Source organism: Canis lupus, chromosome 2, assembly GCF_011100685.1.
Source record: "Canis lupus familiaris isolate Mischka breed German Shepherd chromosome 2, alternate assembly UU_Cfam_GSD_1.0, whole genome shotgun sequence".
NCBI classification, from domain to species: Eukaryota; Metazoa; Chordata; class Mammalia; order Carnivora; family Canidae; genus Canis; species Canis lupus.
In genome coordinates this window covers 19,697,677-19,841,855 of record NC_049223.1, presented here as the reverse complement: position 1 = coordinate 19,841,855, position 144,179 = coordinate 19,697,677, and the positions used below count along the sequence as shown (strand labels likewise).

The 144,179-nt window shown below is 34.5% G+C and overlaps 1 long non-coding RNA gene across 2 annotated transcripts; it reads left to right on the top strand.

Moving 5' to 3' along the window:
* The first annotated feature begins 76,830 nt into the window (after positions 1 to 76,830).
* On the top strand, positions 76,831 to 123,765 carry LOC111091466. Of its 2 annotated transcripts, XR_005355286.1 has the most exons (5): positions 76,831 to 76,962; positions 89,891 to 90,003; positions 94,908 to 94,936; positions 119,883 to 119,986; positions 123,115 to 123,765. It is a non-coding gene; the product is annotated as an uncharacterized LOC111091466 (long non-coding RNA). The 2 variants fall into 2 exon arrangements; XR_005355285.1 differs by lacking the exon at positions 89,891 to 90,003.
* The last annotated feature ends 20,414 nt before the right edge of the window (positions 123,766 to 144,179 follow it).

The following is a 144,179-nucleotide window of genomic DNA, read 5'->3' as shown; positions in this document are numbered from 1 at the left end:
AATTAGAAACTTCAGGATTTAACAATAAGAATTGGAGGAAGCACTTGAAATATATTTAAGTGTCTTAAAATATCTCAAGTTGTTAAGGAACATTATGTGGTTATGAAATTCTCTTGCAAAATGATTATGGATCCTTTACCAGGAAAAAATAGTATTATTTTAAAGATGCATTGTGTTGAATCAAGACGTAAATTATAAAAAAGATAGTACTGATACAACTCATTGTTTAGAACAATGAGTTTATACCCATACTTTGCCTTTGAATAGGAAGGAAAAAGTTCTATAGATACTATCCTGTTTGAGTAAGTTGATTTTATATACTTAATCTAAGATATTTATAAGACTGGATATGTTAAACCAAATCGAGGGCGTTTCTCCATGAATTTCTTAAGTTTTTGGCTTACTAACCTAGAAAGGATAGAGCAAATATTCATAATTTTCCTCTATCAAAATGCAAATACTGTACAGTCTCTGAAACCTCCCTCAAACAGTTGAAATTCGTATGTTGGGTAACCTTATGCCTAAATTCCATTATATTCAGCATGACATTAGTATGTAAACAGATGAAATTATATTCATAGGGCCAATTTAAAAGAATAGAAATCTAGTGGCTCAGTCGATTAAGTATCTGCCTTTAGCTCAGGTCATGATCCAGGGTCCTGGGATCCAGTCCCCCATCGGGCTTCCCCCTCAGCGGGAAGTCTGCTCCTCTCTCTCCCTTTGCCTGCCACTCCCCCCTGCTCCTGCTCTCTCTCTCTCAAACAAATAAATAAAATCTTTAAAAAATTAAAAGAACAGAAATCTAAAACAACTTATTCACACACACACACACACACACACACACATCTCAGGAGTGACTGGAAGTTGAAAACATTTTTAATCTCATTATTTTTTTTTTTATTTTTATTTTTTTTTTTAATTTTTATTTATTTATGATAGTCACACAGAGAGAGAGAGAGGCAGAGACTTAGGCAGAGGGAGAAGCAGGCTCCATGCACCGGGAGTCTGATGTGGGATTTGATCCCGGCTCTCCAGGATCACGCCCTGGGCCAAAGGCAGGTGCTAAACCGCTGAGCCACCTAGGGATCCCCTTTTAATCTCATTAGATTTCTACAATTTATAATAACAAGGCACCTATTAGCTACAATTGAAAAAAAGGAAACTCTACTCCTTCTTGGCAACACTTCATAGACCGTTAGTGGTAGTGAAAATTGGTATACTTTGTCTGGAAAGGATCTTGGTTGTGGTTATGTATGTCACAGACCTTAGAAAGTTCAGACACTCAACCTATGAAGCGTCCTTTATAAAATTCTTTATAAATTCTTATTGAGGAAATATAAGAAAACACATACAAAGACAAATGTGCAGATAATCCCATTACATTTGAGGATGGGGGGATGTTCACAATTCCCTGATGGCAAGGCCGGGAGTGACCCTTGGAACTCCCCTTGCTGGCCATGGGCCCAGACTTGCCTTTTCACAAGGGACCCTTCACCTCTGGCTCTGAGATCCTGTTCAGAGCTACTTTCCTGACATCTTAATCCACAGCTCCTATGGGGATGACTTTAGAGGGTCACAGCAGTTTGTAAGAGTTCAGGCTGCTGTAACAGAATACTATAAACTGGGTGGCTTATAAAGAACAGAAATTTGTTTCTCACAGTTCTGGAGGCTGGAAATTCAAGATTAAGGCACCTGTAGATTCTATGTCTGGTAAGGGATTGTTTCGTGGTCCATTGACATGCTTCTTACTGTGTCCTCACATGGTAAAGGGGTGAGAAAGTTCTCTGGGGTCTCTTCTTAAAAGGGCACTAATCCCACTCATGTAGTTCCACCTTCAGACTTAATCACCTCCCAGAGGCCCCATCTCCCATATACCATTACATTGGGGATTAGGTTTCAACAAATGACCTTTGGAGGGACACAGATATTCCGTCTATAGTACACTCTGGAAGGGAGCGGCAGGGAGGCTTGATTTGCTTTTGGTCTTGTGGCTTGGGAAGACAGACCCCTGTCCTCCATTACATTTGCAGGTTACAAGTGAGAGTGGATCTAAAGGGTGAATGGAAGATATAAAATGTGGTATTCACTGCTTATTATGAAGGAAGTTTAAAGTTTAGGAACTACACGTCCATTGGCACTGACCCTAGGGTGGATTAGGGGAAAGGCTAAGGACCCATGGAAAAGTGGACATTTGGACAAATTTTCCTCATGTTCAAGACTGCTCGCAACAGATCCGACCTAGTGGTTCTGATTACTCTTATGCTCCTAGCTCCTTGGTCTTAGGGAGGCTCTAATTAATAATTTTTTTAGAATATTTTGCTCTCCACCCCTTCACCAGCCATATTATATGTATGTTAGCTAACTTGCAGACAACTGGGTTTGAACTACATTTCAAGATAATCTTTTAAATTACCAGTCTTTCATTTTAAACAAAGCTGGGGACTACAAACCCAAAATTAAACGTTTTTCCCCCAGTGTCCTGCTGTTTTACAAGGAAATCATTAAAACTGTATTCTGCAGTTTTGTAGACCTCTTAGTATCCCAACCATTTTCAGTATTGTTCCAATTTAGTAAGGTAATTCTTTCTACTTTATTACAATGGAATAAAATATTCCCACATTAATCTTTATGGTCATTAAAAATTTAAAATATCAGGTATCTGGTTCTTACCTGTTCAAAATGAATCCAGATGTTCACCTACTGAAAAGGTGCCAGTTTTTTTTTTTTTTTCCTATCATAGCTTTAACTTTGGAAAATAAATTTGGAACAATTCTGTAGGGACTATTGGTCACAGATGGTTGAGTGATAATAAATCCTCAGGTTGAGATAGAGTCCTTCTGGACTACAACACTTGAACTGATTTTAATAATTTAAAATACTCTACCCGGCATCATCTAAGTAAACAGAAGGTATCTCTCATGAAAATATTCCTTTTTTAAAAAAATATATGTCATTAGCTTATGACACCTTAATTTTGTTCTTACTATTAATTCAATACTCTGGCATCTCTTCCAGGAATTTGCTCCATTTCTAAAGGTCATAAAAAGGTTCAGTTTCTTACATCTTTTAAAATAATCCCTCTTCATTCAGGATTCTCTCTCATATATTCCCAGGCTGAATATTTATAATGCTCTTATTTTCATTCATCATCACACTGTCACATGTCATTATAATTACCAGCTTATACATCTGACCTCCTTAGAGGCAAGGATCACTTTCTTAATAATCATTATTTCTCCATAGCTTAGCAGTGTGCCTGGTATATAATAAGTGCTCAATTAAAAAAATAGCCTTTTAAGTCAGAAGTTGGTATGTCATTTATATTGTCCATTAAAGAATAATGAAAGGATTTAGTAAGTTCTTTGGTTATTTTAGTTAAACTGTTTTAAACTTTTTTACTAGTAAAAGGGAGGTTATATATTCCTGACTCACAGGAGAATTTTAATACAACTTCAAAATGCTAATGTATTACATTTGAGAGCTTAAAACATTTTTTCTTGTGCTGTTAATTTTTATAAATCAGGGCCCCCAGAAGAACCTGATGGCTCATTCAAACTGGGATAATTCACTGGGCTGGGGGGGGGAGTGGGGTATGTTTCATAAAGGGAGTACAGAAAAGAGGTGATCAGGGTAGGGAGGTATTTTAAGAGGTATTGTAGAACTTTGGGGCTTATATCAATAGTAATGTGGCCACCCGTAAAAGTACTGCAACTTGAAAAAAAGAAAAGCATATGTTTTGGGGAAATTTGACCTTCTGTCAAGGAAGAGGACCATCCTGAGGCAACCCAACTGCACTTGCCTCTCTCCTTTTGATCTTCTGGGTTCCAGATTGATTCATTCAACAGCAAGCCACAGAAGAGTCAGCCATGTTGCTGTGTTCCTTATAAGCGGACTTCTTATTGCATCCAAGAAGAACATGAAGAAAGGATTTGGAGGGTGTTGGGAGATACAGGGCATGGTGATCACTGTTTGTGATAATGCGGGTACTTTCTCAATGGAATATTCACATTGCTTAAAGAAAGCCATAATATGAGAAAAAAAAAGTCCACTGTATTAGCACTTTCCTTGTATTTAGTTTTATTTAAGAGCAATTAAAGCCATCCTGACCTTTGGGAACTGCAATGGATAATAAGAAATGATGAGCCCACAAAATCGTTTGAGTGTACAGTACAGTTATCAGCTGGAATGTGGTTGAATTGACTTCCAGCGATTGCACTGCTTTTGACCTAAGGTTCATCTCATACAGAGATCAGGGCCACATGTGCACTAACGGGATATTTCATCCCATAGGGAATGCATTTCTCAGTTCACTAAAATGCTTTCCTCTTGCATCAGTCTTCTTAATAGCGTGAAGAGATTTCTCCAACTGGGTTCACTGTGTATTGCCTGCAATATGCAATTTTTTCAAATACTGTATTATCTTAGTCTACTTCCTTCAATTTAAATTTGAGTAAATGGTGCTTTAGTTCTATGAAAATCCTCCTTATGCTCTATATTGGACTTAAGTAGATAACAATTTTCACATTTCTGGATACAAAGAATATTGATGTCTAAATGAATTTGAGAATAGAAGAGTATACATATTAAGTCCATCAAACTACAGATGTGTAGCATATATTTGATACTTAACCTGAGACTGACATGCTGACAGAGCAAGTTAAGATCTTTAAAAGTAGGTATGTGTAGAATAGAAAACATAGTTTAGTATTTTGATAAATACACCAATGTCCCTCAACAGGGAAAGCACCCAATGTTGGCAGTATCCCATAATTGCAAAATATGCCATATTTACATGTGAAAAATCTGAAGTCCTTTGGAAGAGATTTATTTGGCATGTCTAGCAGGTTAGGCAAACATGTTTTAAGTAAAAGTTCATGCAGTAAGAAAGTACTGTCGGTTTATTTGGTTTTGTCCCAGTTGGATAGGATAGAACTGACTAATTTCCTTTAAAACCAACTTACTTAGGTAACAGCACATTTTGATTCAGCACATCAATACTTTTATGTGTTATTAAAATGCTTAACTTACTAAACAGTTATGAAAACAAACAAAAATATTTAATATGAGCCCTTTGCAAAGAGAACAGAATTCAGAGTCAAGACAAAGTTCTAACTGAATAGATTGCATTTTGGAAAGGGGGCAGCATTGTACAATGAACTCACCTAGAAAGAAGAAATCTAGGAGTAAAATCTTAATATTTTTCCATTTATTGGAAGTGGTAGTTAATAGCTTGAGCTTTGGGGCCTGACCACCTATTTTGAATATAACCCCTTTATTAGTTACATGAGCCTTAGAAAATTACTTAGCCTTTGTGGTCTTCAGTTTTCTTATTTGTAAAAAAGAGGATCCTAAAATACCTACTAAATAAAATTATTTAAAAGTTAATGTGTGTAAAATGCTTAGATTAGTGCTTGGTATATAGTAGTATTATATAAATATTAGCTATTTTTATTAATTGCTGAATTGAGTGCCACTTTATCCACTGACTTGGGTGACTCTGCATAGGTTAATCTCAATACAGTTCAATTTAATTAACATAAAATATACTAATGAGAGCCTCATCTAAAGCCTAAAGTTTTTGTGACTATAAATTTCTGCATCAAATCTTTCTTGAATCTCTACTCAATACCAGGCCTATGATAAATACTGGGGAAAACATAGTAAGAGAGACATAGATCCAGATATCATGAAGCTCACAGTCGAGTAGGCAATATGGCACTTTTATTCAAAAGTTGTAATGCAATGGTTGAGTCTGAACATTGGAGGGTACAAAAACTACTAGTTTCTCAATGGTTGCAGCTCCAAAATTTTCATGTAAGTCTTACATTTTCCAAATTGTCAAGTATGTCCTGTCTTATTCTTCAAGTCTTGGAAATCCCTTCAAGCTTTGAAGGTCTATATCAATACTCCTGAATTATATCCGGAGAAAGGAACAAGACCCTTTAGACACATCACCTAAAGTGGAGTGTGTGGGCAAGGTGAGATTCCACATCCTAATCCTCCCTTCTCCTTCACCCTCCCACCTCCATGACTGTTCCATGTCAGAGCCTTGGGAAGGTATTTCCTTCATTCTGTACCGAGAAACAGGATTTGAAGATATAGCATCTCTGAACGCTTGACTCATTTGTCATTTCTCTTGGGATCTCCTTCCTAGATTAATTTATTAAGGGTGATTTTTAGAGACAGACTATGATTTGTTTGATTGACTGATTCTTATTTTAAAGTCTGTGTTTTGTTGACATTAATTTCTGGAGCTCCTTTGGGTCTGATTGGTGTTGTATGACATTTCTGCTCATTTTCCTTCATGTGTTCATGCCTCCTTTGGTGCTTAGATATTGTTTAGTTTGTGCCAGATATTGCAATTGCAGAATTGTTTATAGAAGTAATTTGAAGCTTCAGACAATGTTATCTTCTCCCAGAGGGGGCTTTATGTGTGCTTTGCCAGGGCTTTGAGAGTACTAGCATCTGGGATCATCTCATTCCAGTTTCAGAGACGGAGATACTCCAAAGCTGGACTCTACTTCCAGGGAAGTCCTGTGGACGTCCAGTTTACCCTTACATCAGGAATGCAGAACTGTGGGTTTGTAGCCTAAACCAGGACTCTCCTGGAGAAGGAGTAATGGGGGAAGGAGGGAGAGGAGGAGGAGGAGGAGAAAGAGGGGAAAGAGAAGAGGAGAAAGAGGAGGGAGAGGAGAAGGAGGAAAGGGAAGGAAGGAAGAAAATAAAGAAGAAAGAAAAGACAAGAAAAGAAAAGAAAAGAAAATGAAGGAGGGAAGGAAGGAAGGAAAGAAGAAAGAAAGAAAGAAAGAAAGAAAGAAAGAAAGAAAGAAAGAAAGAAAGAAAGAAAAAAAAAAAAAGAAAAACATGTATGAGGGAAATTTCTGTCTTTGAAGGAATGTAGGCCAATGAAGAATTGCTAGTTCCAGGGAACGTGAGTCAGGGAAGCACCAGAGTCATAAGTAAAAGCAAGTACTTTGGTTCTGTCTTAAAGCTCATTAAAGGATGCTAAAAGAACTCTGCCCCTCTCCAGCAAAGTCACTGGCCAAATTGCACAGAAAATGTTCCTTCAACTTAAAGATGACTGTACAGTGAGTTAGAGATTCCTTTGTAGACACTATCATAAGGGTAAAGTGAACTGGGATGAACACGATGGTGAAGAAGGAAGGGAATGGAACAGGATGAAAGATTGGGAAGGATTTCTGGCTCAGGTTTATCTGTTGGAATAAACAGAATTGGAATTCCAAGAGTAAAGAAGTCATACAACACCATTAGATCTATTACTTTACTCTTGGAATATTTTACAATTACTAGATAAACAGAGGAGTTTGAAAGGTGAGGAGATAAACAGTTATTTGTCATATGATTATGTTTTCATTTTTCCATGGTAAAGAAAATACTACAAACAAGAAAACTGATGTTTACAGGTAATTGGTAAAGCTTTCAGGTTAAAGGTGAAATTTTCTGCACTCCTGTCCTTCAAAATTACTTTCCATTGTCACCACTAGTATCAGTGTTGGGTGAATTAATGATTATTTCCTATACAACATTTTAAAAAATGATAATATACATACACAATATTAGTCCTTTTAATCAGCTATAAGTGTATAAGTCAGTGGCATTAAATATATTCACATTTCTATATAATACATTTGCACATAATGGTCTTGTTTTATATTTATTTTTTTGTTTTAGATACTTTTAAGGGTGTTATTTCCAAAGTGTAAGATGCATAGATCTTAAGTATTTAGTTCAATGATTTTACATGATGTAAACCCAAAACAAGATCTAGAGTATTATAATTACCTAATAAGGTTCTGTGTGCCTCTAAACAACCACTCTTCTGAATTCTAATGCTAAAGGTTCATTATAACTGTTCTATGAACTTAATATAATTGAATTAATAAAGTATCTGTTTCTTTCCTATCTGGTTCTTCTACTCATTATTAATTTTTGAGATTCATCCATGGTGCATATTTTAATAGTTCATTTCTTTTCATAGCTGAATACTATACCATGGTACAAATATACAATATGTGTCCCCATTTTCCTTTGATAGTTTCCAGATTTTGGCCTCTATGAATGAGATTACTCTGATGATGATGATAATTATAATTTTTGTGCAAAAATATATAGGAATACAACTGCTACACTGGGATATAGTGTGGCTAAACATTTAACTCTATTGGAAATTATCAAAGTGATTGTTCCATTCTATATTCCTTTTTAAAAAAAAAGATTTTATTTATTTATTCATGAGAGACACACAGAGAGTGAGAGAGAGAGAGATAGGCAGAGGGAGAAGCAGGCTACATGCAGGGAGCCTGACACGGGACTTGATCCCAGGACCTTGGGATCACACCCTGAGTGGAAGGCAGATGCTCAACCACTGAGCCACCCAAGCATCCCCCATTCTATATTCCTATCAGTAATGCATCAATGTTGGAATTGTTTCTATTCTCATAAACATAGGATGTTGCCAGTCTTTTAAATTTGAATCATTCTGTTGAGTGTGTAGTGTTATCTTTTATTTTGAATCACTCTGATTACTAATGATTTGGAGAAACTTCTTGTCATTATTAGTCATTGGCATATTACTTTTTGTAAAGTGTCTGTTCAGATCTTTTTCCTTTTTAGACATTTGGATTGTTCATATTTTTAGTGTTGATTTTTAGGAATTATTTAGATATTCTGAATACGAGTTCCTTTCCAGATGTATGTGGTGAGAATATATGTTCCAAGCAAGGGTTTCCCTACTTAGTTTCTTAATTGTGTCTTTTGATGAAAAGGTTTTTAAAAATTTAATGAGGTCTAAATAATCTTATCTTGTTATGGTTAATATGTTTTATGTTTTTATTTTATTTTTTAAAGGTTTTTTATTTATTTGAGACAGACAGAGAGAGAGAGAGAGAGTGCTAGTGCAGGAGTGGGGAGGGAGGGGCAGAGGGAGAGGAGTAGCAAATCCTCCCAATGAGCAGGGAGCCCAATGTGAGGCTTGATCTCACAACCCTGGGATCATGACCTGAGCCATAGGCAGATGCTTAAAGGAGTCACCAAGGCACTCCTGTTTTATGTATTTTAAGTTTATCTTTGCCTGGGTGCTTAGGTAGGTCAGTTAAGTGTCTGACTTAGTTTCAGCTCCGGTCATGATCTCATGGGTGGTGGAATCGAGCCCCACATCAGGCTCCATGCTCAGTGGGGAGTCTACTAAAGATTCTCTCTCTCCCTCTGCCCTTCCCCCCACGTGCAGGTGTACACTCTTTCTCTTTCTCTCTCTCTCAAATACATCTTTAAAAAATATATCTTTGCCTATGGACACTTTTTCCTAGTATTTTTTAGATTTTTGGCTATTTCAAGTTAATTTTTGAATATGTAGTGATAATTATTCCCAGCACCTTTTTGAAGAGTCTCTACTTTCCCCATTGAAATGACTTGTGCTTTTGTAGATAATCAACACATGTCTACATGTATGGAGATATTATGGACTCTGTTCATCAATATTTATCTGTTACTGTGGCCATATGATACAGCCTAGATTAATATACAGAATAATTAATATTGGTGACCCTTTTGAAGTAATGTACTGAGATTCCTTCACCTTATTTTACTTTTTTTTACTTTATTTTACTATTTTAAGAGTTTCTTTACTAGCCTATGTTTTTCATATTTCTATATAAATTATAGAATTGGTTGGCTAATTCTTTTAAAAATCCTGCTAGAATTTTGAGTAGAGCTGTGTTGAATCCAAAAATCAATTAGAGGAGAATAGATATCTTAACAAGATGTATAATCAATTTGGTTTGTTTCTTTATTATTTAGATTTTTCATTTCTATGAGCAAGGATTTTAGTTTTCTATTTAAAGATCTACCATATGTTTTGCTGGATTAATTCCAAGGTATGACTTTTTAAAATGCTATTGTAACAATATTTTTTAATATTTCATCTTTCAATTATTTGTTGCTATTATACAGAAATACATCTGATTTTATATATTGATCTTGCATCCTGAAATCTTGCTGAATTCTTTATATTGTACATAATCATACTGTCTGCTCATTTTGACAGTTTCATTCCTTTTCAATATTTATGAAATTAAATTTTTTTTCTTTCTTTAATAAACTGGCTAGAATATTTACTACATTGTTATAAAAAGTGGTAAAAGTGAACAGTTTTGCTTTATTCCAATCATAAGGGTTTATTATTTCCCTATTAATACGATTGTAGGAATACAGGAATACAGGTGTTTTTTCTTTAAATCAATAAGGAGTGTTGACTTTTATCAAACACTTTACTATATCTAGTGAAGTGATCATTTGATTTTTTTCCTCTTTCATTCTATTAATGTATTGAATTATACCAATTGATTTTTATTTTATTTTTTATTTTTTTTTAAAATTTTTATTTATTATTTATGATAGTCACACAGAGAGAGAGAGAGAGAGAGAGAGAGGCAGAGACACAGGCAGAGGGAGAAGCAGGCTCCATGCAGGGAGCCCGACGTGGGATTCGATCCCGGGTCTCCAGGATCGCGCCCTGGGCCAAAGGCAGGCGCCAAACCGCTGCGCCACCCAGGGATCCCCCAATTGATTTTTAAATGTGAAACCAACCTTGCATTCCTGTGAGGGATACTACACTTAGTCAAAATATATTATCTTTTTCATATGTTGCCAGGCTTGATGTATCAATATTTTACTGATTTTTGTGTTCAGGATCATGAGGTATATTTGCCTGTAAATCTATTTTGGAATGTTTTTATTAGATTTTATTTTTCTGGCTTTATAAGATGAGTTGGGGAAAATTTTTGCCTCCTCTATTTCCTGAAAGTTTGTATAGGATTTATATTATTTCTTCTTAATGTTTCAAAATATTTTATTTATGTATTTGAGAGAGAGAGAGAGAGAGAGTGAGAGAGCCTGGGGAGGTAGGGGCAGAGGGAGTAACAGACCAGCCGCTGGGTGGGGAGCCCAATGTGGGGCTCCATCCTAGGACCCTGGGATCATGACCTGAGCCAAAGGCTGATACTTAACTGATTGAGCTACCCAGGTGCCCCTGATACTTCTTTAAATGTATGAAAGAATTCAGCACTGAAGCCATCATAGGCTGGAGCTTTTTTGTGTATATGTGAGAAAGTTTATGGCGACATAAACATTCTTTCATAAATATGGGTTACTTAATTTTAAAAATGCATCTTGGGTCAATTTTGATAGATTGTATTTTGGAAGAAATTATTTCATTTCATACTAGTTTTCAGGATAATTGATAAAACATTGCTTATAATATTCCATTATTGCTTTATCTGGAAATTCCTTTAAATAGTTGTATAATCTGGTATATTTTTCCCTTTTGATTCCTGATGTTGATAATTTTTGCTTTCTCTATTTTTTTTTCCTTGATAAATCTTGCTGGAGGTTGATCAGATTTTTAAAACATTATTACAACCATATTTAACTTTGTTGATAGTCTCTTTGTTAGTCTACTTCTTGCTCTATCAGTTTTCACTCTTACATTTATGTTTTCTTTCTTAGATTTAAGGTGCCCTTCATTTTTCTCAGGTTTTGGTAAAAAAGGTTGCTCAGTTTTATCTCTTGGGCTGCAAAAACTAAAAAATTTCCTGATTCCTGTTTTATTTGCTGATCTCTGTTTTAGATTGAAAAATTTTACTTTATTTTTCTTTTAGCTTTTTTAATTATGCTAACCCACTGTGTTCTGGTATCCTTTCTTTCTGATTAGAAGTCAACATTATTTTAATGGTTGTGTTTATCCTCCTTACAGGTTCTTCATATGGAAACAGAGACCATTGATTTAATATAATTCTTATTGAATGGATAAGTTCTTAGAAGCAAACTTTCAGGACTAAATCATAAAATAATTAAAAAAATGACAGATTCCCAATGAGAATGAATCAATAATCAAAACCTTCCAACAAACAAAGTCCAGGACCAGATGGCCTCACTGGTGAATTCTCCCAAACATTTAAAGAATTAATAACAATACTTCTCAGACTTTTCCAAAAAATAGAAGAGGAAGTAATACTTCCAAATTCATTATATGAGGCCAGCATTGCCAGCATTGCCAGCATTGCCTCAATACCAAAACCAGACAAGAAAACTACAAGAAAATTATAGGTCTATGTTTCCAATGAACATAAATACAAAATTCCTAAACAAAATATTTACAAAGTAAATTGAACAATACATTAAAAGGATCACACACTATGATCCAGTGGGATCTATTTCAGGGATGCAAGAATTGTTCAATGTCTACAAATCAATGTGATATACCACATTACGAAAATAAAGGATAAAAATTATATGGTCATCTCAATGCAGAAAGAAACATTTGACATAAATTAACATCCATTTATGATAGCAGTTCTCAACAAAATGGGTATAGAGAAAACATACCTCAATATAATAAAGGCTATACTTAGCAAAACCACAGCTATTATATTCAATGGTGAAAAGCTGAAAGTTTCCCCTTTAATATCAGGAACAAGAAAAAGATGCCCACCCTCATTACTTATATTCAATATAGTATTAGGAGGCTCAACATAGTATTAGCCACAGAAACTGGATGGAAAAAAAAGAAACAAAAGGCATTCAAACAGGAAAGAAAGGAATAGAACTATTTTCAGATGACACAATATTATATATAGAAAATCCAAAGGCTACTGTTAAAATAAACATAATAAGTAAATAAATAAATAAATAAGTTAATTAAATAATTAATTAATTCAGCAAAGTTGCAGGGTACAAATCAATTTACAAAATCTGTTACATTTCTATATAGTAATAATGAGCTACCAGGAAGAGAAATTAGAAAATAAATTAAGAAGGTAATACCACTTATAATTGCATCAAAAGAATAAAATATCTAGGAATAAATAACCAAGGAGGTAAATACTGATACATTAAAAATGAACTGAAGAAAGACACTGAAGAGAGACACAAATAAATGGAAATATATCTTGTGCTTATGGGTTGGGAGAACTAATATTGTGAAACTGTCCATAGAGCTCAAAGCATTCTATGGATTCAATGTAATCCCTATCAAAATCCCAATAGTATTTTTCACAGGATTAGAAAAAATTAATACTAATATTTATGAGGAACCACAAAAGTCCCCAAAATAGCCAAAGCAATCTAGGGGGAAAAGACTAGAGGCATCATACTCCCTGATTACAAATTACATTACAAACCTATAATAATCAAAACACCATGACATTAGCATAAAAACAAATACACAAATTAATGAAACAAAATACAGAGTCCAGAAAGAAACCCATGCATATAAGGTCAATTAATTCATGACAAAGAGGCAAGAATATGCAATGGAGAAAGGACAGTCTCTTGATTAATGATGTGGAAAAAACTGGACAGCCACATGTAAAAGAATGAAAATGGACCACTATCTTACACTATACGCAGAACTCAAAATAGATTAAAGAATTGAATACATAACCTGAAATAAAACCCCTAGAAAATAACCATAGGTAGTAAGCTCTTGGAGATGATTTTTTTTTGGATCTGACATCAAAAGCAAAGACAATACTAGCAAAAATAAACAATAGGGACTACATCAAACTAAATGCTTCAGCATAGCAAAGGAAACCAACAAAGTGAAAGGCAACCTCCTGAATGGGAGAAAACATTTGTAAATCATGTATCTGTTAAGGGGTAAATATCCAAAATATATAAAGAACTCATAAAACTCAATAGCAAAAAAAAAAAACAAAAAACAAAAAACAACCTTCCCCCCCCCCCCCCAGCAATCCAATTAAGAACTGGACAGAAGATCTGAATAATATTTTTCTAAAGATCTACAGATGACCAACAGGTACATGCAAATATAGTCAACATCACTAATCACCAGGGAAATGCAAATCAAAACCACAATGAGATATCTTACCTCACACTTAGAATGGCTGGTATCAAGAAGATAAGAACTGACAAGTGGTGATGAGAATGTGGAGAAAAGGGAACCTTATGCACTGTTAGGAAGGTAAATTGGTGAAGCCACTATGGGGAACAGTGTGGAGGCTCCTAAAAATTAAAAACAGAACTATCATATGATTCAGCGATTCCACTTCTGAGTATTTATCTGAATAAGACAAAAACATTAACTTGAAAAGATACATGCAGCCCCATGCTTATTGCAGCATTATTTTTAATAGCCAAGATATGGAAACAACCTAAGTTCCAATTCAGACATGGATGGATGAATTGATGACAATGTATATCACACACACACACACACACACACGCACGCACACATACATTCACAGTAGAAATACTATTCAGCCATAAAAAAGAATGAAGTCTTTGTCATTTGTGATGACACAGATTTTGAAGGCATTATACTAAATAAAATAATTTACAGAAAGACAAATATAGTATGAACTCACTTAGATGTAAAATCTAAAGAAAAACAAAAACAAAGAAACAAGAAAACAGAACCAAGTTTATAAACACAGAGAGCAGACTGGTGGTTGCCAGAGACAGAGGTTGTTGGGTGGGAGAAATGAGTAAAGCGCACTAGTATTATTTTTTTTTAGTTTATTTTTATTTTTTTTTAAAGATTTTATTTATTTATTCATGAGAGACACACAGAGAGAGGCAGAGACACACAGGCAGAGGGAGAAACAGGCTCTCTGTGGGGAACCTGATGCAGGACTCGATCCCAGGAACCTGAGATCATGCCCTGAGCCAAAAGCAGATGCTCAACCACTGAGCCACCCAGGTGCCCCAAGGGAACTAGTCTTAAAATGAGTAAGTCATGGGGATGTATTATGCAGTTATAGTTGATAATACTGTGTTGCATATGTGAAAGTTGCTAGGAGAATAGATGTTAAAAGTTCTCATTACAAGAAAAAATGTTGTTGCCATATATAGCAATGGATGTTAACTAGACTTGTTGTGGTGATCACTTTGCAGTACATAAAAACATGAGATTCTTAGGTTGTACATCTGAAAATGATATGATGTTATATGTGATTTACACCTTAGTAAAAAATTGAAAAATTATTCTTCTCTAACACAGAGATAGACATATTCCACAAATTTTACTGATTGTTTTATCATTTAAATATTTTCTAATTTTCTTACAAATTTTTTGCTTCAGGGTTATTTATGTTTGTGGTTTGGGAATACATTTTTGTTTTTGATTTTTATGCTAATACCATTGTTACCAGAACATTGGTTGGCATGTTTTCAGTCCTTGAATATTATTGAGGGTTTCTTGTCTGAAAATACCTCTTCTTTTTTTTCCCCTAATTTTTGAACATATTTTGTGCTGTTATTAGACTTCTAGATTAAAGTTTGGCAAACTATGGCCAAATCTGGTCCTCGGTCTTTTTTGGTATGACTCATGAACTAAGAATGATTCTAATGCTTTTAAACATAAAAGGTAAAAAAAAGAAGCTATTTGTTGTGCATCAAGCATTATTATAAGTATCTTATGAGCATGACCTCATTTAGTCCTCACAATAAAGCTAAAAGATGGGTATTGCTTTTCACACTGTAAACATTGGAGGTAACACTGTTATAGTGTAGTGTTTGCTACTGGTTTCTGACTCCCTTTATCAAGTCGAGAAAATTTCTTTCTATTATGAATGAATGATGAATTCTTTTAAAATCCATCTGGCATCCATGTAGATGATTATATTAATATAGTAAATTAATTTACAAAGAGGTCTCTTTGTATTCCTGGAACAAACCGTGTTAGATTTTCATGCGCTAGTTATAATTTTGCCTTTATATATTTGCATATTTTAGGTAGGTGTATGGTAATTTTAAGCTGTCCACTTTTCATCAAATTATACTGACATCAAAGAATTAGTTGGATGATGACTCTTTATAATAAATTCATCATCTTTGGTGCCTTACACTTTGATAAACATTTTCTTTAACAATGCCTCATCAATCTCCAGATGATACGCACATTTAACATATTAACTATCTTATTCCATTCGGCTGCTTTGGCAAAATACCACAAACTGGTATTTGGAGGCTGGGAAGTCCAATATCAAGGCACCAGCATGGTTATGTTTCAATGGGGGCGTCTTCTGCGTTGCAGATTTCTTGAATCCTCACATGGTACAAGGGACCTAGGAGCTCTATGAGATTTCAGTTATAAGGCACTAATCCTATTCACCAGACTTCTACCTTCTTGATATAAATACCTCTCAAAGACCCTACCTTCTAATATCATCACTTTTAGAGTTGAGGATTTTAACATAGGAATTTAGGGAGGTCACAAATATGCAGACCACAGCATTAACAGATTGTTTAACAGATTACTCTGTGCCTTTTAAGAAAAATACTAATATTAAAACCTTGACTTCCTGATTATTACTGCATAGATTTAGGATAAATTTTTCTCCACTCGTGGAGCTCCTGATGGGGCACACTATAAGAATAGGGCACTTTCCACTACAATATTAGTAGGACAAGGACCATGTTCCTTGTGTTCTTTGTATCATCAGCTCCTGACATAGTGTGTGGCTAGTGGTAAAACTCACTAAGTATTTGTTGAATGGTTGTGGTTCCTTCGGGGAAAGGTCAGATTTTACTTCTCATTATTGACTAGATCTTACCTTGAGTGTTTCTGTGCCCCTCCTTATAATTTTCCTTTTAAATAACAAGTAAACCTAGAAGAGAAGCAAAATTCTGGTTGAGAAATTGTCTGTTGGTGAGAATACTTCCACACAACAGTTCTTTTCTGTTCTGAATACAGTATCAGTGGTGCTTATTCCTAGCTCTTCATGCTTTGATTAGAGTAACAGATATAGAATGAACCATTAGACATGTCACCTAGTAGACATCTTTGGGTGGCCTTTATTATTTAAGGCAGATTTTTTTCAACGTCAAGTCATAAGATGATAAGCTTATGGTTTTATTATTAGTTTCTCTGGAACTTAGTCTCTTTATATATGACAAAAATCTGTTACTAGTATTTTTTTGAGCCAAACAGTCTTTGCAGTCTATAAATTTAAATCTGATCTTGAATGTAATATATGCCTCCTGTAGACAGAAAAGATGTTCCTATTCACACTGGTACAGTTACTTTGGATTATGATTTTCAGTGTCATATTTTTTTAAATAAAATGTTTTAATTTTCTTTCATCTGAGCACTGCAAGCTTTATTTTTAGGATTGAAGATTTAATTCCAACAGGATATGTTTAGAACGCTCATGTACTGGCTTTTTGAAAACATTGAGTTTCATCTTATTATGAAAAGTGTAAACAGGTTATAGCTCAGAAACAGGTGCTAGAACACTAAGCTCTTTGAACTTCACAGGGATGCCTTCCAGCAGTGCACAGCAGACTGTTCACATGTGATTTCAGAAAAACATCTTTCCATCTTTTTACCCTCTTTGTTTGTTAACTGGCAGTATGGAATGTAAATGCCATTCATATGTTAAATAAAAAAGCATTACTGTCCTAATTTTGTCAACATATTTCCATAGGAAACCACATATCAACCTAAGGAAAGGAAATATTCAAAAGAAAATTTTCACAAATAAAATGTTAATTGTGATTTAGGACAAGTTTTTGTTTTCTTCTTCTTTTTGTTTAGGATTTTAACATAGGAAGGTTTACTGAGCATCTACAATGTGCCATATATTCTTCAAGGGCTAAGAGGACAATTGTGCTTATAATAGGCAAGATCCCATATCTTGAGGAACTTATATTCTGGAGGAGGGAGATGAGCAACCGACAAACCATACAACCAATCAACTAACCAAATCTTTCCAGTTAGTGATAACTGTCATGGAGAAAACCATACAACCTGTGCTAGAAAGTGGGCCAGGGATAGAAGCATAGGTGGATGTCGGGTAGGTGGAGTAAGGGCACTTTTTCGTATAACCCTGTTACTCTAAAACATTTAAAAGCTATTTACTGATGTTCTAACATTCTACACATAAAAAATGAATATGCATTTCTAAGAAGTAAAAACATTTTACTGCATAGACAAAATAACAATATCATCATCCTTAATAAAATTAGGAATAATTCTGTACTGTCATCTAAGAGTCAATATATATTAAAATTTCCTTTGCTGTTCTTCAATTGTCCTTCACAGTTGTTTATATGAACATTATTGAATCCAGAGCCATATGTTGAATCAACTGTCACAACTTAGAACTCTCTTTGACCACAATTTCATGCCCAGGAACGTGACCTTTTGGGCACTGCCTCATATCTTCCTAATTGTGTTTTTAACTTTATAATTCATTACCTTGTATTTCCTATGACCAAGAACTTAGTTCCAAAGTTTTGGTAAGATACTACTTAAGCATTTTCAGGTAGTATGCGTCCTAACTGATGTATACTTCATACTCAAATTACATCCGGAAACATGATATCTGGTTGTCCTACCATCATTGAAACTAAAAGCTGACTACCAAATTGGGGAGAAGCCTTGTTCCTTCATTACTCAATAAACTTTCCCTTTGCAATCAAGAAATAATTTTTGAGGTGCACTTTGACACCAGGTATACACACATTTCTCAATCAACCATTTGTGCAATAGTTTTAAAATCAATTCATAATCTTTGTCTGAATACATACTTTTGTTGGACATTGCAAAATGTTGATTTTTTTCCATAATTTTAATCTTTCCTTTCATGATTGTATATTTTTTTAAAAAATAGTTTATTTACTTATTCGAGAAAGAGAGAATGTGAGCAGGGAGAGGGGGAAAGGGAGAAAGAAATTCAAGCAGACTCAGTGCTGAGTGTGGAGTCCAGTGCGGGGCTCAATCCAAGAACTCTGAGATCATGACCTGAGCCAAAAATCAAGAGTCAGATGCTGGGCAATTCTGGTGGCCCAGCAGTTTAGTGCCGCCTTCAGCCCAGGGCGTGATCCTGGAGACCCAGGATTGAGTCCCATATCAGGATCCCTGCATGGAGCCTGCTTCTCCCTCTACCTTGTTTCTGCTTCTCTCTCTGTGTGTCTCATGAATAAATAAATAAAATCTTAAAGAAAAAGAAATCACTCTCCTAAAATAAAAACTGATAAAATAGGCTTCATTAAAAAATGTTGCTCATGTAGAAAAAGCATCCTTTTCTGATAAAAACCTTTGACAGACTGAGTATAGAAGAAACATACATCAATATAATAAAGGTCATATATAACAAACCCACAGCTAATATTATACTCAAAGAGGAGAAATTGGAAATCTTTCCTCTAAGATCAAGAACAAGACAAGGATGCCTATGCTTATTCATCTTATTCAACATAGTACTGGAGGTCCTAGCCAGAGCAATTAGTCAAGACAAAAAAATAAAAGGTATCAAAATCAGAAAGGAAAAAGTAAAATTGTCACTATTTGCAAATATATGATTCTGTATATAGAAAATCCCAAAGACTACACCAAAAAACTGATGAAACTAGTAAGTGATTTCAGTAATGTTGGATATAAAATGAACATACAGAAATCTATTGCATTTCTATAAACTAATAATGAAAATAATAATGGAAGAAATAAGACTATTTTATTTACAATAGCACTGAAAACAACAAAATACCTAGGAATAAATTTAATCAAGGAAGTAAAAGATCAGTACAAGAAAGCTAAGATTTGGTTGAAAGAAAACAAAGAAGACACATGATAAATATATGTGTATATTTATAATTGTGTATTTGTGTATATTTAATAATAAATATATTTAATGATATATATTTAATAATAGAGAAGTAATGTAAATATATTTAATAATAAATATATGTGTATATTTATAATTATGTGTATAATTCAACCATTAGAAAGAATGATATCCTGCCATTGGAACAGTATGGGTAAACCTTAAACAGATAGCACTGAGTGGGATAAACCAGAGAAAGACAAGTACTGTATAATATCACTTATAAATGGAAACTAAAAAAGCCCAAGTCAAAAAATAGAATATAAGATGGTGGTTACCAGGGGATGAGAGAGGAGAAGATAGAACAGATAACTAAGGACAAATTTGTAATGAGTAGTGAAGAAGCCCTAGAGATCTAATGCAAAAATATACTGCATATAGACAACAATATTGGGTTATAATCATCAAACCTGCTGAGAGACTAGACCTAAATGATTTCAACCACTAAAAAGAAAGGATAATTATGGAATGTGACAGAGGACCTAGTTATTGCTAAAATGGCAATCACATTATAATATATAATGTATGAAATTAACAAATTGCATACCCTAAATGTGCACAATATATTTCTGTAAAAATATTTTTAAAGCATAGAATAAAGTCTTGCTTGACCTAAGACTTCACTAACAAAATAGAAGCACATTTATTAAATGGACATAGGGTCAGTAAACTACCTTAGCAGACCAATTCCAGCCTACCACCTGTTTTTATAAGTAAAGTCTTATTGAAACATAGAACACAGACAAACTCATCGCTTAGGAGTGTCTCTGGCTGCTTTCCTACTCCAATACCTGAACTGAGTAAGTATTGACATACATTTTGTGTTCGCCAAAGCCTAAAATATTTGCTCTCTGCATCTTTGCAGAAAAAAAATTGCTGACCCCTCATTGGGGCCATAAAATTTAAAAGTCCAAGTAATAAGATCCTTTTGGTTTGATGTTGTTCTCACGGGTTCAATTTTTTTTTCCAAACCAAACTATACCTGGGGCTTAAGAGGAGGAATGGTGTCTTACATTTTATCTGTATTTTTTTTTATTATAATGCCTAAGCACATAGCTGAGAATAGAACAGGTATCCTGTAAATACCTGATTGGTTTGTCTACTGAAAGTGTACTTTTACAGAAGTTTTTGTTTGCTTTTAACGAAGAATATCTATTAATCTAAAGAAATAAACTGTCTAGATACATGTATATATTCAGTGCCCTGGAATAATACGTGCATACACTGAAATTATGTATTGTGAGAGAAATAGATTTTCTGTACCCTTCATGTTACATTACAGAAATAACCCTACAGTTCTACAAATTCCACAAGTTTGTCTTTCAGAAGAAACTAATTTCTTTCCCGAACTCACTGAAATAATTCAGTGTTAGTTGTAACACAACTGGTAATATGAAATGACTTTAGTCTCCTATGAACTTTCTATTCTAGAAAAGCCTCTAACTTTGTAGGAGGAAACATTAAGATCAATGTCTGTGGTTTTCAGGGACTTTTGTTCAGGCTGACAGAAAAAAAATCCATAAGGGAATGAACAATGATAATCAGTGCTCAATAAAAATTAAAGATGACTCTTACTGGGCATAAACAGAATTTACTAAAGGGACAGCAGCTATGATCCACTTGAAACAACCCATTTTACCTTCCTTATATGTAGAGTGACTACCGGATTTATACAATTAATTTTACTAAAATTCAATGCAATGAAAGGCTGTACCTTTTTGCAATGGGAATGTTATAAGAGCTTGGGTTCATCTGTACAGGCTCTTCTATGCCTAGAGGCTTGTATTTCTTGTCATCGTGCTTGGCTAAATTGGCAGCCAATCATCCATGGATAGACATTTAGGTTGTTTCCATATCTTGGCTATTGTGAAAGTTCTACAATGAACATATGACCATAGAGGTATTAATAACTCTTTGAGATCTTGAATTTAATTCTTTTGGAAAAAATATTCAGAAGTGGCATTGCTGAATCATTCAACAGTTCTATTTTTAACTTGTTTGAGGAACTGACATACTGGTTTTCACATTGGCTGTATTATTTTGCATTCCTGCCAACAGTATACGAGGGTCCAATATACCCACATCTTCACCAATACTTATCTTTTGCTATTTTGATTATCCTGTATTGTATACTTAAAATTTGTGAAGAGGGTAGAACTCATGTTAAGTGTTCTTATCACAACAAAGTAAGATAAAGTGACAGCCAAAAGTGGGTGAGTATCACTGTGATAGTACTTGTTTTACATGTGTATTACAATTAATGTTTGGCTCTATTCAAATCAGTTTAGCTTCAGTTTTTGAAATAGTGAAATCTGTGTGGCACTAAAATCTATTAAATGAATACAATTTCTGTACAATGAGCAAATTATTTCTTGTGCTATTGTTCATAAATAATGGAGCATTGTGAAATGAATATTAAAGAAATATACCTATTAAAATAATGCACCATGTGCCCAAGTTTATGCAGTCAGGATTTACTATAACTGTAAATTATTTCACAATTGACTGCAGTATTCTATAAATTTAACTTGTGGATAATTTAGCAAGCAGCCCATCAACAAAACAAAGTAGAAGCACTAAGTTGTTTCACCTACTCTCCCTAAGTTAGAATTATAAACCACATTTTGCCATGGTAAAAACTTTTGTAGACTTTCTGATATAATTGATAACTCTAAACATTCATGTAAAATTAAACCTTAGTGCTATGAATATCTGTATGCATTCACATATATGTACATGTGTATATGCGTGTGTTTGTGTTTACGTACATATATATGCATATCATGTAAAAAACTCTTAGACTACAAAGAGGATTTATTTTCCTTTTTTAAAATGTGGTTTATAAGTCTGAAACCTTAGAAACCCAAAATGGATCAGGGTTTTTGTGCCCTGGGACTATAGCTCGTGGGTTAGTTCCATTTTGATGAAATCTGTCATTGATAAAAGAGAGTTCAAGCTTCTCTAAACCAATTAAAATGTTTTTGCCTCAGGAGGTAAATAAAAGCACATGATAGAACTAAAGCAGAGTGGAGAGTGGTAATCAGTATAGTAGTTCAGTATTGAACAATATTGAACACCATAACAATAACACCTAATAAATCATTCTGAAAGGTACATTGGATATATTTTTTTCAAGGACAAATAAAGTATACTCATGAGGATCAAAAGAATGCCTGTGTTATTTTTATGGTCTATTTTAGAAAGTATTGACTCTTTTTTATAAAGTAAACTTTAAATTCCTTTAATATAGGAAACATTCTTCAAAATATTTGAAATCTGTCATATTATGTTTAGATACATTATTAATTGAGATGCAAATCAATTAAGAGCCTTATGTAAATCTATTTGGAAGCCCTATTTAAGTAATTCAAAAGTCTTTATGTTAAAAAAATTATAGTAGTTTTTATCACAAGACTTTTCAGTGTTTAATGCAAAGCATAGGTATTATTAATTTCTCTTTTAAGAATATGTTTTTCATTTAATTCGAGAAACTGGAGCTACTAGAATTATTTGTATAATAAAATTAACACTAATGCTTTGCTTTTGCCTTTTCTTACTGCTTTTTTTGGTAAGAATTTTCTAAATATCTATGGCATAATAATTACAATGCCACAATTAGAAGATAATGACTGAGGATATGAACATAGTGATTTTTAAGAAAAATATTGGCCCATCCATCCATTCATCCATCCATCCATCCATCCATCCATCCACCCATCCATTGTTTTTTCCATTTATGCATTCTTCCATTTATCCATTCTTCCATCTATCCATCCATCCAATATTTTTGAGTCCTTCCTGTGACAGCATTTATATTTTTCTGGCAAATGACTTTAATAACAGAAATAGAAAATGAAGTCCACAGTACTTTCGAAGAAAGAAAACACGTGGTACAAATGTTAATTTATTTCATGTGTGTGGGAAACACTTACTTGAAAGCAATTCTTTTAACCAGATACTAAGATACTTAGCATTGTCATTTAAAGAAAACTAGTTAAAACCTTAGTAGCAGTTTTCTCTCACAGATTTTTATAAATATTTTGATTTGAATAATTTGATAGAAAACTGGCTTTGTAACTTGGTTTAGTCATGTAATTTCACTTGCATTTCTATTTCAGTAAATTGTATATGTGTGCTCTGATAATCACCCATTTTTATATCAGGATGAGCTATTTTTTTCTCACTGATTCATAAGAGTACACTGCATATTAAAGAAACTAAGCCTTATCTTTCACACTGCAAATAGGTAAAATTCATTTATCATAATTTCATATATACATCAGTTTAATTTTTTATGTGGTCAAATTTATTAAAATTTATAATAAATGGCTATTTATTATTATTAATAGCCATCTTTTATTGTTATTTTTGGTATGCTTAGAAAATATTTCCCCACAATATACAGATATTCATGTGTATCTTATTCTAATAAAATAATTTCAACTTTTACATTTTACTATTTGGTTTCCTGGAAATAATGCCATTTTTTTTATGCCAGGTAGGGGGCACTCTTTATTTTTTATAATTTGATCATCCAACTGTCCAAAGTGTGAGAGACAATTAGATTTATAGAAAAATTGCAAAAATAGTACAGTATGTATACTCCACATTGTTTCCTCAATAATTTGCATAGATGGTGTATGAACCAACACATTATTATCTTACATTATTATATATTATTACATATCTTTTAAAGAAATTATCCTATTAATTTCAGTTCATAAGAAGTGTTTGTTTTTAAAAATAGGAATGTATTTCAACTTTTATCTATTGCTTTTCAACATCTTTAGGTTATTATATTTATATATTATATTATATAACATCTTATTATATTTATCCACTTGTTTAATTATATTAGATTTCATAATTTTAAAATTTCTTTGCATTATCAGACTATTCTTTCCTGACCAGGGGACATGTGCATATATATGTGTGTGTATGTGTGTGTGCATGTAAATACATATATACCTTCATTTAATTTGCTAACATTTTACTTAAGTTTTTGTATGTTTATTCACAGGTAATATTTATTTGTTTCTACCTTTATCTGTTGATTTTTTTCAGCAAGATGTCTTAGTCAATTTGGGCTGTTAGAACATAATACCACAGACTGGCTTACAAACAACAGAAATTTATTTCTTAAAATTATGGAGGCTGGGAAGTCCAAGGTCAAGTCACCTGCAGATTCAGTGTCTGATGAAGACCCGGTTCCTGGTTATAAAAGTCCACCAAAAGGGTTTTAGGAAGATGGCAGAGTAGGAGGATCCAAAGTTCATCTCATCCCATGGACAGACCAAGATAAACAGCTGCATTTACCTAACTAACTCTGAAACTGACCTGAAGAATGGCAAAATAGAATTTCCACAATCATAGAGTGAAGGCCACAGGGAAAAAGGGGAGGAATGGTGGTGATGCAATTGGGATCCAAACTCCCTGTGAAACTAGTCACAAACTAGAGGGATCCCATAAGCACAGAGATGCAAGAAGATCAGACCCCACACCAGATATCCCTAGCACTGGGGTCTTGTACTGCAAAGACAAGTTCCCATAACATGTGGCTTTAAAAACCACTGGGGCTTTTTCCTAGAAGCTTTAAAAGTCAGCAGGGCTTAACTCTGGGAAAGTTGAAGGGTGATAGGAAACTGAGTCCCTGACCTTAGAGAGCCAGCAAACTAAATAACTCAGCTGGGGTACAGCACAGAAACTGCAGTATGAAAAATGTCTGCAGTATTTGTGAAGGTTTATAGATTGACTAATCTTAGTACCTTTGCCAGAAGGGCAGGGATCTGTAGGAGATTTCTCTGAGATCAAAAGTGCTGACAGGCACCATTTCTCTTCTTTTTCCCCAGCCTAGATAGCCAGATGTTTGAGAGAACCAGCGCTAACATTCTTCATCTATCTTGCTAGCACTGTGTGCCCTGCTCCAGTGTTCCCTTCCAAACCTGCCCCATCCAACCCACCCACCTTGGCAAACATCAATCCCAAGTGGTTCCTGCCCTGCTATACCCAGCAGGAGGGTGCGTGCAGCTCACAGAGTGGACAATGCTAGAATGCCTGGATCTGGTGACAGGGGAGACTACACTAGAGGAAACACAAGGCCTCTACCACACAAGGCCACTACATTTAAGACAAGACATAGGTGACCCACCTAACACATAGAAACAGACACAGAGAGTTAGACCAAATGAGAAGACAGAGACACATGTCCCAAATGAAAGAACAAGAGAGGATCACAGTAGAAAAGCTAAATGAAACACAGATAAGGAATATATCTTGGGCAGCCTGGGTGGCTCAGTGGTTTAGTGCCGCCTTCAGCCTAGGGTGCGATCCTGGAGACCTGGGATCAAGTCCCACATCGCGCTCCCTGAATAGAGCTTGCTTCTCCCTCTACCTGTGTCTCTGCCTCTCTCTTTCTCTCTGTTTCTCATGAATAAATAAATAAAATCTTTTTTTAAAAAAGGAATATACTTGATAAAAATTCAAAGCAGTGGTCATAAAGATACTCTCCAGACTTGAATAAAAGGTGAATGAACTTAGTGAGAATTTCAACAAAGAGATAGAAAATACAAATTAAAATTCCAGTCAAAGCTGAAAAATTCAATAACTTAAATAAAAAATATTTCAGTTGTTGAGGGAATCAATACCAGATTAGAGGATGCAGAGGAACAGATCAACAATCTGCAAGACATGGTAGAGGAAAACAACGAAGGTGAAAAGGAAAGGAAAAAATAATTACTTACTTAATTAATTAATTTATTTATATTGAAGTTCAATTTGCCAACATATAACACCCAGTGCTCATCCCATCAAGTGCCTTCCTCAGTGCCCATCAGCCAGTTACCCCATCCACTTGCCTGCCTCCCCTTCCAGTAGCCTTCATTCATTTAGGAAAAAAAGAATTAAAAAAATGAGAATACATCAAGGAAACTCTGTGACATTATCAAACATAATAATATCCACATTATAGGCATCCCAGAATAAGAGAGAGAGAATAAGGAAGAAAACTTATTTGAAGAAATAATAGATGAAAACATTCATAACTGGGGAAGGAAAGAGACATCCAGGTCCAGGAAGCACAGAAAGCCCCAAACAAGATGAACTAAGGAGGTCCATGTCATGACACATAATAATAATAATTGACATATGACAATAATAACTACAATGTCACAAATTAAAGATAAAGAGAGAATTTTTAAAATAGCAAGAGAGAAGCAAAAAGTTACATACAGGGGGAGAAATGCTATCAGTTGAAAATTTGCAGTCCAGAAGGGAATGGCATGATATATTCAAAGAGCTGTAGGAAGAAAATCCCTACAACCAAGAATATCTACTTGGCAATGTTGTCATTCAGAATTGAAAGAGAGATAGTTTTCCAGACAAACAAGAGTTAAAGAAGTTCATCAACACAAACACAGGCTAACAAGAAATGTTAAACGTAATTCTTTGGAAAGAAAAGGCCATTACTAGAAGTAAGAAAAATATTAAAGGAAAAAATTTCATAGGTAAAAGCAAACATATACTAAAGGTAGTAGATGAATCACTTATGAAGCCATTACAGAGGTTAAAACATAAAAGTGCTTAAGTCAATTATATCTATAAAAATTAACCAAGAGATACACAAAGTAAATGTAAAATATGGCATTATATACATAAAACATGGAGGAGGAGTAAAAATTTAGTGCTTTTAGAATATGTTCAAACTTAAGGGATCATCAACTTAATACTGACAGCTATATACATATGCTATATATGAATACCAAAGTAACTACAAGTAAAAAACCTATAATAGACACATGAAAATAAAAAGTGAGGAATCTAAGCATAAACACTAAAGAAAGCCATTAGACTACAGGGAAGAGAATAAGAGAAGAAGAAGGATACAGAGAAGGATTATCAAAAAAAGCAGACAACAAATGAAATGCAAATAACTACACATCTAACTTAATTACTTTAAAAGTAGATCGACTAAATGCTCTAATAAAAAGACATAGAGTAACACAGTGAATAAAAAAACCAAAACCTATTTATATGCTGCCTGTAAAGCGCTCACTTTGGACCTGAAGACACATGCACACTGAAAGTGAAGGGATGGAAAAACATGTACCGTGAGAGTGGAAGTGGAAAAAAAAAAAGCCAGGATAGCAAAAATACACTTTAGAACAAAGACAGTAGCAGGACACAAACAAGAACATTATATAATGATAAATACACACAACAAAGGAGGGAGACATAAAGACAATATTAATAGACATAAAGGGAGAAATTGACAGCAATACAATAATAGAATTTAATACCTCACAATTATCAATAGACAGATCATTCAGACAGAAAATCAACACGGAAATAGTGGCTTTGAATGACACATTAGACCAGAGGTCACCTAACAGATATATACAGAAGCATCCATACAAAAAGAAGAGAAAACACATTCTTTTCAAGTGTGCATGAGACATTACCTAGGATAGATCACACATTAGGCCACAAAACAAGTCTCGATAAATTTGAGAAGATCGAAACCAAATCAAGTGTCTTTTCTGGCTATAACACTATGAAACTAGAAATCAATTATAAGAAAAAAACTGAAAAAAAAAAAAAAAAAACCCAAATCCAAGCACATGGAGAAAATGGAAGCTAAATAACATGTTACTAATCAACCATGCTACTAATCAACCAACAGCATGCTACTAATCAACCAATGGGTCATGAAGGTATCAGAGAGGAAATTTAAAAATATATGGCAACAAATGAAAATGAAAACATAATTGTAGGGATCCCTGGGTGATGCAGCGGATTGGCACCTGCCTTTGGCCCAGGGCGCGATCCGGGAGACCCGGAATCGAATCCCACATCAGGCTCCCGGTGCATGGAGCCTGCTTCTCCCTCTGCCTGTGTCTCTGCCTCTCTCTCTCTCTCTCTCTCTCTATGTGTGACTATCATAAATAAATAAAAAATAAAAAAATAAAGAAAACACAATTGTACAAAATCTTTGGGACACAGCAAAAGTAGTTCTAAGAGGGAAGTTTATAGCAACACAGATCTACCTCAAGGAACAAGAAAAATCTGAAATAAACAACCTAAGCTCAAATCTAAGGGATCTTGTAAAAGAAGAACAAAGCCCAATATTAGAAGGAAAGAAATAATAAAAATTGCCAGAAAAATAAATGAAATAGAGACAAAAAAAATAGAAAAGATGAATAAAACAAAAGCTGGTTTGGAACACCTGGGTAGCTCAGCAGGTGAGTGTCTGCCTTTGGTCCAGTGCATGATCCTGGAGTCCTGGGATCGAATCCCACATCAGGCTCCATGCATGGAGCCTGCTTTTCCCTCTGCCTATGTCTCTGTCTCTTTCTCTCTCTGTGTCTCTCATGAATAAATAAATAAAATCTTTTAAAAAAAAGAGCTGATTCCTTGAAAAGATAAACAAAATTGATAAGTCTTTAGCAAGACTCAAGATAAAAAGAGAGGATTCAAATAAATCAAATGAGAAATAAAGGAGAAATAACCAGCACCAAAGAATACAAAAACTTATGAGATTATCATGAAAAATTGTGCCAACAAATTGGACAAACTATAAGAAATGAATAAATTCCTAGAAACATATACTTTTCCTAAAATGAATTAGGAAGAAATAGGCAATTTGAACTGATGAACCACAAAGAAACTGAATCAGTAGTCAGAATCTCCCAACAAACAACAGTCCAGGATGAGATGGCTTCATGGGTGAATTCTACCAAACATTTAAAGAAGACTTAGTATTTGCAAACTACTCCGAAAAATAGGAGAGAAAGCAAAATCTCCAAATTCATTCTATGAGACCAGCATTACTCTGAATCCAAAACCAGACAGACATTACAAAAAAAAGAGAGAACTACAGGCCAATGAACATAGACTACTACTACATTAGGACTACCCCAAAATAAAGCTTTTGCATAGCAAAGGAATCCATTAACAAGACAAAAAAGCACACTAATTAGTGGGAGAAAGTATTTGAAAATGATATATCTGATAAAGGGGTTAATATCCAAGATATATAAAGAACCTGTAAAATTAAAAAAAAAAGACCTAGTAAAAAATTGGCAGAGGACCTGAATAGATGCTTTTTCAAAGAAGTCACAGATGACCAATAGAAACATGAGAAGATGCTCATCATCAGGGAAATACAAATCAAAACCACAAGAAGATATCACCATGCACCTCTCAGAATGGCTAAAATCAAAAAGAGAAGAAATAACTATTAACAAGGATGTAGAGAAAAATGAACCCTTGTGCACTGTTGATGGGAAAGCGAATTGGTGCAGCAACTGTAGAAAACAATATGAAGTTTCCTCAAAAACTTAAAAATAGAAATGCAATATAGATTCAATGATTCCACTACTGGGTATATACCTGGAGAAGAGTGACAACACCAATTCAAAAAGATATGAACCCCTTTTCTACATTATTTACAATAGTCAAGATATGGAAGTAACCCGAGTGTCCATTGCTACATGAATGGATAAAGATATGGGGTGTATTTGTGTGTGCATGTGTGTGTCTACCCACACACACTACACATACACATATATAAGGAATGGAATATTAGTCATAAAAAGGAATGAAATCTTACCTATTGCAACAACATGGGTGTAGCTAGAAAGTACTATGCTAAGTGAAATAAGTCAGATGGAGAAAGACAAATACCATATGATTTCATTTATATATGGAATAAAAAACAAATTAATAAACAAAAAAAACCCCCAAAAGATTCTTAAATTCAGATAATCCATTATTGCCAGAGGAAAGGTGGATGGTTGTATGGGCATTATATGTAAAGGAGATATAGAGGTACAAACTTCCAGTTATAAAGTTAATAAGATAAAAAGTACTGAATAGGAAATATAATGAATAATGTGCTAATATTGTAGGGTGAGCACAATAGTGTAGAGAATTGTTGAATCACTATGCTGTATACTTGAAGCTAATGTGGCATAGTACATCAATTATATTCCAATTTAAGAAAACAATCAGAAAAGCATATGAAGATAATAGCTGTATTTCAACATTTTGACTTGTGCAATATCTGGTACACAATAATTGTTTAATAAAAGATTTTTGCTTGTTTTTCTATTAAATTTTAGTTCCAATATAGTTAAAATACAGTGTTACATTAGTTTCAGGTGTACAATATAGTAATTCAACAATTCTAGACATCATTACTCAGTGTTCATCATGTTAAATGTACTCTTAATCCCCTTCACCTGTTTCACCCATCCCTCACTCACATCCCTGGGATATGCTTTATTTTAAATGAGTACCCTCAGTTAAAGTTATTTTTTTAACAAGAACATTTTTTACTTGAGGCATACTTCAGAATACATGGTTCTAAAAGATGTATATAAATTATTCCATGCAAGAAAAATAGAATACATATTTTCTTCAAATACACACAGAAGAATCCCCTCGTTAAATCACCTAAAGAGAGACATAACAAATATTACAAATTTAAAGAGCCTGAAATCATACCAAATATATTTTCTAACCACAATAGTACAAAACTCAAGATCAACAATAAAACAAAGCTGGAAAATCTATAATGTAAATATTAAATATTTAATACATAAATATTAAACAACACACTACTGCACAAGTAATGGGCCAAATAAGAAATCAAATGTCAAATCAAAATATGTCTAAAACAAAAGAAAAAGAAAACAAACACAATATTCCAAAACCTATGGGATGTAGCAGAGGCAGATGTTAGAATGAAATTTATGCTATAAATGCCATATAAAGAAAAAAGTTTAAGTAAACATCACTACACCACAAAGAACTTCTAAAAGAAGAAAGCTGAAATTTAGTAGAGAAGGGAAAGTCAGAAATAAAAAAATGGAAACCAGAATAAACAATAACATAACATTGAAAGTAATGACTATTTTTTTCTAAATATATAAACAAAATTGGCAAAGTTTTAACTGCATTAACTAAGAAAAATGTACAGGAAAATCAAAATGAGAAATGGAAGTGAAAACAGCACAACAGATGACTACAGAAATACAGTGTGATAACAGATTACTATAAACGATTATATATTAACAAATCAGATCACTTAGAAAAAACTGATAATTTTTCTGTTAGAAAAAAAACCATATAATTCCTAAAAATGCACAAGTTACCAAGATTGAATCATCAGTCCTGAATCCAAGAAGTAGGAAATCTTCTTTGCAGCAAGAATGAAAATTGAATTAACAATAAAGAATTTCCCAGCATGGAAAAGTCCAGGACCACATGGTTTCACTGGTCAATTCCACCATTTAAAAAAATAATGACAATCTTTATCAAAATCTTACAAATAATGGAATAGAGGAGACATATTCAAAATCATTCCATGAGGCCAGTTCTACCCTAATACCAAAGCAGTATAAAAACAATAAAAGAACAAAACGTCTACATTGTCCAATGTAAGTATTAATACTCAGACTTTCTTTTGACATCATTTATGTGATAAATGTTTTCCACCCCCTTACTTTCAATCTGCAGGTGTCTTTACGTCTAAAATGAGTCTGCTGTAGACAGGATATAGATGGGTCTCATTTTTTAAAATACATTCTGACACCCTGTGTGTTTTGATTGGAGTGTTTAGTCCACTTACATTCAGAGTAATTATTGATAGATATGCATTTATTGCCATTTTATTAATTGTTTTGTCATCATTTCTGGAGATTTTCTCTGAACCTTTCTTGTCTTTGTCACTTTTGTCTCTCCTTTGCACTCAGCGTCCCCTATAACATTTCTTGCAGAGCTTGTTTAGTGGTTATGAACTCCACAGTTTTTGTTTGGGAAACTCTTTCTCTCTTTCTATAGTTTTGCTATAGAGCAAAACTTCCAGAGCCTGGGGGCTGGGTCCCTAGGTATTCTTGACTGCAGATTTTTCTCGTGCTGACGTTGAATGTATCATGCCACTCCCTCCAGCTTGTGAAGCTCCTGTTAAGAAATCTCCAGCTAGCCTTAAGGGTTTTCCCTTGTAAGTTAAGAATTTCTTTTGTCTGGCTGCTTTTAAGATTTTTTATCACTATATTGCAAATTTAATTACACTATGACTTGGTGTTGGCCTGCTTTTGTTGATTTTGATGGGAATTCTCTGTACTTCCTGGATCTGAATATCTGTTTTATTCCCAGATTAAGGAAGTTTTCTGCTATTATTTCTTTTTTTTTTTTTTTAATTTTTTAATTTTTATTTATTTATGATAGTCACACGCAGAGAGAGAGAGAGAGAGAGAGAGAGAGAGAGAGGCAGAGACACAGGCAGAGGGAGAAGCAGGCTCCATGCACCGTGAGCCCGACGTGGGATTCGATCCCAGGTCTCCAGGATCACACCCTGGGCCAAAGGCAGGTGCCAAACCACTGCGCCACCCAGGGATCCCACTGCTATTATTTCTTAAACTAAGTTTTCTGCTCCCTTTTCTCTCTCTTCGGGAACTCGTATTATATAAACTTTACTATGTTTGATGGAGTCACTGAGTTCCTTAGGTCTATTCCTGTGTTACACAATTCTTCTCTCTTTTGTTCATCTTCATTATTTTCCATTATTTTATCTTCTAGGTCACTAATTTGTTTCTCTCCTTTTTCTAGCCTGCTCTTCATTGCATCAAACCTGTTTCCAATCTCATTTATTGCAGTCTTCATCTCTGATTAATTCTTTTTTAACTCTTTTATCTCTGTGGTGAGGGTCTCACTAACGTCTTCTTTTCTCGAGCTCAATGAGTATCCTCATGGTTGGTGCTTTAAACTCTCCATCAGGCATATTACTTATATCTATTTCATTTAGATCTCTGACCATGGCTTTATTTTGTTCTTTCATTTGGAACAAATTCCTCCATTTTGTCTAAGTTCCTGCCTTCCTCTCTATGTTAGAAAAGCCAGTTATGTTTCCTGCTCTTGAAAGTAATGGCTTTATGAAGAAGAGGTTGTGTAGTGCCTAGGGCTGATGCTTCAGGGAGTGTCTCTGGTACGTGCTGCATGTGCTCTGCTGTTGTGTTTGACTACACTTCTTTGGGCCAGTCATCTGCAGAGGTGCTTCTTGCCTTCTGTAGGCAGTATTTAGTCCCTGGCCTGGGTGTGGCAAGTTTTAACTAGGTGTGCCCTGGTCTGCTTGCAAAATGAGACCTGACACCAACTCCACCAGAACTGAGGCCCTACTGAACTCTTTGGTTAGGAGACATGGTGTAGGCAGGGGTTTGTGCTGGTCTTTTTGGGGCAGGGCCCACCATTCTGGGACTGAGGCAAGATTGACTGAAAAGGGCAGTCCTGCCAGAGCCTGGGGGCTGGGTCCCTAGGTATTTAGGATGATTTGATAGTTATCTAGTTGTGTTCATAGCTAGATAAATCTAGGGACCTTCTACTCTCTTGCCCTCTTAGGTTCTTCTAAATGTTTGCCAAATGAAAAAAAAAAAAGTCCATCTTCTTTGTGTGTCTTCATGTGGCAAAGTAGGGTAGGGAACTTTCTGGGGTTTCTAAGATCACTAATCCTACTTATTAGGGCTCTACCCTAATGATCTAATCACCTACAAAAGGCCCCACCTCCAATTATAATCACATTGGGGATAAGATTTCAACATATGAATTTTGGGAGAACATTTTTAGTCTATAGCACAAGGTTATTCTTATTTTTTTAAGATTTTTTTTTTTTTTTTTATCTGACAGAGAGAGAGAGAGAGAGAACAAGCAGGGGGAGGGGCAAAGGGAGAGGGAGCACCAGACTCCCCACTCTATAGGGAGCCTGACAGGGGACTCAATCCCAGGATCCTGGGATCATGACCTGAGCCAAAGGCAGATGCTTAACTGACTGAGCCATGCAGGCACTCCAAAGTTATTCTTATTTTGGCAAAGAAATTGTAATGCTCTTCATCTTTTCTATGTTACTATGAAGTCCTCACTCCTCTGTTTAAGAATTCCATATCCTACCCCTAAATCCAACATTCACATTTTTAAACCTAGATCTTTGCTAATGTTTAATAGTACATGCAGAACTCAGCTGCCTTAAATGTTATTCTGTCCTTAAACACCTAGAATATCTAATCTTGCCTCAGCCTAACTTGTAATACCAGGTCAAGCTGTACCTGTGAATTTCAAGTCCAACCCTATTTCTAGGGTTACCTGAGGCCTGGATGAAGACCTCGTGGTTGGCATTTGTCTGCTGACTCTTGGTAGCTTGTGTTTGCTTATTGGTACCTGAGTAGCCAACATCTGCTGAGGCCGATATTGTGTCCAGCACACTGGCTGAGCTCCTTGCTGCTTCCAGAGGCTGGCTGTTTGCTAAGGACTTTGATATAGCTTAAGGAAGGTCAGTCACACTCATGAGTCATAGATTTATGGTCTGGCACATGCTCCTGTACACTGTGGACAAAACCACCACAAGATTCAGTGACCTCAAAATGTAAAAGTCCATAGTACTGTACTGAAGACATGAAAAACAGAACCACTACTGTAAAAAATCAAACACAGGCCCAAAACGCCTCCACAAACTGTCAAGGTCATGTGCTCAACTAACGTCCAAAAATGAAGCTGCATTCCATAGCCCAGTTTGGCCTATCCATATTGTTACTTTAGTTCCTGTATTCAAATCTTTACTTCTAATGAGTCCCTGCCTAAGGCAGTAGATTTTAAAGCTACTACAAGATAAATTTCCTATCCCCCTTTCCAAACTTCCCCATCAAGGGGAAGGCCTGATTCTCTAAATCTAAAGGGTTAGACAAGATAGCATAACATAGACAAGACTTCCTGTGGGCAGGTGGAACCATTTTAACTGGGAAAGGGATAATGAGTGAAGCACAAGAGGGGAGGGTTTCCTGTGACTGACACTCTTCCATAAAGGACTATGGCAGGGAGGGGAAGCAGCTCTTCCTCTTGCCCTTATTTATCAGCTTGCTTACATCTATCCTTCATATCTACTGCATCCCCTCTCTCCCCCTTATTATTACTTCTTTTCCCTAATGCATTTTAGAATAACTGTTTTCTATGTCACTATTTTGATTTTCTGCAACTTGACTTTTGCTTTTAACTTTGGGTATCCTTGTATTCATTTCTCTTTTTGCTTTATTTAAGTATCTTTTGGGGCACCTTATTATGTTTTATTCCCAGACTATCCTGACATCCTATTCCCGTTTCTTAATGGATATATCTTTCTGCCTTCTATGGGGCTACTGAATAGTTACACACTTTATTATTTTTTTAAAATTTTATTTATTCATTCATAGAGACAGAGAGAGAGACAGAGACACAGGCAGAGGGAGAAGCAGGTTTCATGCAGGGAGCCTGATGTGGGACTCAATCCCGCGTCTCCAGGATCAGGCCCTGGGCTGAAGGCAGCGCTAAACTGCGGAGCCACCCGGGCTGCCCAGTTTCACACTTTAAATGTAGAATTGTCTTGTGGATCACACAGTTGGTCAGTTTCAAAGGCTTATGGATGTTCTTCTCTTCCCCTTGTTCTTCCATATTTAACTCAAAGTTTTCTCTTTCTTCTATGTTATTTCACTTTTTAGTCATATTCAAAAGAAAGAATCTTTATTGATTCGACGCTTGTAGAAAAATGTTACAGGTGAATTGTTTTCCATCTTGTTCTTTGCCCAGCTATTTGGTGACTTTAATTTCTCCTTAGATCTATAATTGTGAAGCAGGTTGAAACTTAACAGATACTGGCTAATTCTCTGGCTTCCAGACCAATTCCTCTTCAGGAAGCAGCATTATCCAGCCCTCTTATTTTTAGGGACTTTGATAGGAATTTTAATTTTTACTATTTAGTTATATCAGAATTCTTCCTTCAGTTTCCTTCAGAATGTTGCTTTGCCCATGATTTGAATATGGATTTTACTACCTAGACATTTGCTTCCTGCTAAAGCATGACATTTTCCTGAAGGATGGAAAAAGTTGGTGGAGAAGCTTTGGGAGTAAGGGTAGGAGTGCAAAAATAATCCAGAATCAACCGTGCAGCACAGCACCTATAGGTATGAAGGCACAATTGCTAGTTCTCTAGGTATCTGCCCCTTGGGACAATGGTAGAAAAGATAGGAATCACATTGTTACTACTTTCCTGGTGTTTTCTTTTTTAGTATTCCAAGCCAGGCTATGTTCTGGCTTGACTGCACCATCATGAATTCCTCCCAGATGCTAAAATTATATTTTAGTTTTTATTTCCATTGTTTGAATTCTTATCGTCATTATAAAATATTCTTCATCTGTTTCCCATTCTTATAGTAGTTTAACGAGATTTAATCTAGTGTTAGACTTACACTGCTTTGGGCCAAAAATTTGCTCAGGGCTCTTACTACTCACTAATTTTGACCATATATGTCTCATGGGACATGACTCTGCAGAAAATTATTTTTAAGCACGTTAATAAATAAGCCCTTGAAAATATTCTATATACAATAGGTTTAGAAAATACTGTTTTAAGCAAAATTATAGAGGTTTTTCTCTTACAGGACCTCTCAACAGCTTTAAAATCTATACATTGTGTACATATTGTGAATCCTCAAGAGGTATCAACCAAAGAGTATATCCTTAACTTGTTTTTATCATGAAATCTACTATTCTGGAACAGTGTTCTTCAGATTACTACTTTGAGAAACTCACTGTGTATCCTGTGCTTAAATGCCCCATAGTCTTGACTACTCTTTAGTCAGGAGGAAAATGCTTTGAGAAACTTATGCTATTCAAACTTCCTGGTTATGATTTTCTGTACTGATGAAAAAGGCATTTTACTCTTGAGCTTATGTTAAATTTACTGACTATATTCTTTGCTTTAAAATTATTGTTCAGGACACCTGGGTGGCTCAGTGGTTGAGCGCCTGCCTTTGGCTCAGGGTGTGATCCCGGAGTCCCAGATTGAGTCCTACATGGGGCTCCCTGCATGGAGCCTGCTTCTCCCTCTGCCTATGTCTCTGCCTATCTCTCTGTGTCTCTCATGAATAAATAAATAAAATCTTAAAAAAATAAAATTATTGTTCATTTCAATGACAAAGTTTGATTCAGTTCCCAGGTCCCCATGTACTATACAAACACGTGTAAACTCAGTGAGTTTCTTTTATTCATTTCTAGATTTCTGTGTGTGCTTTGTCAACTCTAAATAATGTTTGAGACTAAAAATTATGTTTCACACAATTAGAAACATACATATACATTTGTGCCTCAATATTGTACCCTGTCGAAACTTGAAGTATATTGATTGATGGTTTATACTACTACCTTAAAATGGCAGAGTTCAGAGTTTGGCTCTGGTTATTCTAAAGTCATCTTTAGAGCTGTATGTATGATAAAATAATCTGCACATATATTGTTTTATCATATAAGTTAACTAATAAGTCTAAGCTTAATATTGACTTTGAAAATGTTGTAGGGTGACAAATCAAATATTTGTAGAAATAAAGAGCTAGGTCTTCCCTAAGATGCTTTAAAAAATGCACTAAAGATAGCTGGTATTTGAAGAACTGCAACATGAATGCAGAACTATCTCAGTAGGACTAAGGTAAGATTTTTTTTCATTGTATTAAAGGGGAAAAAAGGACATTCAGGTGGTAAAATTCTTTTATGGCATTGAACTTTTAAAAATTAAGAAAAATAAATAAAACTGAAAATAAAAATTCCTTTGTAGCTCTTCTCCTTTGACCTGAGAAATGAGAAGCTTTGAAAGTAAGTCACATGATAATGCTTAGAATTCTTTTGAGGATGATATTTCTGGCAGTGAGATCTTTTTAAGGAATTGCTTTCTAAGTCACTTAAGTGAGGAAAAGGCAATGCCTAATTCAAAAATTTAAACTGCCAAAATTACTCCCTGATTTCTCTACAACATTACATATTTATTTTATTAAGTTTATTTAGCCTGGGGTTGCTTCCTAACATCATTTAGTTGAATGTACAACCCCAGCCTTTATTATGTACAGGTGGGAAATTATTTTCTTGGCCACAAATGGAGTTGTAATTTTTTCTCTTCGGAAGAATTGAAGAAATGTGTCTGGTCTCATTAGAATCTTGAGCTGTAGCAGAATTCTGTGCCAACATCAACACACTTGGTAGAAGAACTGATTCTGGAGCCCCCAGAGTGTGACCTGAACTGAAGCTTCAGCAATAAATGGGGAAGTCAAGAGAACACAGAATGTATCTGAAGAGCTTCAAATAGCACATTCCAAGAGAAAATACTATATTAGGTTTTTGGGTTTTTTTTTTTTATTTTATTAACTGCTGCATAGGATATTATTGCAACCTAGCAGCCTAAAATAACATGCTTATCATCTCCATTTCTATGGGAGAGATGTGTGGATGTGGCTTACGAGGTACAATGCCTAAGGTCTCAGAGGTTATAATCCAGATTTTGGAGGAGCTGCATTTTCACCTGGAGGATTGAATGAAGAAGAGCCCTCTTTCTTTTTTTTTTTTTTTTTTTTTTTTTAGAAGAGCCCTCTTTCAAGCTCACTCAAGTTATTGACAGAATGCATTTTCTTTTTGTTATAGGACTGAGGGCCCTAGGTTCTACTATCCTGCAGCTGGAGTCTGCCCTTGGTATCCAGAGGCTGACCACGGCAGGAAATTTCAACCAATTAGAATTTCCAACATGGCTCCTTAACTTCTTCAAATGTAGCAGGAATAGAAGATCTTTAGAGTGAGTTAGCTAGAAAGATGGAGTTTTACATACTGTAATATAATCATGAGAGTGATATCCCATTACTTTTGCCATACTTGCTTCTTGTTGGTTAGAAGCAAGTCAAAGATCCTGCCTGGACCCAAGAGGGGGGATTATGCAAAGGTGGGAACACCAAGAGGCAAAGATCATGAAGGCGGAAAAATTCTTTAAGTCTGTTGCCACAAATATTGTGTCCTTACTTGAGGAAGAACCCCTCAAGGGAAAAGCTTAACATTCAATAGAATGGCATTAAGCAAGAATGTAAGAAAATGATGACTGTCACCATTTTACAATGATTGCTTCAATTAGCCTTTGCTTGTGTTTATGAAACTGAAATTTGTTTTCTAAGTGACTTCTAGGGTCAATGAATGAATTCTTTGGTAAGGAGGTAATAGTGACTGTCATACAATCAGACAATTCCTTGCGTACTGCAGTTTCTATCACTAATTTGCCAGTTTGTCGATATTCTTGGATATAAGTCTTCACTTTTGGTAAGAAATAGATCCGATCCAAAACTTAATCCTACTCAAAAAATAGCACGTTCTTATCACCCTAGAAAGTTCACTTATGCTTTCTTCCAGGTGGTACTTGTCATTCATAATCATTGTTCTGATGTCTGTCATCAAAGACTATTTTGCCTGTCTGTTTTATTTTTTTAAAAGTTTATGAAGATATAATTGAACCACACTATATGTTCATACTGGAAGCATTCAATTGGAGCAATTTCAACATATGTATATATAGTGTATCCCTTCTCCACAGTTTCACTTTACAAGGTTTCAGTTACCCGTGGTCAACCACAGTCTGGAAGCATTTGATCCTTCCAATGTATCACCAGAAGGTCAATAGTATTCTAATGGCACAATGCTTTGGCACAATGCCTACATCATTTGCCTCATTTCATCTCCTCTAGTAAGCATTTTATCACCTCATATCATCATTATAAAAAGAAAGGTGAGTGCAATACAATAAGATATTTTGAGAGAAAGAGGACTGCACTTGTAACTTTTATTTTATTATATTGTTATAATTCTATTATTAGTTGTTAATCTCCTACTGTGTGAATGTAGAACCTGACACCATAAAAATCAGAATAAAACAAAGTGAGTAAGCTCTTTGACACGAGCTTTAGCAATATTTTTGGATCAGTCTCCTCAGCAAGGGCACCGGAAGCTAAAATAAACAAATGGACTATATCACATTGGAAACCTTTGCACAGTGAAGGAAACCACCAACAGAATGAAAAGACAATCTACTAAATGGCAGAAGATTTTGGGAATCATGCATTCAATAAGGGGTTAATATCCAAAATATATTAAAACTTGCACAACTTGATAAAAACTCAAACAAAACAATTAAAAAATGGGCAGAATACATAAATAGACATTTTCCCAGAAAAGGACAGATGGATGGCCAATAGGCACATGGAAAAATGCTTAATGTCATCACTTATAACTAGGTTAATGTAAATTAAAAGCACAATTAAGACACCACTTCTCACTGGTCAGATTGGTTATTATCAAAGATAAAAAATAACAAGTTTTGGTGAGTATGTTGTAAAAAGGGAATCCTTCTGCACTCTTGGTGGGACTGTAAATTGGTTCAACCACTATGAAGACAGCATGGGGGTTTCTTAAAAAATTAAAAAATAAAAACAGGATCTAGCAATTCCGCTTCTGGTTATTTATTTAAAGTAGACAAAAATTCCGCTTCTGGTTATTTATTTAAAGTAGACAAAAACACCAAGTGGGAAAGATACATACACTCTTATGTTTATTGCAACCTTATTTACAACAGGCGAGATATGGAAGTAACCTAAGTGTTCATCAATAGATGAATGGATTAAAAGGATGTATGAGATATAGCTAATGGAATATTACTCAGCCATAAAAATTGAAATATTGCCATTTGCAACAATATTCATGGAACTAGAGAGTATGATGCTAAGTGAAATAGGTCAGCAAAGACAAACACAGCATGCTACATGAAATCTAAAAAATTAAAACAAATAAACAAACAAAGAGAAACAGAGTCGAAGATACAGGAAATAAACTGTTGGTTACCAGAAGTGGGTAGGACTGGGAGAAGGCAAAATAGGTGAAGTGGATTAAGCAGTAAAATCCTTCAGCTACAAAATAAGTCAAGGGAATATAATGTACAGCACAGAGAATATAATCAATAATATTGTCACAAGTTTGTATGATCACAGATAGTAACTAGACTTAACAAACTAGACTGTTTCATAATGCATAAAAAATGTTGAATCCCTATGATGTACACCTAAAACTAATAGGATATTGTATGTCAATTATGACTTGACAAAAACTGGAACGATTTGTTAGGGTGATTTATTTACAGTTACCACCAGTGTTAAGTGAGCTTAATATTATTCTGATATTTAAAACACACACCTATATTAAATGTATTGGTTGAAAGAAAGATCATAGATATTAGTAGTAACCACAGTAAAGATTTGGTAATTGGGGAATTAGAGCAAGCCATGGAGGAATGGTGAACTGATAGTTTATATCCAGAGTTTGATGCTACCAGACTTAATTTAAAAAAATTGTAAAAAAATAAAATGCTTATTATGGGTGGCTCAGTCAGTTAAGTGTCTTCCTTCAGGTCAGGTCATGATCCCAGGGTCCTGGGAAGGAGGACTGCATCAGGTTCTTTGCTCAGCAGGCAGGCTGCTTCTCCTTCTGCCCCTCTCCCTCCACTCATGCTGTGTCTCTTTCTCTCTCCCTCAAATAAAAAAAATCTTTTAAAAATTAAAATGTTTATATTAGTTACATTAGCACATGCTACATTAGTTTCAGGTGTACGCCACAGTGATTCAACAAGTTTATACCTTATGTTGTGCTCACCCTAAAAGTAGCTACCGTCTGTCACCATACAACATTATTCCAATATCATTGATTATATTACTTATGCTGTGCCTTGATGTGAAAAGAAAGGAGTCCCTGTAGACTGTTGGTGGGGATGTAAATTGATAGTTACTGTGGAAAATAGTATGGAGATTCCTCAAAAAGTTAAATATAAAAATACCATAGGATCCAATAATTCTGCTATTGGGTATTTACCAAAGAAAACAAAAAAAATCCATTCAAAAAGATATATGAATCCCTATGTATATTGCAGCATTATTTACAATAGTTAAGTTATGGAAGTTACCTAAGTCTCTATAAATAGCTTCAGGAGGGCAGCCCTAGTGGCTCAGCGGTTGAGTGCCGGCCTTCAGCCCAGGCTGTGATCCTAGAGACCCGGGATAGAGTCCCATGTTGGGCTCCCTGCATGGAGCCTGCCTCTCCCTCTGCCTCTGCTTCTCTCTCTCTGTGTTTCTCATGAATCAATAAATAAAACCTTAAAAAATAAATAAATAGCTTTAGGACTCTTACCAGATATTTGGCTGCCACTTGTCCTTTCCAAGTTGTTTACTGTCATTTTATTTTTTAAAACTTTACTTTGTATTTCTTTTGCTATGAACTATTCCTTCATTTTTTGTCAAGTTTTCTATTAGGTTTTTAAAAAATTAGATTGCTAGAGCTATTTATATTTATAAAGGACTTCTGCTTTTTGTCATTTGGTTGCCTTTGACTTTTAAGATTTGCCATACTGAAATTTCAAATTTTTATGTAATAAATTATTTCAGTCTTTTAAAAACTGATTTTAGGTTCTGTGTCTTATTTAGACAGACTTTCCTTAGTCTAGGATTATACAAAAATTTTAATCTTAATTTTCTCCTGTGTTAGGGCTTCACATTTTTATCTTGACACATATAGTCAATTTGCTTTTATTTTTTATAAAGAGAGATGTAGGTATCATGCTTAACATTTTTTTTTCAGATACAGATTTTCACAGCACTACTTAATGAAAAATCCACCTTTCTCCTCAGCTATTTGAAATGTCATCCTTATAATGTATCAAACACCTATGAATAGTTAGGTGCATTTTAAAATTCCTTATTCTGTCTCATTAATCTCTTGTTATTACTGGGAAGTCATGAATTATTTTAATTATTATAGTTTTGTGAGTACTTTCAACACCTAGTTGGGTTATCCATCCCTCATAACTCTTTCTCCTTCCAGAATTTATTAGCTAAATGCTGTAATTGTCCTTACTCACATGAACTTTAGAATCAGTTTTTCATATGGAAAAACTCTATTGGTATTTGCTTTGGGATTAGTTGATTTCATCGACTTTCTTTGGGAAAAAAAGGATATTTTATAAGTATTGAACCTTATTCCATAACAAATATACTATTTATTCTAGTTTTCCTTTTATGTTCCTGTGCAGAGCTCTAAAGTTTTTTTTTTTAATTTTTGTGTAGATTCTATATATTTCTTGCTGATTTTATTGGTAGAAATTTTATTTCCACCAAAGCCAACATAAATGGAATCTTTGTTTCATTATATTTTCTAACTGGTTGGTTATATAAAGAATTATTATTTTATATGTGACATTAGTTGGATATATTAAATTTTTGTCATGATATTTCTTTTTAACCTTGATTATTCTTTATTCAAGAAGCAATGAATGACAGAAGAAAGAATGATAGAAATGACACATAATAATGAAAAATAAATATATCTTCGCAGGTACTGAGTTTGAGAAATCTAAACCTGTGAGAAATGGGGATGGTCTTTGAGAAAGGCCTCAAATTTGGGAAAATAAAACAAAAATGTAAACATCAGATATTACATAATAGTAATCCCTTGGGTAATGAGTGTGTAAGAGAAAGCAAAATATCTTAAGGGACTGATGGGGTCCTGGACCCTATCTCGTTTTGGGCCACCTTGTTAGGCTCTAAGGAGGGAGAGTACATGGAACAAAATCCTGATAGGTTTGAGGAAATCCAAATGCACATAGTACTTGTCCTTTTCCTTCCTGAGTAGACACTTGGGAAGCAAAACAAAACAAAACAAAACAAAACAAAACAAAACCCCCAAAAACAAAAACCTCAAACAAACAACAATAAAAAACAACTAAGAGAAGACTTTACATGGCTAGTCAAGGAAGAAGACCTGAAAGCACTTCACTGCATAATGTAAGAGCAGCAAAATGATATTTCTGTGTTGAAGGGACTTCAGGGAAGTGACTCCTGGTGTTTCCTGCACCCAAACCTGACTTAGAAATTATGTGCTTATACCCAAGGGCACTGAACTGTCAGAGAAACATAGATCTGGAAGGATCCTGTAGGTAGGATGGATGGACAACCCACAGTGGCATTAATGGAATAGTGAAGGGATTTTTGTCACAAAGTCCTTTTTTGACCCCCTTTAAAGGAAAACCCCTATCTATTCATCTATGGATAGATACTTAGGTTGCGTCCATATCTTGGCTACTGTAAATCATGCTGCAATAAACAGAGGGAGGCAAATTTTTTTTTCAAATCAGTATTTTCATTTTCTTGGGGGAAATACCTGGTGTCCCTCCATAGCTGGATTAATAAAGAAGATGTGGTATATATACACAATGGAATATTAGCCATAAAAAGATAAGCTCTTGCCATTTGCAACAACAGGGACAGACTAGAAGGTATAATGCTAAGAGTCAGTCAGTGAAAGACAAATCATATGATTTCACTCTTACGTGGAGTTAAGAAAAACAAACAAAGGAAAAAAAGAGTGCTTACTGGCCATTTGTATATTTTCTTTGGTAAAAATGTCTGTTTAGCTCCTTCGCCCCTTTTTTATTGGGTTGTCTCTATCATTGCATCATAAAATTGTTAAATGTTTTACAATCTCTTATCAGATGGATGATTTGTAAGACTTTTTCCTGATTCTTTGAATTGTCTTTTCATTTTCCTGATGGTGTCTTCTGAAGTACAAAAAGTTTGCATTTATATCAAAACTTAGGTATCATTTGTTCTTATTTATCTATTTTTTTTCCTTGGTTGCTTATACTTTTGGTAACATATCTAAAAAAAAAAAACATTGCTTAATTCAAGGGTATGAAAATTTAATGCCTGTTGTGTTTCAATGTGTATGACATTTTGGCTTGATACTAAGTTCTTGGGCCAGTCCTTCTTTACTTAGGGATTTTACACACATTTTTTTCCATATAAAAGATCTCTGAGGTTTTCAGTCTTATCTTTTCTGTCATTTTCAGTGTGTGTGTGTGTGTGTGTGTATGTTTTAAGATTTTATTTATTTATTTATGAGAGATACACAGAGAGAGACAGAGACATAGGCAGAGGGAGAAGCAGGCTCCCTGTGGGGAGCCAGATATGGGACTTGATGACAGGACCTCAGGATCACGATCTGAGCCAAAGGCGGACACTCAACCACTGAACCACCCAGGTGCCCCACCATTTTCAATGTTGAACACAGCTCATAGATAGTGATGAAACTTTCCCAAGATCTTTCAGTTCTAAGAAAAAGATTGTATCTGGGCCCTTCAGAAAAATTTCACCTATACTTAGAGATTCTGGCAAACAAGATATATGGGATATAAAGGATCTATTTCTCCACCTGATATATCCTTTACTTCACTACAGATTTTACTGCATTTAGTAGCTACTCTTCAGAATTGTTAATGTCATTATTTGCTATTCTACTGAAATTGGAATTTTCTTTCTTTCTTTCTTTCTTTCTTTCTTTCTTTCTTTCTTTCTCACTTTGTTTCACAAAAGATAATGTGGTAGAAAGGCTCTTTATGCACCATCTTATATTTTGGTTGAGAAGAGACTGATAGGATTAAAACAGAGCTATTATAGTTAAAGGAATACATTAAGATTTACTGAACATGGATATGGGAGGCTAGTTTACTCACCTTTTCTGAGAGTGATACTAATATTCACATTTCTAGCAGATGAATACACTGAAGTGTTGACTGGGATGGATAATGGAGAAGACAAGTGGAAGAATCCAAGTAAGACTAAAAATGATCTGCCTATAGAAATTGAATAGTGGTTTATAGAGATGGTAGGAGTAGGAATGCTCTGAGATGAAGGAGAAGGCTGGAGAAGGTTGGGCCAAGAGTGATCTTGTAGACAAGCAGAGTGCCATAAAGACACACAGGAGGAGAGAGAGCTAGATGTAGGAATTTGAGGAGAAGAGATGCTCAACGATCATGTTAGGGGAAACTTTATCACATGCTCTGCAGTTTAATTCATGTTTCATTATCTCCTCAAGAGTTGTTCAGTAAAACAGTAAAAACATATTACTTTTCACTGCTTTTGAATCCATCTGTGTTTCAGATTTGATAGTAGGATAAAACTGTCATTAAGTGTCCCAATTTAAAAAAAAATCTAGGTTACATTATTAATGTTGCCCTAAAAAATAGCTATTGTTCTTGTATTTCCTAGAGGTTCTGTGATTTCTTTAGGATAAAAGCAAGTTTTTAATATACCTCCTACAATGCTTAGCCTTTCATATAGATACTTCAAAAATTTAAGCGTCAATATTTAAAATACCATTAAGAAGGGCCTAAAGTTATTTAGCACTGCTTTAAGCTTCCTAATACATTCAACAGAAATCTATAATTTAATCCAGTATTGAGTTGTAAAAATAAAAGTTTTAAATTCTAAACATTAAAAAATAATCTTCTAATTAATATTTTAGTATGCCTTTTAAGTGACTTCTTCTTTTTTTTTTTTTTGATGAATACATTCATTGCAGAAGATCTGGGTAATACAAAAAAAGTAAAAAGAAGAAAATTAAAATCACCCATAATCTTGTCACTTAGTAAATATTTTGTAGTCTGCTGCTTTACACATGTATACATCTGTGTTCTTATGTATGTGTGTACATTCTTTTAAAAAATCTATTTTCACTTGAAGTATTTGTACATCTCCACATTTAAAAATATACTTTTAAGATATGACTTTAAGTGTTTTCGTAGCTATAGTTTTTATAAAAGATAATTTTAGATAATTCACTGTATAGGTAACCTATATTTTGCTTAACCAATTCCTTATTTTATAAATGATGGGATGAATATCTATGAATATACATACTTTTGTATATTCATAGATATACATATCTATCTACATATATATAGCTCAATTGATTTTATTACAGTTATTTTATAACTGGGTTTGGCAATGCTCTTTTAAATGATAATTGTCTTCTCTCTTCTTCCATCTTACCCATTCTGATTATCAACACAAGCAAGCAAGATGTCTTCTGTGGTTTTTGCCCCTTGCTTTCTTCCTAAACTAAGAGGCTGTGGTCTGGCACCTTTCTTAGTTTTATGAGCTGAAATCAGGCCTAAGTATAGTCTCTTGTAGATAGTAAGTGATTAAAAAAATGTATCTGTTTTTTGTAATACACTGGTAAATGATAATTGAATGAATAAAAGTTCAACTTTACTGTAGGCTATGATGATACAGGTCTTACTCATATTAGGAGCATAAGAGACTATCTGATTGGCCTTTCCCTGGTTTTTATTACAGTATGAATGTGTGTGCATGTGTTGTCTTAATTCAGAGAAGCAGATTCTAGTAAACTTGCCCTTATCCTTCCATTCTGTTAGCATGTAGCAACTTAAACTATTCATGCGTTTATTTGCAACACATTGAATTATACTTAGCTCTTGCTTACAATTAGAAAAAGAGGCCTGATAAAATTACAGAAACAATTTAAAGCTAAAGAACTGGATCTGGGTTTGACTTGTTTTGTTACAGTTATGATATAAGATTAACTATTACCAATTGAGAAAAAATTGGCTGAAAAACCATTAGTAGTTATAGTTTATAAAGCTAGTTCTTGCAGTCAAAGGCTTCAAAACTAGTCCCATAGTAAAAGCTTCTGAAAGAACTCAGAACTAAAGAATTCAAGAATTATATTCTAGTATAGAAATTATGTTTACATTATCTAACATGATAGAAAAATTAGACACTAGAACATTAAGGAATGTAAAAGGATGGGTAAATACACTTTAAAAGATTTGAGTTTTAGTATTAGCTATATTATTTCCAATTAACAGCAGAAACATATTGATATATTATCCATTAGTGCAAAGGTAAAAGCATTTCTCCACTAACAATAATAAATGGTACCTTTTAGCATATAAATGGTGCAAACTCTTAAATTACCTTTACTTTTCCTATATGAGTGCAGCCTAAGAGAATTTCATGCATTTTTTACATGATGTAATTTTATCTTGCTCATACAATGTGAGACGAGTAATAATGATATTCTAATATTAATATAAGTACAAAATATACATATTGATGAATAATAGCCATGTTTTTTGGACCTCCTTGCCAAGTCATATTAAAATGACAAATAATTGCAATTGCTTCCCAGAGAAACGGTGCAGGATCTGTAGTCAAAAGCACATTAGAGACCAACAGTGTCCATTTGTTATCCTTTGTCAGGAAAACATGGCTCCTAATGAAAGTGAATGAAAGAACACTGATTGAGGACAGTGACACTAAACCTTTTTTTCAACAAGAGTCATGACATGGGTATTAATAAGAGGATTGAAAGTTGAAGGCAAAGCTTTGGTTCTTAACATCTTTGTATAATCTTGATTTTCTTTTTGTTTGATTTTTAAAATAAAGCCTGATACTTCTGAGGGCTGGGGGTAGGGGTGGGTGTAGCTATCTGGGAAGAAAGTATAGTATAAAATGTGGTGAAGATATCCCAAAGACACCGCAGGGTCATTGTGTTTTGGAAGGAGTCCCAAGGTAACTTGAGGCAATGTTATTTAAAATCTGAACAGTTCTCAAATCAGAATCTGAATAGCTCTAAAAAGAAAAACTCTACTATTTCTTCATTCAAACTGTTAAACATTCTTTTCCCTCTTAATTGCCTTATCTCTGAAAATTATACTCTTTCTATGCAAAATACTGCTAGAAGAAGAATTTTTGACCAGGAAAATGAGTAGCCTATTAAAAGGAAACAGGAAAGCATAATTCCATTTCAGGGATTTCTCAGCACAATTTTCAGGAATTACGACGGCTTTGTTATAAATCCAGGCATATACAGTTTCATTTCATTTTATACCTTCTGATTCCTATTCCAGCAATATTTAAGACTAGCAGTTCCTGTCTGACATGGTGTAAATATGCATGTTTCTACGAACAGAAGAAAAGTATCTTGTAGTTTTTAGTAATTTATTCACTATTTATGTGTAACCTAGCATGCATGAACAAGGTACTGTGCTAGGTTTTGGGGATATCATTGCTCACAACCTACTGGGAAGGAAAAGGTGAACAAATACCAGCTATTACTAATTGAACACATTACGTACGGGGCACTTCACTGAGTTTCACGATGATGTCAAATTTCACAACAACCCTCCTACATAGATACCATTATTATTGCCATTGTAACAGACCTAAGGCACAGAGAGGCTAAGTGTATTTCTCCAGAATACACAGCAAGTAAGTGCAGAAGCCACATTTCAAACATAGATTCCATAGCCTGTGCTCCTGTTATATCTGCATATTTATAAAACATGATATATTACATGTACGTGTATGTACCACACACACGCGCACATGCATGCACACTGCACTTATTCTGAGTTGTCTGATAACCTCAATTACCTCTGATAGAGCTAAAGGTCAGAAAGTGAGTGAAAGAGACCTCTGAGTGCCTTAAATAATTTCATCCATTCAATGAATAAGTGAGCCTCTAGTTGCTCATACACAATCGTTATCAAGACTGACTTGACATGACCCAGGGCCCTTGTTCTGAAGCTAGCATACATTAGTAAAGAGGAATACCTTAGGTTTTCATCCAGAGAATATTATCTCTTATTTCTCAGACAACTCGGATAGTATAAATGAGAGGTTTCAAGGTTGGAAGAAGTGAAATGGAGAAAGCTAGAAAAAGCTATAGCATATCAAAAAGGGGAAATCAAGAAAGAAATAGGTAAGACTAAGAAGTTAAGATCATTAGAAGCCGATAGCCCTGCATTTCTCACAGACCCTAATTATTTTGGAATATAACACATTCTAGTAACAGAGATTCCTAATGATTACTCTGAAGTAATAAGAACATACAATATGATATAATTATCATTTAAGAAATAATAAGCTTTAGTAAAATTTTCAACAAAAGGTTAAATTTGTAATTCTGACATTAACAGCTATGTATGGGGGGAACCATAATTGACTCATGATGAATATATCCTTTTGTAGCAATTGTAATAAGTAAGATGTAATCATACTTCCACATATTAAGAAAGATGTAGTGGACATTTGTGTTGTTATTATCTCTTCTTTCGGCAACAATCATGATATTTTTGGAGGGATTGCTCCTTCCCCCAGATAGTCAGGCTGAAGCTCTATCTCTAATCCTAGGGTAGAGCATGTGACCCAGGTCTAAGCCAAACAAAGCATAACATTTTCCCAACCACCCAGTGTTATGTCCAAAGATGTCTTCATTTGATTTAGCGGAAGTATACCTCAAAACTATTGCTGGTAATGCTAAAATGAAGATTGTTTCTTTCTTGTTGGATCTCAAGCTAGAAGAAGGTAGCTCTAGGAATTACTGGCCACCAGTTTGTGACCAGAAGGGGAGAGCCAATCTGAGAATGAAGTTAAGAAAAAGAAAGAAATGCTGAGATAAAGGGAAAAAAAAAGTCTTGATAATATTATATAATTTTCTGAAAAAAAAATCTATTCCTTTTTTGGTTAAGCAGTCTGATAACTTTCCTTTTACATTTGAAATGGACAGATTAATTTAATAGATAATAAATACATAGTAAAAATGAAAAAAGAATACAGTCCTTGTTATCAGTGGGATTGTGGGAAAAGTATACATGTGAATATTGACATAGATATATAAAGTATTAGTCTTTCTGGAAACATTCAATGGCTTTTATATGTAAATTTAAATTATATATATAAATATATTTATACATATAATGGTATATATATATGTGTGTGTGTGTGTGTGCGTATATATTTTTTTTCAAGAGTACCTGGGATTTAGTAAGGGCTAAAAAAGGTTTCAGTCCAGTAATTTGGGAGTAAGCACTTGCAGAGGTGGTGGTAGGAGCTGGGGTGAGGAGGTGGGTAGAGGGAGAATGGCTCAGGAAGTGGTATTGATAGTTGATACATAGTACTAAGTATGTGTCAGGCACCATTCTAAATGCTTTTTATGTTGTTTTAATTAAAAAAAAATCCCATAAGTAGTGCTACTCTACCACATTTCATGAATGAGGAAACAATGAAATGAAGTACCTTGCTCAGTTCACAGAGCTAGCAAGTGAAGTATATATATACATATATTCATAAATTCATTTTATTCCTGGGAATTTATGCTTTAGGAACAAAAACATACAGAGGACACATATTTCTAAAAATATAAGCTGATTGTTATAGCATTCTTCATAGTAGTAAAAAAAAGTGGAAGCAACATGAATGTCCACAAGTGGTGAGGTAATGGCTGAATATGTCATAGAACAGTCATAGAATGCACACAACTATTATGCAGCTTTAAAAGAATAAATTAAGCTTTATCATATGAAACTTGGAAAAATTTTCACAAGGTATTTTAAAATAAAAATCAAGATGTAGAAAAACAGTGCACCATGACTTCATTTTTAAAAACCAAGATAATCCCCATTGTGTGACTATGCATAACCATATAGGATTACAGTAACACAGAAAAAATATGAATAATATTAGATTTTTAATATGGATTATTTGGGGGAGGGTATTTGATGTCAGGAGAAAAGCATACAGGAAGGAAGAGCCACGCAGAAAAGAAAAACAAAAAATTATACTTGAAAGAAGCATGTGTATACTCATGTTTGCACATTTATGTAAGATTAAGTACATCCGGAGTAGATGCATAAGTATTAGGCAGTTTGAATTATGTATATTTGCTTAAATACATATAAAGAAATTAAATACAAAAAGGTATTTTAAAATGAGCAAAAAACCAGAAACAGACCCATAAATACAGAGAACTGGTAGTTTGCTAGAGGGGATGGCAATGGGAAGATGGGTGAAATGGATGAAGGGAACTGGTAGGTACAGGCTTCCAGTTATAAAATGAGTAAGTCACAGAAATGAAAAAAAAGAGGTATTTTTAAGTAGACTCTAATTTTATCATTACATGCCATTAAAAAAATAAGTTATGAGCTGACTGAGTTTAAAGTCATGTTCCACACTGGAGGGTAAGTAGTTCAGGGGCTACAGTTCTAGCCCACTGTGGTTTATTTCTTAAGACCTGGCTTTCACCAAAGAATGATTAATAGCTCTGGATATGTTCATCCCATGATAACACCAAGGCAAAGAACTAGAGTCTGGTAGAAGACAGATGAAACAACTCTCTAACCTCTCTGATTCCCAGAATACTAGTTAGGAGGTCAATTTCCAAGTCAGCTGGTATGATCCTTACCTTACCTACATTTTCAACAACTACCCCAGTGTCATGTCCTATCATTTCACACTCTAGTCTAGTGTTCTCATATTATATCATTATATTCTATTTATATGATATTATGCTATGTCGTATTATATTTTTACTATATCATATCATTTTGGGGATGATCATGACTTTATTAACACTTTAAATTTCTCACTTCTTGACTTTGTTTTGTTTTGTGTACATTTAGGTCTTAGGTATGACATGGAATCTTTAAAGATCCTTTTAAAAATACCAACTTTATTGAAATACAATTCATATGCTATAAAAGTAACTATTTTAAAGTATACAATTCTTTGTATACTTTAGTATACAAAGTTTTTTAGTTCATTCACATAGGTGTATAACTATCACCACTGCCTAATTTTACAACATTTACATCACCCCTAAAAAAGACTCCATAGCCTTTAGCAGTCACTCTCCTTTCCCCCTTCTTCCTTTGCCTTGGCCACCACTAAGCTACTTTCTATCTCTATGCCTTCATTATACATTTCAAATCATAAATGCATGGTCTTTTGTGACTGGCTTCTATCAATTAGAATATATATATATATATATATATATTTTTTTTAGAATATTGTTTTCCAAGTTCATACACATTGTAGCAGGTACCTACTCACTCATTCCACTTTACTAAGATATAATATTTCATGATATGACTATTCCACTTATATCACAGGTATCATTTGATTTAGGCCATTGCATCTTTCACTATTAATGAGGCTGCTATGAACACTCATATATAAGTTTTTGTGTGGATGTATTATAATTTTATTTCTCTTGGATATACATCTAGAAGTGAAATCCTATTTCAAATTGTAACTGAACATTTAAGATTTTAAGAAGCTGCCAAACCATTTTCCAAGGTGGCTGGACCATTTTGAAATTTCACCAGAAATTAAAATTGGAGGGCTCCGATTTCTCCACATCCTGGGCAACATTCATTATTATCTCTTTTTGATTATAGCCACCCTAATGGGTGTGAAGTGCCATCTCACTCTTGTTGTGCTTTTTATGACCTAATTATGAAGATCTTTAATGTATTTTTATGTGCTTATTTTCCATCTGTATGCCTTCTTTAGAGAAAAGTCTGTTCAAATCCTTTGCCCAATTTCTCTTTTTAATTTCCCCCCAAACTTCTCTTGATCAATTTTTAATTGGGTTATCTCTCTTTTTGTTATTGAGTTTTAACAGTTCTTTACATATTATGGACATAAGCCTTTCATCAATTTTATTTTAAAAAGTAAGATAACTAGGAATAAATTTGGCCAATGAGGTGAAAAACCTGTACACTGAAAACTATGACACTAATGAAAGAAACTGAAGGAGATACAAATAACTGGAGAGATATTTCATACTCATATGTTGGAAGAACTGATATTGTTAAAATGTCCATTCTACCCAAAACAATCTACAGAATCAATGCAATCTCTATTGAAATTTCAATGGCATTTTGTTACAGAAACAGAGCAGTCCTAAAATTTGTATGGAACTGCAGACTTCACTAAATAGCCAAAGAAGTCTTGATCATGAAGAACAAAGCTGGAGACATCATGGTTACTGATTTCAAACTATATTACCAAATTATAGTTTTCACAGTAGTGTGGTATTGGCAGAAAGGCAGACACATAGATCAATGGAACAGAATGGGGAGCTCAGAAATAGACACATGAATATATGGTCAATTAATTTATGATAAAGACAGAAGAATATATCATGAGGGAAGAATAACCTCTTCAGTAAATGGTAATGGGAAAACTAGATAGCTACATGCAAAAGAATGAAACTGGACCACTATCTTGGTTCACTAAATCAAAAATTAACTCAAAATGGATTAAAGACTTGGACATTGTCCTGAAACCATAAAACTCTTAGAAGAAAACATAGGCTATATGCTCTTTCATATTGGTCTTAGTGATGATTGCTTGGATTTGACACCAAAATCAGATAACAAAAGCAAAAATAAACAAGTGGAACTACACCAAATTAAAAGCTTCTGCACAATGAAGAAAACCATCAACAAAGTGAGACAGCAACCTACTGAATGGAGGAAAATATTTGCAAATTGTATATCTGATAGTTTTTTTTTCCAGAATATACAAAAACCTCATATAACTCAATAGCAAAAAACCTAATCTAATGGGCAGATGATCTGAATAGACATTTTTCCAAAGAAGATATATAGATGGCCAACAGACACATGAAAAGATGCTCAACATCACTTATCATTAGGGAAATGCAAATCAAAACCAGAGTAAGATATCACCCCATACGGTCAGAATGACAGAAAAAGACAAGAAAGAAAGAACAAGTATTGGTGGGGATGAGGAGAATAGGGAACACTTGCTCACTGTTGATGGGAATGTACATTGGTGCGGCCATTATAGAAAGCAGTATGGAGGTGGAGGTTCCTCAACAAATTAAAATATGATCCAGCAACCCCACTTCTGAGTATCTGTCTGAAGAAAATGAAAAAGGTAGCCTAAAAAGATATATGCTCCGTTTATTGCATCATTCACAATAGTCAAGATGGGGAAACAACCTAAGTGTTCATTCATGAATGTGTGAATAAAGAAATTATGGTATATATATATATATATATATATATATATATATATATATATATATATTATTCAGCTATAAAAAAGGAAATCCTGCCTTTTGCAGCAACATGGATGAACCCTAAGGGCATTATGCTAAGTGAAATAATCAGACAGAGAAAGACAAATACTATTTGATCTCACACATGGAATCTAAAACCACCAACAACAACAACCAAAAAATAAAACTGAGCTTATAGACACAGATTGCAGATGGGTGGTTGTCCAAGGCAGGCAGTAAAGGGTGGACAAAATGAGGGAAGGTGACCGAAAAGGTACAACTTCCAGTTATAAAATAAGAAAAATATCTACTAGATAGATGGTTTGCAGATACATTTGTCTTATTTTGTGAATTGTCTTTTTCGTTTCTTGATAGTGTCTTTTGAAGCAAAAAATTTTTAATTTTGACAGTCCAAATTATCTATTTTTCCTTTTCTTCCTCATGCTTTTGGTGTCATATCTAAAAAAATCATTACTGAACCCTAGTTCATGAAAATTTACATTTAGGTTTATCAATTTTGAGTTAATTTTTGTGTATGATGTAAAGTGGGATCCAGCTCTATTCTTTCACATGTGAAAATCCAGTTGTCCCAATACCATTTGCTGACAACTATTTTTTCCTCATTGATTTATCTTGACACCCTTTTTGAAAATCAACTGACTATAAGTTTAAGAGTTTACTTCTGAACTCTCAATCTCGTTCAGAAATGGAATTTTTTTCTCAATTCATTTTCATATTATTTGTTGTCTGTATAGCAATTTAATCTTGTATCTGAAAACTTATTAAACTCATTGTTTTTAGTTCTAACACTTTCTCTGTGATTCCTTAGGCTTTTACATTTATAAGATCATGCCATCAATGAATAGATATAATTTTACTTTATTTCCAATATGGATATCTTTTCTTTTTCTTGCCTAATTTCCCTGGATAGAAGCTGCATTGTAATGTTGAACTGATGCAGTGGGAGTCGACATGTTGGGAGGAAACATTCAGTCCTTCACCATTAAGTTGATTGTGTTCTTTTTTTTTTTTTTTAAATCAATGCCTGTTTCCTATTTTATTACGTTTCATGAAATTGTTTTTCTATATTTATATTCATTTAGATAATTTTTTGTCCTTTAAGCTAGTGATATAGTGTAGTACATTAATTTTGAAATTAAACCCACCATACCTTCCTGAGATAAATCCTACTTGGTATGGTGGATAATCCTTGTTTTATGGTGGTGAATTCAGTTTGTTAGTATTTTGTCAAGGAGTTTTTCATATGTATTGATAGGAGGCATTGGTTTATAGTTTCCTTGTGATGTTTTGTCTGGTTCAGTGTCAGAGTAATACAAGCATTATAAAATTAGTTAGGAAGTATTCCCTATTCTTTTATACTTTGCAAGAGTTTATGAAAAATTAATATTTATTCTTAATACATTTTGTAGGATTCACCAGCTGTTTGAGCCCAAGCTTTTTATTTTTTGGAGGAACTTTTAAAATTATTAATTAAATCTCTACTTGTTAGGTATATACAAATTTTCTATTTCTTTTTGAAATAGAAAATTTTACTAGTTTGTGTCTAAGAATTGGTCCATTTAATCTAAATTATTTATTTAATTAAGGTTATTTTTAGTTTATAATCTTATGTATTTCTGTAAGGTCAATCAAAATGTATAATTCTTATTGATCTCTTCAAAGAACCAGCTTTGATTTCATCCATTTTCTTTATTGTGTTTCTTTTCTCTATTTCATTTATTTCTTCTCTGATTTTTATTATTTCATTTATTCTACTTGCTTTGGATTTAGTTTGCTCTAATTTTTCTAGTTTTTAAAGCTGTAAGATTAGATTATATTTGAGTCTTAAAAAATATGGCATTTACAGCTCACAGTTTCTCTCTAGGCATTGTTTTAGCTACATTTGTAAGTTTTGGTGTGCTATGTATTAGCTTTCATTTATTTAAAAGCATTTTTAAATTTCTATTGTGATTTCTTCTTTGATTCATCAGTTATTAAAGAGGATATTAAATTCCACTTATTTGTGAATTTTCCCAGTGTTAGTGATTTTTTTTTAAAGATTTTATTTTTTTAAATTTATTCATGAGAAACACAGAAAGAGAGAAAGAGAGGCAGAGACACAGGCAGAGGGAGAAGCAGGCTCCATGCAGGTAGCCCGATGTGGGACTTGATCCCGGGTCTCCAGGATCACGCCCAGGGCCGAAGGCGAGCTAAACCGCTGAGCCACTGGGGCTGGCCCATGTTAGTGATTTCTAATTTTATTCAACTGTTGTTATAGAACATATATTGTGTGATTTTTAGTTTTTAAAATTTATTGAGGCTTCTTTTAAGGCCTAACTTATAGTCAGTTCTAGAGAAAGTTCAATGGGCACTTGAGAAAGATATATATTCTATTACTGGGTAGAGATGTCTGTGAGGTCTAGTTGGTATAGGGTGCTGTTCAATTTTCTTTTTTTCTTTTGTTGTTGATCTTCTGCTTAGTTGTCTCATCCATTAATGAAAGTAGAGTATTGAAGTCCTTATGTATTGAATTGTCCATTTTCCTTTTCAATTACTCAGCTTTTGATTCATATATTCTGGGCTCTGTGGTTAGGTACATATAGATTTACAATTGTTATGCTTTTCTAATGCATTAAACTTTTTTCATTATAAAATAGCCTTCTTTGTTCCTAGTGACATTTATCTTTCATTCTATTTTGTATGATTTTAATATGTTACTCTAACTCTTTTTTGGTTTACTGTTTGCAATTTATCTACCTACCTACCTATCATCTATCTATCTATCTATCTATCTATCTATCTATCTATCTATCTATCATCTATCTATCTATCATCTATCTATCATCTATAAATCTACCTATCATCTATCTATTATCTATCTATCTATCTATCTATCTATCTATCTATCTATCTCCTTCTTATAATTTTAACTATTTATATCTTTCAAACTAAATTGTTTCTTGTAGGGATTGCTAGGTGACTCAGTGGTTGAGCATCTGCCTTTAGCTCAGGGTGTTATCCTGGGTCTGGGGTCGAGTCGACATTGGGTTCCCCATAGGGAGCCTGCTTCTCCCTCTGCCTGTATCTTTGCCTCTCTCTGTGTGTCTCTCATGAATAAATAAAATCTTTAAAAAATAAGTAGCTTCTTGTAGATAGCATATGCTCTTATCAATCCTTCTAATCTCTGCCTTTTTAGTTAGAGTATCTAACATATTTACATTTAATGTAATGACTCATAAAGTACAATTTACATTTGCCATTTTGCAAAATGTTATCTACACATCTTGCATCTTTTTTTTCTGGTTTTCCATTATTGCTTTCTTTTGTGTTAGGTATTTTCTAGAGTACTATTTTGATTTTCCAACTATTTCTTTGATTGTGTTTTTGTGTTTTTTTTTTTTTTTACCATTTTTCCTGAGCGTTGAAATTAACATTTCAATTTAAAACAAATCTAGTTTGTATTAATACCAATTTAACTTCAACAGTTCAGAAAAACTTTGTTGTAATATAGCTCTGTCTCTTCCCCACATCTTTTGTGCTATTATTGTCATGCAATTTGCATCTCTATACAATATGAGCCTGTCAACACAGTTTTACAAATAGTTTTATGCAGCTGTTTCTTAGACAAGAAAGAATGCATTTCTTTCTTGTATGTATTCAAAGCAAAAATACATTTATACTATTTTATATTTACCTATTTAGTTACTTTACTGGTGATTTTTATTTCTCTGCAAAATTTTACATTGCTCTGTAGTATCTTTTCATTTCATTTTGCAAGACTGTCTTTAATATCTCTATAGTGGGGCAGGTACAATAATGGCAAATTCTCCCAGTTTTTGAGTATTTGGAAATGTCTTAATTTCTCCATTTTTACCTTTATTTTAAAGACAGAGAAAGCATTAGTGGGGGATAAGCAGAAGGAGATGGAGAAACACTCTCCCCACTGAGCAGGTAACTCAACACAGAGCAGGTAACTCAACTCTAGGATCATGGCCTGAGCTGAAGGCAAGTGCTTAACTGAGTCACCCAAGTGCCCCTCTCCATTTTTATAGGATAGTTTTTCTGGATGTGGGATTCTTGGTTATAGTTATTTCTTTTAGAACTCTTTGTCAGCCCCTGCTTTCTGTTCTCCATTGTTTCTGATGAAATTTGAGTTGTCAATTTTATTGATAATCGTTCTTTTTTTCCCCATAATTCTCTCAAGATTCTGTCTTTATCTTGGGCTCTCAACCGTCTGGCCATGTGGTGTGTAGGCATGGATCCCTGAGTTTGGGTTTGTTGAGTTTCCTCAGTGTATAAGATAATATTTTTATCAAGTTTGAGAGGTTCTCAGTCATGATTTTGTCAAACCACCTTTATGCTTATTTCTCTCCCTTCTCTCCTTCTGGAACTCTCATAACGGGTATGTTGGTATATTTGATAGGATCCCATATGTTTCTAAGGTTGTGTTCTTTTTTCTTTTTTTTCTATTCTTTACACTATAGAGTCTCAATTGACTTACCTTTGGGTTTTCTGATTCTTTCTTCTTTCAGCTTAAATTTGGTGGTGAGCCTCTCTAGTAAATTTTATATGTTAGTGATTATACTTTTTAACTCCAGAATTTCTTCCTTCCTTCCTTCCTTCCTTCCTTCCTTCCTTCCTTCCTTCCTTCCTTCCTTCCTTCCTTCCTTCCTTCCTGATTTCTTGGTATAAATTCTGTCACTGAGTTGATATTCTCTATTTATTGAAACATTGTCTTTATACTTTAATTATTTAGATATTATTTCTTTTTAGTTTTATGATAATACTTGTACTAGCTTTATTTTTTTTTCTTTACTTAATACCCATATATTTTATCTTCAGAAAATTGTACTTTATTTATTTTTTTTTATTGGTGTTCAATTTACTAACATACAGAATAACACCCAGTGCCCGTCACCCGTTCACTCCCACCCCCCGCCCTCCTCCCCTTCTACCACCCCTAGTTCGTTTCCCAGAGTTAGCAGTCTTTACGTTCTGTCTCCCTTTCTGATATTTCCCACACATTTCTTCTCCCTTCCCTTATATTCCCTTTCACTATTATTTATATTCCCCAAATGAATGAGAACATATAATGTTTGTCCTTCTCTGACTGACTTACTTCACTCAGCATAATACCCTCCAGTTCCATCCACGTTGAAGCAAATGGTGGGTATTTGTCATTTCTAAGTACTAGCTTTAGATTTAACATCTTTCTTTTAATAAGATCTATGTCTTTCTTTTAATAAGCCCAGTATCTGAATTTCTTCAGGTAAAGTTTCTTCTATTCACTGTTTTTTCTCCTGCTTACTTTTATATTTTTTTGCTTCTATGCATATCTGCTCAGGTTTGTTGAATCACAGACATAACATAAATATGAAGAAATCAGATTCACTTCTTTCTCTACAGTTTTTGTTGCTGCTACTGTTAGTTTAGTGACTTCCCTAGACTAATTTTTAAAGTGTGTAGTCATTGTAGTATTTCTTAGTTAGCTTTATGGTCAGGTAATGACTGGACAGAAGTTTCCTTAAATTTCTTGAACCAGTAAATCTTCCACCCTTTGTTTATGGGCTCTGTGTTTGTTTCATGGCATGCCCTGAGCATGCAGGTGCTTGAGAGCTCTAACTTTCACCTAATTTTTGCACAGAGTGCTACAGTCAAACAGAGGTGAGAGCTTAGGCTTTCTTATGTGTTTCCTGCACATGTTTATAGTCTTCTAAATCTTAAGGAATAGGTTAAAGCTTGTACTCTATGTATATCTTATTACTTGTATCTTCCTTTTAAGATTTCTGGCCAGAATCTTGTTGCCCCAACATGCATCATCACCTCAGGTAGCTACCTACATGGGATGTCAAACAAAGCCTTTGTTTTGGACTAACAATTTCAGATAGGACTTCCCTGGGTGATCTCTGATTCAGGTCAAATAGAGATAAGGTCTGTAATTGGTTGTCCCCTTTCCAGGGACCTTAGGGAGGAAGGCGAGGTAGTGTCAATTATGTGAAAAAAAGGGCTTTTAGGGGGAAGAGTCAAACTTGTTTAGCTTCCTTCAATAGCTAAACATTTTGTTGTATTTTCAGCATGGTTGCAAGCCTGCTGGTCTTCAGGGTGATTTGGAACTCTGGAGGAGGAGCTGGAAAAAAGAAGCTAAAATGCCACAAAGCTCACTGTCCTTACTGAGCTTCAAGATTTTGTTTGTTTGTTTGTTTATGTTTTTCAAATAAAGACTCCTTGGATCATAAAAAACTTTGGTTAATATTCAGAGTTATAAAAAAGTTGATGTTGACCATTTTCCCTAGGGTTCTCATTCATTTTATGAAACATATTTTCTGAGGTCCTTACATTGGCATTCCAAAAATGCTTTTCCTTCAGTTATTTTATATTGACCCATTTCATCTCACCATTAATCTGATCTTTTTAATAGAAATTGTGTTTTCTCTGAAAACATCTTTCACATATAGAGATTAGAAGGGTGTATTTATCATATAGCTTCCCTGTTAGGTATATAAACTCAAATATAGGGCATAATGTTATGTAGAAAGTCTCTGCCTCTTTATAACTCTTGGGAATATTAACAGTATTAAATGAAACATTGCAGGTTGTGGAATCCTGGGAAATTTGATCATATACTCAACACCGGATTTTTTAAAATACTATTTTCTACCAACTGGAAAATAAAAAAATCACACATAGACTTGTTGACATGATATGTTAATTTACAATGGACCTAGCCTATCTTTTTACACTATTTCTTAAACTCTAAGGACTAATATGTTAAATCAAGCCCAAATCATTTAAAATCATGCTTGGTTTTTAATGAACTAAAATAAATACAGACTAGCAAGTTATACATTAGAACATTTAAACCATACTCAGGGTAAAGGTTAAACTAATTTTCTGCACCAGGAATAACATTCATTTACTTGCAGGGACACACTTACCTTCTAGAGTGTGGTCTAAATTGTGGTTTCAGAGAAACAAACCCTCTGGGATTATCTATTTAGAACAAAATGGGATATTTGATCTTATTCATGAGGTGAGAGAAATGTGGATGGATTAAAAAAAAAGCCATCATGTAATACAGGAATATTTTTATAGATAATGCCTCAACTATTATATGTATTTTGGTCATAGACTAACTCAGAACCACTGCCTTTGTTAAATATGAAGGATTCATGTACTAATTAGAGAAAGATTGGAGTTCTGGTTCTTGCTATGGAAGGAATTACTTGTGTTATCTTGAACAAGTCACTTGATTTCTGTCTACTTCAGTTTTTTTTTCTATAAAATGAAGAGGTAGACAAGATGATGTATAAGCTTCTTTTCAACTTTTGCAGTATATTTCAATGTGGATTTCTCTTAACAGTCAGAATTAGAGTGGGAATGAAGAATCAGCATAGGATAGGGAAAATAATGGAGAATATATTTTTTTAATAATGAAGAATTTACATGTATTTCCACCCTGCCCCTCAAAAGGCATCTAAATTCTGTTGTATAAAGGACAGACTCATAGAACTGAATGTAAGAGAGTACTTTTATGTTCCTCTGCTGTATCCTTTACTTTCTAGGACTACTTTTTGCTAAAACACTCTAGCCAGGCTACTGCCTAATTGCTTGAGGATTTTCAGGGATAGAGATCTCATGATTTTTTTCAGATAGTGTCTTAAAGAAACATGACTACTATTTTAGCTTCATCATTATGGCCTATTACTTACGTAAGCAAGACTTTTCAAATGAGTGGTTAGTATAGCATTTCACAAGATCAAGTTGCTCATTTCTCCATATCATGTTTTTTGAGTTAAGTGAAATCTTGAAAGATAGGAGTACCCAGTGAACAAGAACCTGTCCACAATACTGTTTTTAAAATTAGAAAGCAAATATCCTAAAAGCAAGATAATCCTGGGAGTTTATGACATAACCTATTCGTTAAAGATGTTCTAGGTCTATCCACATTAAACCCAATCTTCTATACCTTTCTCCTCTACATTTCTAGAACTTTTACAATGATATTTAAAGTATGGAATGAACTTCTGCCAACACCTTAAATCATCACAGAAAAGATGAATAAGGGAACTTACCCCAGTTACAATGCTAATTAATGAAACAAAACATTTCATGTCAGAAATGTCTTCAGAATTAAGGAATGAAGTAAAGTCTGTCTTAGAATATATCTAAAAACACAATTAATTGAAACATTATTTTCTGAGAATTCTATACTATTATTTTCTCCCTAGTATATTCCGAAGTATTTGAGGTAAAATTGTCAGGTCATCTATATTCTGCTATTCCTTTTCTCCTGTGTACTAGAATCTTTTTTAACTTCCCTGTCATTTACTATCCACTGTGTGTCTCAAAAACAAGCACTCAAGTACCTCTTCCAATTTCTTAAGTACACATACACAGGTTGTAAAATGAGTATTATCAAGTTCATATTTGAAGTTCTCTTTTATGTACACCCCCTTGTGGCACAACCAGCAAAAAAGCCCACCCAAGGATAAGAAAACCTCCAAAGCATTAGCTTACCCAATCACAATCAGTGGTACGAAAGAGCAGAGAGAGCAATTCATTTTTGACCTATGACAACCTTATTTCTTTACACCTAAAAGTAACATTCCTACGCAAGTAATCATTGGCCTGAAAATTATCCATAAAAGCTATTGAGAATCTAAATAATTAAAATTGCCTTTGGTCATAACTAGATTACATATTCAAAGATGACATGTTAATATTTTCCAACTTTGGATTTGCTTTAAACCTGAAAATGTAGCTAAAACGAGCTCATTAGTAGTGATATAATTAAGTGGCATTTATATTTTGAATGGTATTTTTATTTTACTATTTTGTTTTTTTAAAATATTTTAAAAGTTCAATGTGTTAGTTGAGTATGTATATTAATTTTTGTATTACTGTATAACATTCTCTTAAACTTTTACTTAGATTTATTTAATTTAAATTTTGTTCTTTTTTGTTCTATTCCAATCTTGCCCTATCCTTACTTTAATAGAAAAAGCATGCAAGGATGCTACACAGATGAAAATGTATAGCAGTCCTGTTAGCATTTAATCTCTTTTTAGATAAATGCAAATATTGCTGCTGATGGTATTGGACCCTTGTCCAGTAATCATTTGGGGAGATTTCTCATCCATTTTTCAAGCTGTGTCTATTACAATCAGTCACTGAAAATGTGATCTAGAATATTCGTTCTTGACGAAAACAATAGAATTAAGCTACAGGGCTTTGGAAAATTGCTTTCATATTCAAGCAGGGCTGCACATATACAGACACCTTGTTGATGATTTTACTGCCTCAAAGAAAATGTATTGCTACTGCCACAAGCCTGTCTTTTGGCACTTTATCACTTACAAGTGATGATAAAATTGCGACAAAGAGACTTCTTTTTAATCTTATAGGTCACTGCTTGTAGTCTGGACTATCCACCCTTTTGTCCTCTCATTTAAGCTAGATAAGGTAGAAAATTCCCTTTAGTTGTCTTTAAATTTCATTTAAACAGTACGAAACACAGACTTTGTCTTCTGACTTTCAAGTCTCCAGATCTTTTAATATATCAATTTTATTTCTTCATATTTTAATATTAATTTTTAGAAAGAGTTGTGAATGTATTTGAAATGGATTTCATGAAACTAAAATACTGGGTATATTTTGAAGGGTTCAAATACTTTTATGAATCATAGATATAGAAGATAATCTATTTGACATCATGAGAATACTGACTATAATATAATTTGGTTACTGAGTTTCTTTTCATTATTATAACCATCAGTTTCAACTAACTACTCACATAAGAATATTTATGCAGATATACAATCTGGCAACACATAGTTGCCAAAATAATAGGTATTTCTAAATAAATTTCTCTAATCATTGAGTCCTTGCATACAAAAGTGAAGCAAATGAAGAGGAAACACACACACACACACACACACACACACAAATCTATTTTTGAACTATTTACTTCTTTTGCTCTTTGATTTCTGAACTCTCTCTCAGGTTTTCTTTAGGGAATCTTTCTATGAAGCCACAGATGTATAGTCTCATGGTTTATTTCTTTGCCACAGATTTTTATTATTTTAACAATCTCTTAGTAATAAACCCTTTGTGAATATACTAAGTTTTATAGGAGAATATACTAAGTTTTATAGGAGAATATTTTATATTATATAAATGAGGAGAAACTTTACTCCTAAGGCAACATTTTATTGCTACTAAAGTACCTAGGATGCAATTCAGAATGTCTTTCCCTCAAGTGGTTCCAGTTTACAAATGTAATTTTTATGTCTGATTTAAGTATAGTTTTTGGCCTGCTAGCCTCATTTTACAAGTGGATAAACCATCAAAAAAAAAAAAAAAAAAAGAAAGTAATGGTTTACATGTCAGTTAAGTCAGAATATGTTTAGATAACAGAAGCAGGCAGGGGATAACATCTTACTAAAATACTATTAGTGACAGCTTCCATTTATTGAGAACCCTCTTTTTTTTTAAAAAAAAAAGTATTACAAGAATGGGTACACTACATTTTCTTTTTTTCTTCTTCTTCTTCTTTTTTTTTTTTTAAAGAACCTACTGCAGCAGGCACTATGCTGGGTGCATTATGTATATTACCCTAGTACCACCTGCAAATCTGGGAAGATATGCATTATTACACCCACTTAACAGTGAGAAAAGTGAAACATAGGAGCCTTCCTATGTGTCTAGCTGTTGAGCCCAGAACCACGAAAAATGTTCCAAGCAAATCGTATTGCATTTTCTCATGCTAACAAAGAGGCTCGACAAAGAATAGAATAAAAACCCAAAGGGACACTGACTTAGGGTTTCCATCCATTTTGCCATGCTTTCTGTAGGGATGTCATTGGCTTCCTGTTTTTAGATTGGCAGTTTAGGGTTCTGTCTACAAGATCCAGATAGATTACTATGCATGAGATCATCTTCTAAACATGTCTTCTGATGACAGAAAATCTTTTTGGAAGGGAGGGTTTGTCAGAAGAGGCAGTTGAATATAATTGGTTTTCTTCCTCATTAGTTTTTACTTCCTCTTGAGGGCAGGGCCCCCACCTCGTGTGGTTGTCCAGGTGGACATGCTTCCTCCCACTGTGGCTGTGAATAGATACACCTGAGTTTGTAGGGTACCTACCCTGTGCAACCACATCTTTGTAGAATGACTTAGAGACTCAAACATAAAGAAGTGGCAAGCTGTCTACTTAACAGGTATGCCCCCTTTCTCCCCACTTCACCATGAAGTCTTGCCTGATAAACTGGAAAAGAGAAGAACACATCCCACCACCCTGACACTGTCTAAAAACGTAGATCTCCTAAGCGTACTCAGAGATAAACAAAGCAAGCAGGTCCACTCTTGGCTTCTCTACAAGCGTGGGTTTTAAATATAATTGTGTTTGGTGTAAGAAGGAACCATGACTATTAATATACTTTGCACAGTTCCTAGAACTGCCTCTGAATTAGAAATTATGGAAGGGAGTCAACTAATATTTGTGGTACTGGAAGATTGCAAGAACTGCCACCTCGGGTAGTTTTCTGTTTATACAGATATAGGTTTCAGATTTCTGATTTATTCTGGACTGAGTGCTTACAATGCTACTACTTCACCTCAGAATTTTACCTTCCCAAAAGCTGATTTTTAATCACAAAAATGTGTGTAAATCCTAAATAACTTTTTTTTTGGCTGTAAGTCAAAAGTATTATTTTTGCTTCTAGCAGCATTTTTTTGAGTTTTCCCCATAATTATAAAAAATGTCTGTATGTGTGACCAGAAATTCTTTAATGGTGAATGTTTAAAGATTCTAACAGAGGAGTAATTGGGTCATTTGTAAAAATATCACAGCCTGTGACTTACTAAAGAATGTTTTGCCTTATGCAAATGGGAGGTACTCTTAGGATTTCCTTAAGAAAATGAATAGTTCCTCAAGGAAATAATAGTGAAAGCTTTTATACCAGAATCTTCCTAGTGAAACTTTGCTTGAAGAAAAATTATCAATATGTAGGAGGGGAAGGCTGGTACTCAGAGGCCTCAGGCAGTGGCAGGGCTTAGTAATTTTACTAGGAACTAAGGTTCATTTCTTTACACTTGCAGGTCTAACAACTGGATTTTATTAGTAAAATGAAGATGATATGATTCATAATGGACTGAGATTGTATGAGACATATAAATCAGAAAGCTAATTTATTAATTTTAATGTGGGGGTTCCAGTACTAGATATGTTACCTCCTATTGAGGTCATCCCCTCTCCATGTGGTGATTCCTGGGAAGCGAAGTAGAAATTTCCTTGGTGAGCATGGATTAGTGCAAATCTTCGGCAATATTTTGTGGCAAAAGTTAACAGAGAGACTTTCTTCATAGAGGATGATGTCTCTCTCATACAGGAATATGTGCCCACCCCAGACTCAGCCTATCTCTCATCTATATCGTGCTAGACACAGGGGCCAATTATGGAATGCTAAATGGCAACATATCACTATTACTATTATTACCAGTATGGTTGTTGTTATTGTTGACCTCTTGAACCTATGCTCTATTTTGTTCTGCTTCATCTCTTCTGCTCAGGCTACATATGTTATTAGTTCTTCCTTTGTCAATTTGCTACAGATGAGGAAAGCAAATAAACAAAGCAGTTAAAATTACATGTAAAGTTAGTGCTAAGTATAGAGGATAAAGACCTAAAGATTTCTTCAAAGAACACAGAGCTCATAAAATTTGGCCTCCATGTGATGTTTTGGCTCTTCACTTATAGTCATTATTTTTTGATATTTGCTATTTCTTAGATAATTGTAGTAGATAAATGCTTTGTGTGTCAGTGAGGTGTTGTATTGTTATTATACATAGTTCTGCCTCAAGAGGCCTCGGTAGGATATGTGAAGCTATGTAAAAAAAAAAAAATGAGTCTGTATGACAAGAATGGGTACACTACATTTTCTTTAGGAGTGGCATACAATAAAGAGAGAGTTTCTCAAGATGCCTTGACCTAAGACTACTGCCACTCAGTTCAGAGCCGAGACTATGGTCATTTTAACTTTAAGTTATAGCTCTCACCTAGAGAAAAATAAAATACCCATTTTAAAATATCTCAAAATACTGCAAAATGTCTATCAATCAGGGTCCTAAAATATTTAAGATTTTTATCCTTTGCAAATCTTTTGCCATGATTCCGTGCTGCTATTTAAAATAAAGTAGTTCAAGCAGTCAACTTGCTATTGGCCTGTCCCACCCCCACCTGAGGTAACAGCTACACTTTTATACCTCCTCATAAAACTGTATCATATCATCAGCATAAGGTCAGCAGAAGTTGAATCTTGTAATGAAACAGTTCTCAGGAGATGACTTATTTTATGCCAATATCTTTTTTCTTTATAGATCTTTCTTAATCGTGGGATAATTCTCAAAGTTTTCTGTTGAACAACATTCAAAACATCTATATGACATTTCTCTCCTGTATCTTGCAATGAACATATAATTTGTTTTCACTTTTCCAATAAGAGGCTTTTTTTTCTATTAGAATATAATTTCTAATAAATTCCTTTGGTGATAATACATTTACATAGTACATTTTGATGTCAGTGATTTGTAAATAAATGACTTTATTTCATTCTTTAAGTCATCTAAGAAATTTAATTTTCTTTTAAATCAAATTTACTTTTAAACTATGTTTTATAATGTAATTCTTGAATGGATCCTCTGGAAAAAGCATGAACAAAGTAATGCTTAAGTAGTACATTTCAAAGAAATAATATGAATTATGGTCAAATCAAGATTTTATTTACTTTGATACCCTTTAACTATATCATTTAGAGTAACATATAAATATTTTCTCCACTTTGCTCCAAATCGCCATCATACTTTAAAACCATTTGTATTTATCTCTAGAAATTTCTTAGAATCACACAAATTAGTTAAGGATGTTTTCAATTGGAAAATATTTTTTAAATTCATTTTTATATCAATCATGCACTAATAGTTTTGGTGATAAATAATTACAAATACCTGCAAAGAATTCAAGTGGTATAGAAGTATAGCAGGTAAAAAATTTAAAACCCTAAGTCTCTTTAAATCCCACAATATCTAAATGTTTGATGAATATATTGATGGTAAGGGAAGTCTTAGTTTAAAACTTTTGTTTTTGTGTGTTACCAGAGGATAATGAAATTGCTTTCTCATCGAAGAATGAAATGTTAGACTTGGACTTGGATGTCATCCAAAGTGACCAAATATGAGCATTTGAAATCTGTGCTTTGAAACTGAAAAACAAGTACACTTGAATGCTAGAGGCTAAGGAATGAGGGGAAAAAAAACCTTAAGAGAATGACCTGGAGAAATATAATATGATCTGTATCTCAGTGTATCTGCCATTGTTTAGAGATATCCATTCTCCCTATCTGTCTCCTTAAACTGGCGTTCCCTTTTTTCCTTTAATAATACTAAAATTTGTTTTTTCTTTTTTCTCATGTGTTTCATTTATTATTCTTTACTATTTGTAGAGATACAGATCAGAGCATCCAAGGACTCAATTAAAAACATGAGTAAATAAAAATGCTATGAGATAAGGACAGCTATGGGGTGTTAGGACCCCAAAGCTCATAATCAGATTTCATTTGCTCTATTGAGATGATGCAGAGGATGGAAATGGAGTGTTAATGTGCTCATATGTGGCTGTTCCAACAAAGTTCTTGAAAATACCTCTGTTCAAAAATACCATAATTATACTAAAAGGCAAATAGAAAAATCATGAAAGCTATCTGAAACATTTGTGACAGGAAAAGCCTCTTAGCAACTAAAAGTCAAATATTCAAACCAGTAAAAAAAAAAACATGAACTACCCCCAATAGAAAATATTTATAACAGCTCTGTGTTAAAAGAGTAAAAGATTGACACCAATTTAAATGTCTGAAGTTAGGGGAATTTTTAAATGATTAATGGAATAGTGATATAATGGAATATTATGTAACTATTTAGATAAGCATTTAGAAATACATATTCACTATTTTAAAATTATGTTGGCCAGCAGGATCTGACAATAAAAATGTTTTAGTTCCTGGCTAAATGGAATGGATTTTCTAAGAACAAAATAGTAGTTGAACCAGAAATGAGAAGGGCTGTTTCATTGAGAAGTCTTCAGGCTAAGTAAGATGACAAATAGACATATAAATCAGAAAGTCAATTTATTTTCATTTATTTTTTAAAGATTATTTATTTGAGAGGGTGAGAGAGAAGCACAAGCAGGCAGAGCAAGAAGGAGAAGCAGGCTCCCTCTGAGCAGAGAGCCCAACGTGGGGCTCAATCCTAGGACCTTGGGATCATGACCTGAGCCAAAGGCAGATGCTTAACTATCTGAACCACCCAAGTGCCTCAGAAATTCAATTAATTAATTTTAACGTGGGAGTTCCGGTTATAAGGTATACATATTATCTCCTAACAAGGCCATCCCCTCTCTCAATGTCGTCATTCCTGGGAGGCTAACTAGACAGTTCTTAGAAGACTCTCTGAAAGGACTTCAAGCTAAATAAGATGATAAAAAGTAAGCTCCTATATGGTGGTCATTAATGCTACTCACTACATATTCCAATTCTTCTAGACTTCGTAGTATTGCACTCCCCCAACTCATTAGTACTGGGAATGGTCATGTGACTTGTTATAGCCATACATGAGGGGAAATTGCGGTATATCATGTCCAGGAAGAAGTTTGTGACTTAATTTGAGATTGCTGTACTCTCTTCTTTCTCTCTACTCTGGTGGCTAGCAATATTCCAGAGGTGACTGCTCTATTAGCAGTAAATCACTGCCATGCTGGGATTGCATGTTACTGCTGCAAAACCCAGCCTATCCTTGCTGAAACATTGTGCTTCTGAAGCAACAAGCTTGGTGCCTACCGGAATATACCCATGTGGTCTTGATCCTGGCTATGCTCCTAAATAGCTTTCTCACCTTGACCAAATTATCTAAAGAAATTATAGACCTCAGCCTCCTTATCTGTATAACACACAGATAATAATACTGTTTCACAGGGCTATTAGAGTGATTAGATGAAATAATGCTTAGCATAATACTTGGCATATAGTAAACTCTCATTAGACATTATTATTATTATTATCAGAAAGGAGACAATTAAGGAGTGTGCCACACTTCTGATGGACAGAAGTTGGTGGAGGTGTGTGAGTGGGGGCTCACATTCTGTAAGAGGCTTGAGGCCAGACCCTAAGGTATGACTATCTGTTTAAATAGTGAGATCAGACTCTATCACTTTCTCTTTAGAACAAGTAACTAAAGAAGGCCTGGTGCTAGCCAAATCATTATCTAGAAAGACAAAAAAGTTTACAGACATCTCTAAACATGCTCAACATAAAGAAGACAATCGAGAATATTTTAGTTCAGCAGCATAATAGGAAATTAAGAAATACTGTAAATTAGTGCTATTACTTTCCTTTCCCTTTGTCTAATAACCTGTAAATAGGATTATGCCCCTGATCCCATGACTTTATTTTTTTAAATCAGTGTGATGCTAGGACTGTTTATGTCATTTTTCCTATGTGGGTAGCTTGGGGACAATTTTATAAGGCACCTTGTCTGAAGTCTATCTTGCTCAGATAAGACATCTGGAACAGCACCAACACATTGCCAGAGATTCCTTCCAATTTACTGTTGATTTTCATTCTTTGCAGATTCTGCATTTGTGAATTCACATACTCACAAAAATTGATTTGTAATCCCTAAATGAAATGCAATGCTCCAGAGTCATTGACAGACACCTGCAGAGAGGTGAAACAGTTGAGTTGTGTGATGTGCATATTGCCAGCTAAGGTTGAACAGGGCATTTCTCCATCTCCTTATTTCAGCTCCCATTCCATCAACAGGTGTCTTTCTCATGGTCTATTTAGTGCTACTTTTTTTGGATTTTTGTGCTTTTTATTGGTGACATTGTTGTTTAAAATGGCCTCTAAGCATAGTGCTAAAGTGTTCCCGAAGGTCAAGAAGACCATGATGTGCCTTATAGAGAAAATATGAGTGCTTGATAAGCTTCCTTGAAGCATGAGTTATAGTACCTTTGGCTGTGACCTGAAAGATAATGAATTAACAATACACACTAAATAAAGTGTCTTTAAACAGAAAGACTCATTAACCAATGTTACACATTAACTGGTTGATGAAAATGTCATGACCAGAGGCTCACAGGAACCTCATCTGTATATCCCTTAGGAGCAATGGTTCTGTATTCACTAATTTAGTGTTTGCAGGGACTTTATAGAAAGAATATAACTGACACCAATAACAAAAATCGACTGTAGCTTCTTTCACGTTCCTATTACATTGTTGGAGAAGGCATATAAAAAGATGAAACCATGGCAATACGGAAGTAAGGCCAGCACTTAACATTTTCTAGTAATCAGTAGAAATTTCCATGAACTACAGAGTGGATGGAGCTGGATTTCAGAGTTCTCACTGAACACAGGTCAAATCTTTTCTTATCTTGTCAATATTCCTACTCTGTCAATGAGCACAGGGAGCCCCAGGAATTGGTTGAGTGAAGATGACTGGAAGGAAGATTGATGGCATAGCAAATTGTAGGAAATATATTTTTTTGTGTTTCACTTTCTCTGAGTGTCTGGTCCCATCAATACCACCTCCATTTAACATGTAACACACTATACCCAAACCTGAGGCTTGGCAGATGGAGAAAGTTCAAACTACATGAAGCATAATTCCATTTGCATGGACACTAGGTATCTCTCAGGCAATAACTAAGATTCTAACAGTCTAGCCACAAGCAGGAGCTTTGTTGCCAAAGGATGATAGCTTTGCATTGAAGAGTTAATTTTAAAAAATTTTTTCTGAGTTATTGTTTTAAAATTTTTTCTCAAATCCAGCACTTTTCCACTACAGTTATTTTATTGGAGTTTACCAGAGCATGCACACACTGTACTTGGTCTGGTACCAAGAGCAACCACTCTAAGGTTCCTTGAGTTATGGTAATGGGGCAGTAGGCTAAATAATGGCATAGCCTGGATTACCTAGAAAGCATTCCACTGCTTCTGGCCACACAGAAGAGGTAAATGAGTCAAAGTTTCTGAAAAGATATTTTACCTTTAAAATCCAAAGTTACTAAGCAGGTAGTGGGTAAGGAGTTCAAGATGTTCAATTACTCTTCTTCTTGGAGCTAAAATCCCTACACGATCCGCCGGATCTTCAGAAACTTCACTAAAGTTATAGCTTCCAATCATATTTATAACAGCTAGAACTTCAAGATGCCTGCCTTTCTCCAGAGGTATATAATACGATGCCACAAATGTAGCGGACCAGGATGATATCCAGTGAGAGCATGAGACTATTTCCATCATGCTTCTCGTCCATTTATTTCAATTACCACAGGAGACTCAAAGTTCCTGTATCTTCTCTTGTCACCTGAATCTTTATCCCCAAGGTGGTTTTGTACATCCTTTAATCTGACCCCATCTCTACATATTCCCAACATTCAAAACCCTTGTACTATGCCCTCTGGAATTCACACTGCATCACCAGCAAGATCGTTTGCATCCTCGACTTGTTTCCAAGTGTTCTGTTTACCTTCTCATCTTAAATGAAGTTTATTCTCTCCAGGATACTCTTTATATGCAGGCCTCAGAGGGTGGTTGTTTTCTCTCTTACATTGCTTATACCATTGGTTCCTCTTGTTCTTCTAAAGTCATTCTCCCTGTATACCCCTTACTTTCTCATTTTTACTATTTTCAAACTCATGCCATGAACTGAATCCATGCAACATGCTAAGTTCCCTTTGTTTTACCCATTTTCAGGCTTCCAGGTTTCTTCTCGCATTTCTTTTTTTTTTTTTTTTTTTATAGATCCTTGTTGCTTTCTTTTTTTTTAAAGACTTATTTATTTATTTTAAAGGGAGAGAGAGAGGGAGAGCACGAGTGCAAGTGGGGAGAGGGGAAGAGGGCAAGAATCTTCAAGTAGACCCCTCACTGAGCACTGTGCCTGACACAGGGCTTGATCCCACAACCTATGAGGTCATGACCTGAGCCAAAACCAAAAGTCAGATGCTCAACCAACTGAGGTACCTTGGCGCCGCTCCTTGTCACTGTTTCTAAAACTACTTTTATAATAATTCACAGTGATTTTTATATATAAATAGATGATCCTTCCAATATCTTGGTCTCTTAGTACCTGATCTCTTTTCTGTGAATGAGCTTGTTGTCTCTTCTCTCCCCAGGCCCTGTAGACATGCTCCAGACTTAGTCATGACCAATAGCTGCACAGCCTCCATAATCTTAGTTTTAAGTGTTCACTCTTTTACCACCACCTCCCACTTTGCAGCTCACGTTCTTCAGTACCCTAAGTCTAACATTTTTTTCAACCCCTCTAGGTCCTATAATTCAGTGATCCTCCTAATGCTTCACTGTCTCTCAACCCTTTCTTATAGTTACTTTCCTTCTTAACAAGCTTGAATTCCTTGGTCCATCATTATAACTCCATTGCTTTTACCGTTAGCTACCATGCTTCCTCCAACCCATATCTAACCCTATCCAATTGTCCTCCAAAGTAAAACCTCAACACTACTTACACTCAACCTTGGCTATTCAGGACCTTTGTGTTGCTGAGCCTGTCTAGAAAAAAAAAAAAGACCCAACTATGCTAACTGGATCACCAACCTCAAATGATTGCTGGAAATGTTGTATTTCCAGCATTTTATTTTCTGTTTATTTACTGTCTCTTTCTCCCTTTCTCAAGTGATCATTTTATACTGAATTATCTCTTCTCAAATCACTGACACCCCTTTAGTAGTTCTCACTTTTTTGGATGATCTTGCTTCCTCTCTCTGACCAAATTGGAATAATAAGAAGAGAACTTCTATAAGCTCCCATCCTGCCTTATCTCCTATTTCCATGTCTGTGCTCCCACCTAAATAAAGTCAGTACTTCCACTTGTATTTTGGATGCTATTTCCTTGTGCTACAATAATGACTACAATAATAATGTATCTACATGACTACAATAATAATCTCTCCCCTCTCCTTTAAAAAAGGAGAAACTCCACATGGTTCTATATGCCTCCTTGCAAATGCCCCTTGCCAAACTTCCTTGAAGAGTTGAATCTCCTTGCTGTCTTAAGTCTCTGGAATTGATTGAAAAGTCTTCTGAGGCTAGAATTCAGTTACAGGAAAAGGGAAGGTAAATGAGGAAAGGAAGAAGAGACATAGGCAAAGCATCTGCAAGTCACTTACAGCAGATTCTTGTCTCTTAAATCTAACCCTAATAAGTAAGCAGCTTCCTTTCGCCTTTTCTTACCATTGAGAGGCTCCTTTTGTCAGTGCCTGAGTCAGAGTTTTAAGGCTACTGACCTAAACCTTTCTGCTGAACAGAGCCAGATGTAGACTCCTCAAGCAGACAATAAATCCCATATAACATATTTCTCCGAACTCCCATTTCCTTTTGGTCATGAAGACATTTATGAAGTCACACAAATTGGGTTGTGGAAAAAAAACAATAATTTACAGAATTAAGCAAGCATAGGATAGGAATGAAAGTGCAAATTTTTCTCCAGTTTCTTTTTTAGATTTTTGGGTTATAATTCTTCTTAGCTACAAAAAACTCTAAGAATTAAATATGTGGCTCAACAGGGTGCGTTTTGTAGCTAAATGCTAACAATTACTTTGCCAGAGTTATCCTGAATACTTTTGCAGTTTAAGTTGTGTAGATGGCAGGTCATTGTATTCTCTACACATCGCACATTTTTAGGAGCATTTCAGCTATAGCTAGATATCTAAATAAACAGCTTCCTGGATTGAAAACACTTCTACATTTTCTTTAAATCCTACAGGTTTAACCTAATATGATTTGCAAATTACTTTTAAAAAATGAATTATGTATTTCTCTATTAAATCTTTTGAGTAACAGATTCCCTTTTCAAGGTCCCTTAAGATGACCCTTAAGCCACCCTTGAATATTTATTTTTAGTCTGTACAATCTTGAATGATGAAATATTTGAAAACATCTCATCACAACTTTTAGAAAACTTTGAGATGAATTTGCAAAGTCACATATTTTGTTTTCTTTGACCCCAAAAAGTTGAATTTATGTGTCCTGGTTTTTCTTTTGAAGAGAAGAGAACCAATTAGTCACATGCTAATCAGAACTTTTGGATTGAATGTATAATGAATCATTTTTTCAAATCAATCATTAATTTTTACTGGAGAGCCAACTCTGACACAAATTGCTATGGGTCATTTAGGAAAGGATAACAAGAAGCAACGTCTATCAGAAATGAAAGATCCATATATTTTCTAGAAGCTGCCTGCTTCAAGAGGTCCTTATCTTATTGATTCTCATTCTTCCATGTCTAAATTTCTGGGCTCACATCCCAGTTTCTGACCCATCCCATGAGAGACAGTTATTGCCATTAAGTGTTCCAAAATGTCTTTGGGTTTCAAGGCTCAACCTCTGCTCTGGACAACCATGCTGAGGAAACTTACAAAGAAACTTAGGTATCATCAAGCCACCCCAGGCCTATTACTACTGTGAAGTCATTGTGAAGTAAGAATACTAATTACATCCATTCATTCATTCATTCATTCATTCATTCCACCAATGCATGTGATCCTCTAGCCACTCAACAAACATGTGCTGAGAATGTTAGGCTACATACCAAACATTAAAAACACATATGTGATTAACACACAGCTGATGTCATCAATGGGCTCACCTTCAGCAAAGGAAACAGGTAAATAGATAATACAAAACAATCTGGTAAGTTATGTCTGCAAGCTTCTAAATGAATGGTCTTGTTTATTAAAAAAATTTGATTTCCAAAATATTGATTGTGTTTGATAACAGTTTTAGACATTTTCTTGAAAGGTTAACTTAATACTTTTTACTATGAACTTGTTCATTATTTTATTCTTTCCCGTTCTCTCTTCTGGGTATTAAAAAAATTGTTTTTGGCTTATTATTTTTAAAAATATACCTTTAACAACCAATTTGTTATTTTTACATAATGTTTAAAAATAATCAAGTTGAAACATCAATGTCAGGCAGACTATAACACAGATGATGAAGGTCCATTTGAAGTATTTTATTTTTTCTTTTTTTTAAGATTGATTGATTGATTGATTTTAGAGAGAGTGCACACACACATGAGAGAGACAGTTGGGGAGGGGGAAAAGGAGAGGGGCAATAGGGAAACTCAAGTAGACCCCCCACTGAGCACAGAGCCTGGTGCAGGCTCTGTCTCCCCACCCTGAGATCAAGACCTGAGCCAAAACCAAGAGTCAGATGCTAAACTGACTGAGCCACCCAGGAACTACTAAAATAATTTTAAAGAAAAATTGAGGTGATTCTAAAGAAATAAGATTCCAGGGAAACAATGAAAATGACCTCTTCAATAAATTGTACCTAAAACTCCAAATGATCATCCAATTTGGACAGTTATGAGTTGAATTATGGTTCTGATTACTGCTCTATTGATATTGACATTGATGTTTAACTTTATTTTCTCCTTAGGGAGGAGTTAACATAAAGCAAAATTTTTAGTGTACTTAAATGTGAGAATTATTTGTTACCAGGGGACATAACTAACCCATTGTCTCAAAATATTAATTTTAAGCTTATTTTCTTCTTTATATAGTCTCTGAAAGAAATGCTGACAACAGATCGCCTAAATGAAATTTTATCCTTCAAACTATTCTTTCTTGAGTGTTTTATTTAGCAGGAGTTCATGAGGTTTGTGTTTTCTATAATTATAAGCCTAGAAGTGGGATGCACTAAGATTATTCTTAGGATACAGTCCATGGTGAATTATATATTGCTCCATGTACCATCTTTAGAACTCCACTGAAGAGTTCTGAATGGTTACCTTCTAGGGATATTTAGAAAACTTCCTTAGTTTGATGTCCAGTATCTATGCTACTACATATCTTCTTTGAATTACTACAGGGTTAAGTCTTGATATATCCATTTTAAGTTGAAAATATATTTAATTTGTTTAATCTACTGATCGTATAAACTTAGCTTACCTTAAGCAAACACTTACATGAGACTATAGTTGGGCAAAATCATCATACACAATTTTATAAAAACAGTATTGATTATCTCATATAATTTATTGAATATTATGCTGAAAGTGAAAACAGAATGGTTGTGGGCCAAAGAATGGTTTTAAGTGTATCAGTTGTTTGCTGTCATGATCATGTGGCTGACTGGGAGCTGAGGCTCAGTGGCCCTCTCCAGCATCATGACATTATCTCTAATCCTGGAAAAGCTCCAAATTCAAAATTCAAAGGTTTCCACTGAATATCACTTTCACACCATTGTAAAGTTGAAAAATTGTAAGTCAAGCCATCAAAAATTGGGGACCATCTATGTTTATTTATCCTATAATATACTCTTAAAATTTCAATACAACAGTACTAATATTGGTACTAATAATAAGATACTGAATGCACTTTGATTCCCTGATTCTTTAGCCTTCAAGTATATTCCATTACAAATATGCAGTCAAGATGTTAATAGAGGAAAATGGATTGCAGAATACTGGGAAACTCTTTGTTTTCTGGTAATCTAAAACCAGTTCTAAAAAACTAAATGGTAGTTCTAAACCAAAACAAAAATTTAATAATAACAGTCTCTGGAAAAAAAAATACAGTCAAAATACCATGTTTCAAAGTCGAGAAAATTTGTCAGTGTGTTATGTTATCAACTTTATGTTATTTGTATGCAGAGAATAATTTCTTTCAATTTATTTTTAGTATTTAAGGATTGTTTTCCTTTCCTTTTGATTTTATGTTGTTTTTAAGTCGGATAAGACATGTATATGATTCCAAAGCCATAATAATAAAACTAAGTATTTTCACAGAAGGGTCAATTCAAATCCTGTACTCTCCATTCTGTTCTCTTTCTCCCAATTTAGGACACCAATTTTATTAGTTTTTGCTTTTTTTCCAGTGATGTTTTTGAAAAATATAAGTAAAATGTATTCATATACAAATGTATTGATATTTCTCCAGTTGCTTAAATATGAACACTGTTTTCCACCTTGCTCTTTTACTTAATGATATATTTTAGAGATTGGCCCATATCAATATGGAGAATCACATGCCTTCCTCTTTACAGTTGCAAATTACTCTAATTTGTGAATGTCCTATAGTTCATGTAACAAATCCTCTGTTTTTGAATATTTGGATTCTTACTAGTCTATTGCTTCTCTAAGTAATATCACAAAGAATATCCTTGTATATATGCCATTTTATGTTTTTGCTTGTGTATCTTTGTGATACCTTTCTTAAAACAGGATATTGAGCCAAAAAATAAATGCATAAGTAATTGAGCTGTACCCTTTTATTTTTTAAAATAGTCTTCTAGTCCTTATCCATATATATGGATATTTTAAGTAATTTCACTCAAATTTATGAAGATTTTTATGTTTATACTTAATATGAATGTTCATGTTTCTACATCTCTTCATAATTAATTTTCATTATTCTAAAATAGTTCATCATTGATGAATGTATCAACATCATTTTTATCTTCTATATCTTTCCTTCCTGCGTAAGGAATATTAGTTAAACTCAGTGTAAAACACACAAGGAGTTGTATTTCTGTGGATATATGTATGCATACATAAACATTTCTGTGTATCTCTCAGGACATGTAATTGCCTACATGTTTCCATTTTTCAACTTGCTCATGCAAAATTTGAAAAAATTATCCCTGGATTTCAGATAATAGCAGTTTATCTCAGATTATAGAGGTCAGATAGTGAAGAGGTAGACTTGATCCATGTGATATTTGGAGCATAAAGATTGACCATGACCAGGAATTCACTGATGAAATTAGAAATCACCTAAAGTCACTTTCCTTCACTTACTTTCCACTCTTTCCTTTTCACCTTGCTTGAGTGAATGTGCTATGGGTCAAAAGGAAGAATTGCTTCCTTGGACCTGATACACTTGACCCCTTGTCACTAGCCCTCAAAAGTCCAATACTCCTTCTTGTGCAGTTGACCCCTACTGATCCACATTTGTGTCAGGACTTTCTTTTTTCTCCTTCTAGTTTATCACTGTAACTGTGTTTAAATTAAAAAACAATTTATGAAAATGTACATTGAGTTGATTTGTCATCAGAATCTCTGTACAGTCTAGGAGATAAATTTTGCTACATTTTTGGTCTGTTTTTCTACTTCATATAGCAAAAATCCCAAAATTGAAAAAATGAACTGAGAACTATAAGTGAATATAAAAATTACTTTAGCTATCGACATATAGCTAAATTAAAAATTATTCTCTAAATGTTACTATGAACATTTGGGTGTTTTAAATTTTATATTTCTTAATCCAACTCAGAAGCATCATGAATTTTTATGGAAAAAATAGAAATACAACTTGGTAAAGCCTAATACAAATCACCCAGCTATTTATAAACACATGATTTACACAATGAATAAAGTCAGACATCATATTCCTTAGCTGTTTTTACATTAGAAACTTATTGTCATACAAAAATCTATAGCTTTTCTCTTAAAATATATATCATACAAAGAGAGAAGTAGAAATATTTTATTATAATTGCCAGCATCACACTTTAATGGTAAAATGATTCAAAAATTATTAACATTGTCACCAAAGCCAAGACAGATGTATTTGTTATAGATGAAGAAATCCATGAAAATTGTGTTAAAGTGGATGTGAGAGTCACTTAAGATTATTTACAATACAATTATCTAGGACATTTGAACTGAAAAGGAAACAAAAAGGACACAAATGGACAAAAAAATAAATGACAAAGAGAACTCCTTCTTTTTTTCCTTAAAGGGAGGCCAGTAAGGAAGGGAATCAGGAGCATTTAAAATGTAATAGAGTTGTGTGCAATTTTTTTCCAGGACCGAGAGCCACAGTGTTATCTGGTGAAAAATGAATATGAGACATTTATTGCTGCTGAGGGATTCCCTGGGCCGCCTGCGATAGGTCTGGACTGAGGCTTTGCTTGAAGGTTATGTGAAGACTTTGTCATTCAAAGTCAGCACCACTGACAAGCACTATCCTCAGTAGGGCTAGCCTGAGCTCCAATGGATAAACAAAGGGGCAAGATATATTAGAAAGTGCTTGGAATCCTTCTGCCTCCTCACAATTAGTCATTCAGATTTATGGTGTATGATTTTGACTCACTCTGGCCAGGGTCACTGATCTTGCTATAAAAAGGCTCATCATCAATAAATACACATTGATCACACGTATCAAAATATGCACAATCCCATGCAGGCATTACAAAAGAAAACCAGTCATTAAATTGTGGTCATACTCATTTTCGATCCCAAACAACCATTCTCCACTTTGATCAACCATCATTTTCAAGAGACCCAGTACTAAATAAATTTTTGGCTCTTTCTAAAAAGCAAATTCATTCTTACAGACCAGAGATTTACTGCTCTAGAGGATATTAAGAAAAAAATGTTCCACAGGTTTTGAAGGCAATCTTTAAAAAGAAATCCCAAAATGATTTTGAAATGCCAGCATCATTGCAATAAATGAAAGTTTTCCCAAGATGATAACTTTGAAATAGACAACCTTAATTTGGGATTTGCATGTATGCATTTGTAACTTCTGAAATCTTCATCAGAATATCAGTTGTTTTACCTGATAATGCCCCAACTACTGATTTGTGTCTACACTATGAAAAAGAGGATCACTCAGCCATTAATCTTCACCATTTCTAAATGGCTACTCTACTAGTTTGTCAGTCCAAAAACCTTACAGTTAACCCAGACTTCTTTTAATTTTTTATATCCCAGAACCAATCTAACAGGAAATCTCAACAAGGAAATGTAGCATTTTAGAAGTGTAAAGAAATCTACCCAGATACATTACAGGAGGTCCCTGACTTATGATGATTCAACTTAGGATTTTTTGGCTTTATGATGGTGTGAAAGCAGTCCACATTCAAATGAAACTGTACTGAGAATTTTGAATTCCGGTCTTTTCCTGGGTTAGTGATACATGATATGATACTCTCTCATGATACTGGAGAGTGACAACCACAGCCCCCAGTCAGTCATATGATCACAAGGGTAAACAACTGATACATGGACGACTATTCTGTACTCACATGTCATTTTGTTTTTTCACATTCAGTGCAGTATTCAATAACGTACATGAGATAATCAACACTTTATTATAAAATAGGCTTCGTGCTAGATGATTTGGCCCAACTGTAGGCAAATGTAAGCATTCTGATCACATTTAAGGTAGACCAGTCTAGGCTATGATGTTGGGTAGATTAGGTGTATTTAATACATTTTAGACTCACACAATTTTTGACTTATTATACATAATCACGTTATAAGTAGAGGAAGATCTATATATCTAAATTCTAGCTAAAAATTATTTTTTAAATGTACAATAGAGGTGATGGAAAGTTAAGCGATTCTTTGTTGATTAATAATGTTGAGAATATATGGATCCTCAGTGTTATGTTTGTCCTGAGGTAAGTGACTCTGCCCACTGGCCTAGAACCTGCATTTTGAAGGGTCATAGGAGTAGTGGAGAGGAGTCAAACAGACGCCTGCAATGATGGGAAGCTGGACTGGAGACCTGACCCAGAAAGTCTCCATATCCTGATATAGGAGGGATCTGGATGAAGGAAGAAAACAGAAATCATTTTTTAAGAATTTCCTACCACAAACTCACATTAGGACCTGGATGCATACTCTGTGTAGCAAAAGGGCAAGCAAAAAGTTTTTGTCACTCTTCATTTTTCACTGTAGGGTCATCCTCTTCTCTCTGATTACTTAGGCCTGAACACTTAGTTCTTATTTCTCTCTACACTTCCGGGTGCATATTCACTCATAAATACATGTCTCTCTCCTGCCTAAATTCCCAACTTAAATATCCGACTGCCACTAGGCATCTCCATTTGGATACCTAAGAGGATTTTCAAACTTAACAGTCTTTAACTAAATTTCTGATTTCCCACCATTCCCCACCAAATCTGCTCCACCTACATCTTCCGCATCTCAGTTGCTCAGACCCAAACCTTGGAATCATCTTTCACACTCCATACCCAATCTGTCAGGAAATTCTGTTGGATCTACTTTCAAGAAATATCTATTATCTGAGCAATTCTCACCACCCACTGCTAGTTCTCCTAGTATCTTGCTTGGGTTCTTGCGACAGTCTCCTGATATGTCCCTGCTTCTATCTTTGCTTCCCTGCAGTCTATTCTCAACATAGTAGCTGCTGTGATCCTCCTAAAATATAAGACCAATCACGTCATTTTCCTGCTCACACCTTACAATTGCTCCTGGCTTTCCTCAGAGTATAATCAAGTTCTTATAATCCCAAAGGTCCTACAGGACCCGGCCAAACTGTCTTTCTGATCTCATATCTCATGACTATTCTTCTCACTTACTCCTTCCAGGCACACTGTCATCCTTGATGTTTCTGGAACACATGATGGCCATACCCACAGTAGGACCTTTTGTCTTTTGGAAAGCTCTTAACTCAAATACCCTCATGTCTCACTGCCTTACTTTCATCCAGGCTTTCCTCTTATATCACCTTCCTCATGTCTGCTCCACTGACCACATTCTATTTGAAATTGCAACTCACCCCTTCCCTTGCTTTCCTGCTTCTTTTTCTCCCATGTGCTATTCCTTCCATGGCACATATCCTCTTCTAATATACTGTACATTATTACATTTATTTGTTTATCATCAGTGTTGCTATGTTAAAATGTAAGCTCAACAAGGACAGGGATCTTGACTGCTTCATTCAATAATTTCTCCAAAGTATCAGAATCATCCATAACACATAAGAAGTACTCAAAAAGATCTGATAAAGGAATTAAGTGAAGCTAGAAAAATCATGATGTCCAAATAAGAAATGGACAACAATGAAGAAAAAAATCACAGGTCACTCCTATTCACAAAAAATAGAGGTAAAAATTCCAATTGATAAAAATATATGTAAAATACACTGGAATTAAAATTTAAAGAAATAAGGGAATTTTTTAAAGATGTAAAATTCAAAAGAAGCCACAATCCAAATGCTCTAAAATATAAAAACTAAGTTTAGTGTAACGATGTAGAGTTTTATCAACACCAAAAATTTGATTAATTTTATTATTATAACAATACATGATTATCTCACAAAACAAGGAAAAAAGCACTTTGTAAGGTCAAAATTTTTAATGTCTTTTGGTAAATTAAGAATAGAATAAAATGTTTTCAATCTCCTAAAGGGCTATCACATTCAATGAAAAATTTTATAAGTATTTTCCTTAAAATTGAGAAATAAAACCAAGGAAGTCTGCTCTCACCATTTATGTGCATTATTTTCCAAAAGGGATTAGTGATCTAAGACAAGAAGAATAAATTGAAATGGTAAACATTAGAAAGAAAAGAAAAATGTCATTAATACCAGTCTGAAAAGCATGGACTTTCAATACATTGTACTGTGACAATTTCTCATCCATATGGAAAGAATTCAAGTGGATTCTTCCCTGATAACACATTCAGAAATAAATTCTAGATAGTTCCAAGATTTAACTGTTAAGCACAAAATGTTAAATTTTAAAAGAAGATATACATTGTCATAATTTGGGGAGTAGGAAATAATTTTTAAATAAGTTCCCAAAGGAAAAAAAAGAAAAGCAAAGAAAAACGATGTTTTACTACATTCAAGATCAAAATTTCTAGTTATCAGAAAACATGATAGAGAAAATGGAGCAAAAAATAGGAAAGATAGGGCGCCTGAGTGGTTCAGTTGATTAAGTGTCTACCTTTAGCTCAGATCATGAACCTGGGGTCCTGGGATCGAGTCCTCCATTGGGCTTTGTGTTCAGCATGGAGTCTGCTTGTCTCTTTCCCTTTGCCCCTCCCACCACCTGTTCTCTTTCTCTCAAATAAATGAATAAATAAAATCATTTTAAAAATGGGGAAGATACTTGCATCCCATATAACAATTAGTGACTATGCACCAGAAGATATTAAGAATATAAATTAACTACATATATTCAATCCAATAGAAACATGGAACAAAACCACCAACTGACTTTCTCTAGAAGAGGAAATAATAATGGTTACTGTATATATGAAAAATTGCTAAGCTGCATTAGATTAGTAAATTGCACATTAAAGCCACAAGAGGACTTTATATTCCAAATGGGGCGAGAAAAATTTAATAAACTAAGAATATTAAGTATTGGTGAAGATTTAGAACCAAAAACTGTTTAACATTGCTGAGTGTAGTATAAGTTGGTTTAACCTCTTTAACAATTTGGCATATCTAATGAAATTGTAACCTAGCAATTCTGTAGGTATATCCCCTAAGAAACTCTTGAACAGTTGCTCCAAGAGACACCCACTAGAATGATCATGTTAAATCATCAAGTTAGGAACTGTGAAAACATCTGAGATTTCATCCTGCTTCCAAGGTAACAAGTTAGCCAATCACTTTCATAGATACTGGCAGAAAGACACAGGGGTATCAAGGTTAGAAACTAAAGACAGTTTATTATTCACAGCAAAAGTCAGAGTAACATTGTAGCCCACAACTTCCACAGGATGATGTGGTCAGGGCCAGGTGTTGTTCAATCAATGAAAATGCGTTACAGAGAAGAAGCCTGAGATTAAGACTGATTCATGTAAGGGCTGCTGACAAACCTCCCCATCCTCCCTTCCAGAGAGTGACATTATCCTACCAGCCTGAAATATAAGCAATTCTCTCTGGGGAAAAGAGGAAGTCATCTCTGTCTTTATGATTCTGGAAAGTCTTTAGGGAGGTGGATGTCTCTATTTTTATTATTTGGGAACACAAGTTAGTTCCAGAGCAAGGCATTGTCCCCATGTTTCCAAGGCTGTTTGTTTATTCAAATATTCTTAAAATGGTAATACCGGAGCATATTGGCTGTTAGTGCCTAGAGGTTTAGCAATAACAGAGATTAATAGAGAATTATATCCTCCCAGTTCATAACAGCATGATTTATAATAGTACAACAAAGCAAAACAAAACAACAATGCTTAATGACAGAAACTTAGGTAGATATATTGTGAAATATCTAAAGAAATACTATGCAAAAGTTAAGTTGAAATCAACTATATCTTTTATCTACATGTATGAATCCTATGTTAAGAAGCAGAGAAATACACAAAAATGTATATTTATCTGAGTTCAGAAACAGGTAGGACCAGTAAAATAGTTTGATTTGTTGAACACATAGAAAATAAAATTATAAAGGAAAACAAGAGAATAGTTAACATAAAATGGTATTTAACTTTGAGAGGAAAGAAAGAGAATATGTTTAGGGATGGACACAGGATATTCCAAAGGTATTGGTAACATTTTATTTCTTGAGATGGATGATAGGTATTCTTTTTATTAATACCCTTTAAATTGTGTATAAAAAGTTATATACAGTCTTTCACATATGTGATATATTTGACAATTAAAAAAAAGTCAAAAATAGTTCAAAAACTAGATTAGAAATGGGATAGAGTAAAAGGAAAAGAAATCCCTTCTATATGGAAGAATTCCAGACCAATATTTACTATATTTACTATATACTGTTCAATTGAATTTTCTACTATGACTAAAATGTTTTATAATTCTGTGATGTTCTACAATGGTGCTTGGCAGCCAATAAACTGTTACACACTTAGAATGTGGCTAGTGCAACTGAGGAAATTAATTCTAATTTTTAATTTTTTTTATTTTTTAAAGATTTTATTTAGCTATTATCTACCATTTTGAATAGAGCAGATATAGATCACTGGACTAAAAAAAAAAAAAAATCATGTTAGCCAAACATTGGTGACAATCTCCCTTTGAATTATCAAAGACTGAATCTCTTTATTTCTCTTTCTTTTAGAGCACAATTTACTTTATTTACTTTCCCCATAAATAATACTAAGACAAAGAGAAGAATACACTTTAATAATAATCAAATAATAAGAAGGGAGGGTGGTGAGAAAAAACATGAGTATAGGGTTTGAATTATTAAGTGCTGGGTTTTAAGCAAGAATGAACAATGACAGTTGCTTTTTGTTAAGATAACATAGTGTTCTTACGGTATAATAAGATACATGAGAGAGAGAGAGACAAAGCTAGACAGAGGTATTCATAGAAATCATTCAACAAATATTTATTGAGTACCTCTGAAGATGATGATGAGGAAAGATACAGGCTCCCAGTTATGAAATGAGTAAGACAATAATAATTTCTTTTTAAAAACTTATTTTATTTTTAAATTATTATTATCATTATTATTATTTTTCTGAGTGAGAGTATGTGTGCACAGGTGGAGGGAAGGGCAGAGGAAGAGAGAGACAGAATCTTAAACAGGCTTCATGCCCAGTGCAGAGTCTGACTCAGGGTTCAATCTCACAACCCTGTGATCATGACCTGAGCTGAATCAAGATTTGGACACTTAACAGTCTAAGTCACCCAGGCACCCCAATAATAATTTGCAATATTTCTTATTTAGTGTTTAGCACCATTCGATGTGCTTTAAACTTGATGGCAACCTTTATTTTAGAGATGAGAAACTAAAGGATAAAGTAACTTTTCTAAGGCCATATACCCTCTGAGCTCCTATAGTCAACGGCTTAGAAGAGAAAATGGCATTTGAACAAGAGATAAAAAATGTGAACATTTTACAAGAAGGAAATGTTGGAGCTATGGAACTGCATAATAGAAAGACAACTTAAGAAGTGTTTTAGTTTTCTATTGCTATGCAACAAATTATCCGCAAATTTAGTGACTTACAACCATAACGGTTATTATCTCATAGTTTATGTGGTTTAGGAATTCAGGAACAGCTTGGTTGGCTGGTCTAGCTAGGTTCTATCATAAGAATGCAATCAATATGTCAATTGGAAAAAATATTTGCAAACCATGTATCTGATAATAACCAAAATATGTAAGGAATCCCACAATTCAGTAGCAAATAAACAAAAATCCCACCAAGTATCTGTTTAAAAAATGGACAGTGAACCTGAATAGACATTTTTCCAAGGGAAACATACAAATGGTTAATAGGTAATTGAAATGGTGCTCAATATCATAAATCATCATGGTAATGCAAATCAAAACACAATGTGATATCACCTTATACCTTTTAGGATGGTCATTATGAAAAAAACAAAACAAAATATATTGGTGAGGATGTGGAAAAAAAGAGAATCTGGTACATTCTTGGTGGGAATGTGAATTGGTGCAGTGCTATGAAAAAAAGTATCAAGTTTCCTCAAAAAAATACAAATAGAACTACCATATGATCCAGCAACCCCACTCTTGGATATGTGGTAAAAACAATTGAAATCAGGATCTTGAAGAAATACCTGCACTCCTATTTTCATTGCAGCACTATTCACTACAACCATGACATGGAAACAATCTAAATGCCAGTTTACAGATGAAGGATAAAGAAAACGTGGGGAAAGAGTGACATCATCACTCTTATTCTATGGCGACATAGAATTCCTAATTCCTAATTTAAGACTGAAACTACTCCTCAATCACAGACTCCAACACATACTGTGTTAGAAGGATAAGAGAAATGGATACATATTGATGTATGTACCCTCTCCCTCAGGGAGGCATGGTATGGTACTGAGAAGTCTTCTCTAAGCTTATAGCTCCTCCAAGTAGGAAAAAGAGCTCAGTGTGAACATCTAGCTTCCCAGTGTTGTGGGTAGGTCCTTGGGAATACCCATGCTGGTCTTGACTCATGGGTACAAGGGAATGTGCAAGGCTCGACCACTGTTAATCTGATGATGGAGAGGCAGGGAAAGGCTTGCAACAACCAGCCCTTAGTAGTAGTACAGTGCTGAGTATACATGGTGGTCTTGTCTGACCGGGAAGTTTGGCCTGAGCATCTGGGAAGCTGCGTAGCCCAGCAACATTCAAATGAAGATACTGGGAGATAATACTGCATGTGAGCAGAGCAAAGCAGGTATCCCCATTCAGCCAGAGAACCTGGGGCATGTTTCCACTTCAGATAAGACTCTGAAGAGACTTGCTGGCCTCTGAGTCAGCTCTACCACCCAGCCTGGGCAGGGGAACTAATTAATAGCCTTGCTTATTGTGGAGGGTAGATTCTGGCTTGGCCTGAACAGGGAGCCTGAACTGAGCACATAAGAAGTGGCCTCTTGACCCAGCAGCATTTCAACAGAGAGCCCAGCTCACAGCTCTGTCTTTAGTGATAAGCTAATGACCACATCTGGCCAGAAAATTTGGTGCATAGGTCTTCCTTCTTAGCTCTGCAAACAAGAGTCTTGTTAGCCCTGAGACCTATTCTGAAGCCACCTCCCACTTCCCCACCTCAGACAGGGAAGGTAATCTGCTAACCAGAGCTCCTTGGAATCTTGGTAGCCCACTGTACAGCTCCAATTACAGGGTACTTGAGTGGGGAACCTGACCAGTGGCTCTGCCTTTGTAAGGCTAAAACTATGGCCTCATTTGCCCAGGGACCTTAGCTAGCAGGTGTTTCTGATTTGATTCTCAAATAAAGAGCTTTGCTTGTTCTGTAGCCCAACTGGGCAGAAAAGCTAAATTATAGCTCTGCCTAAAGCTGAATACAGCCTAAGATTGACCTGACCAGTAGTGTAACTACAGTTCTTGGGATTCTGTGTAACCTATCTTGCAACTCTGATTACCCAGGCACTTGAGTGGAGAACATGGCAAGAGCAAGAACAGTGGCTCATTAAACCAGGGAACTTGGTGCCTAGCTCTGCCTAATTTGATCCTCATGCAAGAGCCTTGCTGACCTTTGGGTATGTATAAGGTTCTTCCCAGAGAGGGAAACTAACTTATAAACCCTCCCACTGCTGAATATTGACCTCAGCCCACCTAACCAGGGGACCTAACAATAGCACACAGGGAGTTATATAGCCCATCCTATCATTCTGCTTACAGTAACACTTGAACAGAGAAGTTAGCCTGGGGCTTTTCTCATCTACAGAGTAAAACTTTGGTGGCTTTGTTGGGTCTGGAAATTTAATGCATAGTCTAGCCTGATTTGACTCCCTGCCCCCAAATTAGCACTGCTGGCATTGGGGCCCACTCTGCCGCCCTGACAGGGCAGGGAAGCTAACTCATAACCCTGCCTATTGATTAGTATAGAACCCAGGGAAGACCATCTAGAAAATCTGACCATAGACACTAGGCAATCATGGATCCCAACCTACAGCCTTACTTTGGCAGGAAAACAAGTTAATAATCTTATCTAACTGTCCTCAGGCAGTGTGGCACACCTCCCCATTCACATCTCAAAGCCTAGATGGTATCCTTGCCCCCAAAATAGACCCCTCTAGCAGGCTTCACCTGTCCAAGGATGTTACTACTAACATGTCCAGAACATCAAAAGCAGAGCAGTGAGGAACTGTCTCTGCCAATATGAACCTATAAAATCTGGAAGAAGGAAACTTTACTTAAATGCACAGATACCAGCATAAGGAATCAAGAATTATGAAAAATCAGGTAAACATGACACTACCAAAGAAAACTAATAAAGCTCCAATAACTGATGCCAAAGAAATAGAGATCTACAAATGGTAAAACTAAGAATTCAGGATAATACTCCTAAAGAAGTTTCTTGAACTATAAGAATATGCAGACAAGTAAGCAAAATTAGAAAAATTATACATGGACAAAATGAGAGGTTCAAGGAAGAAATAAAAACCACAAAAACACACAAACAGAAATCTTAGAGCTGAAAAATACAATCACTGACTGAGGAATTCAATAGAGAGCACTGAAAACAGGCTTGAACATGCAGAAGAAAGTATTAGTAACCTAAAAGATAGGGCATTTGAAATTATCCAGGGAGAGGAACAAAAAAGAAAAAGGACAAAAATTTTAAAAATGAAAAAAGTAAAGATGTAGAATAACACCAAAAGAAGAAATGTCCACATTATGAGAATTCTAGGAGAAAAGAAAAGGGACACAACATATATTTAATGTAATAGCTAAAAACTTAATGAACTTGGGGAGGGAAATGGATATACGGATGGATCCATGAGGCCCAGAAAACCCCAAATAAGGTGAGGGCTACACCAAAACATTATAATTAAGCTGTCAGAAGTTAAAGAATTATGAAAGCAGCAAAATAAAATAGTCTAGTTACAGACAAGGGAATACCCCTCATAAGTCTATTTCTCAACAGAAATTTTTTAAGTAAGGAAGGAATTGTAGGATATATTTAAAATATTGGAAGGAAAAAAACTTTCTGTCAACCAAGATTTCTATACCAGGTGAAGTGGTTTCTCAGAAATGAAGGGGGAATAAAGACTTTTCAGAACAAATAAAAGCTGAGGGAGTTCACAGCCACTACACTTACCTAACAAAATATACTTGAGGGAGTTCTTTGAGTGGAAGTAAAAGAACACTAATCAGTATCATAAAAACACAAGAAATTAGTAAAAAAGTCATTGGTAATGGTAAATATACCGTCAAAGTTAGATTCTGCTATATAGTAGTGTATAATTCATTTTCAACTCTACTTTAAAAGTTAAAAAATAAATGTGGTAAAAACCATAACTATAATAATGTGTAATTGAATATACAAAAAATACATAATCTGTAACACTTATAATCTGAACTCCAAGAAGGAGGAGAAGTAAAAGTGTAAAGTGTAGGTATGCTATCAAAGATAAGATGTCATTAGGTTAAAATTGGGTGTTATAATTTGAATATATTTTTTTGTCAGCTTCATGGTAACTACGAGAGAAAAGTGTATATTAACTACACAAAAGAATATAATAACTAAGTCAGAGCCTACTGATACCAAAAGCATCAGCCCCCCTCAATACATCTGAATGACAAACAAGAAACAAAGGATTTACCAAACAGCCATAGAACAACTAATAAAATGGCAATAGTTAAGTCTTATTCTAACAACAATTACTTTAAATCTTGACTAAATGGACAAAGAACAAAATAAAACAAAACAAAAACCCAAGATCCAGCAATATGCTACCTACAAGAGACTCAATTTAGTCTTAATGACACACATAGACTGAAAGGGAAAGGATGGAAAAAAATATGTCTTACAAGTGGTAACCAAAAATAAACAGAGGTAGCTTACTTGCATCACAAAAGATAGATTTAAAATGAAAAATGATAGAAGTGGAGAAGGTCATTATATAATGATAAAGAGGTCAATCTTTTAAGAAGATATAGCTATTATAAAATTTATGTACCCAACATTAGAGTAACTAAATATATAGTGAAAATTAACAAAGCTAAAAGGAAAAATAAATCGCAATATAATAATAGTTGGAGACTCTAAAACTCAGCTCAACAATGGATAGATCATCTAGGTGGAGAATCAATGACATAGCAAATTTGAACAACACTATAGACCAAATGGACCTAACAGCCATATACAAAACATTCTGACAACAGCAGAATGCACATTCCTCTCAAGCATACATGAAACACTTCCTAGGAGAGACCACATGTTAGGCAAGCAAACAAGTCTTGGCAATTTAAAAAAAACCCTGAAATTATAATAAGTATCTTCTCTGACCACAATGGTATGAAACTAGAAATAAGTAACAGGAGAAAATGTTGGAAACTCAGATATACATGGAAATTAAGCAACATTCTCCTCAACAAGCAATAGATCAAAGAAGAAATTAAAGGGGAAATAAAGTATTTTGAGACAAAGGAAAATGGAAACACAGCATACCACAACTTATGGAAGGTAGAAAAAAGTAGTTATAAGAGGGAAGTCCAGGGGCACCTGGGTGGCACAGTCAGTTGAGTGTCCAACACTTGGTTTCAGCTCAGGTCATGATAACAGGGTTGCGAGTTTGAGCCCCATGTCAGGCTCCACACTCAGAGTGGAGTCTGATGAAGATTCTCTCTCTCTCCTTTACCCTCTGCCCCTCCAGCTTGTGCTCTCTCTCTCTGAAATAAATCTTTTAAAGAAAAAGAGAATTTTAAAAGGAGGAAGAGAAAGAAAGAAAGAAAAGCAAGAGAGAAGCAATCATTATTTACAAGGGAAGCACCATAAAGCTATCAGCTGATTTTTCAATAGATAACTTTTCAGGCAAGAAGGGAGGGGCATGATATAGTCAAAGAGCTGAAAAATAAAAACCTACAACCAAGAATATTCTATATGACAAAGTTACCATTCAGAATTGAAGAAGAGACAAAAAGTTTGTCGAACAAAACTTAAGGGAGTTCCTTACCACTAAACTGGCCTTGTAAGAAATGTTAAAGGTATTTCTTAAAAAAAAAAAAAAAAAAAAAAAAGCTATTTATTTATTTATTTATTTATTTAAGACAGAGAAGAAGAGCAGAGGAAAAAGGAGGGGACAAGCAGACTCTGCACTGAGCATGGAGACCAAGGCAGGGCTCGATCTTACAACCCTGAGATCATGATCTGAGCTGAATCCAAGAGTTAGACACTCAAATGTTTGAGCCACGTAGGCACCCCTAAAGATACTTCTTTAAGTGGCAAAGAAAAGGCCATAATTAGAAATAAGAAAATTATAAAATATAAAATATGACGTCATATACATAAAACATGGGAAGGGGAGAAGTTCTTCTAAAATCTGTTAAAATTTAAGTGACCAACAACTTAATATAGACTGCTATATACTTAGGATGCTATAGGTGGTACCTGTTGGTAACCTATAAATTTTGCATTGTTGAACTATCCTCCCATTCCAGGGATAAATCCTATTTGATTGTAGCGAATGATACTTTTAATGTGCTGAGGAATTCAGTTTGTTAGTAGTTTCTAAGAATTTTTCATATCTATCTATGTATCTATCACCTTTATTATTAATTATTATTATTACTATTATTATTATTATCTCGTGGCTAATAGCCTGTAGTTTTCTTTTCTTGTGGTATCCTTTTCTCACTATTGTAATAGAGTAATACTGCCCTTATGAAATGAGTTTCAGAGTGTTCTTTCTGATTTTTTCTGGGGGAATTGAAAAGGATTGGGAGTCTTTCTTTCCTTCTTTCCTTCTCTCTCTTTTATTATTTATATTTATTATTATGGAGAGAGGAAGAGAGGAGGGAGGGAGGGGAGGGAGGAAGGAAGGCGGAAGGAAGGAAGGAAGGACGGAAGGAAGGAAGGAAGAGGAAGGGGAGGAGGAGGGAGGAGGTGGAGGAGGGAGTGGAGGGGAGTTATGGTTTTGTCTTTCTTTATTTTTATTTCGTTCTTTCTTTCTTTTTCTTTCTTTCTCCTTTCTTCCTTTCTTTCTTTCTTTCTCTTTCTTTTCTTTTCTTTTCTTTTCTTTTCTTTTCTTTTCTTTTCTTTTCTTTTCTTTTCTTTTCTTTTCTTTTCTTTTCTTTCTTTTCTTTCTTCTGAGAGACAGAGTGCATGAGTGAGGTCCGGGAGGGGCAAAGGGAGAGGAGAGAATCCAAGCAAGCTCCACACCCAGCACAGAGCCAAAGTCAGGGCTCAGTCTTAGGACTCTGAGATCATGATCTGAGCCAAAATCAAAAATTGGACTCTTAACCAACTGAGCCACTCAGGTGCCCCTAATTCTTCTTTAAATGTTTTGTAAAATTCACTAATAAAGACATCTGGTCCTGGGCTTTTTCTTTATTGCAGGTTCAATTTCCTTACTAGTAATTGAACTATTTAGATATTCTATTTCTGATTCATTCTTGCTAGTTTATATATTTACAAGGATTTTTCTATTTCTTCTAGGTTGTCCAGTTGCTGGCATGCTGTTCACAGTAGGTTCTTAAAATCTTTCATAGTTTTGGGGTACTGGTAGTAATGAATCCTCTTTTACTTAAAATTTGGTTGATTTGGATCTTCTGTTTTTTTTTTTTTTTTTTCATTGATTGGTTTAGCTAGAGGCTCATCAGTTTTATATTTTCAAAGATAAATTCATAGTTTTATTAATTCATAAGTCCATAGTTTTATTAATTCTTTCTATTCTTTTCCTGCTCTGTATTTCATTTATTTCTGCTGAAATAATTATTTCCTTCTCTTTGCGAACTTTGGGCTTAGTTTTTTCTTTTCCTAGTTGAACAGAGCTCAACATGGAACTCAATCTCACAAACCTGAGATCATGACCTGAGCCAAAGTCAAGAGACAGATGCTTAATCATCTGTGCCACCAGGCATCCCATAAAATTTTCTTATTTTTAAGCTTTGATGTTTTAATTATCGTGTGTCATGGTATGAACCTCTTAGGGTTCATCTTGTTTGGAACTCTCTCTGAACCTGGATGTATGTTCCCTTCCCCAGGCTAGTAAAGTTTCTAGCTATTACTTCTTCAATTGAGTTCCCTGCAAATGAAAATCAGTAAATGTGATACATCATTTATAAAAATTATATGCACATTTATAAAAATTACACATTTTTATAAATGTGATACATCATTTATAAAATTGTAAAAAATCATATCAATTCCATAAATGCAGAAAAATTATTTTACTAACTTCTTCCTCCATTTTTTATTTAAAACCTTAAAAAATTAGCTGTAGGAGGAATATTCTTCAATGTAATAAAAACTATATATGACAAATCCTTAGCTAACATTGCACTCAGTGGTGAAAAACTGAAAACTTTTCCTCTAGGTTAGGAGCAAGACAAAAGAGCCCACTCTCACCACTCCTATTCACCATAGGACTGGAAATCCTAGCCAGAATAATTATGTAAGAAGACGAAGTAAATCATCAGAACCAGAAAAGAAAAAGTAAAATAGTCTATTCATGAATGACATGATTTTATATATATCATATCCTAATGACTGCACCAGAACATTCTTAGATCTAGTCAATGAATTCAGTAAAGTTGCAGGATACAAAATTACTACACACAGATCAGGAGAGTTTCTATACATTAACAATGAGTTATCTGAAAAATATATAAAAAATGAGTCTATTTATAGTAGCATCAAAAACAATAAAATATTTAGGGGTATTTAGGGATAAATTTCACCAAGGAGGTGAAAGGTCTGAAAACTATAAGACATTAATAAAAGAAATAAAAAAGACACAAACAAATGGAAAGGTATCTCATGTTCGTGGATTAGAAGAATTAGTATTATTCAAAGTCAATACTACCCAAACCCAATTACAGATTAAGTACGACTCTATCAGGATTCTAATGGCATATTTTACATATGAGTGAAACAGTCATAAAATTTAAACAGACCCTGAATAGCCAAAGCAACCCTGAGAAAGAAAAACAAGCAGGAAGCATCATATTTCCCAATTTCAAGCTATATTATAAATATATCATAATTAAAATAGTATGGTACTGACATAAAAAAAGACACATTGACCAATGGAACCTAATGAAGAGACCAGAAATGAACCCACACATATAGAGTTAACTAATATTTGACATGAGAGCCAATTGTATTCAATAGAGAAAAGACAGTCCTTTGATAAATGATGTTTGGAAAATCGATACTCACATGTAAAAGAAAGAAACTAGACCCCCTATACTATACTCACAAAAATTAACTCAAAATGTACTAAAGACTTAAGTGTAAAACCAGAAACCATAAAACTGCTAGAAGAAAACATTGGAAAAAAGCTCCTTGGCATGGGTCTTGGCAATAACTTTTTAGATATAACACCTAAACCACAAGTAACAAAATAAAAAGTTAATGTGTCACTACATCAAACTAAAAAGCTTCTATACAACAAAAGAAACAACAAAATAAAAAGACAATCTACAAAATGGGAACAAAATTATAAATCATAGACTGAGAAGAGGTCAATATTCAAATTATAAAGAACTAATACAACTTAATAGTAAACACTTATATACACAAATAATTTGATTAAAAAATGGACAAATAATCTGAATAGACATTTTTCCCAAGAAGAGATACAAACTGCCCACAGGTACATAAAAAGGTGCTCAGCATCACTAATCAATAGGAAAATGTGAATCAAAATCACAAAGAGGTATTATTACCTCATGCCTATTAGAATGACTATTATCAAAAGACGATAAATAAAAAATGCTGGCAAGGATGTAGGGAAAAGAAAACCCTTCAGCACTCTTGGTGGGATTGTAAATTGTTGCAGCCACAATGGAAAACAATATGAAAGTTACTCAAAAAACTAAAAATAGAACTATCACTTGATGAAGTATATCTACTTCTGGGTATATGTCTGAGGAAAATGAAAACCCTATGGCAGAGAGATACCTGCACCCCCTTATTCACTGTAGTGTTACTTATAATAGCTAAGACAAGTGTGCAACCCAAGCATCCATTGATGGATGAATGGATAAAGGAGATGGGGGTATATATACAATAGAAAATTTTTTAGCCATAAAAAAGGAGGAAGCCCCGCCATTTGTAACAACGTGAATGGACCTTGAAGGGGGCAATCATTTCACAATGTATGTAAGTCAAATCATTATTCTGTATACCTTAAATTTGTATAGTGCACTATGTCAAATGTATCTCAATAAAACTGAAGAAAAGAATTTTTATGTACACACACACACACACACACACACACACTGGAATATTATCCAGCCTTAAAAAAAAGAAATTCTGCTAGAGTGAGTGATCCCAGAGAGAAAGAAAACAAGGCAGAAGTTATGATGTCCTTTATGACTTGGGGTCAGAAGTGATATGCTACAAATTGTGCCATGATCTAGTGGTTCCATCTACCAATCCTGATGGATATGGGAGTCAGAGGGCACTTAGGCAAGGGTGAGTACCAGGAATCAGAGATCACTGGAGGCCATTCTGGAAGCTAACATAACAGGTTATATTAATACTTTAAGCCAGGAATGATGAGGGCCTTAGCAAAAGGAATTATAGTGGGAGAATAAAGCCGACAATAAATTGATACTTAGCACACAGAATTAATGGAATTTGGTGTTGAGCAAGGTATGGGAGAGAGAAAAGAGAAAAGAGATAATCCCACATTTCCAGCCTGCATACTCTAACAGAAGGTAGTACCCCAAGGAGAAAGAGCAGTTTGAATTGAAAGGTTTTTTTTCTCTTTTCTTATCATCTCTATCCATGACTTTTCTGAACACTTCTGTCTTCAACCTTCATTGTATCCTAAGATGATCTCATTCTTAACTAACAACATAGTCTCTTATCTTACAGAGAACAGCAAGATAAGACATTTCTTATCTTGCCATATTGCTTTGTTTCCAAGATACCTTCCCCCCATGTTTGGCATATCTAAAACTGGCATATGTGTTCTAGTCAATTATGCTTTACATTCAATGAAATATGGCATATTTGTAACTTCATTCATTTTTTTAACGCTCTCTTCTTTTTTTCCCCCAAAGGAAGAAAGAGCCTTCTTTAAAAAAACCAACCAAAAAAAAGGAAAAGAAAAAACAAACCAACCAACCATTTGATTATATCCTGGAGCTCTTGTGTCTTGGGAGGGTCAATTTTTAATGCCTTTGTTTCTTCCAAATAGTTTGGGCTTTGTATAACCCCAGGTTCACCACCAAGATGGCCAATAGATACATGAAAAGATGCTCAACATCACCCATCATCAAGGAAATGCAAATTAAAAAACTACAATGAGATATCACTTCATACCTGTCAGAATAGATAAAATAAAAAAACACAAGAAACAACAAGTGTTGACAAAGATGTGGAGAAAAAGGACCCGTTGTGCACTGGTGGTGGGAATGCAAACTGGTACAGCCACTCTGGAAAGAGTGTAGAAGTTCTTCAGAAAGTTAGAAATAACCCTATGATCCAGTAATTGCACTACTAAGTATTTAACCCACAAATAGAAAAACACTAATACAAAAGGATACATGCACCTTTGTTTATGGCAGCATTATTTATAGCCAAATTATGGAAGCAGCCCAAGTGTCCATTGACAGATCAATGAATAAAGAACAGGTGGTATAGATATACAATGGGATATTATTCCGCCATAAAAAAAGAATGAAATTTTGCCATTTGCAACAACATGGATGGAGCTAGAGAGTATAACACTAAATGAAATGTCAGAGAAAAGCAAATATCATAGGATTTCACTCATATGCAGAATTTAAGAAACAAAAGAAATGAGTAAAGCAAAAAAAAAAAAAAAGACACACACACACACACACACACCAAGAAACACTCTTATTTATAGAGAACACACTGATGGTTACAGGAAGGGAGGTGGGTGGGGGTATGGGTGAAATAGGTGAAGGGGATGAAGAGCACACTAACCATGATGACATTGAGTAATGTACATAATTGTTGAACCACTATGTTGTATATCTGAAACTAATATAACACTGTATGTTAACTATATTGGAATTAAAATTTTTGAAAAATTACTAGATTTTGAAAAAAAATAGATCCATGCATCAAGAAAACACATTAAGAGAGGAAATATGAGTGAAATTAAACTGTAGTGGTTTATATTTTTCCAAATTATTCTGAAGTCCCCAACAATTCCTGCAATGCTTATATCTCATACATGAGCCAGTATATAGTTGTTGGAAGTCTTCTCCTTCAAGATAGTGATGGTGTTCCCATGAACACATTGTTCCCATCAAAACATTTTTCCAAGTGTTGGGTGTCTGCCTCGGAGAAGAACAGATAGTACAAAAGAAGGACATTTGATCCCTGACAGGCCAGATAGGCCAGACTTCCAGCTGTGCTCTCAGCTGGCTGTCTTATTCTTTTTGGCCCAAGGCATCTTTTGCATTTTGTAAGAAAGGAGAGGCCCAGCAAGGACACCTCATTATCCAATTAAACCTAATAGAGCAGGAATCATGATCTAAATCTTCTAAGCCGTTCTGGATGGGAGGAAACATTAATGGGTTTTCATTGACTTCTGTAAAAAGACTGCCATGCTTCTCCTGAAGGCTTTTGTTTTGTTTTGTTTGTCTTGCCAAAACATTAAGAAATCCTAGCTGAAAGCCACTTCCTTTAAAACTGGGAGGTGGACTCTGCATGCTCTTGTAAGCTTTTTAGGCTGCACCAAGGGCTTATTAGACAAATCTTGCCCATGATGGAGTTCTCAATTGGATTCTTTTTTGCAACACGACTTTCTGAAAAATATATTTATTTAATTTATCCTAAGTAAATGTAGGGCTCTTCTATCTTTGAATCTAGGCTTTTTGGAGAAACTTCCCTCAGGTTCTTAATTACATCTTGATTCTGTCCCTTCCTTGTTCCATGTAGTGTTTCTTTCATCTCCTTTACATTCAATTTCTTCTTTGGGCTTCTTTCTTTGTTTGTGATAAAAAATCTTTGTCTCCACTCTTTATGAACAACAGAAAGGCCTTTCCTAGATCCTGACACTTTTTTTTTTAGACAACTACCTAATCCATCCTTTCCCTTTTGATTCCTAACTTTAAAAAATCATGATAACAACTACCATCCTTTCTCATCTCAAAAATCCTGAGTCCCTAATTGTTAAACTTTTGGGGTTTTATAATTTTCTCAACATCGTTGACTTCCCCCTTTTTTACTATCTATCTATCTATCTATCTATCTATCTATCTATCTATCTATCCATTTATTTATTGTACCTGCTCATATCTTCTTCCCAAAATCCTTCACTTTCTGAAATGAGACTTGGTTATGTCATTTCCTCCCTCTCCCCATTGGCATCCGCACTCAAGCACAGACTCTCAATGTGGTTTATAGGATCTGCCATTATCAGCTCTCTGCTTATTAAATCTACAGTCTTATCTCTTTCCACTTTCTGCCTTATCCTCCATACTCCAGCCAGGCTGAATTACTTATAGTTCCTTGACTATATCGGATTTACTCTGTTCCACTTTTGGACTTTCTGTATGCTGTTTCCCCTTCTGAACATTCCTTCATATTTATTATTTCTATTCATATTGTGCTTTGGTTACATGTTTATCTCTGTCCCATCCTAGTCTATAAGCTAGAAGCAAAGACTATCTTTCAATGCAATGCCTCCTAGTATTTGTTCGGTGAATATTTGTTGATTGACCACATGTATTATGCAACAATCACTGTAGTATTTATCTTGCCACCAGAACTCTTAATGCTCCTCTTTTTTCTTTCTTTTCCCTTTGGTCTTAGTTCTGTTTAATCTCCTTATGTTTTCTTTTAGTACTTCAGAGTAGCCTCTTGTTTTATCTCTTATTTTGGAGTCTTTCCCTTCCATTGTGACACACAGCTGCAGAGTTTTGCTCACAAAGTACAATTTTGACCATGCAACTTCTTTGCTAAGTAATTTTCAGTGACTCCTCACAGCTTGTATTATAAAAGTCATGCCTAAGGAATTCCTACAGGCAGTAATAATATCCTTTCCCGGTTTATATTTTACCAGTCTTATTCTACTAATCTCCACCCCAGTAAGCAGACTACCTGTGTCATGATTTTCTGTGCATCCTGTTCTCCTTTCTTAAACATTAGAAGGACTTCCTCTCCCTCTAATGAAATTTTAGCTATGATTCAAGGCTCAGTTCAATTGCTACTCTTCTGTAAGTATTTCCCTGGCTCCCCCAGGGGATGGTATAGTTTTTTGTTTTTTTTTTTTTCACCTGTGTTCCCTAAGCACTTTGTTTTTACCTCCCTTAGGCACCTGTTAAGGATATTTTTGTATTTGCAGTTCAGCGATAAGGTGAGAAAGAATCTTACTCATTTTTGTACTCCCCAGAGTGCCTTGCCCATATGTGCTCACTAAGTGTATGTTGAATCAAATTTGTTAAAGATATTAAGACTTAAAGTTAAGCTTTAAATCACAGTAAGTTACATTTTTATTTTTTATCCAAATGGCTGGTTGGTTATCATACCCAAAAACCTAGCAGTAGTTATGTTAAAGTTTCATTAATGCTTTTCTTTTTAGGCATAGGACTTTCCCTAATTTATGTGAAAGAAATATTAATTGACCAGGACATAAAATGCACCCCCCCTTAAAATATTACAACAAATAACATGAATATTAAACATGTTTCCCATGCTTAAAAATTGATTAAAAAATACTTTTGCTAAACCAGTTAGAAAACAAATGAACTCCCTTTAGTATTTCAGAAAGCGTCCTCAGTTATGTCTTCAGACTTTTCATATCCTGTAAGTTTGTCAATGGAAAGGACTGTTCTTTTTGTTGTATTTTGCAATAGTGACCATTTCTTCTGGTCTCTGCACTCAATAAAATATTTGCTGCATAAATAAGCAAGCACCTGTGTGGCAGAGTAACAACCAGGGGTTTATTTTCCTTTCCATTTCTTCTTTCTGTGTGTAATCTTGGAAAAGTCATCTCACCTCTCTAGAAGGGCACTGCCTTATTAGTAACATGGAGATCTAATATCTGAGTTAGGGTAGGGAGCTTGTTTAGATGGCCAGAAATACTCTCTTATCCTATTTTACTTTTCATCTCTTCTGAAGCTCCCATTTATTCATGATGCACCCAAATCTTAATGAATTCCTTCAACATTATCGATTACATTATGATCACAAATCCTTTAATGAAGGTTGATAACGTGCTCAGTATTGCATGGAGCATGTTGGTACACTTCATCTTTCGCTTACTAGAAGGATTCTCTAAGTCAGATGGAAAAATCAGAGGACTCTAGGAGAGGTTTAAGCAGAGATATCTATGCCCTTGCCATGTCTAAGGATGGTCAAATATCACAAGAGATTAGTCTCTCAGACAAAGGAATTCACTTTTATGAACAACCCCCAAGGATGGACTCAGGCCAATCTGGCATCTGCCACAGAGTATGCACATCCAGGAGAGCTGCTTCAGGTCAGTAGTCAGAAAGTATTTCTTCTGCTAGAATGAACCTCAAGTGGAAGTCTTCTCTGAAATATGAGCCCGAAGACATATTAAGTGTTGTCTGCAAGTGACAAAAATTATATTTGCTTATTAGCAGGGTTAATAGGCACCTTTGAGCAGGTCTTATTTCAGATTGTGTTTTCTCAGGCATGAACGAAGGGGCTTTTGAAATTTAATCAGGCACAAAGAAGTTACATGCACTGTTTCTATGAAAACTGTGTCAACCTGATAGAAATATTAGAAGCAAACTATGTTTTAGTGACCTCAACATCTTTTTACAGAAATCTACAGGAAACCACAAATAGACTTCAGCAATCAAATTGACATTTCATGGGTGGCCTCCCATGCTAACCTCAAACAGCTCATAGACAGCCACATATTTTGATTCGCTTCCTCTCAGGAGGCACTAAATTGTTTGATGAGATGGCACAAAGATACTGTAACACTCTTCCTTCCAGTTGGACTGGTAGCCAGTCTCCTGAATGGATGGGAGACTGTGACCTCCAAGGTTATGTCCATTCCTATAGTCTAAAGAGAAAAGAATCAGAGAATGCTTTGGCTGTAGATTGGCTAGCACCTCCTAACCTAAGGAAAAAGATTGCTTTCCTACGTTCTAAGCAGATTATCAAATCTGCCAAAATATAGAACTTCAGTCCAGAAAACCTAATCTATAGATATCTTTGGACAAACAATTTAAATCACTCTTTATCTGATAAATTTTTGGGAATGTATGAAAAGCCATTTTCTTTTAGATAAGGAATTTCTAAGAATTGAAAACTTCCTACCAGTTACCCTCTTTTTCTTATAGGAATGATAGATATTCTTTATCATTCTTTTATCATATCTCTTCATTCTAGTCAAAATTCTCACATAGGTTATATACATGATCTATCCTAACATACTGCCTCTGAACATCCGCTGGCCCCTCTATACTAGAAACTACATTTCTTGAGAAACTGCTTCTTAATTATCCTGTAAACATTCAAACTGTCATAATATTTATAAATGCTCATTAAACATGTTTATTATACTGTTTGCTTGACATTCTTTGGGAGAATGTACCTCAAAAGAAGTCCTTTCAAAAGCAAACTATTATTTGAACAATGTGTCTGTTAGACATGGCCTTCTTGATACTCTCGGGACACAGGGAAAGAAACCAGTAGTGGTGGGTATAATTATCAAAATCTTGGCTATGATTTGACTAATACAGTACAAGACTTTTCTATTGAAAATAACAAAAAATCCTCATAATTCTGGACTATCACATTGACCAGATACAATAGGACTTTGCTGAGTGTAAAAAAGAACACAAAACAGTAGCCAGAATGATAAGCCTACTATGTACTGGAGTTATACTATATGACATACGGTTTTTGACTCAAACTTCAGAGTTAACAAAAATTCAGATGTATGATTCCAGAGAGCATGAACAATCTTGAACTGTTAAGTTCCTTTGAAAATTGATCTTAGCACAGCTGAGCTGTAAAGTGAAAACAAGTTGATTTATGTCGAAATAAATTACTGAGTGTCATTTCTAAAGCCCAGAAGACTCTGTAGGTTGCATATTAGTGGGTTTATATCTAATTTTAGGGACTAGGACATTTCTGTTCACTTTATCATTTTTCTTGTTATACGAAAGGAGTCCAAAATAAGTGCCATTTACTGAGAAGTAACTGATAGTTTCCCCAGGTTGTAATGTTTTAATTAGAGAGATAAAAAGAAAAGGCCACATTCTACTGTTCAATGAAGGGAGTCCTTTCTAAAATCCTTATAAGAGCCCGAGACAGATTTTTATTTGATAATGAGAAGCAAAATGTATTAAAAAGAAATTGGAAAAAAAGACACTAAGCAATAAAATAGTACTAAATGGGCTTTCTTTCTTGTTTTTTGTTTTGTTTTGTTTGTAAATAACTTTAGTGGAAAAATGAACACATTTTGAACCTAGATTTACTTTTATTATATGAAAAAGTATCAAAACCTTTTAGAAATGCCTAGATTGATAGACATGGTGCAAAAACTGGCCCCCTATAGTTTGAAACATTTGCTTCTATTGCCTTTTCTTGTCTTTGATTTTACAGTTTTTAAAAAAATCACTGTATTCCTGCTGAAAAGAACTTTGTATAAAAATATTTAAAGTCATGCAGTTTATAAGGAAGAGTGCATTATTTTTGCATCTGGATTGTTCAAAAACACTAACTGTATTTCAGTTGTGTTATTTTAATTATGACAACAAAAGTATTTGGAACTATAAAGAGACGTTTTCTTAAGTTAATTTTGCGTAAAATCTATTTTATAAATAAAATTTATAGGAGTTTTTGAAAAGTGAGAAATTTGCATTTATATTAGTTCCCAATTCAGTTTTGATAATGCACTTGCTAAATTTTTTAACCACAGATATGAATGTCTAAAATAATTTAAAATGGAAATAATTATCTCACAGCATCCATAATAAAAGGTCAGAAAATTTTACCTTGATTTAAGAGCAAATTAAAAAGAACAATTGACTTTTCTTTTCCTGTCTTCTCTTGCAAATACAGGATGCCACATCAGTTTTATTTCAATAAGTAGCATAAAAACCAAAGCAAGTAAACAAACAAAACAAATGAATTGTACTTATTCAGTTGGTTCTCTTAGACTATAGCCCTGAACTAGAATCTAGATGTTTTGGAATAAGAAGCCAGGCCTGCTTTGCCTTTCTATTTAATTTTACAGAGAACTAGGACAATGGTAACATGTCATCACTGAGGGCATGCTGTGCAAGATTTATCTTCCTGTGTTCAAACAAATCATTAGATTTATCTTTTTTGGTATCATAGGTCTTCATTGAGTCAAATAAACCATATTTTGTTTACTACAGTGGAAAGATATAAATGCTAACTACTGTTTAACTTTATTTTATGAGAGTGAATATTATATTCTTCTTTCCAGTGACCTTTTATTGCCTCGTGAATAAAGAAATAATTTGCTAGACAGAAATAGCAGCAAGAGAGTGATGGAATTTATGAGCAGGCCAACTCTTCTAAAACTGAGAGAGAAACATGATAGTTTCAGAATAAAAAATAGAGAATTTTTCTATACCCCATTTTCAAAATTTCTAACTTTATATTGTACAGTAAATAATACATAACATTTAAAAGGTACACAACTCATCAATCTTCTGTAGCAGAAAAATGAAGTAAAAATCTGTGATAGAGAAGTTATTTTGCCAAACATGTGCTCCTTAAAAAGAAAAGAAAAGAAGAACATAAAAAACAGGTAAAGAGAGTGCTTTTCACAAGACTTAAAAACCACATTTTCAGGGATTCTGTTTATGATGGAGAAAGTTGGGAAGAATATTGTTAGCATCCTTACAATAAGAAAAAGGGGCGGGACGTCTGGGTAGCTCAGCGGTTGAGTGTCTTCCTTCAGGTCAGGGCATGATCCTGGGTGCAGGGATCAAGTTCCACATCGGGCTCCCCACGAAGAACCTGCTTCTCTCTCTGCCTCTGTCTTTGCCTTTCTCTGTGTGTCTCTCATGAATAAATATATAAAATCTTTTTTAAAAAAGGAAAAGATGGCTAGTTTAAGAAATCTTAACCTTTCTTGAATGCATTAGAGAGCTGAGATCACAGGGAAAAGCTAAGGCTGATGGTTGAACAGAAACATTAATAAAAATACTGCAGAAATGCAGTGACTACCCTAAGCATAAATTGTCACCAAAGGAATTTGAACTCTTGAGTGCACAAAAGGGTGACTACAGCAAAAACAAAGCTTAAATCTAGGTTAAGTCATGGCTACATTGACTTGACCCCCATGCTAATAACCTACCAAAATGTGCCCATTTCCAGGTATAAGTGCTATTTATCTCAGACACTATTGTACAATGTAAGACACCTAGCCCCCCAACAAGAAGTATGAGAAACACAAAGAGGGAAGAAAAAATAGCACACTAATAAGAAAATCAATAGTAACAGACTCCAGTATGTTTCAGATATTGGCACTATCACACAGGGATTTTAAAATAACAACGATTAATGTTTTATTATGATTAATAGTGGAAAAGGTAGACAACATATGTGAATGGATGGAGGTATCCAGGAGAGGAGTGAAAGCTATAAGAAAAAAAAATAACTGGAAATGTAGAAATAAAAAATATAGTCACAGAAATTAAAAATGCCTTTGGTGGACTCATCAGAAGGAAAGAATTTCACACTGATGAGGAAGGAATTTGTGAATCAAAGATAGGTCAACAGAAATTACCCAAACACCATACAAAGCAAAAAGAGCAGAAAAACAAAGAACATCCAATAGCTGTGAGACAATATCAAATAGTCTAGCATATGTATAGTTGAAATATTGGAAGGAGAATATGACAAAAAAATTTAAAGAAATAATGACTGAGAATTTCCCAGGACTGGTGAAAGATACCAAGACATAGCTCCAGAAAGCTCAGAGGAAGCTAAGCAGAATAAATACCAAAGAAATGTACCCAGATAATCATTCAAACTGTTGAAAACCAAAGACAAAGTCTTGACAGCATCTGGGGGAAAAAGCATATTATATCCAGAGAAACAAAGAATTACATTAGGTTTGTTACTAGAAACAATGAAAGTAAATTACAGTTCATTGAGATCTTTAGAAGTATTGAAATTAAAAGAAAAAACTGTCACACTCAATTTCTATATCCAATGAAAATATTTTTCAGTAATGGAAAAGAAGTAAAGAACTCTTTAGACAGACAAAACCTGTTTGTGAATTTGTAACCAAAATACATGTGCTACAAGAAATGTTCAAGGAACCTCTGCAGGCAGAATAAATAGGAAACAGAAACTGGAATCTACAGAGAGATGTGAATGAATGTATATATACATTCATGACATGACATGAATGAATGTATATATAAAATTTATTATTTTCTTATTAAATTGCTCTAATGGAAAATTGTCTCTCTACAACAAAACAGTAGTGATGTGTGTTAGTATTATGTATACTGTGTACAGCTAACATTAAAAACTATATGATAACAATTATATAAAAGATGGAAGTAATTGGGAGCACACCATTCTAAATTACACTATACGTGAAAATCTATATTATTTTCATGGAGGCTGTGATTAAAGTTGTATATATAAACTCTAGGGAAATGAAAAATGTCATTTTAGGGAGTTATAAATGATAAGCTAATAGTGGAGGCAAATATGGAATCCTAAAGTACTCAGTCCTATAGAAGGCAGAAAAAGGAAGAAGGAATAAAAAGACAAATGAAACAAAAAATAACTAGAAATATGGTCCACTTTTACTAACAATATCAATAATTACATTAAATATTAAATAGTATATGTACATGCATTAAAAGAGAGATTATCTGACTGGATGAAAAAATTAAATGAACCAACTGTATACTACCTACAAGAAATCCACCATAAAGACATATATAGATAAAAAGAGGATGATATACAAAGAACCATTCAATAACCAAAATAAAACTAAAATAACTATACTGGTATCTGAGAGTTGACTTTATAAATAGGAAATCCTCCTAATTACTGAAAGCAGAATTCCATGAAGAAGCATGGTATTTCCACGAATCACTTCGCCAGGTAGGTTACCGAGGAAGACTGCCATATTTGACTATATACTATGTATATGGATGAAAGAAATCTGAGAGACTTGAATAGAAAAAGTAAACAAACTTAAAACTGCAAAGCTAAAATTGAACTACTTGGGAGCTATGATCCACAGAATCAACATATTGTTGAATACCCCTCTAATGGGAATGAGTCCAACTTTGAGACTGTCTACCAGCAGTGTATGAGACTGTCTACCAGCAGTGTATGCTGCAGAGCCTTCTTAGAGAAGGCATGTTATAGTACACCTGTTCCTTCCTGCAGGCTCTGTGTGAGCCCCAGAGGTTCTGCAGTAAGGTTACAGCTGTTTCTTCACTTGAAATAATTGTAGATGGAAAGCAGTTATTGTATTTGACAAATAAAAATGTTTCATCCCGACAAAAATCTATATCTGTATATATAATATGGAATATTTTGAGGGAAAAAATTATTATTTACCAGTAAAGGATCAAGTTACCAATAAGATATAATGAGCCAAAACATGTACACATCTAACAAAGTGCTTAAAATACATAAGGCAAATAGTTATAAAATTGATGGAGCAAAACAGACAAAGCCACAATATAAGGGGTTACATTATGCTTTTCTCTCAGTAATAAAGCAAGCTGGAGACCAGAAAAGATGTAAACACTATGAACCAATTTGATCTAATTGATATTTATAAAACATCCCACTCAATAACAACAGAATAAAATTCTTCTCAAGTGCTCATGGAACTTTAATCAAGATAATCTAGACCGTGAAAGAAAACACAGGAAATTTAAAAGAACAGAAATCATGCAAATTATTTTTTTAACCCTAACAAATTAAATTAGAAGTTGACAACAAAAAGATATTAGAATATCTCCAAACACCTGATTCCAGGATTTACTATAAAGGCACAGAAATCGGGATGCCTGGGTGGCTCAGCAGTTGAGTGCCTGCCTTTGGCCCAGGGTGTGATCATGAAGACCTGGGATGGAGTCCCACATTGGGCTCCCTGCATGGAGCCTGCTTCTCTCTCTGCCTCTCTCTCTTTGTGTCTCTCATGAATAAATAAATAAAATCTTTAAAAAAAAATAAAGGGACAGAAATCAAGAATAAAGTAATGTATTGATAAAATGATAGACATAAAAACCAGTAGAACAGGATATAATGACACATAGATGGTCCACTGATTTTCCAACAAAGAGGAAATGACAATTTTATGGAGAAAGGATATTTATTTTTTTATTTGTTATTATTATATTTTAAAGATTTTATTTATTTATTCATGAGAGACACAGAGAAAGAGGGAGGCAGAGACACAGGCAGAGGGAGAAGCAGGCTCCATGCAGGGAGCCCGACATGGGACTGGATCCTCCGTCTCCAGGATCAGGCCCTGGACTGAAGGTGGCGCTAAACTCTGAGCCACCTGGGCTGCCCAAGAAAGGATATTTAGTGCAATAAATGGTGCTGAAATAATAGGATATTCATATGGAAAAAAAAAAAAAAAGGTAAACCGTGGTTCATATCCTGCATCATAAACAAAAGTAAACTAAAAAATAAATCATAAACCTAAGTGTAAAATGTACAATTATGCAACTTATACAAGAAGGGTACCTGGGTGGCTCTGTTTGTTAAGCACCTGACTCTCAATTTTGGCTCAGGTCATGACCTCAGCATCATGAGATTGAGCCCTTCTTTGGGCTCCACATTCAGTGTGTAGTCTGCTTGTCCCTGTCCTTCTACTCTTCCCCACTTACACAAACTCTCTCAAATACATAAATAAAATCTTTAATAAAAAATAAAACTTATACAAGAAAAGATAGGAATAAATGTTTGCAATCTTGAGGGTGATGTTGAGTTCTTAGATCTAATATCAGAACACAATACATAAAAGAAAAAAATAGTAAATTGGCTTCCATAAGACTTAAACTTCTGTTCTTTGAAATTTACTTATTGGAGAATGAAAATATAAGACAGAAAGAGAAAAATATTCTTGAAATATATTTTTAAGTATGATCTTCTATCTAATATATAAAAGGAACTCTCTAAACACAATGATTAGAGAGCAATCAACCCAACTGAAATCAGGCAAAGACTTTTAAAAAATCCACTGCATCAAAGAGATAATGAAGGATAAGATTAGTTATCTGAAAGACAGGTCAGGAGAAAATATACATAGTGAGGCACAGAAAAAAATAAAAGTAGAGAAAATAACAGAAGTCTTGTGCAAAGCATAGTAAAAATCCTTTAAATCATCTAACTGGAGACCCAAAAGAAAGAAGAGAAAATATGGTTGAAGAATGTTTTTGAGGATAGAATGGCCAGCTACTTTCCAGTGCTGATGAAAAACATCAATTCAGAGATTCAAGAAACTGCCAGCCTCATGAAGGGTAAACATAAAACAACACCTAAGGACATTAGTAAAACTGATAAAAAGCAAAGACAAAAAGACGGTAAAACGACCATAGAAAAATGACGCATTTAGAGAACAATCATAAAACTTAAAGTTGATTTTCCAACTAACTATGGAAGCCAGATGAAAACAGAATGACATCATCAAAGTAATGAGATTAAAAAAAAAAAACAAAAAACTACCATCCTAGAATTTTATAACCAGAGAAAAAAATTCCTTCCATAATGATTACATTTTAAACAAACAGAAGTGATACCATCTTTCACCGGCTGACTTCTACTAAAATATATTGTAAGAGTTTAATTGGAAGTAAAATGACCCCTGACAGAATGTAACAACAAATGAAGAGCCCCATAAAAAAAAGAAAAATGTATGTAAATAGAAATGATTGTTGACTTTAGACAACAAGAAATACTTTCTTGGGTGCTTAAAATATATGTGGAAATAAACTTCATTACAACAATAATACAAAGATGTGAGAGGGTAAATGGAATTGATATTGTCTAAAACTTTGGTATTTTCCTGGAAGTGGTCAAGTATTAATTTGCATAAGACTTTACTTTTTTACTTTTTAAAAATTTTTGCCTAAGATTTTATTAGGTAAAATATCCCTATTGTAAATTACAAGGCAACCATTAAAGGATAGGGAAATAATGTAGACCTAACTAGTTAATAGAGGGAAAAGTTAAATAATAAAGATATTTGTCAATCAATAAAACAGAAGAGAAAATAGGGCAATCGATAAAAAAGGGGTATAAAATGAGAGTGGTGTGCAAAGAGAGAACACATACTAGGTTATGGTTTTAAATACAATTAGAGTTGTAACATATTAAGTGTATGTAAGCTATATAATACAATTTGAACACTAAGATTGACAAATTATTACAAGTTCAATAATTCAATAAATTCAATATAAGCTGTTTATTTTTATTTTTTTTAGATTTTATTTATTCATGAGAGAGAGAGGGGAAGAGAGAGAGATGCAGAAACACAGGCAGAGGGAGAAGCAGGCTCCATGCAGGAAGCCCGACGTGGGACGGACTCGATCCCAGGTCTTCAGGATCCCACCCTGGGCTGAAGGCAGTGCTAAACCACTGAGCCACTCAGGCTGCCCAAAATAAGCTGTTTATAAAAACAAATCTTAAATATAAGAAAACAGAAATGTTGGGAAAAAATAAGGGAAAAATTGAAACTATGCAAACATTAAACAAAAGATAGTTTCTGTAGCAATACTAATAACTTTCATAGAAGGCAAAAGCAAAACTAGAAATAAGTAGGATTATTTCATAATTATGAGTTCAATTTACAGTGAAGATAACACAGTTGTAAATTTGTATATATCAAATAACCCAACTTTAAAATATAAAAGTAAAAAATGTATAGAACCAAAAGGAGAGGTATTACAAATCAATGATTATAATGTGACACTGTTATAGCTCCTTCAATAACTTAAAAAAATTTTTTTTCCTTCAATAGCTTTTAGAATGAACAAACTCAAATGTTTCTATTTGACAAACTTGGAGCAGTTACTATTTGCTGCTAGGTTTTCCCCAAAGATGCAAGAAAAAGTATCTTTGTATTTTCTGTCTGATTATGGCAGCTGAGGTTGAATAGAGGAATAAAGGAATCCAAAAAAACACGAAGGAACTCATGCTGCAACTCAGGTATAACTTTATAAATGGTGAAGAGCCTTTTCCAAAAAAAGAATCTAAAATTTGAATATTCATGAGAAAATAAAATTCAGTAAGAATATAGAAAATCTGAATAACACAATTAATACACTGCACAAAATGACAGAAAACATAGTCCTCTCAGGTACACATACATTTTATACAAAAATTGGCCTGATTCTGGGCCAGTAAGGAAGTCTTAAGAAATTTTTAAAAATTGAAATACTGTATACAATTTTATTTTGCCACAGAAGAGTAAAGCTAGAATTTGATGTCAAAACAACTAAAAATATCAAACTACTTAGAAATTAAACACATGTAATTAACTCAAGAACAAAAACCCAGAATTTAGAAAATAAGATAAATGATTTTCAAACTGTGGGATATAGGGAAATCAGTGCTTAGAGGGAAATTTATAGTCTTAAATGCATTTCCTAGAAAGAATATAGGCTAAAATTGAGTTAGCTCAGCTTCTATTTTAAGAAGCTATGGAAAAGAACTCTACAAACAAACCTAAAGAAAGTAGAAACAAGTAAATAATAAAAATAACAGCATAAATCAAAGCAATATAAAACAGGGGATCAAAAGGTATAAGCTTCCTGTTATAAAATAAATAAGTCCTGTAGATGTAATGTAGAGCATGGTGACTATAGTTAATAATACTGTAGTGTGTATTTAAAAGTGGCTAAGAGAGTAGATCTTAAAAGTTCTTATCATAAAACATTTTTTTAACTATGTGAGATGATGGATATTAACTAGACTTAACTGTGGTGATCACTTTACAATAAACATATATTGAATCATTATATTGTACACTTGAAACTAATATTGTCACATGTCAATTACATCTCAATAAAACAATAGGAATTAAAAAGTTCAGCAAAAAATAAAGCTGATTCTTTGAAAGTATTAAGAAAAAATTACAAATTATTACATCAGGAATGAAAAACTGGACACTACTCTGACACAATTCTCACTAGAAGGGTAACTGAAAGATTCAAGTGAGCAACTTTCTAACACTACAGTTAGTAATTTAGATAATATGAAAAAAGATTCTAGGAAAACAGAAGAAATAGAAGTTTTAAGTAGCTCTATTTATGTAAAAGATATTTCATCATTAAAAAACAATAAGGGAAATTCCACAACAAGATGGCTTTACTGGTGAATTTTCCCATATATTTAAAAATGAGGGGTACCTGAAGGGCATTTAAGTGTCTGACTTTTAATTTTGGCTCAAGTCATTATCTCAGGATTTGAAATTGAGCCCAACATGGGGCTCCATGCCGAGCAATGAGACTGCTTAAGATTCTCTCCCTCTCTCTCTCCCCCTCCTCCCGACTCACACACACATGCTTGCACTCTCTCTCTCTCTCTCAAAAAAAATTATTTTTAAAATAAAAATTAAATCACATCATCATGTACTAACTGTTGCAAAATACAGAAAAAAGGAATGCATACCTATTCTTTTTATGAAATGAGATTCATGTTAAATCTTGACAAGGACATTAAAAACAAAAAAGCGAAGACTGATCCTTATGACATTAGAGGGAAAAGTCTAAAATATGATATTAATAAATTTAATACAGAGGCATAGACAATGATAATATGACAGCATCAAGTGACACTCATCTTAGGAATACAAGATGGTTTATCATTTGATAACTGATCACTTTGGTTTATCACCTTAACTGAAAAGAAAAAAATAAATGATAGCTTGATAGATGCCGAAAAAGCATTTGACAAAAGTCACCATTCTTTCATGATACAAATTTCTGGTAAACCAAGACTAAAAGGAAAATTCCTATTTTGATAGAGTAACTATTGAAAACCAATAGAAATTATTAAAAGATTTTTCCCAGAATCAAGGATCAGGCAAAGTTATCTGCTATTATCAGTTGATTTCAATTTTATGCTAGAGATTTAGTCAGTACAGGAAGCAAAAAAATATATTATAAAGATTAGAAAAGAATAAAAAGAGAATGCCATTATTTGCAAATGTCCTTTTTAGTGTCTTCAGGAAATTGAAATACAAAAGCCGCTAGGTATAAGATTAATATACAAGAATTAGTTATAATTCTATGCAACCATTACATACAAATTAATAATAAATTTATAAAACTGTCATTTACAATAATATATAAAATATCAAATAGGAATAAATCTAGCACATAATGTCAAAAATAATGTATACCAAAAACTATGATACATTAACGTGAGAAGAAAAGAAGATTTTGCTAAATGGAGAAATATGCCATCTTCGTGGATGTGAAGATTCAACATTGCAAAGATATTGACTATCCCTGAAATGTTCCATAAATTTAATGTAAGAAGAATATAACCAATTTTTGGAAACTGATAAGCTAATTATAAAACAACTGGAGAAATGGTTTAGCTAAAGGTCCAAAAAAAGAGAAATCTTAAAGAAGAAAATACAACTGAAAAAGGTCTATTACTAGATGTCAAGATGTACCTTAATCACACATACATCAAATAACAAAAGTGGAATTATGAAACAGTATTGAAGAATAGCAAAAAATTAAAAATTATGGGCAGCCCGGTTGGCTCAGCAGTTTAGCGCTGCCTTCAGCCCAGGGCCTGATCCTGGAGACCTGGGATCGAGTCCCACGTCAGGCTCCCTGCATGGAGCCTGCTTTTCCCTCTGCCTGTGTCTCTTCCTCTCTCTCTCTCTGTGTGCATCTGTCATGAATACATAAATAAAATCTTTTAAAAAATTAAAAATTATTTTAAAAATTGATTATATGCTTAGATAAATATTTTTTGAATAAGTCTCAAAAACTCTAAATATAAAGAAAAAATTGGGAACCCGGTCTCAATAAGTTAGTATTTTCCATGCAACAAAGGATACCATATACCTTTTAAAAAATGAGATAAACTATAGAAATGTATTTGCATATAAACATAGGTAGGTTGATATACAGAGTGTTTTAAAAATCTTGTGAATCGATAACAAAATAACTCAATAGAAAAATAATCAAGTGATAAGTATGGGAAATAAATAGAAAAGAAAACCTAAATAGCCAATAAATACATGAAAAAGTGATTAATCTCACCAGGATTCATGCAAATGTAATTTGAAGCAACAGTCAGATACAGTTTTGCATTCATTGAATTGGTAAAAATTTTAAAATCTTGATAACATCAAGTGTTGGCAAGAACAGGGTGCATCTTTGTGGGAGCAGGGATCTCTACATGGTGGTGGTGGAAATGTATTTTGATACATTAGAGAATAGTTTGGCACTAATTTCCACTAAGACTGAAGATGCGCATGCCCAATAATTCCACTTTCAGAGTTGGTGTTGTTTAGTACACACTGAACTAATGAAAAACTGGGAAACAATATAAAACAAATGGATAAATTGTGGCATGTTATTGGCTGGGAGAGAGATCTTCCAACTTCAGAGTAATTGTAACTTCAGAGAAGGGAGAGAGGGGGGATGTATAGTCACAATGATAATGAAGATGAGGGGATGATTTTCAATGTTATATGTAAATATAAAAGTTAATACTTGCAACCTCTGGGTGTTTTCACAGATATTTCTTACCTTTTTAAGTTGAAATGTTTTATAAGCAGAAAGAAAAACTTGTTCTAGGATAACAGCAGTTTGAGTGGGGAGGTGGGAGGCAGTTGAAGGAATGGAGCTGATGAAATTGACCTGTCTTGGCACTTGATTAATGAGAGAAAATGGAGGAGTAAAGAGTGAAGGGGAAGGGAGAGGGGTGGGAGAGATGGAGAGAGATCAAAGACGAAACTGCAGTGTAAATGTTAGGGGAGTGGGTAGGGAGTGGGTGAGGAGTGGGTGGGGAATGGCTGGACTGGGCACAATAGTGCTATTAACAAAACCAGAGAATGTGGGGCAGGACTCTCAGAAAGGAGAGGATGAGTTTCATTTTTGAAGAGTGACTCATGGATACTGATAAGACACCCAATTATAGATGTAGTTGATAGTGGCCAAAATGGGGAGAGAAATTAAGGATGAAGCTGTAGTGTTTGAAAGCAACAAAATTGATAATGCAGGCCATGAGTTAGCTAAGTTTCCAAGGACATGAGGATTCAGAGAGGAAGAAAAAGAACCAGTACCAAATCTTTGGCATGACCATGACACTGGAGTATTGGCCTCTGAAGGGACACAACACACAGTGGGGAATTGCGAGAGGCTGGCCCAGAAGCCAGGCCATAAAAGAACTTCACAAAGGGGTGACCATTGGTGTTCATGGGATGGAGACTTGAAAGAGGGAGAGAAGGCAGGTAAAGCTGCTTTGTGTAGCAACTAGGGGGTCCCTGATGACTTGAGGATGCTGAGAAAGAAGGGAGAGGCAATGGTGGCTATCAGGGTGGCGGTCTGGCTACTAAGTGTACGCAGTAAGGATCAGGGGGCCTAAAGGAGCCACTGCTTCCTGGACGAGTGTCAGCTGAGAGGTGACATTCTATCCATTCTGGTTGCTCCTCCTGAGACTGGCCTTCTTCCAGACTTGGTGAGGGCTCCTCCAGGGGTTGTCATCCTCTCACCTTCCTCCTGTGGGATCTTAGCTGAAGAGCATTGGGGAACCGACTGAGAAATAAAACTGTTTATCCCAGCCCTGCATAAATAAATGTCACTTCGCTATTCCCTGCATCTGAATCGCTGATAGCCTATATTCTGCTGATCTTGTTTATCCTTGAAGCTGTCCTCAAACATTTCCCAGTCTCCTGAATTGCATACAAATGGATGAATATTTGAAAAAGTGTGATTGCTGTTGTTTGTTATTTTGTCCTGCCACTGTGCTTTCTTTTACCATCTGGACTGGAGGTGGACTTGTTAAAAAAAAAAAAAAAAAAAACAACACCCAGAAAGGACAGTCTCACGAATTTGAGCCTACAAGAGAGAAGGAAGTCCTTAGTCTCTCCCCCAGAAAACAGATCTTTACAGAGTTTCCTGGCCAAACATGCAGCCAAGATGTTGCTAAATCTGGGAAGCTTATCAAGTGCAAACTGTGAGCCTTCTCCTCACAACTGTGTTCAACTACACATGGTCTGTTTGTTGCTTTAAATGAACATCACAGGAATAATCACAACAGACACCTGTATGGCACTGTGCACTTTTCGAATTATTTCCACATGCAAGAGATAATTTCATCTTCCCAACAAACCTGTAAGGTTCTGAGACTCTGAGAGGTTACATGGTCAAGATGCAAAGCAAGGCAAGTGTTGGGGCCAGGTCTCTGCTGCCCACCCAGTGCTCTGCAACACTGTGGTGTGTCTTCATTAGATTCCAGATCGAAGACTTTAGATATCTGACTTTGTCCACAACAGCAGGCAGCCAGGAGGAAATGAAAAGGTAAACATTCATCTCATGCTGATAGATGTATAACCAATTCACCATTTCTTTGTGCAAACCCATTCACCATTACTTTGGAATCAAGTATATTCACCAGAGCCTCCCTTCAAGGAGAGCATTATTTGTTTGGAGGAAATTGCTTGGCAAACCAATCATGCTGGAGGCTTGGTTCCCAATGGAGCTTGGGCTTGCCCTGAATGAGGAAAGGAACTTTTTGGTTGATTCACAAAGAAAGAGGAAGTGAGAAAGGAAAAATAATAGGGCAGAGATGGGGAAAGACAGAAGGCTTTATGTTTTATATTATGACCTTTCCTTGATCTCTCAAATCTAAATTATAAATCTCATGGAATTCTTGAGGTGAATGAGTGGTTTGAAGACAAGAGATGGATGAGTGGTTTGAAGACAAGAGATGGATATTTTGTGTTCATATTTAAGAAGATTAAGTCATTTTGGGGCTGAGAGAAAAGTAGGAGCTCAATTAGGATGCCAGAAAAATTGTGAGGACCTTTCTGGATTGTGATAGGCTATGGATTTGGGATTTAGGCCAAGTTCAGCTGCATTTCTGAAGAGTAGGAGGCCTCAGCAAGCACATGGATTGCTTCAGAAATTAGAGAGCATTTTCAAAGTCTGTGTTTGCATGTCTTTGATCCTCTAATTCAATAGACAAAAGAAAACAATTATATATGGGTACATATGCATAATGTATAATATGTATAGTAACTGACTTATTCAAGAAAAATGTGTCATAGTAACATAGAATCTCAGTTTAAGTGAGGAAGAACATTATACTTTTCATTGTACTTCCTTCTAAAGGCAACATTGGCTAACACTGAGTAGCTGCTTATTGGAGACATTTAGGAAGATGCTGATAATATCTGCTAAGAACATTGTAAAGACAATCTTCACTACAAGAGCACTGATTTTCATCAACTATAAAATGGGTCCCTCATTACTTTTTTTAATTAGAAGAGAAAAATGAGGGGCTTTGAAGTCATCAGAAATACTATCCACAGTAATTTCCAAACCTTAACAACAAAAAAAGATGAGCATAGCAAAGAATTAAAATACAATTTGGCCTTCAACTTCAATTCCTGACAAAGTTATTTTCTCCACTAATTGCCTAATATTTATTCTTTGTCTCTGACTGTTTGGATTCTGAAAGAACGAGCTTGAGAAGGTTCAATACACACATAAGATCCATTTTAGATCTTTCACACTAAAGATAGACTTTCTCTTTATTCCTTCCTCATTATTACGAAGAAGAGATATGTGCCTAGTATTCCTTGCAAGAAAGATATTTTGTAAAGGTGCTTCACTTGCTGGAAAACTCTAGGATGAAAATAAAACAAAGAAACCTCCAAAAGAACAAAAACAACAAGAAAACCCTTCTTTCAGTTTGTCTGCTTACACTGGAATGTGGAACTGAGTACAGCCCAGAGACTTGGTTCCGGGTAAAGAAGGAAGGCAGGCGGAATTGGCACCATGCAGCCTGTGAAAATTGTGGAATGTGGGGAAGAGTTGTAAAATTTAAAGTCATATTGATAAAATCATCAGCTTCAACTACTTAAGACAGGAAGGAGGCAAGCATAGGGAGAATTGGCCCTGCAATGAAGGGAGTGAGAGAGGAAGGAAAAAGAAGAATATGAAGGGAAGCCACAGAGGAGCAAGGGATATGAAAAGTATATTGGTTTCCTTTTTGCTGCTGCAATAAATTACCACAAACTTAGTGGCTTAAAGTAACACACATGTATTATCTTATAGTGCTGGAGGTCAGAAGTCCAAAATCAGTCTCAGAGGGCTAGAATCAAGGTATTGGCAGGGCTGTGTTTCTTCTGGAAGCTCTAGGGGAGAATGCATTTCTTGCTTTTTCCAACTTCTATTAGTTGCTATTATTCCTTGGCTCCTGAATACATCTCCTGTTTCCATGGTCTAACTGGCTTATCAGATTCTAACTTTCCTGTGTCCCTTTTAAAAGGACCCCTGAGATTACATTGGACCCATTTGGATAATCCAGGATAATCTTCCCTTCTCAAGATCCTTGGTTTAATCACATCCACAGAGTCCTTTTCATCATAGAAGGTAATTAACAAGGTTCTGGGATTAGAAAGTAGGGGGTAGGCTTGATCCAGCCTGTTACAGAAGGTGTTCAAAAAATATCATAAAGAATGTTTGTGATCATAATTAAGTAGATGAATGGACATGTAAGGACACAAGGAACAACCAGCCCAATTATCCTGGAAACCTTCATATAGGGTGAATAGGTGATGACAATACATACTGGTAGAATGCCTGTTTTGTGTCAGGGGCATGTTAGGGATTTGGGGGAAGAGAGACTTTTGATCCTAGTTATGGGGTAAATATCTTGTGTTTTCTGTCCTTTCCTTGCCACGTTGCCATTCTTTTTTTTTTTTTTTTTAAGATTTTATGTATTTATTCATGGGAGACAAAGAGAGAGAGGCAGAGACACAGGCAGAGGGAAAAGCAGGTGCCTTGTGGGGAGCCCAATGTGGGACTCCATCCCAGGACCCAGAGATCACAACCTGAGCCAGACAGATGCTCAACCACTGAGCCACCCAGTTGCCTTGCCACTTTGCCATTCTTTTCTTATCCTGGAAAATGATTTAACTTTAAGTTCTATACTCAGGCATTCACTCCCTTCAGGGAGCTTTCAATGAGCCACTATACTCCCCTGTGAAACAGGGCATTCTCTGGTCTCACTTCTTTTAAAAGAAGAGGAATATTATTCTTTCTAAAACCAAGGGAAGCAGACTCCATGAAAATAATTTGTAAAGTGAGTCTCTGAATTTCCCCTATTCCTCTCAGTTAGGTTCAACGACTAATTCTGTTGAGGTAGTATGGAGAAAAGAAAGAGAAAGATGTCAAAAATAATTACAGTAACTGTATTACAGTGACCTATTTTCTTACCACCTAGCATGGTAAACCTATATGATTTTCCATGTGTCAAGTAGAGACTTAGGGATGTGATGAGCCAACTTGCTGATACTCTACTACAGAGGAGGACAATCCCAGCACCTGAAAGTTGTAAGACAATCCACTTGTGTTGTAATCTGTGGAATGGAGGGACGTTAGAGTCAAACTGGAACTAGATCTCCCTTATCAGAAAACTGAGTAATGCAGAAATCTCTGTAAGCCCTCCTTCAAGAACGTGCAGAAGTGCTACATGTGACTGTACATTCATCCATCCAGGATATTCTACCTACAAACATGCCCACCACAGGGAATCCCTGGGTGGCTCAGTGGTTTAGCACCTGTCTTTGGCCCAGGGCATGATCCTGGAGTGCCAGAACCAAGTCCCGTGTCGGGCTCCCTGCATAGAGCCTGCTTCTCCCTCTGCCTGTGTCTCTGCCTCTCTCTCTCTCTCTCTTTCTCTCTGTCTATCATGAATAAATAAAATCTTTAAACAAAACAAAACAAAACAAAAAACATGCCCACCACATAGTGGATATCAACAATGTGCCAGCAATGCAGAGAACATCCACAGCCAGTCTATTTAGATGCAGAAGTAACAATTATAAGCTCAGTTAAGTAAAGACTTACTTGACCTTTTCTATTTCCTTCCACAAATCTCCAACAGAGAGTGAACTGGTATCTAGAAGACGAAGGGGAAAAGGCATGCATGAGCCCTATTACCTCCTATCTCCATAAAGAGGGGACAAGGAGAACATTGAGTCAGATCTGAAATGAAAACTTTAAAAATAAATAGAAACGAGTTTTAAATACAAGAATGACAAGGTTCTAATAAGTATAAATGTCTGAAAACTTAGAGAATCTGGCCAACATGTTATTAAAGAAGGCTATCATTGGAATAAACCATTTCGTTTATATGCCCAAGAAGTTGGGTCCAGTTAATAAACTGGTTACATAAGGATTTAGGATATAAAATTATACTTAATTGTTTGCTCTCATTCTCAGCTCCTTGAGGTCAGAGAATATGGCACCATGGGGACAGTTTAATTGCAAGGGACCTAAACCTGCTCCAATTACTTCACCAAAAAATATGTTTATTATAAGCAAAGACACATCACTGAAATACAGAAAGAAAGGAAAAAGCAAGCCTTGTGGACAAGAAAATTTTGGGTACTCTGGCAACTGGGGGTTCAGGTTCAATAACCTTCAAAGTAATGCTCCACCAATAATGAAACTCAGCCAGCATTTGGCTCAGATTCTTTTACTTAAAATGAGACAGAGATAGAGATAGAAAGGAGGGTAAACAGACTTAGCCAAGCTTATAAATTTATTCAGTTAACGTTGAATGAGGAATTGGTATGATTATGAGTAGCCAGTTCAAGTCATACAAACATTATAGAGGCATTTAATAAATGGAATTTGTTTAGCTTGAGAATCTTAGATTTTACTGGTTTATAATAATCACAGTATCTCAATAACTAGAATGTAAAGGTCTTCCACTTGTCTTGAAGGGGTGCATTTGGAAGAGAGATATATAAGAAAGCCCTACATCCCATTTCTTGTCTTTCATAATTAATATGTTCTTTGTTTCAGCATTTTACTAGAATTGCAGCAACCAGCTGCAATGTCAGGAACTAATCAGCTTGCTGCTGCAATCTTTCCACCCACGTTGGAGATATTTATCCTGAGAAATTTCTTTTCTTCTTTTCATGATACTTAAGTACCTTGTAAAAATCAGTTTGTTGACATGGCACATCACATAAACCCCCAACAGAATTAAGAAAACAGCCCAAATGGGTAGCCATGAAGTCAAAGGTAAGAGTGGGAGGTGGAAAGAGCCTGTCCCCTCAAGGAGTTGCATCAGAAAAATGTGAATTTCTTTGTTATCCATGTCCTTGACTCCAGAAATTCTAATAAACTCCAATGCTATGTAATTCTACATTATACCTGCTCATAGCCTCTCCAGAACACTACTTCACTGGATCAGCATCTGTAGTGCTGGGAAAGAATAAAACTGAGCACATCTCAACTGGGTCAGGTATTACCTGTTGATGGTTAAGGGAATGCAAGATGATAGAGGATAGTGACTATACAATGAAAGAGAAAAATATCCACCAGAGTGGCTTCGATTCCAGACTTTCTCAAATGAGGAAAATTCCAGACTAGCTCTTCTAAGGTTGTCCTTATACGGTTGTTCTAAAGTTAAGTGTTTTGTCTTCAAGCGTTATTTATAGAGGAGTTCAAGTTCACATAAGTTATTTATGTTTTTAAATTCACAGAGTTCTACATAAACGTTGATAGAGATAGGAAGAGACGAAGCATATGGAAGTGTCACAGGGAAGGTTCTTCCATCAAGAAGGCAGATCTAAACTTAGATGTTGGATGATGATGGAAAAATACAGCATAGTAAGCCCTTCCTCTTCTGACAGAGTGCCAATTTGTGACTCTCTTGGATTGATGAGAAACTCTGATCTCAGAACCTCTGTAAACTCTCTTGCTTTTTATTTCCTATGCTTCAGACTCAAAAATTACATTGTCTTCAGTTATTCTTTCAAGGAAGATACAAGAGGCTACAAAGGAAAAAAAGATGCAGGAATGGGGAAATCAGAAAGTACCATCAAAGTCATTGTAAAGCAAGTACATATATATAACATACATCCAGACACACATATTTATATAGAAACGACAGTGAAGTGATAACAATAAAAAGAGCTCCTCAAGCTTCTAAACATGGAATAAGATACTAAAGTACATCTACTTTCATATTATATTCCTTCCAGCAGCTCTGAACTTTATGTGGTTCCCTATACATACTATCTATAGTCATGATACCCCCAATGCTTAATACTTACCCCCACTTTCTCCTCAAATAACTCTTACTTGAGCTTTAACGCTCAGTTTTAGTGAAACTGAAGGCACTGATAAGTAAATCAGAGGCCAAACTCTCTCCCTGTTTTGACTACTGAAGAAATAAAAAGATTGCCTAATTGTGAGAAAATGTGACTTTCCTATATAATTATCACAAAGATGCCATAGGTAAGTTTTTCTCTTATTCTGTAGGTTAAGAGGTTTCCCAGCATTATTATTTTAGTTGATGAACTAGTTTGGCAGATGAACTCTTACACGGACACCTGATAACACAGATCAATGGGAAGCAGACTCCCAGGGTCCTCTTCAGAATGCCAGGGCACTTTTTGGACACCTTTAAGTCCTATGAGTACATTTGAAACCAGGTACTCCAAGGTAACTAGAGCACTAGAGAAAGAAAGACTCCTCAGTTCTTCATTTATCAAAACATCTGCTTTAATGCATGAAGAAAATGATCTTATGTATGTGTGGATTATCATGATCTGGCCTATAAAATCTGTAAGTAATACTGTTACTATAGTGCATGGTAGGAGTAATGGTAATACATCGTTTTCATGTGTGAAATGGGAATAATAATGTATATCTTGCTGACCTCATGGAGATAAGTGAATTCAAGAAAATGAATGTAAAAATGCATTGCAAGCAATTATGCATTAAATCGTTGTTCTTTCCCTATTTTTGACAATAGAAGATTAAAAGTGGGCCCCCAGATTTAGGTAATACGTGACTTTATAGAAATTAGCAAAATATGACCACAGTCACATTTTTCTTCCTTTTAGAAATTATGAGACAGAGTAAAAGAAAGTCTATAAAACTTTTGCAAAAGTCAATTCAGTGTTTTTTCTTTTTGGAATTCACCAAAAACTTGGTGGAGGATGAAATAAAAAACAAACAACAACAACAACAAAAAGGTAAAATCCATCTTCAATAATCTTAGAAGACAAATTTAATAGCAGTTGCCAAAATGTGTGTGAGAACTGCCAAAAACAGTTGATACCAGGCAGAAGCTGTGAGGGACAAAGTGCTAATAAATATGGAGACTGGCAGGAAGGCTCACTAGCATCTCAAAAAAAAGCCCCAGCAAAATATACTTTTTGTTCTTAAGAGATTACCCTAAAATACAGAGACCATATTCTTTGCTTGCAAAAGATGGATGTAGCAATTTCAGTGAGAAGGGCTGGTGGTAGAAATTTCTGCAAGGTGGGTTGATTGAGCAAAGCAGAGGCAACGTTGCACAAAGAATCATACAGAGAAACCATTTTAGGAATAGGCAGCCACAGACATGAAAAGAGCCTTTGGAATCAGAAACCTCTTTAGTCTGCAAGATTATCCTAAATTCTATCCTTTGCCTGCTTTTCTATTCCCCACTCTCAAACTTGTAGAAATGCCTGGCCCAGAAAAATTCATGTCATGCTATGATGACAGAAAAAAAAAGATAATAGCTAAGTATCAACTCGAAGATAACATAAGAAATCAATGGGAGAAGAGCAATATTTTTATAAAGAAAATGCATAAAATATAACCATGGTACAGTAGAAAGTTGTGACAAAATATTTTGCATAAGTCAAAAAAACTTATATAATCAGTTCTATAAAGTAACATCAAAAACAGCAATACAAGAATTTAGAAGAGATAGGGAAACAATAGAACATGAAAAATGAATTTGCAGAACACAAGAAAGAAACAGAAAAACCCATCATTTAGAAAGGAAGACAAAATTAGAAGGAACACAAGAGACGATAGGCATGAAGAAACACAATAAAGAAGTCATTAATGTTAAATAGAAATTAAACCAAAAATATTTAAAAAATTAAAATCAAACAATCTACCATGGGAAAGTTAGCTAAAGAACATCTTTTTTATTAAGGATTCAAAAGATCAAGTCATTGTAAGGTAGGTATCATCCACACTAGAGCACCTTTGAGAATAAAACAGGACAAGGTAAATGCTAAATGTAATGAGATCCTTGACAGTCTTATGGCAATACTTTCTTGAACAAACTGGAAACTATAGTCACCCTACTTTAAGACAGCAACATTAGACATAACGGTTCTGCATAGGAATATCCCATGTTTGAGAACAGTAGAGCAACATTCAAAGTTTTTAAAGAAATCCATCAATTTCATATCTAGAAAGTTCATCTAGTATATAGACAAATTGAATCAAGCATACCAGAACTCAAGGAATATTTTTCCCCAACATATTTCTTGAATAAAATATTAGTGAATTACTTTAGCAAAACAAGGGATGATTGGGGAAATTATGATACAAGTACTGTTGGTGAGCACTGAAAATAATTACCTGAAGAACAAGCACACTCCAACAGGTGTGGGGACTGGGATGAAAAGAAAAGTAAGTAATATGCACCCTGCTCATGCAGAAATGCTATAAATATCAAAAATCAGGAGGGGAAAAGAAAAACAAGGAGGGAGAGGGAATTTACCGATTCTTTCATCTATGACACCTGGGAGTTAAAGAATATTATTTAAACACAACAAAACAAGTAATCAACTTTATTTAAATAAAAGTTACTTAAGAATACAAACTAAACATTAAAGAATATTATTGGCTGAAAGTGAATGGTGAAAGAAAGAGAGAGAAGAGGTAGAAGGTGAAATGCAGTGATGTGATCAATGTTTTATGTTAGGAGCCTAAAGGCAGTATATAAGAGTACATAAGATAAAGGTTCTTATAAATAAGAACCTTTAGAACAATGTAAAACCTTAAAAACAAAAGGAACTAAATGTAAACAAAGCAAAGACAAACAAGCAACACTTGTTTAAAAAAAAAAAAACTATTAAAGGAATTTCCAAATGGATAAGAAAAAAACCAACTACCTCATAGAAAATGAACAGAGAATGTGAATAGAGGTTATGGAAAAAGAAATCCATTCATCCTAAAAGAAATAAAAAATTAACAACTACTCTAAGATAGCACTTTCACCTAAACTATGGGCATCAATCTAAAAGTCTCACATATTGTATGGTGAGGTTTTTAAAAATAAAGTGTAAAATAGCAGTTTTAGATTCACAGCAAAACTAAGCAAACAATACAGAGAGTTTCCATATTCTCCTTGCCCCTAAGATACCCATAGCCTCCTCTACGACATCAACATCCTATACCAGAATAGTATATTAGTCACAATAGATAAACCTGCATTGACACATAATTATCACCTGAACTCCACAATTGACATTAGCGTTCACTTCTGGCGTTATACATTAAAGGGTTTTTGACGAATGTACAACATATATCTACCATTATTAGACTTATTATAGTTCCAGTGTCCTAAAAGTCCTCTGTGCTCTCCCTATTCATCCTTCCTTCCCTAAAACCCCTGGCAATCACTGATCTATTCTCTGTGTTCATAGTTCTGCCTTTTTCCAGAATGTCATATAATTGGAATCATGCAGTATGTGACACTTTCAGACTGGCTTCTTTCACTTAGTAATATGTATTTATAATTTCTCTATGTCTTCTTCATGGCTTCCTTTCTTTTGGGAAGATATCATGGAAGTGTCGTTACAACACTTACTGGAAGGTAATTTAGCACACCTACCAAATGCATAAACTTTGAATCTGGCTTTAATGGTGAGTTCATATTGGGGAAGGCCTTGTGTGCCAAGTTAAGTTCTCTAAATAGTAGGAAACATGAAGATCTGTAGAAGTAATGTAATTAAATTTGAGACTTGGATGAGTCAAGTGGTAACAATATATGGACTGAAATTTACAGCCAAGAGAAATTGAGTCACTTTATATGAGACTATCTTAGTTAGGCATAAAATAATGAAGGGAAGAACTAAAAAGGATAATGATAGGAATTTTGAAAAAATAGTTAATGATTAAAAAATTCTGAAGTAATAAACAATAGAATCTGGAAATATTAGGGCATCTCTTAAAGATTTATTTATTGGTGTGTTTAACAAAAATTTGTTAAAACGTCTACTCTGTACCAGCCTGTAAAATTGATACTTGCATATTGGACTTGGAATAAAGTAAATGAAAATGTGTAAGTATGCTTCCATGTGTTGGAGATGAAGGTTTAAATCTCAGATGAGAGACTGATAAATTTACTCTTGAGAGTCATCCTCAAGTAGATAGCAATCAAAGCAGTGAAGACAGAGCAGGTCATTCTTTTGTACACTTTAGGTCAGAGGCACAGAATATCCAGAAACTGGACTTCAGGGATTGTTTTTACAATTATAAGGTAGAAAAAATAGAATTCAACAAAATAGATACATTAGGAAGAGACTCAGTAATGTACATAGCCATGAAAACAAATGTGGGGAACATTCAGAATGAGAAGATGATAAAAAATACCAAAATCCATAGAGAAGTTGCTAAGGTTGGTTAATTTGACATAAAATGTGTCATGGGTGATTTAACAGAGTGTAGATGCAGAGTTACAAAGACCTGGTAAGTAATGGGTATTGAAGAAATATAAGTATGGATAAAAATTATGAATTTGAGAACTAAAAGTTAGGAGAATCATATGAAAGTTAAATGAAGAGGAAGACACTTCAAACTATTTTTTAAATAAGCATAAAATTGTGCATACATGAAGACTGTGGAAGATATTAGGGAAGAGGGAGAGATTTAAGATCCGTGGGAGATCTGTGCCACTAAGATCCATGGGAGATCAGGTGTATTTTGGTCTCAAAATGTGAGAAATCCATTTCTTAGGGATGGAATTGTTCTTGGAAATAACGGAAGGAAGGAAAAAATATTGATTAAAAATTTATACTGGATTAGGGCTTACTTAAGAGACTGAGATGAAATGAGAAAATTGCAGAACAGAAAGCAGCTACTATACATAGGTGCTATTTTCTTGAGTCAAAGGCCCTGGAATATCAAGCAATTTGAACAAAAAAAGGAATATATTCATATAGCTCCCCTTGAAATCATGGAGAAACATCCCATTAAAACAATACTTTCTCCAATATAGACATAGTTCAGTCAGGCAATATTGTGCATTTCAGTGATAAGAATGTGAGAAATACATCCAGTATGTACTGCTGACTAGATAAACTATATTAAGAGATATTCCTACAAAGAATGACAGGGCAATCCCATTATCCAGTGAGGCATAAATACTGTTTTATCTAATCACCTTGGTTGAAAAAAGTATAAGCATTTTCTATTTGTTTCTTTTTCCACATACACCGTGGGTCAAATCACATCAGGGAGCATCCATGGATACGGTAAGTAGATAATGCATACTACTGGCTAGATGTACAACTTTCACTTTCAAATCAAGAGTTAACTCAGTCTGATATTTCTGATGGTCAATAGTTATTTACTAAGTGCCATCAGTTTATTAGTGATAAGAATATGGGCAGTTTGTTTGGAGGTATGATGATTAAATTTTACATTCTAAAGTCAACAAAAGTAAGTAATAAAGGAGTCAGCTTGGTCAGTCAAAAATTCATGTGAACAGAAGGCCTTTCTGGTTGGTGGTAGTGGATGGCCACCTACATAAATTCACCATGTTTGTCCAATAACCCATGTAATATCATATGACATTCTTTTCTTTTTCAGGAATCCCAATGCAATTTTCTATTTTTAATTGTATGTCACGTTTTTTTACCCACTTGGTGTTAGAACTGATGATAGTAGGAACTTATTGATATTCTAGTGCTTCATTAATTAAAGGTCTTCTAATTAATTTTAATTACCCCCAAATAAACTTATTTTGTAGGGGCATAGTTTAAAAATAAATGTAGGATTCAAGTTGGTAGGGTTATAATTATAAACTTGGGGGATCCCTGAGTGGCTCAGCGGTTTAGCACCTGCCTTTGGCCCAGGGGCATGATCCTGAAGTCCCAGGATTGAGTCCCACATCGGGCTTCTGCATGGAGCCTGCTTCTCCTTCTGCCTGTGTCTCTGCCTCTCTCTCTTTCTGTGTCTCTCATAAATAAATACATTAAATTAAAGAAATAGACTTGGTCATTTTTACCACTAATGCATAATTTCAAAAAGCTTTGAAGTATGAATTTTACCAAAACTGTGTCTTTATTTATATTGTGAATGTCAACCTTTATGTCTATGGTAAAAATAAAATTAGATATCATTATACATTATAGTAATGAAGGTTAACACAGTGAATTTTACTTCATTGTTGCTTTCAGGCCTATTTTAAATGTCCACATTTGTACAAATTTTCTTTTAGGTTCTATTTTTCTACATATTTATTTCTTCTATTTTCCAATAAAATTGTCGATGTCCACGTTAATATAAACAGTTATGACATGTAATACTCTTTCCCATCTAGCTTTAAAGATGTCCTATTAAAACTATTGAGCCTAGGGATAGTGGTTCTATATAAAAAAACTGTATGACTTGATCTAGTCTATTGTCATCATAAGCCAATATCACTGGGCTCTTGTTATGAGTGGGAAATCCTGCTGGGCAGTTAGGCTGTAATGAGCAATAGATGGAGTCCTTGGCTTTCAGTATTTTCAATATAGGGGAGGAAACAGAAATTAAACTGAAAAAAGGGCAACAGCAAAGAGATCACACATTATCTAATTATAATTGATAGAAAAGATGTACATAAAGGCCCCTGAAGGAATAAATGAGGGATAGAACCACTTAAACAACATGAAAGCAGAACAGCATAAATAAATTAATCTGTTCACACTCCTAAATAATTATCACACACAGTTATATGCCAAACCAATTAATTTGAGATCATTAAAAACATGCAAACAACAAAACACAAGGAAACATCATTCTTTATGCCACTAGGATCATTGAAACATGTTTAAGGGAAGTTACATTTACTGAGTATCTGATACTATGTAGATGCCATTTCATTTGTTCAGTTCTCCAGATAAACCTGTGAAGTGAACTCAGAGAAAGCAAAAATCTTGCTCAAGGTTATTCAAATAGTGCCTAAGCCAAAGTTCAAAACCAGATCTGTGTGATATCAGAGCCAATGTTTCTCCCCGTTTGCTTCTGTCTCCTTTAAAACATAAATCATTTGTGTCCCTTTACATCAAGGATCATTCCTTCAATGAATATACCAGCTTGTGTCAGATCAATGTTTTCTGAATGTTATTAATTACATTCAGTAAAAATTGATATAAATCACAACTCTGTAAGACAGCTTTTAAAATCATTCATCTAAAAAAAAATAAAAAATAAAAAATAAAATAAAATCATTCATCTCAAACACCAGCACAAGTATTTTATGGAGTCCTGGGATGTGCTATATTATATTCCCTGTCACTAGAGCTTCTTGCATTCTTCCCTCAAATTAATCCAACTTAGTTACACAATGTTTATAGCTCCAATCAATCAATGCTTTCATGGAGAAGCCTTTCACTAACTTCCTAGACTAGTCAAATTTCTTTCTTAAATACCCATGCCTCTTAGACACTACCATGGTGCTATATCCCTTTTGCTTATAGCACTTACTATACTAATTGCTTTACACCTTCCTGAGTGTGAGGATTTGAGGGATGCCTCTTTAAAAACTGCATGAGGATACAGACAATGCTTTTGCTCAATATAGTTTCAAATCCTACCATATCATACCTGGAAAAAAGAGTTTAAAAATATATGTTGAATATCATAAACAGTCTTGTACATAAAAGAGTCAATTAATAAATGATATTATTAGTGACTTTTTCTGCAGGCTGGCATTTCTAGTTTCCATGAGGTAATATTGCAGTAAACACACATACTGGCTAGAATTTTGCAGCACCCTATGAGATCACTCAGATTATGATCACTCAAATCACTCAGACTATGAAAGAGTCAAGAGTGAGTAGATAAGAGAATGTCAATATTCTTTATGTAGGTGGGCTTAAATAATTTTATTTACATAAAGAAATAAGAATAAAAATTGGAGACAGATTTACCAAAAAATCTAAATTCAACTTTAGACATTAATGGAAAGTAGAAACTGTGTTGTATACATGTGTAATACATTCATGACATTCTTAGTACATAGAGACACTCAAAATCTAGTGAATAAATAGATGAATGCTTGGCTCCTGCAAAGCACTTCACATATATTATTTTATTTTTACAATTCTTATTAGCATATTTTCTCACTGTTCTCATTTGAGAAACTGAAGCTCTGAGAGGTTAAGTAATTTGCTCAAGTCATCCAGACACTGAATTGTGAGACTAAGATCAGAACCAATTCCAAGTTTATCTAGCTTCAAAGTCCATTGCTCTTCTCACAAAACCACATTACTTTCTGATATACACTAAAAGAAAGAAAGAGGTAGCTAGAAGGAGATAAGTTTCATCCTGTCTGGAGATGGGATTGAGGAAGATTTTTCTGTGTTTCAAAAATGAACAGATCACCCCAGAAAAACAAAGATGGAGGTACAAAAATGCACAGGAAAATGGACTTGAGGGAATTGGAGATGAGGTGAGGAAGGTCTGTTGGATCCTGATTGTGAATGCTCTTGATTGCGATGCTAGAGAGTTTGAATATTCATAACCAAAGGGATGGTATAGGAAGGTTTTACAAAGAACTCTAGCAAGCAGAATTGTTTGTATTTTGTGAAGGAATATGGATAAATTGTCTTTGATGCTACTCAAAGTTTTTGCCACTCTTCGTTAGGTTATTTGGATACTCTTTGCCTCTGATCTCTTACTAGCCACTATGCAAATGTCAGATTTATCTTCCCTAAACTTTATTTTAAAAATTATATCATAACTCTTCTCAAAAATCTAAACATTTTCCAAAAAGATAAAGTTTTAGGGACACCTGGGTGGCTCAGCGGTTGAGCGTCTGCCTTTGGCTCAGGCATGATCCTAGGTTCCGGCCTTGCAGGAAGCCTGCTTCTCCCTCTGCCCATGTCTCTGCCTTTCTCTCTGTGTGTGCCTCATGAATAAATAAATTTTAAAAAAAGAAAGAAAAAGAAAAAATTCTAACTTCTCCATGGGACGATTAAGATGCTGTATAGTTTGGCACTGACTCATGTCTCCAGATATAGTCCTCTTCTGAATCCCTCCTTCAATTTATGTTCCTTTCTTCACTCTTTCCTGGACAAGTCAGGTTTTACCTGATTCTAACACTTTATCCATCCTCCTTTCCCCTGTCTTCTATAATTTATCTTCCACAGCTCACTTGAAGTCCCATTTTATTCACGAGAGCCCCTTTATTATTTTAGCACACACTGGTGTATCCTTTCACTGAATTCATTCTTGCCTAGGTCATGCCCCCTGACATCAGTGTTTTGAGCATTTACAAAAGCAAAGAACAACTATGGATTTATCTTGCTATAAGTCACAGCCAGAGCTGCTTTTCCTGGGTTTAGCAGTCTCTACAGGGATGCATCAAGTGTGAGCTGCTCATCTGATTTTGAAGCTCCTTCCCCCAGTGCTCACAGCTATAGTGACACTAGGAACAAAAACAAAAACAAACAAAAAGAAGACTGCTGCATGAGAAACATTTTCTTCAAATCTTGTTATGTTTCTTGTTGTCATTCCGAGGGCCAAGAAAACTTGCCATCTATTTAAAAATATATATCTATTGACTTATCAGGGTAGAGCCAGTTGTGCTGAATAATAGGAGAATGCAGATAAGGGTGTATGGATAGTGAGGCTTGTCATGGGTAATGTAGATATGGATACTGTGTAGGGATGTTCACAGGAGAATGTAGATATGGGTGTCTGATGGTGATGCTCCTGGGAGAATGTAAATATGGGTGTTGAATGATAATGCAGTGGAAGCTGATTTGGCTATATTTGAAATTTTCCTTTCCCATCCGCATCAAGCAGCACTTTTAGAATGACATCTATGTTTTTTCTTTTTTCAAAATTCAATTATAAAGTCCTCTGAGAAATCTTTTCTGATCTGCATTAGAACAACATTGTTTAGGTGCTTCCTTACCACATCTTTCATTGTTCTTAACACACTAAATTATAATTGTGTGTATAACTATCATTTATCCCATAAGGTGTTTTAAAGAAAGAAGCCACATATCTTTTTTAAAATTATTTTTTCCCAGTGCTTACCATGGAATTTGAATGGTTGGTGTTGAATAAATATTTGCTGCTTGAATAAATCAATGAATATGATTACTAGGTCTTGCATATTTAGTGCAGCAATTAATTTAATGGCAGTTTCTGAGGGTGCCACACTTTGCTTTTAAGTCTCTGGAATAGTTTTAGTCTCACAGAAGGTTTTTTTAAAAAAAGGAAAAGAAGAAAAAAGAAAGGTGAAGGTAATGTTCGACACTAGTGTTGAATTTAATAGGACGGATTTTGGGGTAAGATACTGAGCGGAAGATAGTGATGTTAACAGCCACCTCCCAGGTTCTTGATGAATCAACTAACTGAATGTAACAAAAGACATATGGAAAGTCCTTCTGACTTAAAAGTACTTCTTATGAAAGAGATAAATGCTACTTATAAAAAAGTGTCCAGGGATCCCTGGGTGGCGCAGCGGTTTGGCGCCTGCCTTTGGCCCAGGGCGCGATCCTGGAGACCCGGGATCGAATCCCACGTCGGGCTCCCGGTGCATGGAGCCTGCTTCTCCCTCTGCCTGTGTCTCTGCCTCTCTCTCTCTCTCTGTGACTATCATGAATAAATAAAATAAAATCTTTAAAAAAAAAATAAAAATAAAAAATAAAAAAAAAATAAAAAAGTGTCCAAAGAAAGTAAGTGAAACCATAGTGTCGAATGCAACTGACACCATGTTTCTCAGGTGGATGGCAGAGGGGGAGAGCAAAGGTGGGTCCTGGGACCTGTCAAGGACTCACTATAAACATTTTGTTTGCACCCTCAGAAGCCACCTACAACAGTGGGAAGTTCTCAGATTTACACTTGGGGGATGAGCTATAATAAAGTGAATGAAAGCACTGTGGAAGAGAGGCGTTTTCCCTTTGCCAGGTACTGCTGCAGGTCCTACCTGGCACTGGACTAGCCAAATAGAAACTGGTTGTCCTGAGAGGTGGAACCTAGCATAGAAGGTCACTAAACAGAGAGAATAAATGACCCTGAGACACAGATCTTTGTAGAGACTGCCAAGGGTTTCAGCTTCTGCTCCACTTCCTTTGGGCTGTTGTATTGTGAATTGGAAATGATAATTTACAGAAGATTTATATTTTCCCTTTCTCTATTGTCTAAATATGAAAGAATTGGGCAAAATTCCACATCAGTCTTTGACAGCCTCCATTTCAATGCTGAATTCACCAGAAGCCAGTAGACCTCTTGCCGTAAGGATAAGCAAGCAGAAATGTTATGTTCCAGATCTGGGAAAAAATATTCCAGTCCCAAATAAGAGGGATATTACAAGGAATCAAAAGCAGATAGCCTCTCCTAATATAGATTTACTGAAAAAGGAGAAAATTCCTGATTCATGTTATTTATGTCATTTAAGAGAATATATTATCTAAAACAATATAGAAAAACTTAAATTGAGAGAGACTGCATAGGGTTAAAAACAATTGCAGAATAAAAACCAGACTGGTGGCACTATACACATCAGCGTAGATGCTGCAGGAAACCAAATTGTAAAGCAGGAGACAAAATTAAACAATTCTTTCAGAATTCAGGGGGAAATAAAGAGTAATGAAAGGCATAGAGATTTAGGGGATTTTAGTTATATGTTAGCCATGCTACAACAGCATTCACAAAACCATTGCCAATCCCTGCCCCTCGCTTCTGCTTGAGTGTAATTTTCTTTTTTTTTTCTTTGCTTTCTTTTCTTTTTGTGTGGTGAAAACACTTAACGTGAGATGTCCTTGTTGACAGACTTTTAAGTGCACAATATGGTCTTTTCAACTGTAGACACTCTGTTGTATCACAGGTCTCTAGAATTTATTCATCATATATATAATGGAAGTTTGAGGCCCCTTAAAAATGGCCTCCATGCACAGGGTGACCCATTCCCCTTTTTCTTTGTCTGGGGGCATGATCCTTGTCCTCAGCCCATAGAAAATGTGGAGATGTCAAAGAAAACAAGAAAGAAATTTACTCTCCCTAGATTTCTTATTATTTCGATGATACGTATGTGATCCCAATTCTTGGGGATTTCTTTTATTACATCAGTTACATGACAAGTGGGTTTATAAAAGCAGCGATTTTTCTTAATACATAGCATCTTTGAGTTATCCCTTATGTCCTGGCAGCTGCCTATCAAAGGGAAATTGTCTTATGTACTCTGAATGGCCACCAAAGAAGTGATACAGATCTTTTAAAATAGCAGACGTTCAACATCCAGTTTTGCAGAAATTATAAAATTGAACCTCACAAAGAAATTCTCTTAACTGTTTTTATTATACTGAAGAGGGTGAGATTAGGAGGAATTTATATTTATTCTTAGTAGAGAATTGGAACATGTCTTATCTCTCTGTGATGGGCTTTGATATAACTGATGTCTTTTGTGCCACAGCCATGCAAGACCCTGCTCATTTCCAGAGTGAGAGCAAACCTGAACCAATGTAATCTAGAAAAATCTTTGCAAAACACACTATCCTCATAGCCAGAGAGAGAAAAGCTAAACAATCTGTGTGATCAAAGACCAGATGAAGATCCCTGTGGGAAAACAGTGCAGAGCAACCACTACAACTTACAAACTTGCTTGGAAACTAGTGCAGAAAGACCAAATAAATAACCACTTAAATATTTAAAAACAAACTTTATAGACCAGAGAAAAACGTCAAATCAATGAATCAAAAATATTAACTATGCAGATATAGTCCTAATAGTTTATTCTTGTTTCCCTTGCCCTAGGAAACATATCTAGAAAAATGTTGTGGTTGATATCAGAGATATTACTGTCTATGTTCTCTTCTAGGATTTTTATGATTTCACATCTCACATTTAGGTCTTTAATCCATTTTGACTTTATTTTTGTGTGTGGTGTGAGAAAGTGGTCCAATTTCTTTCTTTTGCATGTAATGTGCACACCATTTATTGAAGAGTACCCTTCCTCGTCTTGTATTCTTGCCTTCTTATCATAGATTAATTGATCATATAAGCATGGGCTTATTTCTGGGCTTTCTATTCTGTTCCATTGGTTATGTGTCCACTTTTTACCAGTATCATTACTGTTCAATTAGTATAGCTTTGCAATATATCTTGATATCTGGCACTGTGATACCTCAGCTTTGTTCTTTTTCAAGATGGTTTGGCTATTTGGGGTCTTTTGTGTCCATAAAATTTTAGAATTCTTTGTTCTAGTTCTATGAAAAAATCTGTTGACATTTTTATAGGAAATGCATTGGATCTGTAGATTGCTTTGGACAGTATAAACATTTTAACAATATTGATACTTCCAATTAATGAGCGTGGACTACCTTTCCATTCATTTGTGTCATTTTCAATTTCTTTCACCAGTGTTTTTATAAGTTTTTAGAATATAGGTATTTCATTTCCATGTTAAGTTTATTCCTAAAATTATATTAGTTTTGGTGCAATTATAAATAGAAATCCTGTCTTAATTTCTCTTTTTGCTACTTCATTGTCAGTGTATACAAATGCAATCAAGAAAAAAATTTAACAGTTCTCTGTGTGTTAACTGGGTGAAAATCGTACAATCTAAACAAACTTCTTTAAGTATCTAAGGAGATAAAACAAGTGGCCCTAAGATAATAATCAAGCTGGTATCCGAAAATATTGAGAAGGTTTGGTCAGAGAATTGGAGGGAAAATTGGAAGCCCAAGAAATCTACATTGACATTTGCTGCACATATGAAGGAAACAGAAAGATATTCTTAGATACTTAAGGATTGAGGAAGTAAATGATTGTTACCTCTTTCCTGGAAGTATCATTCAAAATTTTACTCTCTAGTACACTATAGTAAGTAAAGTGAAATCCTTAAAGAAGAGGAACCAGGTAGAGCCAAGTCAGTAAACACTGAAATCATATGAATTGATTTAAGCTTAAGCAACTGTGGAGAATATAGCTACAAGCAACATAGAAGACAACTCCTAGAAGATAAAAAGAAAGGGGGGGGGATACATAAAAGGCTCAGTAGACTTCTGCCTCAAGAAAGATGTGATAGATTTATTTTTCCTTCTTTATTTTGAAATTTTCCTGGAAATTTCATGTAAAACAAATAGAAGAGGACTCTGAAAATTGAAGAGAAGCAGGTAGAATGGCTAGGGATCTTGAATCCCAGAAAAAATAAGACCAAGTTCCCTGGTTTTCTTTTTGATTCATGTATCCCAGATTCAGAGTGGAAGAACCTGGGAACCTAGAAATGTCAACAGGATGGAGAAAATAATTCCAGCAAAATCCTGCTGTTTCCAGCCAAAGGACAGGAAAAGGACAGCCTAGCAAGACAGAAAAAGTCTAAGCAATGATTGTTCTACTCCAGACAGATGCCACAGATTTTTCTGACCCATACAGGCAAATGTTAAATGGGGAGCCCATACACCTACCCTTGTCAGACTGTGTAATGAGGCAACCAAAGCCCTTCCTGGGTGTCAGAGGGGGCCAGGTAGAGATTTGACACTTTCATTCTCACTAGGTGGTAATAATGAGCCACAGGCTCCCATCCTGTTGCTGTGGTATCTGTGGAGACCACGTTGAGGGCTTGTGCTCCTAGCCCCACACAGTAATAACAAGGTACCACCACATCACCTCGCTTCTGGGGTGAGTCAGAGGTAGCTTAGTGGAGATTTAGGACCTTTACTATGACCCAGGTGTAGTAAGGCTTCCTTCTTCCCACTGTGTCTGTGAAAGCCACATGAGGAGTAACAAGACAGTCCCACTTCTTCCAGCCAAGAAGGTATCAGCAGCAGGGAAACAAGGATCCCAGAGATAATGCAGAGGCTTTCTCCAAGGTGTGAATGCAATAAATCAGGAGAGGAACCTAGACCTACTCCCATTCAGCAGTAACAAGGGACCTCTCCATTGTCTGCTTTACCTACTAGAGTAGTGTCAGAGAAAGCCAGCTAAACCAAAAGATTTAAAGAAGATATAGAGATGATAGAATTATCTGAAAAAGATTTTAAAGCAGCCATCATAAAAAATGCTCCAATGACAAGAAAAGATCAGAGAAAATCTCCAGAAACAATGTCAAAACAAATAATAAAATGACAACAAATACATAGTTATCAATAATCACTTTGGATGTAAGTGGACTAAATGGTCTAATTAAAAGACATAGGGTATCAGGATGGATTAAAAACAAAACAAAACAAGACTCATCTATATACTGCCTGCAAGAGACTTATTTTAGACCTAAAGACACTTGCAAATTGAAAGTAAGGTGGAGAAACATTTATCATACAAACGGATGTCAAAAGAAAGTCCAAATAGCAATACTTACACTGGACAAAGTAAATGTTTTTGTTCTTGTTTTTATCCTGCTTTGGTATCAGGGTAGTACTGGCCTCGTGGAGTGATATTGAATGTGTTTCTTCTATTTCATATTTTGTAAGTTTCTGATAAAGATTGCCATTATTATTATTATTATTTTTTATGTGTAGTAGGGTTTAACCATGTAGCCATATAGTGTTGAACTTTTCTATGCTGGGAGAGTTTTTATCCTTAATTCAAATTTCATTTGTTATTGGTCTAAGAAGATTTCCTATTTCTTGGATTCATGATTCGATATTGGTAACTTGTACATTTTTAGGAATTACTTGGGTTTTTCCTAAGTTATCTGATTTGTTAGTTTATCATTGTTTATAATAATCTGTTAACACACTGCATTTCTGTGGTCATCTGTTGTACTATTTTCCTTTCCACTTCTCATTTTGGTTTTTGAGTCTCCTCCCCCTTTTTTTTCCTTAATGTAGTTAAAGTATTGTCCATTTTGTGTATTTTTGGGGGGAAAGAAATGATCTTTGCTTTCTGTGTCACGTTATTGTTTATTCTGGTCTCTATTTTAGTCATTTCTGATTTTTGTAATAACAAAAATCCTTCCTCCACTAAATTTTAGCTCACTTTCTTCTTTTTCTGGTTCTATGTGGTATAATGTTAAGTTGGTGTTTTGAAATTTGTTTTCTTAAGCAAGCATTTATAGCACAAATTTCACTCAAACATCTGCTTTTGCTGCATCCCATAGAATATTGTGTTTTCTTCTTCTTTTGTTTTGAGAACTATTTTGATTTACCCTTTTTTATTTGGCCCACTGTTTCTGCAGCAGTATGTTGTTTAATATTTTCATATTAAATATTTAATATTTATGTTGTATATTTTCCAACTTTGTTTTATTGCTGATCTTTAGCTTTTTACCATTGTGGTTGGAAAATATACTTGATATGTTTTAGTTTCTTAAATATAAAATATTTGTTATGTCTCTTTTCATGTGATTTAACCACAAGATTCTTCTGTGGGTACTTGAAGAAAACATGCATTCTATTTTTCTGGAATGGAATGTTTTATTTATGTCCTAGAACCTAGCATCTGAAATATGATTCAGGTAAAAATTGTTCTTGTTGAAAAAAATAACTGTAATTGAAGGTACTCATTTAAAATAAAACATCTGAGGGGAGGTCTGTGGGGAGATAAGTGAAGGGGATAAAGAATAATGATGTATAGAATAGTTGAATCACTATATTGTGTACCTGAAACTAATATAACACTTTATGTTAACTATAATGGAATTAAAAAATTTTAAATTTAATAAAAATAAAATAAAAAATGCTTCAGTGAGCAATTATCAACATGCTTGCATAAAAATGAAAAGTAGAAAGCTTTAGCAAAGAAAAAGAGATATACAGAAGAGTGAAATGAACATTTTAGAATATAAAAATATAGCAAATGAAATAAAAAACAAAAATACAGCTCAAGAGCAGAATGGAGGAAGGAATCAGTGATAGAAAAATAAAAATTACCCTCAAATCTGAACAACACAGAGATAACAGACCAAAAATAGTAACTAATAATTTACTCAGGGATCTGTGGCACTGTAACAAAAAGATCTAACATTCATGTTCTTAGAAAGCAAGGCTAAGTGATTTAACTTTCCAAATTTAGAAAAAGATGCCCAAAAATATAAATCCAAAGAAATCTACCGAGATCCATCATAGTCAAACTTCTGAATATAATGGAAACAGAAAAATCTTGAAAGTAGCAAGAGAGAAATGATACTATACTTATAGTGGAAAAATAATTTAAAAACCAGTGAATTTGTCATGAGAAACCATCAAGATCAGAAGAAAATGGGACACATTTTTAAAGTGCTTAATGGAAGGAATCCTATATCTAGTAAAAATATCCTGAAGGGGATCTTGAGACATTCTCACATGAAAGTAAAATAAGACAATTTGTAGCCAGCAGAACTACCTGAAAGTAATTGGCAAATGCAGTTGTCTGAACAAAAATAAATGATAAAAGCAAGGTCATGGAACATTAATAAGAAGAAAGAACAACAGAAAGAGTAAAATATGATAAATGCATTTACCTTCTCTTGAGATTTCTATGGTATGTTTGAGTATTAAAGTAGAATATAATATTGTCTTCTGTGATTCTACATCTACATAAAGGAAACATTCAAGACATTTATAAGCACTTGATAATATCCTTCACTACACTCAAACTGGTAAAACGTTAATACCAGTAGCTGGTAGTGTTGTGTATATATAATGTGATACCTAGAGCAACCACTTAAAAAGCTTTACAAAGAGATACATTCAAAAACACTGAAGATAAGTCAAAATAGAATTCTAAAAAATACGCAAGTAGTCCACAAGGGAAAAGAAAATGAAAAAAAAATAAAAAAAAAAAGAAACTCTTAAACTATAATCTATCAATAATTGCATGAAATGTCTAAGGTCTAACCAGTACCAATTAAGAGACAGAGATTGGTAGTTGGCTTTAAAAACATGACCTCACTATATGCTGTCCACAAGAAATTCACCAAATACAATGATAAAAATAGGATGATATTAAAAGATGGGAAAAGATATCAAGCAAACATTAATGGAAGGAGAGGAAAAGTAGTTAGATTAGTATCAGATGAAGTTAACTTCAAAACATGTAAAATTACCAAAGAGATGAACGTTACAAAATGATAAAAGTGTTAGTCTCCTAAGCAATCCTAAATGTGTATGCACCAAACAACAAAGCTGAAAATACGCGAAGCAAACACTAATAAAAATGAAAGAGGAAACAGACAAGTCCACAATTATAGTTGGAGATGCTAGCAACCACCTCTCAGCAATTAATAGACAAAAAATATAAAGTGTATGGAAAAACTCAACAAGATCAATCAACAGAATCTCATAGACATTATTAGACACTATGTCCAATAGAATGTACATCGTTTCAATTACCAAGTGAACACATAACACGATAGACCATATCCTGGTCCATAAAATATGATTCAACAAATTTAAACAACTAAAATCACATGACCACAATGAAATCAGTTAGAAATCAATAACAGGAAGATTACAGAAAAATCTCCAAATACTTGGGAACTAAACAACATATTCATGGGCCAAAGAGAAAGTCTCAGGGGAAGTAAAAAAAAAATTAAATTGAACTGAATAAAAATAAAATAAAATTGTAACATCAGAATTTGTGGAACACAGAGAAAGCAGTAATGAGGGAATATAATATAGCACTACATGGCTTACATTGGAGAAGATGAGAAATTCCATATCAATTATTAAAAATGTCATCACTACCCTAAGAAAAATAAGCCCAAAGCAAGAAGGAAGGAAAAAATAAAAGTAACAGCAGATCATACGAGAACATCAAAACAACAGAAAATCATGAACTAAAAAGTTATTTATTTGAAGAGGTCAAAAACACTGATGAATATCTAGCTAGACACACAACAAAAAGTGAGAAGACACAAATTACCAATATCAGGAAGGAAATATACCAATATACCAATATCAGGAGGGATATCACTGCTGACTCTACCCACATTAAGAGCAACAAGGGAACACAACACACATTTTTGTGAAATGAATCAATTCCTCCAAACACGTCAACTACAACTCATGCAATAAAACTGGTGGATAATACACATATAGATCAATGGAATAGAGAACCCAGAAACAGATAAAATCTGCTTATCTGATATTTTTAGATACAACTGACATATAACATCATAGAAGTTTTGGTGAACAGTTTTTTGATTTGATACATTAAGATATTGCAATATGATTACTACCACAGCTTTAGCTAACACCTCTGTCATGACACGTATAATCATTTCTTATTTTTTTTTGATGAGAACATTTAAGTTCTAATCTAGCAATTTTGATGTTTACAATACAGTCCTGTTGACTTATAATTATGCTGTACATTAGATCCCCAGAACTTATTCACTACAAGTATGTACCCTGTGACCAACATCTTCCAATTCCTCTACCATCACCCTCAGCTCCAGGTAACTACCATTCTACTCCAAATTGAATCCATTTCTTTATTCTTTATTGGATTGTTTAGATTTTCTGTACATTCTTGATTTGGCCTTGGAAAGTTGTATGTTTCTAGGAATTTATCCATTTCTCCAAGGTTACCCAATTTGTTGGCACATAAATGTTCATAGTAGTTTCTTATGATCCTATGTATTTCTGTGGTGTCAGTTGTAGTATCTCCTCTTTCATTTCTGATTTGCCTTCTTTTTTCCTTAAAGTTTTGTTAATTTTGTTTATCTTTTCAAAACACAGCTCCTAGTTTTGTTGATCTTTTTCTATTTGCTTTCTCATCTCTATTTCATTTATTTCTACTCCGACCTTTGTTATTTCTTTCCTTATGCTAATTTTGACTAGTTTGCCTCTTCTTCTAGTTCCTGAGGTATTAACTTAAGTTATTTGAGATCTTTTTCCTTAATATATGCACTTATTTACTATAAAATTCTCTCTCAGAAGTGCTTTTATAGCATCTGATAGATTGTGGTCTGTTATGTTTACATTTTCAATTGTTTTCAAGATATTTTTTAGTTTCCTTTAGATTTCTGCTTTGACACATTGGTTGTTCAGGAGTGTTGTTTAGTTTCACATGTTTGTTGATTTCTAGTTTCTTAACTGTGGTCAAGAAAGATACTTGGTATGATTTCAACCTTAAATTTACCAAGATTTTTTTTTTTTTTTTTGTGGCTCACTGTATGATTTATCTTGGAGAATATTCTGTATGTTCTTCAGAAGATTGTTTGTTCTGTTACTGTTGAATGGAATGTTATATATTTATATTTGATCTAAACTGTCTAATGTTTCCTTGTTAAGGTTTGTCTGAATGATCTACCCATTGTAGAAAGTAGGGTGCTGAAAGTCCCTACTATTACTGTTTTTTTGTTATTTTTCCCTTCAGATATGTCAGTTGTTGCTTAATATATTTATGTGCTCCAATGCTGAGCATGTATATCAATTGTTTTGTCTTTTGATGAATTGACTCCTTTATTATTACATAATGACCTTTTTCTCTTATTCCTATTTTAGCTTACTGTCAATTTTGTCTGACTTATTAGTTACTCCTACTTTCTTTTGGTTTCTTATATAGAATATCTTTTCCCGTTCCTTCACTTTGAACATATGTGTATACTTAAAGCTGAAGCAAGCCTTTTGTAGGCAGTATATATGTGGGTCTTGTTTTT